The 142,500-nt window shown below is 44.6% G+C and overlaps 1 protein-coding gene and 2 long non-coding RNA genes across 5 annotated transcripts; 1 reads left to right on the forward strand and 2 right to left on the reverse strand.

Annotated features, from left to right (window-relative positions):
• Window positions 1-27,481: 27,481 nt before the first annotated feature.
• lhx1a (LIM homeobox 1a) lies at window positions 27,482-47,125 on the forward strand. 3 transcript variants are annotated; one of them, XM_088381662.1, is made up of 5 exons: window positions 27,482-28,324; window positions 29,364-29,587; window positions 30,021-30,304; window positions 32,191-32,356; window positions 33,305-36,580. In XM_088381662.1, exons 1-5 carry the CDS (start codon window positions 28,155-28,157, stop codon window positions 33,550-33,552), a joined length of 1,092 nt encoding a protein of 363 aa, XP_088237788.1. In that variant the 5' UTR covers window positions 27,482-28,154; the 3' UTR covers window positions 33,553-36,580. The 3 variants fall into 3 exon arrangements, with proteins under 3 accessions (XP_088237788.1, XP_088237787.1, XP_088237786.1); XM_088381661.1 differs by lacking the exon at window positions 33,305-36,580 and adding an exon at window positions 45,145-47,125 and having other exon boundaries at window positions 27,486-28,324; XM_088381660.1 differs by lacking the exon at window positions 33,305-36,580 and adding an exon at window positions 45,034-47,125 and having other exon boundaries at window positions 27,489-28,324.
• A 12,996-nt stretch (window positions 47,126-60,121) lies between these two features.
• LOC148394771 (uncharacterized) lies at window positions 60,122-79,287 on the reverse strand. Its single transcript, XR_015859453.1, has 2 exons — window positions 78,934-79,287; window positions 60,122-61,488 (listed from the first exon to the last, which is right to left on the reverse strand). It is a non-coding gene; the product is annotated as an uncharacterized LOC148394771 (long non-coding RNA).
• Window positions 79,288-88,206: 8,919 nt separating this feature from the next.
• On the reverse strand, window positions 88,207-91,311 carry LOC148394772 (uncharacterized). Its single transcript, XR_015859396.1, has 3 exons — window positions 91,228-91,311; window positions 88,422-88,452; window positions 88,207-88,308 (listed from the first exon to the last, which is right to left on the reverse strand). It is a non-coding gene; the product is annotated as an uncharacterized LOC148394772 (long non-coding RNA).
• Window positions 91,312-142,500: the final 51,189 nt, after the last annotated feature.

Below are 142,500 nucleotides of genomic sequence, written 5' to 3' on the forward strand. Positions count from 1 at the left end.
AGCTGTCAACTGATCACCACCTGGTGGTGGGTTGGCTCCGATGGTGGGGGAAGATGCCGGTCCGACCTGGCAGACCCAAACGCTCTGTGAGGGTCTGCTGGGAACGTCTGGCAGAATCTCCTGTCAGGAAGAGCTTCAACTCCCACCTCCGACAGAGCTTTTCCCACGTCCCGGGGGAGGCGGGGGACATTGAGTCTGAGTGTACCATGTTCCGCGCCTCCATTGATGAGGCGGCCGACCGAAGCTGTGGCCGTAAGGTTGTTGGTGCCTGTCGTGGCGGCAATCCCCGAACCCGCTGGTGGACACCGGCGGTAAGGGATGCCGTCAAGCTGAAGAAGGAGTCCTATCGGGCCATTTTGGCATGCGGGACTCCGGAGGCAGCTGGCAGGTACTGGACGGCCAAGCGGAACGCGGCTTCGGCGGTTGCTGAGGCAAAAACCTGGGCGTGGGAGGAGTTTGGTGAGGCCATGGAGAATGACTTCCGGACGGCTTCGAGGAAATTCTGGTCCACCATCCGGCGTCTCAGGAGGGGGAAGCAGTACAACGTCAACACTGTGTACAGTGGGGATAGCGTGCTGACTTCGACTCGGGACGTCGTGAGTCGGTGGGGAGAATACTTCGAAGACCTCCTCAATTCCACCTACACGCCTTCCATTGAGGAAGCAGGGCCTGGAGACTCTGAGGCGGATTCTCCAATCTCTGGGGTCGAAGTCACTGAGGTAGTTAAAAAACTCCTCGGTGGCATGGCCCCGGGGGTGGATGAGATCCGCCCGGAGTTCTTAAAGGCTCTGGATGTTGTGGGGCTGTCATGGCTGACACGCCTCTACAACATTGCGTGGACATCGGGGACAGTGCCTCTGGATTGGTAGACTGGGGTGGTGGTTCCCCTCTTTAAGGAGGGGGACCGGAGGGTGTGTTCCAATTACAGGGGAATCACACTCCTCAGTAAGGTCTATTCAGGGGTGCTGGAGAGGAGGGTCCGTTGGGAGGTCGAACCTCGGATTCAGGAGGAGCAGTGTGGGTTTCGTCCTGGCCGTGGAACAGTGGACCAGCTCTACACCCTCGGCAGGATCCTCGAAGGTGCATGGGAGTTCGCCCAACCAATCCACATGTGCTTTGAAAAGATACCTTACGGAGGCTACAAAAAAAGGTTCTCTAGCCTTATCGTAGGGGGTGCTAGTGATCCCGGGATGCTTCATGCGCCTACCTGTAGAATAAGAGATCTCCAGTTCAAATTTACAGTTAACAACTGAGGAGCAGTCGTCCATTTATTTCGTTTTACATTTGTTTTTGTTTTTTTTCATTTTTACATTTCATTTTACAACGGAGGATTACATATCCAAACAATTTTCAACTATAGATTTTCAGTCGAAGCATGAGGTATCAGTAAAGGAAGAGCAACTCCGGAGTTAAAAGGTTTGATTCGGACAACGGGTCTTCGGAACGGAGTGGTACGCACGATCGAAAACAAGTTTTTGATTCCATGTGCTTTATTGAGTGTTTTTATGTGTGAAGACTGCTGATATGAGATTTTAAATAAAATAGTTAAAATTAAATAATGAATAAGCCACACTAGCACAGCGTTCCCCAACCTGTTTGTGACACGGTTAGTTGCCGGACAAATTTTAGCGGAGAGGGGAACTGACGTCAGTGCCTCCCTAGTCATGAACCTCACCGCACATCACGAGTCACGAGCTATGGGTCGTGACCGAAAGAACGAGATCCCTAATACAAGCAGCTGAAATGAGTTTCCTCCGCAGGGTGTCCAGGCTCTTCATAACACATAAGGTGAGAAGCTCGGTCATCCGGGAGAGGGTCGGAGTAGAGCCGCTGCTCCTCCACATTGAGAGGAGCCAGATGCGGTGGCTCGGGCCTCCAGGAGGCCTCCCTGGGGAGGTGTTCCGTGCTTGTCCCACCGGGAGGAGACCCCGTGGACGACCCAGGACGCACTGGAGAGATTATGTCTCTCAGCTGGCCTGGGAACGCCTTGGAATCCCCCGGGATGAGCTGGATGAAATGGCTGGGGAGAGGGAAGTCTGGGAGTCCCTCCTAAAGCGGAGGAAAATGGATGGATGGATGGATGGATGGATGGATGGATGGATGGATGGATGGATGGATGGATGGATGGATGGATGGATGGATGTCCTCTCTTTGCTGAACACATTTTAACACTAAGTTGATACACACACGTGCGCGCACACACGCACGCACGCACGCACGCACATATATATATATATATATATATATATATTTTTTTTTTTAATTTTTTTTTTCTGTTATGCAATTAAAAAACAAAAATATCATATATTCTGGATTCATTACAAATCAACTGAAATATTGCAAGCCTTTTGTTATTTTAATATTGCTGATTATGGCATACAGCTTGAGAAAACAAGCTATCTATCTAATATCCTATCTAAAAATATTAGAATATCATGAAAAGTATACTAGTAGGGTATTCAACTAATCACTTGAATCGTCTAATTACCTCAAAACACCTGCAAGGGTTTCCTGAGCCTTCAAAAACACTCAGCTTGGTTTAGTAAACTAAATCACAAGTATGGGGAGGACTGCTGATCTGATTGTTGTCCAGAGGACCATCATTGACACCCTCCATCAGGAGGGTAAGACACAAAAAGAAATTTCTCAAAGAGCAAGCTATTCACAGAGTGCAGTTTCAAAGCACATCCACAAAAAGTCTTTTGGAAGGGGGAAATGTGGCAGGAAACGCTGCACAACCAAGAGAGATGACCGCAGCCTTAACAGCATTGTGAAGAAGAGTCGCTTCAAGAATTTGGGGGAGCTTCAAAGACAGTGGACTGAAGCTGGAGTCCAGGTATCAAAAGCCACTGTTCACAGACGTGTCCAGGAAATGGGCTACAATAGCCTTATTCCCATGGTCAAGCCACTTCTGAACTCAAGACAACGGAAGAAGCGTCTGACTTGGGCTATGGAAAAGAAGCACTGGACAGTTCCAGAGTGGTCCAAAGTCCTCTTTTCAGACGAAAGCAAGTTTTTTATTTCATTTGGAAGTCAAGGCGCCAGAGTCTGGAGAAAGGCTGGAGAGAAGCAAAATCCAAGTTGCTTGAAATCCAGTGTGAACTTCCCACAGTCAGCGATGGTTTGGGAAGACATGTCAGCTAATGGTGTTGGTCCACTGTGTTTCAAGAACTCCAGCGTAAATGCAGCTGTGTACCAAGAGATTTTAGAGCACTAGATGCTTCCGCGTGCTGAAAGGCTCTATGGAGATGATGATTTCATTTTCCAGCATGATCTGGCACCTGCCCACAGTGCCAAAACCACCAGTAAATGGTGTACTGACCATGGCATCACTGTCCTCGTTTGGCCTGTCAATTCCCCTGACCTGAACCCCATAGAGAATTTGTGGGGTATTGTGAAGAAGAAGCTAAAAGACACCAGACCCAACAATGCAAATGAGCTAAAGGCCGCTATTGAAGCATCCTGGGCATCCACAACACCTCAGCAATACCACAGGCTGATTGCCTCCATGCGACGCCGCATTGGTTGCAGTAATCCGTGCGAAAGGATTCCCAGCCAAGTACTGAGTGCATGGGGGAATGGATCAGCGTTCTCGTCGCGCCCCCTGTCAGTACCCAGGCTTGCCCAGGGAAGTAAATGATCGTACCAGCAGACTAAATTTCGAGAGACAACGCCTGAGAGCCAAGTCAAAGAATCCGAGTCACAGTCCCAAAGCCGATAGCAAACAACTTCAAGAGCACTTCACGGTGGGACCTGCCCTTCGAATACTACAACTAAATGTCGAAGGCTATTCTGCAGCCAAGCGAAGCCTTATTGAAGTCCTCACCTTCCAACACTCAATTGACGTTATCTGCCTCCAAAAGACTCACATTGCCACTGAGGAAGCAGGCCGCTTCACCATCAAAGGCTTTGACCTCCTGTGCCACACCCCACATGCCAAACATGGACGGACCACCTATGTGCGCTCTGACATAGTTGAAGCAAACCACTTGAAAACAACACATTTCTCTGACACCATAACTATCAGTGGTTTCAATATTGTCAATGTGTACAAGCTCCCAGTCATAAACAGCCCAAGGAAGAGGCACTGGAACTTCGGCAAAGCCAACTGGAAGAAATACAATGAAACTCTGGATAGGAGTGTTGTCACCATCCCACTCCACACCATCACTGTAGATGAAGCCTACAACCGCTTCTGCAGCGCTATCTACAAAGCTGCCCACTCAGCCATCCCACGAGGCTACTGACCCCTGTACGTCCCATGCCTGGACGAAGAAAGCGCTGCACTCCTACAAGCCTACAAAACATTAGGGGACCCTGAGATAGCACACCATCTCAATGAATCGCTAACTACAGCTCGGCGAAGGAAATGGGAGGAGACAGTAGCCGACCTGAATTTTACACACTCTAGCAGGAAATGTTGGAGCCTCATCCGCTGTCTAGGAGCTGCACAAAAGCCCCCCAGCCAAAACCGAGCATCCGTCACACCCAATCAAGTTGCATCACACCTACTGGCTATTGCAAAAGTAACTCAAGACAAACCCCTCAGAAGAGTAGTTTCATCTGAGCTAAAGAAACACCAACAAGTGCTCAGAGAGGATAGAATTCCAGAGCCTTTTGAAGTTGCTGAACTGGAGAGAGTCCTGCCGGGCCTGAAATGTGGAAAGGCAGCAGGATATGACAACATCTCTCCAGAGTTCATGAAACACCTTGGCCCCCGAGCCCAAACCTGTCTGACACTAGGATTGTAAAAACAAACTCGATCCCGAAGAAATGGAGGACAGCAAAAGTTATTGCCATACCAAAACCTGGGAAAGACCACAAACTGCCAGCCAGCTACTGCCCAATCTCCCTACTCAGCGTTCCTTTCAAAATCTTGGAACGACTACTTTTACAACGTATTTCGCCAGGAGTAGAGGAACCTCTTTGTGTGGATCAGGCAGGTTTCCGCAAGGACCGCAGCACGGGAGAACAAGTACTGGCCCTATCCACCTTCATCGAAAATGGGTTCGAGAGCAGACTGAAGACAGGGACTGTGTTCCTCGATCTCACAGCTGCCTATGATACTGTCTGGCACAAAGGCCTCCTACTCAAACTCACAAAAGCGCTCCCTGCCTGGGCAACGGCAATAATACAAACTCTGCTGACAAACAAAAGGTTCAGAGTTCACCTCGGTCAGAACACGAGTCCATGGAGAAGGCAGACAAACGGGCTACCACAAGGCTCAGTCGTAGCTCTAACGTTGTTCAACCTCTATATAAATGACCTACCCACCACCAAATCCCGGAAATTCATCGATGCAGATGACATCTGTCTGGCATTTCAAGCACCAGACTTTGACCAACTGGAACGGGTGCTCACAAAAGATCTTGTCAAACTGGACCAGTTCTGTAAAACTTGGCGCCTAAAGCCAAGCCCAGCAAAAACTGTATCCAGCGTGTTCCATCTCCATAGCGCAAAAGCTGCCAGAGAACTAAACATCTACCTAGGTGGACTTAAGATGAAGCACGCCTCCAACCCAACCTACCTTGGAGTGACCCTTGACGGGACCCTATCTTTTAAGGAACACCTAAAGGGGACGGCAGCCAAAGTTAAATCAAGGAACAACCTGCTCTGCAAACTCGCTGGTGTGAAATGGGGGGCAGCAGCGTCCACACTGCGCACCTCGGCACTTGTCCTTGCATACTCTGCAACTGAATATTGCATCCCTGTCTGGTCAAGGTCCCCCCACACTCACTATGTGGACACCCAGCTCAACCATGTCCTCATGGTTAACCATAACCGGGACTATCCGCTCAACGCCACTCCCCTGGCTTCCTGTACTATCACCCCCCACACACACACACACACGTCCGCCGAGAAGCAGCTACTCATTAGATGCTTCAAAAGATCAAAGACTCACCCCATCTACCGATCAATACAGACATCTACAACCCACCCAGTGATCGACTCCCGTCCAGACGACCAATCTGGAAGAACACCCCACCAACCGACTTCACCATCCAGTTGGCTTGGAAAATGGAATGGGAGTCCAAGGAGGTTCCAAACAAACACTTGATGCCAGACCCCAACCATCAGGTCCCTGGCACCAACCTCTCAAGAAGACAGTGGTCCACACTCAATCATTTCAGGACTGGACATGGCCCCTGCTTGGCCAGCCTTCACAAATGGGGCAGTAGCCCCACCCCACTGTGTGCTTGTGGAGAGGAGCATTCCATGGAACACATCATAGAACTTTGTCCTCTCCACAGACTTAAAGGATGGTTAGTCACCCTCCATACAGCAGACCAGGAAGCAACTGCTTGGCTTAGGGACTTTGCATTCGCTAAATAAATAAAATACTGAGTGCATTAATGGACATTATAAATATTTTTTTTTTACTTGGTCTGAGGAAATATTCAAATATTTTGATATAGGATATTTGAGTTTTCTTAAGCTGTATGCCATAATCAGCAATATTAAAATAATAAAAGGCGTTGATTTGTAATGACTCCAGAATGTATGACATTTTTGTTTTTTAATTGCATTACAGAAAATAAAGAACTTTATCACAATATTCAAATTTTCTGAGACAGTCCTATATATATATATATATAAACTACTCCTCACCCCCCGTGGGTGGTCTCTTTTTCCCTTCAAGCTCGGGTCCTCTACCAGAGGCCTGGGAGCTTGAGGGTTCTACGCAGTATCTTTGCTGTTCCTAGTACTGCACTTTTCTGGACTGAGATGTCAGATGTTTTTCCTGGGATCTGTTTCAGCCACTCCTCCAGTTTGGGGGTTACTGCCCCTAGTGCTCCAATGACCACAGGTACCACTGAAGTCTTCACTCTCCAGGCCTTCTCCAGCTCTTCTCTGAGCCCTTGATATTTCTCAAGTTTCTCATGTTCCTTTATCCTAATGTTTACCATCATTTGGGATGGCTATGTCAACCACAACGGCTTTCCTCTGCTCTTTGTCCACCACCACAATGTCCGGTTGGTTCGCCATTACCATTCTGTCTGTCTGGATCTGGAAGTCCCAGAGGATCTTGGCTTGGTCATTCTCTACCACCTTTGGAGGTGTTTCCCACTTGGATCTTGGGACTTCCAGTCCATACTCTGCACAGATGTTCCTGTACACTATTCCAGCTACTTGATTATGGCGCTCCATGTATGCTTTACCTGCCAGCATCTTACACCCTGCAGTTATGTGCTGGATTGTCTCAGGACCTACTTTGCACAATCTACACCTGGGGTCTTGTCTGGTGTGGTAGATTTGGGCCTCTATTGCTCTGGTGCTGAAGGCCTGTTCTTGTGCAGCCAGGATCAGCGCCTCTGTGCTGTCCTTCAGACCAGCTCTTTCTAGCCATTGGTAGGATTTCTGGATATCAGCCACTTCAGCTATGTTTCGGTGGTACATCCCATGTAGGGGCTTGTCCTCCCATGATGGTCCCTCCAGCCCCTCATCTTCCTTTGATGCCCATTGTCTGAGACATTCACTGAGCACGTGATCCGTTGGGGCCTTATCGCTGATGTACTTATGGATCTTGGATGTTTCATCTTGGATAGTGGCTCTCACGCTCGCTAGTCCTCGGCCTCCTTCTTTACGGCTAGTGTACAGTCTCAGGGTGCTGGACTTGGGATGGAACCCTCCATGCATGGTTAGGAGCTTCCGTGTCTTGATATCTGTGGTCTGTATATCCTCCTTTGGCCACCGTATGATTCCTGCAGGGTATCTGATTACTGGTAGGGCGTAGCTGTTAATGGCTAGGGACTTGTTCTTGCCGTTGAGCTGACTTCTTAGGACTTGCCTTACTCGATGTAGGTATTTGGCTGTGGCTGCTTTCCTTGTCAAGGTTGCCATTTGCCTGTGGAATTCCAAGGTATTTGTAGCTGTCCTCAATGTCTGCTATTGTTCCTTCTGGGAGTGAGACCCCCTCTGTGTGGATTACCTTTCCTCTTTTAGTCACCATGCGGCCACATTTCTCAAGTCCGAATGACATTCCGATGTCAGAGCTGTAGATCCTGGTAGTGTGGATCAGGGAGTCAATGTCCCGCTTGTTCTTAGCGTACATCTTTATGTCATCCATGTAGAGGAGGTGGCTGATGGTATCCATAGCCCGTCTTGTTGATTATTTGGCTGATGGGGTTCAGTCCTATACAGAACAGCATTGGGGACAGAGCGTCTCCTTGGTATATACCACATTGGTGGTATATACCAAGGTCAAAGGTGTAAATATAAATGACCTACCCACAAGACATTCTATCCGTGAAAGTAGCTACTGCCAGTGGAGCCACTGTGGTCTTCAAGGAGGAGAAGAATGTTCTCATCTACCAAGACGGTACCAAATTCCCCATTCACGTACAGGATAGACTATATTATGTGCACACAGTAAATGATGATGATGATGATAATGATGATTGTGATGATAACCAATGTAAAGGGTGTCATGATATTCAGACGTGGCATGAGATACTGGGACACTGCAACTATAATGACATTCAGAAGTTACAAAATGTTGTTCATGGCATGAAAATTAAGGGGTCAATGAACAAACCTCAACATTGTGAAGTGTGTACTAAAGGGACGTTTTTCCAAAACAGAAACAAAGATCCTGATGTGAGGGCTAAGATCCCTCTAGAGCTAGTATTTCACACAGATTTGGCAGGGCCAATCCAGCCAAAGTCTAAAGAGGGTTACAGATATGCAGTTTCATTTACTGATGATTTTTCCAGTTCTGTGTGTGACACTGTTCAAGCTACAGAAAGGTTTCTGGCAAATGGAAAAGTAAAATGTATCCAATCTGATAATGATACTGAATTTAAAAGTGAAAATTACCAGACTTTGCTCACTAAAAATGTGATTAAACATCAGACATCAGCACCATACTCTCCTCATCAAAATGGTACTGCTGAACACAATTGGCGAACACTTTTTGATATGGCAAGGTGTATGCTTATTGATAGTGGTTTGCCAAAACAACTATGGACCTATGCAGTCCAAACTGCTGCTGTGATCAGAAACAGGTGTTTTAACAAAAGAACAGGGCAGACAGCCATCCAGATGTTGACAGGAAGAAGACCAAATTTGTCTAGAATGCAGAGGTTTGGTTCAGAGTGTTATGCCTATAAACAAGACAAGAGAAAACTTGATCCAAGGTGTGAAAAATGTGTTTTTATTGGGTATGATAAAACCAGTCCTGCATACATTGTATATTCCCCTGTCAGTAAGAAAAAGAAAAAGCACAGATTGGTAAAGTTTGTGGCAAAATCATGTGTAGAACAACAAACACAAACTAATGTCACATCTGAGGATGATGACCCTGTAGAAACCAAACCAAGAAGTCCAAATCTTGTGTTAAGAGAACAAAAACCTGAAGTCAGCCTCCACCAACCACAACCAGAAAGAGTTGAGATCAAATGTGAACCTGATTACCCATCCAGAGAGAGAAGGAAGCCAGACAGATACACAGATTGCAATGTGTCTAAATATCTGTCTGATGATGAAGAGACTGATCAAGTCCAGAGTAACATTGATTATTGTTATCGTGTCATGTGTCATACCTGTGTCATTTGCAGAAGCTATATACTCAGATAAGGCCAAAGAGTGGGTTAATGCCATGGATGAGGAGATGCATTCACTTAAAGAAAACAACACATTTACCTTGACCAATTTGCCAGATGGCAAGAAAGCAGTGGGGGGTAGATGGGTGTATACCATTAAAACTGATGTGGATGGATCTGAGAAGTACAAGGCCTCTATCTCAGGGTGGTACTTTAGTGTCATGGAAGACAATAAAGATAGCCAACTGTAGCACTGTCTACTTGTGAGGCAGAGTATATTGCTCTGTCTGCAACTATCCAAGAGTGTGTATACCTCACACAACTGCTATATGGTATTGATAAGCATGTGTATATGCTACCTGTAGTTTTTCAAGACAATCAAGACACGATTGCATTAGCAAAGAATCCTGTTAAAAGACAGCGATGCAAACGTGGATATTAATCCATCCATCCATCCATCCATCATCCATCCATCCATCCATCCACCCATCCATCCATCCATCCATCCATCCATCCATCCATCCATCCATCCATCCATCCATCCATCCATCCATCCATCCATCTATCCATCCATCCATCTATCCATCCATCCATCCATCTTCTTCCGCTTATCCGGGGTCGGGTCGCGGGGGCAGAGGCTTTAGGAGGGACTCCCAGACTTCCCTCTCCCCAGCCACTTCATCCAGCTCATCCCGGGGGATCCCAAGGCGTTCCCAGGCCAGCTGAGAGACATAGTCTCTCCAGCGCGTCCTGGGTCGTCCCCGGGGTCTCCTACCGGTGGGACATGCCCGAAACACCTCCCCAGGGAGGCGTCCAGGAGGCATCCTGATAAGATGCCCGAGCCACCTCATCTGGGTCCTCTCAACGTGGAGGAGTAGCGACTCTACTCCGAGTCTCTCCCGGATGACCGAGCTTCTCACCCTATCTCTAAGGGAGAGCCCGGACATCCTGCGGAGAAAACTCATTTCGGTCGCTTGTATCCGGGATCTCGTTCTTTTGGTCACGACCCATAGTTCGTGACCATAGGTGAGGGTAGGAGCGTAAATCGACCGGTAAATTGAGAGCTTTGCCTTTTGGCTCAGCTCTCTCTTCACCACAACGGACCGGTACAAGGTCCGCATTACTGCCGACGCTGCACCGATACGCCTGTCGATCTCGCGCTCTATCATCCCCTCACTCGTGAACAAGACTCCAAGATACTTGAACTTCTCCACTTGGGGGAGGATCTCATCCCCGATCCGGAGAGGGCATTCCACCATTTTCCGATCGAGGACCATGGACTCGGATTTGGAGGTGCTGACCCTCATCCCAACCACTTCACACTCGGCTGCGAACCGTTCCAGCGAGAGCTGGAGATCACGGCCTGAAGAAGCCAACAGCACCATGTCATCTGCAAAAAGCAGAGACGTGATGCTGAGGTCCCCAAACCGGACCCCCTCAACGCCTCGGCTGCGCCTAGAAATTCTGTCCATAAAAATTATGAACAGAATCGGTGACAAAGGGCAGCCTTGGCGGAGTCCAACCCTCACTGGGAACGAATCTGACTTACTGCCGGAAATGCGGACCAGACTCTGGCATCGGTGATACAGGGACCGAACCGCCCTTATCAGTTGGCTCGGCACCCCGTACTACCGAAGCACCTTCCACAGAACCTCCCGAGGGACACGGTCGAACGCCTTCTCCAAGTCCACAAAACACATGTGGACTGGTTGGGCGAACTCCCATGCACCCTCGAGGATCCTGCCGAGGGTGTAGAGCTGGTCCACTGTTCCACGGCCAGGACGAAACCCACACTGCTCCTCCTGAATCCGAGGTTCGACCTCCCGACGGACCCTCCTCTCCAGCACCCCTGAATAGACCTTACTGAGGAGTGTGATTCCCCTGTCATTGGAACACACCCTCCGGTCCCCCTTCTTAAAGAGGGGAACCACCACCCCAGTCTACCAATCCAGAGGCACTGTCCCCGATGTCCACGCAATGTTGTAGAGGCGTGTCAGCCATGACAGCCCCACAACATCCAGAGCCTTTAAGAACTCCGGGCGGATCTCATCCACCCCCGGGGCCATGCCACCGAGGAGTTTTTTAACTACCTCAGTGACTTCGACCCCAGAGATTGGAGAATCCGCCTCAGAGTCTCCAGGCCCTGCTTCCTCAATGGAAGGCGTGTAGGTGGAATTGAGGAGGTCTTCGAAGTATTCTCCCCACCGACTCACGACGTCCCGAGTCGAGGTCAGCAGCACGCCATCCCCACTGTAAACAGTGTTGACGTTGCACTGCTTCCCCCTCCTGAGACGCCGGATGGTGGACCAGAATTTCCTCGAAGCCGTCTGAAAGTCATTCTCCATGGCCTCACCAAACTCCTCCCACGCCCGGGTTTTTGCCTCAGCAACCGCCGAAGCCGCGTTCCGCTTGGCCATCCGGTACCCGTCAGCTGCCTCCGGAGTCCCGCAGGCCAAAACGGCCCGATAGGACTCCTTCTTCAGCTTGACGGCATCCCTTACCGCCGGTGTCCACCAGCGGGTTCGGGGATTGCCGCCACGACAGGCACCAACGACCTTACGGCCACAGCTCCGGTCGGCCGCCTCAACAATGGAGGCGCGGAACATGGTCCACTCAGACTCAATGTCCCCCGCCTCCCCCCGGGACATGGGAAAAGCCTCAGTTAAATAAAGGTATTTAATTGTGGATATTAAATACCACTTTATTCGGTCCAATGTTACCAATGGTAAACTGTCCTTACAGTACTGTCCAACTGAACATACTATGGTTGCCGATGTATTGACCAAGCCTGCAACAAAATTTAAGTTTTCAGAATTTGCTGATTTTTTTGGATCTTTTGGGGGTTTATAATGTGACAGCAAGTGGGGGTGTTGAGATACGCTCTCATTATATGGTTTCTATTATGTTTTGTCCAAATGTTGATTTATTGAATTTATTATTTTCTTGTTATAATGACAGAAAATGTTGACTGTCTACGTGAAGAAACCTCTGTTAATTAAGTGGGCGTGTTTAATAAAAAGCCTTCCTGCATGCTGCGCAGTGTTCCTACTCGCTGTTGTCGCAGTAGTTGCAGTGAATGGTGTGCAAACAGAGTTGATCGTCCTCCTCGTCTTTCTTTATTTTATTCCACTGAGTTCGGTGCAATTGGGTTTCTCAAAAGTACCTGCTGCTGTATGGCTACTCTGCCAACATTCCGCATTATAGGGTGTACTTAAAAGCTTTTAATTTAAAAACAGTGCGCCTTACAATGCAGAGCGCCTTATATGTAGATCAATTGATGAATTTTTTTATCCATACTCGTACACAGTGCTCTGCCAAAATGTTTCAGTACGTTTACTAGTAAATTACAAGGTCACATCACTTTCAATTACGGCAACCATGCTCAGGGGCGTCACCGAAGTAAATGAAATGAATAAACTGGTTGATCACATGACACAAACATTTTTTCTATAGGCTAGAATCCATCCCATTGCTTGATTGACATACAGGTAAGCCTTTCGGGAGGCACTCACAATCACAGTCAACTGCACATGTGCAATAGACAGTAACCACACCCCCTCACCGCAACAAATTTGACTGTGCATACGCAAACCCGGCGCCAAAGCTAACAAGCTAATCAACGCATTACGCATCAACGCACGTGCTTTTTTTTCATTTGAACTAAAGAAAGTTTATGACCATCAAAAATGAGTGGGGTAATCTCATCTAATTAATGGATGAATGATTTTCTTTCTGTGCTTTCAGGAATTGATAGGTGTTCAGCCAATGATATGATATGGTTCAGTTATGCTACATAGCCAAACATAGGATTGACAGTGCCTGAACATGTGTCCTGCCCATCCGTGCCGCGCAGGTTAGCTAGCTAACGACAGTGCGGCGGAGTCAAGCGATGCAAATGCTAAATTAGCTAATCGTGGCGAAACGAATGAGCAGCGACTCCTCCACTGGCCAAGCTAAAATAAATAAGAGATGCGGCAGTTCTTGTGAGATTGAATGGCTGTCGGAGTGTGAAAAGTACAAGAGGAAACGGTGAAACTGGGTGAGATTTTTTCGAATAAGAAAGGTCTCCTCTGCAAAACATAGAGTGAAACCAAAGTGACGGGCGAGTTTACGGAGGGAAAAATATGGAAGGAATGGAAGTTGGACTACCTCAAGTGTCACATTCAGCAGAAATGTCATTTGAAAGCTGTTGGAACTGTACAAAGACTCAAGATGGGACAGGGGATCGGTACATTATTGCGAGAGAGCACAAAAGACTGACAGAAAAGGAACGAGTCCGTCACACAAAACAAAATTCGACCCCCCGAGCAAGTTAAAGTTCGCAATGACAATATATATATATATATATATATATATATATATATATATATACACAAGCTCATACAGCTCAGAAAGTACATTTGGATGATGTAACCTACAATTTATTTTATTCTTTTCTAATAATGAATAAATCTATAAATTTTATCGATTATTGTTTTTGTGTGTGACTGGAAATGCCAGCCATAGCCGACTACGAGTTTGTTTAGTCCACTAATACTGCATACATAGGGCAGTGTTTCCCAACCACTGTGCTGCGGCACACTCGTGATTTTCAGCTGTGCCGTGGGAAATTGTCCAATATTAATTACGGAGCGCATTGGAAACAAGATAGTCAAACCACTGGTCAGTTAGCGCAAGGCCTGGTCAGCCACTTGCTACTCGTGCATGCGTGGAAAGTAAGAAAATCTTGATATTTCATATCGTGTCAATCTGATTGTATTGCATTGGCACATATTCAGTTTACATGTTTTGTTGTGTGCTTTTGCTAACAGTGACACTATGACGGCTGTGGTGCGTTTGTTGTCCGATGGAAATCGGAGTATGCAGTTCAACCGGAGAACCTGAATTGTTCATTTTTCACCAAGATAAAATACACAGTCAAGTCGAGACACCTCGACTGTGATAGCCACTCAGCTGCTGTCAGAACAGCAGAGCTTCATTAAAAGTGACTTTGTTCTTATTGTCACAATATTTATAGACCTAGTCTAAACAGTAAACTAAGGCATGTTGATTCTTTTGGAATTTAATCACAATCACTTGCAATAGTTTATTCCTCAAACTGTCTAAAACCTTTTTTAAAAAAAACTGTCACTTTTATTTAAAAAAAGAAATACAATTTGAAGAATATGTAGTATTTATTTTTATTCAATTATTCGACTGTGTTGGACTTGGGGAGGATCACATTGACCTTTCCAGGAGGCCCCACTGTTGAAATAGTGGACCCCATGCAGTTCCCGATTCCACATCTGCCGACGTCAAGAGTAGCAGTGACAGAGCATGACCCCTCCTCACTGCTCCTAGTTCCTTCCGCAGCCACACAAGATCCTCTTGGCTGCCTCAGTTGACTGACCCGGGGCTCCGCGGCAGATGATGCAGGCAGAGAGTAGGCGGTGAGGGAGGTGTGGAAGCGCATCTGTGATGGCTTAAAAGTGGAGCAACAGGAGGAGCTGTGGCTTCTAATGCGGGAATTCAAGGACGTTTTTGCACTGAATGAAGAGGAGGTGGGCCTGACACACCTCGTGCAGCACAACATTGACACTGGGGATGCACGGCCCATCAAAACATGACCCTGCCGCCTTCCGCTGGCACATCAGGAGGACGCTGACAAGACAATCGATGAGATGCTGAAGGCTGGCATCATCGAGCCATCTGATAGCCCATGGGCTTCAGGGGTCGTCATGGTTAACAAGAAAAAGTCAGTGAAGAAGAGTTTCTGTGTGGATTATCGACCCCTGAACAGTGTGACGAAGAAAGACTCCGACCCTCTGCCCCGCATTGATGAGACCCTGGACCTGGTATCTGGGTCATCTTGGTTCTCCTCTCTGGACCTGCGCAGCGGATATTGGCAGGTGCCTCTCGCCCCGAGGCACGGCCAAAAAACAGCTTTCTGTACCATGGCAGTTCCGAGTTTTAGTCTGTGGAACGCACCCGCTACTTTCGAGCGGCTTATGGAAAATGTGCTGGCTGGCATTCCCCGACAGGAATGTTTGGTCTATCTGGACGACATTCTTGTCCATGGGAACTCTTCCAAGGTGGCTTTGGGGGCCCTGCGCCAGGTACTATAAAGAATTTCCAGTGCTGGCCTGAAGTTGTATCCTGACAAGTGTTGCTTCAGGAGGAGAGAGTTGGAGTTCTTGGGGCACAAGGTGGGAGAGGAAGACATTAGGACTCTGGAGGAGAAGGTCCAGGCCGTGCGAGACTGGCCTGCTCCGAACAACTTGCGTGAGCTGAAGAGCTTTCTTGGATTAGCGTCCTATTACCAGCGGTTTGTACGAGGCTTTTTGTGAATAGCCGCGACTCTTTTCCACCTGCAGCGCAAGGACACTACGTTCGAGTGGATGGTGGAGTGCGCACAAGCCTTCAGCTCCTTGAAAGCAGCATTGACAGTGTCTCCCATCCTTGTTCCCCCCGATCCTAAACTGCCGTTCCTCCTGGACACAGACGCCAACAATGTTGGGATGGGGGCAGTCTTGAGTCAAGTGGGGCCGAAGGGAGAAAAAGTTGCGGCATACTTCAGCAAAACTTTCAACAAGGCGGAGCGACGCTATTACGTCACACGTAGGGAACTGCTGGCTATCGTGAGGGCTATAAGCCACTTTCGATATTATCTGGCGGGTTTACCCTTCACGGTACGCACTGACCATGCTGCACTCTAGTGGCTCATGTCTTTTAAGCACCCCAAAGGACAGATTGCACGCTGGCTTGAAGAACTAGCACCATATACCTTCCGAGTGGAGCACCGGGCCTCGCCATACTAATGCGGACGCTATGTCTCGACGCCCTTGTGCACTGCTGGCTGCCTCTTCTGTGAGCGAAAAGGAGGCAGAGAGAAAGAGCTGCGCGATGAGGAGCAGAATCCTACGCATGATCTAGGCGAACATGTTTGCAGAGAGATGCTAGTTGTGGATGTACCCGAATGGAGGAAACAGCAGCAACAGGATGTGGATCTGCAACCCATTATGCAGTAGGTGGAACGGGGCCAAACACCAAAGTGGGAAGAGGTCGGTGGGCTCTCGCCTGCAATGAAAGGACTATACGCCAAGATGGAGACGCGCCGGGTGAGAGATGGAGTACTCCAGAGAGCTTGGAAAGAACCCGCTATTGGGGAAGAGAGGTGGCAGGTGGTTGTCCCCAAGGCTCTGAGAGAGGCTGTGTTGAAAGCCTGTCATGGGCCTCCAGGAGCAGGGCACTTTGGCTTCTCAAAAACCCTCCGCTGACTCCGGCAAAGTTTTTATTGGAGTCAGCTCAGGAGAGATGTTGAGTACTTTTGCCGCCGCTGTGACCTCTGCATAGCGTACAAGGGACCCCGGAACAGTCTCGAGGGCGTCTACAACAACTGACAGTCGGCGCACCAATGGAAATAGTTGCTGTGGACACAATGGGCTCATTTCCCCGCACCGACAAAGGTAATGGTTTTGTCCTAGCTACAATGGACTACTTCACAAAATGGCCGGAAGCATATGCCATTGCCGATCAAGAAGCTGAGTCTGTTGCAGATGCTCTGGTGGAAGGCATGTTCGGGAGGTTTGGGGCAGCTGAGGTCATTCAGAGCGACCAGGGAAAAAACTTTGAGTCAACTGTGTTCGCGAAAACGTGTGAGAGAATGGACATGGAAAAAACGCGCACTACACCTCCTCACCCTCAAAGTGATGGACTCGTTGAATGCTTTAATAGAACCTTGGCAAAACAACTTCCAATCCTCACAGCGGAGCACCAACGAGATTGGGAAAAGCACCTCCCCCTAGTCTTGTGGGTTTACCAGTCTGCTGTGCAGGATTCTACCTTTTGCACTCCAGCCCTGCTCATGCTGGGTCGAGAACTGTGGACTCCGGTAGAAATGGCATTTGGCTGATCTCCAGATACTCCGGTTGTGCCGCCAGGACCGGAATATGCCAGGAAGCTCCAGGACCGGTTGGAGTCAGCCCACACTTTTGCTCGAGATCAACTACAGAAAGCTGGCCTTAGACAGAAAATGAACTACGACATGTGGGCCAGAGGAAGAGACTTCATGGCTGGGGAGCTGGTGTGGGTGAACAGTCCAAGAAGGAATTAAGGCAGGTGCCCTAAATTAGACAGCTACTGGGTGGGGCCGTGTGAGGTGCCAGAAAGACTAGGGGAGATTCAAGATTCAAGAAATTTTATTCGCCATGTTTGAGCGTGCCAAACAAGAAATTTGACTTCGGTACATCACAGCCACTGTTCAACATTTAGGTGACTAAGAACACTCAGGATGTGTGAAAAATGACAAATATTCTCAAACGTCCCCTGATCTTAAACTCCCAGGAGGGCAAGGAAAAACTCAAAACGCCAACTTGGGGAAATGAGAAACCTTGAGAAGAGACCACAGATGGGAGGATCCCTCTTCCAGGATGACCAGGCTGCAATGGATGCAGAGAGGACACATAGTACAAATAGTGTAGACAATTAAAAAAAGGCGTGGAGCGCAGGATGTTATTGCACAGCAGTGACTCTGAGACTCTACGAGTGGTGTGAGTTCATCAGAGCAACAGCCTGGGGGAAGAAGCTGTCTCTTTGTCTGCAGGTTTTGGCGTCCGTTGCAGTCTGTGCTTGTCTTGTTTGGAGGCCGATCCAAACCAGACAGTGATGGAGGTGCAGAGGACAGACTGGATGATGGCAGTGTAGAATGTCTTCAGCAGCTCCCGCGGCAGGTTGAACTTCTTGAGCTGTCTCAGGAAGTACAGCCTCTGCTGGGCCTTCTTCCGGACAGAGTCTATGTGGCTGGTCCATTTCAGGTCCTGAGAGGTGGTATACAGGCTACAGCTGCCCCCTAGTGGCAGGCGGGTGGCTCTTCATAGGGACCGCCTGGCCCCATATAAAGGTGATGCTCGTCCGCAGTGGCACACGGGATCCTGGACTCAGGCCCGGCGCGGCACAACTCTCACATCCCCAAGACGGACCACTGTTCCCGCTCTCTCCCCCGAACAGGCCGTTGTTCCTGTAGACTCATTGCCTGGTTCCACGCAGGCTGTTCCGAGGCAGCCGACCTCAGACTGCCCTCGGCGACAGAGAAGGCCACCGGGTCACCTTGCTGATTTTGTTTCTGACACCTCGGGACGAGGTTTTTTAGATAGGGGGGAGCAGTGTAGCAACTTGTGTGTATAATTACTGTTCAGTAGTCTGATTGCCTAGGGAGGCCGTGAAGGCAACAAGGGGAGGGGAGCGCGTGCGTGTGGGAGGGGGACTTGACTTTGATGTCTCCGAGCGCGGATGTTAGAACTCCTGTTTATGGCGTTGAATAAAGAGCCAGTTACGAGCCACGACGTGCCTGATTCATTGAAACGCTACAATATATAGGAATAGGACTATACGTCTTCCGTTGTAATATAACTGATTTTAATATAGAAGCTGGTGTAACAGATCTTTGTTGGTGGTGTGCCTCGAGAATTTTTCCAATGAAAAGGTATGCCGTGAATGAAAAAGGTTGGGAAACACTGACATAGGGCACTATGTTTTGGGAACTGCACCCCTCTATCGCAGTAATGGGCCAGAGGTAGATTCAAATCCCTCCGCCGCGCTACCCCCACCAACAGCCCCCCCATTCCCCTGCAACACATCCACCTCCCCATCTGACGTACTTTGCCTATGTCATCTATTTCGCCTGTGTGACACCTCTCCAACATAAAACCATAAGACAGAGGTAAAATATCTCCCTCCTGACGAAAATAAAGCTTTGCTTGCCTGCTGATCTATTGCATATAAACCTAAAGCCGTGGCTTTGGTTCAAGCTTTACCTTACGTGCGCCTTTGCTTTTTACGCACACAAAATCTCAAAGTAGATGGATAGAGCTGAAAAGGAGTTGCACATCTAACAGTGCGTTGACTCATTTCATTACTTCTTCCTCCTGATTATTTTGGGTGTTTCCCCACACAGTGCTCTTCTAACTTATCAGCGAATGTCAATGATTATGTGTGGGGATTTCCAGATTAATATTGTGCACGGATATTGGATAGATCTATAATAAGGGGAATTCATCATCATTGTTTGCCAAAAGAGCTTTAGTGCGATACTTCTCAAAATATTCAATGTACAATTGTTAGAGCTGTGATAATTTATCGCCAACTCTGCATGCGTATAAGAGCTAAGGGGCAGCGATTTGAAAGAGACCGTACTGTACATATAGTAAATACAATTAGCGGATTAAGTACACAATAGTCGGAACTTTACCTGAATTTACGGTATTGGTCAAATTCAGGATTTTACTTTTTGTAACAGCAGGCGACATATAGTGCCTATAACACATTTTAGATAACCAGATTTATGCTACACTGTACAGTGGTAATTATAATTTGGGCTATGTTTCAATAGCCTACACCAGTCTGTAACCACAGATTTTTAATTGATAAATTACTATTTCAAATGTGGGCTGCAAAGAAAATAGCACAATGTTAAATTACAGCATCAAATTCCAGTCATTTGTTTGCTTTACTGAACAGTTTATGGATTTTCTATTGCTGGACAGACTACTACGCGACTAGATAGTATAGTATAGTATAGTATAGTATAGTATAGTATAGTATAGTATAGTATAGTATAGTATAGTATAGTATAGTATAGTATAGTATAGTATAGTATAGTATAGTATATATAGTATGGTGGCACACTACATTTATTTTTAATCAATATATAATCCCTTGTTTTAATGTAATATCGAAATGCGTTAAAAATGCGTTGGGTTTCACGTAAATCTGTCGTCTTAATATCATCTAAAATATTAAATCCAAGTCGACAGTGATATATGTATGGCGTATACAAATGATTCAAGATTCAAGATTCAAGAGTTTTTTATTCGCCATGTTTGAGCGTGCCAAACAAGGAATTTGACTTCGGTAAATCACAGCCTCTGTTCAACATTTAGGTGACTAACAACAACACTCAGCACATGTGAAGAACGAAAGATATTCTCAAACATCCCCAGATCTTAAACTCCCAAGAGGGCAAGGAAAAACTCAAAACTCCAGCTATGGGAAATGAGAAACCTTGAGAAAAGTCCACAGATGGGAGGGTCCCTCTTCTAGGATGACCAGGCTGCAATGGATGCAGAGAGGACACATAGTACAAACAGTGTAAACAAAAAAGGTGTGGAAAGCAGGATGTTATTGCACAGTAATGACTCTGAGACTCTAAGAGTGGTGTGAGTTCATCAGAGCGACAGCCTGGGGGAAGAAGCTGTCTCTGTGTCTGCTGGTTTTAGTGTACAGAGCTCTATAACGGCGTCCGGAGGGGAGTAGTTCAAACAGGCTGCAACCTGGGTGCGAAGGGTCTGTTGAGATGTTACTTGCACGTTTCCTGGTCCTGGTCAGGTACAAGTCTTGAATAGATGGGAGGTTGATTCCAATTATCTTTTCTGCAGTCCTTATTGTCCGTTGCAGTCTGTGCTTGTCTTGTTTGGAGGCCGATCCAAACCAGACAGTGATGGAGGTGCAGAGGACAGACTGGATGATGGCAGTGTAGAAGGTCTTCAGCAGCTCCCGCGGCAGGTTGAACTTCTTGAGCTGTCTCAGGAAGTACAGCCTCTGCTGGGCCTTCTTCCGGACAGAGTCTATGTGGCCGGTCCATTTCAGGTCCCGAGAGATTGTGGTTCCCAGGAACTTGAAGGTGTCTGATGAGAGAATAGTATTACTGCGGATAGTGAGGGGTGAAAGTGGTGAAGGGCCTCGCCTGAAGTCCACTGTCATCTCCACGGTCTTGAGCGGGTTCAGGTCCAGGTGGTTTTGGCTGCACCAGTGGACCAGCCGCTCCACCTCCTGTCTGTACGCAGTCTCATCACCGTTCTGGATCAGTCCAATGAGAGTGGTGTCGTCTGCATACTTCAGGAGCTTCACAGAAGAGTCACTTGCGGAGAAATCGTTGGTGTAGAGGGAGAAGAGCAGTGGGGAGAGGACGCACCCCTGAGGGGCTCCAGTGTTGGTAGTCAGAGTGTCAGATGTGATGCTCCCCAGCCTCACACGCTGTCTCCTGTTGGTCAGGAGAATCCTGTTGGTCAGGATCAAAATTAGAGTAAAATTAATCATCACCTTGTTCATTATTGTTATTATTACTATCATTATTATTACTACTACTACTAAAGAAACATGTGCCCTCTTTTCTGTTGTATGATTTAATATAGGTATCATCAACGGACAGTCGCTCAATGCCTGATGCTCGCGGGCTTTTATGTAAGAGCACAGAAATCCGCAGCAGTGTAAGCAGCAGCTATCTGCAGCTCTACAGACATGCACCAGTCTCCTGAGCATTGGCCAGCAGGTGATAATGTGTCAAAGGGATTGGTTATCGTCACACATTATATTATAATCATTAGAGATCCCGGCCCTTTAACTATCAACTGCAGAATAAGCACACATATGTGACATATATATATGTCATTACTCTAAAACAAGGATTTAGCTTCAGTGCTTGCTTTCCAACGCCCATTGGGTAGATTTACTTCCTCTTTGACTTTGTTTCATTTCATATGGGAAAAATACTTGAATTTTTCCTATCAGTTTTGCAGAACAGTAATCCTATAGGAGCCTTTAAGAGTCTCACCCGCCTCGAGCATTCTGGGTACATCTTGGATTTCATGCATTTGTCATTTTGCCTTTAAGGAAAACGAGACCGTAAATAAATCAATGAAAAGAATTACACGAGCATGCTCTATGTGTTCCATAACAAGTGCCAGCCTACGTATATCAATCAGGCAATCAATCTGCCAAAATTTGTGCAAAGGACAGGGAATAATCAATAACATGAAAATGATTGATTAAACCGTTGTACCCATAGTAACATTAAATAAACATTGCATACAATCCCTTCATAATAAGTGTCACGGATCGGAGAGGGGGGGCGACCAAATGCAGCTTGGACCAGTGTTTATTAAATTGGAAAAGGAGAGCCGGATCACAGGCAGGACAGGGGTTCACACCGATAGCAGGCAATGATCAGAAGTCCTCTCGGACAGGGAACAGAAGTCCACTTGGACCAGGAACAGAATGTCATCATGGACAACGTAATCAGGCACACGGGTAAATAAGCACTATTGCCGTGATCGTAAGCACGAGCTGGAATATCAGGAGACACAGGGAGATCAGGAGACACGGGAAGACCAGGAGCGTAAACACGAGCTTAAACAAGCGTAAACAGGAGCATGACAGTACAGAACAGTATTAACTGGCGGGGAGTGACAAGAGGGCATGGTTTAGATAAACGGTGTTAACAAGAAGAACGGGTGACAGTGATTGTGCTAATTGCGCGACACGGAGAAACGGGGAGGGTGAGGCAAGAGCGAAGACCCGGGACAGAGACGTGAATGGATACCATGACAACCAACAGACAACAAAACACGGAATGCCACACACACGGGACTAGCAGGTGACAGTGCGTGACAAAAACGCCCATTCGCGGGGCGATCGGCGCAACCGAAGAACGGAGACGTGATAGCGCGCATGAGGAAAAGCGGTTCGGAAAGTTGATGGATAATAATATAATAATAATAATAATAATAATAATAATAAAGGTTCTAATTCCATTTGCCTGAATAAATTTTTTGGCTGAGGGAACAGATTTTGAGTACAGTACTAAGCACCCATTCAGAACCACTTTTGAGTATATTGTTAAGCACCCATTCATAGTGGTTTTATAACCAACCGTGCCTTATTCAATGGGTCTATGGCACCAAATGAGCACCAAATGAGAGCCAAATGGTCTTGGCTTAGGGTAAGGTTCACTTTCTAAAGAACTCCAAGGTGCTATGTAAAATAACGGGTGCTATAGGGCTTTCTGAAAAACCTACCGACCGACCGACCGACCGACCTACCTACCTACCTACCTACCTACCTACCTACCTACCTACCTACCTACCTACCTACCTACCTACCTACCTACCTACCTACCTACCTACCTACCTACCTATCTATCTATCTATCTATCTATCTATCTATCTATCTATCTATCTATCTATCTATCTATCTATCTATCTATCTATCTATCTATCTATCTATCTATCTATCTATCTTGGCCTACAACATCTGAAGCACCTTTTTTTAAATTGTAGTTTTGAAGTGCAGACCTAAACATATACTAGTATATGTTGTCCTCCCCCACTTAATGGCTTAATGGCTTGTGTTTGTTCTCATTTTGTTTATTTCGATTGTATTCACCTTCTAGAGGAGAGAGGGACACCGTGCAGCGATTTGATGCTAATGATTGGGACCAAAGCCTCCCATTCTGATCGTCTGGAGCGCCTTTGAATATGGGTTCAAGTGTGTGTGTGACTGTTTGTGCCTCCAATTCTGATCGTCGGGACTGCCTTTATGGGTTCAAGTGTGTCAGTGCGTAAGCAGGTGGCATGTATGTGCGTACGTGTGTGTGTGTGGGGGGGGGGGGGGGGGGGTGAATGACTGGATTCGAAGAGGACAGCTGTAGGCATACATGGTATAGTGAGAGAACTCAGTGCAGACCGAGACCGGAGAGACTCTAGAAAATATTTAGTAGAGTTACTGTCGCTACAGTATATCCACGTTGAGATTAACTACAGAAGAGAGGGGTGCAAACGGTAGGAAATGTGATTGCGAGACTGCGTAATTTTTCTTCCAGTCTTTCGCCTGGTCATGAGAATGAACCTTCAACGAGTAAACTGATGTGGCGGTTCGGCTGCATGCTCGTGATAGATGAGGGAGTAGAAGAAAAAAAATAACAGAGAGGCTGGACGCACTAGTCCTGCGGTTGTGCGATAATAATGAGCATCTTCTTTCCGTGGGAAAATATAGGATTATATATATATCCATCCATCCATTTTCTGTACCGCTTAGTCCCCACGGGGGTCGCGGGTGTGCTTGGAGCCTATCCCAGCCGTCATCGGGCAGTAGGCGGGGGACACCCTGAACCGGTTGCCAGCCAATCGCAGGGCACACAGAGACAAACAACCATTCGCACTCGCACTCACACATAGGGACAATTTGGAGTGCTCAATTGGCCTACCAAGCATGTTTTTGGGATGTGGGAGGAAACCGGAGTGCCCGGAGAAAACCCACACGGGCTCAGGGAAAACATGCAAACTCCCCACAGGGAGGGCCGGAGGTGGAATCGAACCCGCACCCTCCTAACTGTGAGGCGGACGTGCTACCCAGTGCGCCACCAAGCTGCCAGTACATATATATATATATATATGTAGATATGTATGTAGTATATGTATGTATGTATGTATGTATATATAAATAATAATAATAAATATTAACTCCTCACCCCCCCGTGGGTGGTCTCTTTTTCCCTTCAAGCTCGGGTCCTCTACCAGAGGCCTGGGAGCTTGAGGGTTCTACGCAGTATCTTTGCTGTTCCTAGTACTGCACTTTTCTGGACTGAGATGTCAGATGTTTTCAAATGGGCGAGATATATATATATATATATATATATATATATATGCGTGTGTGTATATACACTATATATATATGTACTATGTATGTATGTATATTTGTTTTTCAATAGTTTTCGTCGGTTGCATTCAAGACTTATACCTTTGAATGAATTTTAAATGTTTATGCAACGAAGATAAATTGTTAACATTTGCAGGTTAGCTAAATATTTAGATATTTATTGATTTATTTGATTTGATAATATTTGAGTTGTTTTGTCAATTATGTTCAAATGAAATGCAAATAATGTTTTATTTGGTTTCAATGTATTTTCATTTCATTGTTTTTTTTTTAAGACAGCGACGTTTAGCTTCTTCACTTGTACCCCACCACGCACTTCACTGTTTAACGGTACCACGTATTTCTATTATGCGTGTGACAATCGCCGGTCTCAGATCAATTTAGTGGTCACGGAGACATCGGTTTCTCAACGCGCTCAGCAAAAATAGATAAATTAACTCAATTATAGTTCTCAAATATTTGCTAAACGGATACCACACAAAGCACCCTCATTGGCGTGTTACTCTATCGTGGTAGTGATTTTGAGTCACGAAAGTGAGCCTGCAGGAGAGAGACAAACGTGTCATAAGAATTAATGATTGCGTGCATCTTCACCGTCTCATTCATTATCTCAGATTAATTATCTTGCCGTATGACATTTCACTTGTCTGCACTTCATAAACTCTAAATCTCCTAGGCTGCTTTACAACGATGTGGCTCGAGTATAGATAAATATTGAATTCAATTTTGTAACAGTATTGTAACCAGTAAAATAGAAGAAATAATAAAAACCCTAAATCTACTAATAGATTGGAACAGGATCTACCATGGTAACAACCTCAGATCGGTTTTATTTATCTGTTTCCCCCAGCATAAAAGTACAGCCTACAAGATTTGCAATCCAATTCCCTCTAAACTTTTGCAATAAAATAGAAAATTCACATTGTGGTGGGGAGAGGAATCGTCTTCCTCTTCATCTTTTCTGTTGTTATAATTATTATTATTTTCATTATTATTACCCATCCATCATGCATTTTCCGAAACGCTTTACAACAAGCGCTGCCGGCGAGCTGGAGCCTATCCCATCGGTTTTTGGGCGGTAGGCGGTGTGCACCCTGAAATAGTGGCCAGCTAATCGTATTATTATTATTATTATTATTATTATTATTATTATTATTATTATTATTATTATTATTATCATTATTCCCTGACGGTTGTACGGATATCCCAAGTTTTGGTCTATGCATCCATTTCGATTTGGTTCTGCTTACGGACAAGCTCGTGATGGTTTGGTAATAAATCAGTCGGGGAGCTCCAGTGATTGACAAAGGCGTATTAAAGTAGGCCCACGAATTTCGTTGTTTATTTTCCGAGTTGATGTTGGCGTAGGACCCACGGCTCTAATGGGGTGGCATAGGATCGTATATTCCAAAAACACGTGACAATCCTAGTTCTCCCTGCTTGGTCGTCATTGAGCGCCGACACGAATAGTTAATGTTTCAAGCCCTACCGGCCTTCTTTTCCATCTTTTTTAAATGAGGCGCTTCCAGCGCCGGGAGGCAGCTGGATTGTGAGGGAGGTTTGCATGGGAAGTAGCCCATTTGTAAGGGGATGCTGCAGGGCGAATAAATGCGGCTCAATGTCTCCTTTTCAATGTTGAAATGCATGCACGGACCGTGCTTAGATATACGATTTCGATTCAATCATTTTCAACTTTAATTGTGTCGCTATGCAAAAAAAAAAAGAAAAAGATTGAAAATACCTCAATAGTAAAGAATTTAGATTTTATAATTCGTTGCATTATAAATTTTGAATTAAAAAGACCAATAAGGTGAATATAGAATCGGAAAAATCAGTTAACCTTCTCTAATTAATGGCCAAAGTGGCCCGCAGACCACTGACCATAGCTGTCCATTTGAGAGTATGTTTTGTCTCCAACCTCGACTTCACTGCACAAACACGTTTGCCTAAAAGAAGCAGCATCCCCCAAAACTCAGCCAATAATGGTTAAGCGCTGGAAAAAAAATGCCGCTTCGAGAGAGAGAGAAAACGGGTCACGAATTCCCTCAATAACGTCTGTATTATGCTTCGAATAATTCCTACTGACAACATTCTTAAAACAAATTTAGTTAGTGCAAGTTTCAAATTTCCATTTGTGGGTCGAGCATGCAACATGCACCTCCGGCTCACGGGTCCTGTGGAGACGCTACCTGCTCATGTTCCTCCAAGTCCCCTCCCGCAAAGAGGACAATTTGTTCAACAGCCGAAAAAAGGCACCTCTTCTGCCATGGCAGCTCGCCATGAGCCGCCACTGGTCCCTTCATAAAATTTCATGAACATATAATGAGTTTGTGGAGAAACTTGGCGATAGGAGGCTTGAATAGCAGCCAAGCATGGTGAGTTAAGGTGGGGCTGCTAGATGCTTATGAATATGACGCAGCAGCGCTTATTGGTCGAGTCGATGAATGACGCTAGAGGGCTAGAAATATGGTAGGTTCAGAGTTTCCGGAGATAGGCATTGTACTTTAGACCTATCGCATCACAACATATGCGAAAGGAGGCGACCAGGGCACGGATCCCTGCTTACACAGATTGACTGGAGACACCAGCGCATCTTGGACAGCAGAACACAAAGACGCGTTGACTGTGGATACGCTACGATGCCAGCGTAATTTGCATCATTTTCAAGCGCTCGTTTGGTTGTGTGACATACCTGCATTTTGAGACATTTTCATCAACTAGTTGCCGTGTCCAGCACTACCCGCTTCAAGTTTGTTTCTGCAAAAAAGACAAACCAGGTCTAAGCGCACCCGGCTATAGGTTACGTCTTTTCGGAGCCAGGTGCTGAAATCTACTTTTTTTTTTTTTTTTTTTTTTTTTTTTTACGCCACTGTTTTCTCCGAATCCAACAAGGGAGTGTTTCTTTCTCCACCAGTGACATAACGCAGCCACTATTCATTATTGTCTGCGTTTTGGACGGTAAACCTTCATTGCGCATGCAGGAAGAAATCTTTGGTGACACGGAATCGACAAGCGTCTCCACGCACATTGACCGAAAGAAGCCCCGGGCGAATGACAAGGCTAATAAACCGGCCATTGCTTGGCCTGTATTGCTGAATTGTTGTGTGTGAGCACCATTAACGGAGTTTTAACCCAGCCAAAGCGATGGTACACTGCGCCGGGTGCGAAAGGCCTATATTGGACCGCTTTTTGCTCAATGTGCTGGACCGAGCCTGGCACGTCAAGTGCGTCCAGTGCTGCGAGTGCAAATGCAATTTGACGGAGAAATGTTTTTCTCGAGATGGGAGACTGTACTGCAAAAATGACTTCTTTGGGTAAGCTTCACAGGATGACAACAATTCACCGGTGATTTTAAAATTGTATTAACAATATATTAATATGCAAAGACATTTTTGGTAAAGATACGATATTCATTAATTTGTCCCACACGGGGAAATTCCATTTTCAACTGAAATATATCTGTCTTTATCTAAACAGCACTCAATGTAGTCCTGTCATCATATCATGTATTTTGAATGAACTATAAATGCACAGCGGTTGCGTGAAGACTAAACGAAGGACTGTAAGACAATAAGCTTTGAATAGGCTGAATTAATTAAAAGCTTCCTAATTTGGATTCTTATGCAAAACATCAGAACCATTAAACGCGTGTACGTTGACTCAGCAGGGAGGCTTGATGGGAAATTGAGGAAATCGCACTGAAACAAGCTATGTGAAGCGCTAAGGATCAAACCCGGGCCACAAGAGACGCAGCACCGTGTTTGCTCAGTTTGCCGCGACGTCAGTGGATTTGAATAGCAAACTGTTTGAAAAAGATCACGCCCACAAACAATGCAATTGTAGACGGCAGTTAACAAGCAGTGCCCCTCAATACACATGGTTTAACACTTCAGTAATTACTAGTGTCAATTGTACTTCTCTTTATATTCTTCGGGTTTCAATAAATCTTTCACATTTTAAAAGTGTAGTACAACTGAGTATTGAAAAATAAAAAAAATAAAAACATTAAATTAAACCCTGTATGCCACAAATTTATTTACACAATATAAATATTAAGGTTGTTAATGTTAAAAAAAATAACATTTGTTCACGGCTAAGATGATGTTCAACAAATGAGACCTTTCTCAAACAATATTCACAATCTATAGTTTATCCGGGAAGTTGGGCAAATCAGAGCATGCGATGCAGTTTTTGTAGTGATTTGTATATGCTAAAATATTTTCACAAGACAATCATTCACTATGTTGCTATTTAATTGGTTCAGTTCCATTTTGAATGGTGTCCCAATTCAAATTCCATTAAAAATTAGCCTACATCAACAGTAACACAAGCATACGTATTTTCCTCGTGCAGGCGGTTCGGCACCAAGTGTGGAGGCTGTTCGCAGGGCATCTCTCCAAACGACTTGGTCCGGAGGGCTCGAAACAAAGTGTTCCATCTCAACTGCTTCACATGCATGATGTGCAATAAGCAGCTCTCGACCGGAGAAGAGCTTTACATCATAGATGAAAGCAAATTCGTTTGCAAAGACGATTACATGAGCAACGGCATTGTAAAAGACACAAACCTCCTTTCAGGTAAGGAGCTCCCGGTGCATGCATGTATGCACATTTTACCCAGCTGTGTGTGAATTATGTAAAAGACAAATTAACAACGATGATAAATATAAAATAATCATAAAAATAATAATTTAATGATGATGATGTGATGGGCCTAACCTGAGTGGTGGAGAGGTTTTGAGATTTTGTTAAACAAATAATATATGAATCTAAAATTGATATAATTGTTTATTACACGATTTGCTTCTCGAAATGGATATTAAGATCCCTTTTTTTGTTTCTGACACAGCCAAATACAACTACGACAGGAATCTCTCACACGGGTTTTTAAACTAATTTGAAATGAGATGCTACAATATACATTTATGAAATAATTTGACACATGCTCACACCGACATGTGCGTGCACCTTTTTGTCCCACTTTAGTTCTCATTTTGATTTTATGTCATAGTAACGGTGTGCAGCGACCCGAGTTTATCCCCGGACTCACAAGACCCCCACCAGGACGACGTGGTTCTTAAGGAAACAGAGATTGCTGCCCTCTCGGATAAGGAAACTGTAAATAACGAGAACGACGACCAGAATCTGGGTGGCAAGAGACGAGGCCCACGGACAACAATAAAGGCTAAACAGCTGGAGACGCTGAAGGCAGCTTTTGCTGCGACACCCAAACCCACCAGACACATCAGGGAGCAACTGGCACAGGAGACTGGCCTCAACATGAGGGTTATTCAGGTAAAAGGAAACAAGTCAAGTCAAATGTATTTATCACAGAAATTTCTCACCAGGCATCATACCCACAGGTAATGAATAATAATATATTTGTTTATTCACCTCAAACGTTCACAATTCAATTACAAAATGGAAAATTTGTGGTTTTCATTTTGTTGACATAACCTAGAGTGGTTCAGCAGAAGTGAAAAATAACAAAATAAATAAATATAAAATAAATAAATAAATAAAATACACACGTACGCGTGCATGCACGCACACACACACGCACGCACACATAAGCACACACACACACACACACACACACACACACACACACACACACACACATATATAAAATTCTTCAAGCACTCGTACTTTAACGAGTGGGCTTGCATGTTATGCACTCATTAATAGGTGTGATGCAATGCAGTTAGGTCGTCCTATCAGACAAACTCAACCCCCAACCACCAAAACATCCTCACGCCTCCTCCTTATCGCGTCTCCTTTCCACCTTTTAACAAACTGCTTATTCCATCAAACTTCACACGTCACATGGAATTCACTAAAGCAAAGAGTGATGGCTTGGTGAACTTGATCACAAAATGGGAAATCTGTCAATTTTTTCAATTCCGCATGTACATGGACGGGAGGGCATAGTCGCAGGGCTGCTGCAATCGCTAAGATACGTATTTGGCATAGCACAGCTGATCTGACGTTAGCCAAGCTGTAAGCTTGTGATTTGTTGTTGTTGTTTTCTTGTAAACTAATATTTACTCTTGCACAGTTAATAAAATTTAATAGAAACTATAACAACAAATGATCGATTTAGAATGCTACTATTTTTTATTAGCTTCCTAATCAAATTTTATGGAAACTATAGCAACAAATGCTCGATATGGAATGCTACTATTTTTTATTGGGTTCCTGTAATATTAGTAATTTTACAGCTAATTTGTTATTATGATTTGATTTAATGTTACCACTTCATGTAACGCCACAGTCACCCCGTGGAGAAATAAGACCCAGACTCAATGACAACATGCCTTCATTTTTAAAGAAGTATTTCATGTTCAGTTTTGAGTGGCATTCTGTAGGGTACAACACTTATGTAATTGTAGTTTTCTGTGATTACGTGTTTTTCCAATTATACTGGATGAAGGAACAAAACAAAACACCCACACATTTCATGATATATTGCATTTCATAGATTTTTAATATTTTTGTTTGATTAATCTCATAGTGTAAATAAAGGCTGAATAGCATCATTTATGATTTATTTACTTATACGATTTGTTTGGGGTTGTATATTTTATCGAGCTACTAGCTATTGTAATTTGTATACAATAATAATTTTCACGAGAGCTGATTAGATGAGATAGGTTTGAACAGTTTAGAGTAGATTATTGGCGATCAACCACTGTATCGCAGTTTACAAAATCACACGAGGAAACTGTGAAGTTGCAAATCAACTAGAAATGTCAGACTGTGCCAATTGTTGGTGTGGTCTTTTTGCATATAATGAGTGAACTTACTATGTTTGCTTGGCGTAACACACAGGCAAATACGACTAAATAACAAATGGCCACAATGCTTCTATAAAAAAGTTAGGTAGTAGGCTACAGATTACAAATGATGACAAAAATCTTATATCCCTAAAACTGCTGGGTTAAGAATTGTACCAACCCAAGTAGTTTGGGTCAAATTGACCCAACTTTGACTACTTTCTGGATTGGTACAATTTTTAACCGAAATTGAGTTGTTTTTGCCCCAGCAGTTTTAAGAATGTCAGGATTTATTTGACTCATCTTCCCTCTCTCTCTCTCTCTCTGCACATCAATGTGTGCCATTGAAATGTTCATCAAATTGCCGACTGCACATTTACTGATTGTGCGTAAATATACATGCAGGTCTGGTTCCAGAATCGCCGTTCCAAAGAGAGGCGTATGAAGCAGTTGAGCGCACTGGGAGCCCGCAGGCATGCGTTTTTCAGGAGCCCAAGGCGGATGAGAACGCTGGTTGACCGCCTGGAGCCAGGAGAGCTCATCCCAAATGGACCTTTCTCTTATTACGGAGGTGTGTTTGACTTTCACTCTAAGTGGCATTCGCTCCCATTTTTGCAAATCCAAGACATTTAATTGCTTTTCACACTCCCCTATTAGTTACCCTTTTGTTTTATGGTCTACATATGTAGCTACTGTTTACGGACAGATGACTTCATTATAGTATATATATATTTTTTCTAGTGTACTACAAATGAAATTGTCCAAACATTCATGGTTTATATTTAATGTTTTGCTATTAAGAATTAAACCCTTTTAGGTTTCAAATTAAACATTAATTTGGCTGAATAAGGTTATCAAAGTACAGTAATAGCAAAGCACAAATACATGCACACACCAACAAACATGGTGGTGTCAGGTGAACCCTTGTAGCCTACCTCCAAAATATTCACTATCAAAAACAGCATGTTTCTTCAACTAAGATATTTGGCATGCAGCTACAATTTCCGTGTGCGTGTCATGTGTTGCAGAGTGGTCGTAGAGGTGCTGCACGACCTAATGCGCCGGTACAACACCGAAGTTGTCACCTGCGCGAGTATACCGTAATTTTTGGACTATAAGTCGCGTTTTTTTTTTCATAGTTTGCGTGGGGGGGCGACTTATACTGGGGAGCGACTTATATGTGAATTTTTTCATACATTTTCAAAATTAAAAAAAACCCAAATGAAATCGCGATACACGAACCACGTTGTAGCAAGGGATTACTGTAATTTGAATTTCAAGTGATGTCAGCAGCGCGGCGCGGCACGGCGCGGCGCGGCGGTTGTTTATATAAAGGACAAAGATTCGATCATGGGATGACAAAGATGATGAAGGGCCCCACGTACTACCGGCATCATTAGCGGCTTTGTTTGTAAGTGACACGGAGGATGAAGAGTTTGAAGGATTTAAGGATTTGGAGTGACACAGAAGGTTTGAAAAACTATTATGGCTTTTACGCACGCCCGGTCCTACTCTACAGAGCTCTCTTTCACCTCCGTGGATGGAAGTCGGGGGCCAGCGCTCGGCCGGGTGGATGTCCGGGGACGGTGGATGGGGTTTGGACATGGCTTTTACGCACACCCGGTCCTATTCTATGGAGCTCTCTTCCACCTCCGTGGCTGTAAGTGCCACCTCCGGGGATGGAAGTCCACGCCGTCACACGCCTGGAAGTCGACGCCAGTGCTTGCGGCCGTGTGGTGGTTAACTATTTATGTTATAGTTATTTGATATATTTTATTTCGTGTAGCAACTTGTATATGTTTTTATCGTTACAGTTCAATAGTTGTTGGCTCGTTGAACTCTTGTTTTGTTAAATAAAGAGCCGTTTACCAAACCCACGTCTCTCCTTGTACTTTGTTAACACTACAATATAGTTATATACTAGATCTGTGGAATAACGACGAGGCTGACGTCAGGGCGAACGCACGGCGTTGTTGACAAAGGACGAGGAATTTGATCGATGGATTTAATGATTTGGAGTGACACAGATGGTTTGATAATATTATTGCTTATATAATAGTTATTTGATATATAATTTATATATCGTTATATGGGCCTGTGGAATATTTTGAAGTGCAAGCACCGTCAGCGGCGCGCACCCATTGTTGACATAAAGGACGATCGATGGATTTAATGAATTGGAGTGACACAGATGGTTTTATAAACGTGTTATTTATGTAATAGTTTTTTGAATAACTCTGAATGTTACGTCAGGCCCGTTCTCAGCCATTTGTTTGTGTTTATGTCACGTTAGAATACCTATCGTTTAGCCTGTTGTTGCTCGTTCATGTCTGTTCTTGGTGTTGGATTTTGTCGAATAAATTTCCCCCAAAATGCGACTTATACTCCGGAGCGACTTATATATGTTTTTTTTTCTTGTTATTGTGCATTTTATGGCTAATGCGACCTATATTCCGGAGCGACTTTTAGTCCGAAAAATACGGTAACTAGGCCTTTACAAACGTACAGCAAAACATGTTACTATAGTGTTCACGTGATTAGCAGATAGCATAAATTTCCACACCCCTGTCATTGATTAACTTACAGAGAGGAACACATGACATCTCCCCTTAGTAGTGATCTCACAATGAGGAATGCACAGCACCTCAGGAAACCCTGGCACTTTTAAAACTTTATTTTACACCCCAACCCACCCCCGTTGAGCAAATGCTTGCCAGTGCGAGAAAAGCATGTACTAGAATGTCCGTGGCAAAAAAAACAATACGTTGAGGACCACATAATCTACCTCGGAACACCAGCACTATCATGATGCAAAGTAATATACAATGATGCAATCTAACTTTGTGGCATTACAGAACAATGAAGGCATGATGTGTGTTTGCGGAAGAATATGTGCATAACTAAAGCAAGAAACAGTTCAAGCTCATCTTCCATTAGATCAACTCCGAACCAGTACACTACAGTATAGCAGTCAACAATCCATATTTATCTAATAACAGGACAATAACTAATGTCACACATAGTGATTGACAGTGATGGGTATTTCGTCCCTGGGATGGAACGGTCTGTCTTTCCTTCCTTGATGGATGTCGATTCTATGGGTGAAGGACGGGTTTTTGAAAAAGGCCTAAGCACTAAGCAAGGATGAAAGTGGGTTTTCGTTCATCCCTGTAACCGGGTCGATTAACGACTGACAGAAAAAGACAGACCGAATATGAAATATCATGACGTGCTACTTGTCTTGTGCGTATTCATGGTGTTTGGATGCAGAAGGAGGGATTTCCCTTTGGTTCAAGCCGAAAAGACTCATCAAAAAACTCCTCATCTCCAGTCAATCTGGTGACCGACGGTGGTTGTGTTGGCAGCTCAATGTATCTTTGTGTTACGATGCTTGGCTTGGACCCACCTACGTTTTCACTCTCCTTTCTGCTTCACATCTGATTCTTGTATTATGTATGTAAATTCAGCTGTGTGGATGCTCCCTCCTCATTGGTGGACTGGATGCTCACTCGTTGCTCTGATCACTGACTGCTCTGATCACTAGCTGGCGTGCCGGTTTGTGTGTTTTGTCTTGTCAGTCAGTCTCTATACCTTTTGTGTGTTTGTACTGCTACCTTTATTTTAAGTATACTTTGTGTTTAAGTATACGCACTTTGTGTTAGCACTTCACCATAGCCATCATTAAAGTCAAAAGTCAAAGTCAGCTTTATTGTCAATTTCTCCACATGCCAAAGACACACAAAGAAACCGAAATTTCGTTCCCCCCTATCCCACGGTGACAAGACATGGCTCACAACAGACAAACAGTAAACAAGTATAACAAAAGCGTGCTGAATAAATAACACAACAATAAATAAATAAATAATTAATTAAGAGGAGCGTAAAAACGCGTACAGCAGACATTCCCGAAAATAGCGCAACAGTGCCGCACGCTACGCAGAAGGGGGTAGCGAGTTCAGGGCCCTAACAGCCTGGAGAAAGAAGCTGTTGGCGAGTCTGGTGGTGCGGGAGCGCAGGCTCCTGTACCTCTTCCCAGAGGGCAGAAGGTCAAACAAGGAGTGAGCCGGGTGACTCACATCTCCGGCAATCGAGGTTGCCTTGCGGGCGAGATGGGAGGTGTAAATGTCCTTCAGGGAGGGAAGCGAAGCACCAATAATCTTACCAGCCGTATTCACTATGCGCTGCAGGGCCTTCAAGTTCTGTTCAGTGCAGTTACCACCCCAGACAGCGATGCAACTGGTGAGGACGCTCTCAATGGTGCCACGGTAGAATGTAGACAGGACTGCCTGAGGAGCACATGCACGCCTGAGCTTCCGCAGGAAATACAGGCGGCGCTGAGCCTTCTTTGCCAGTGACGAGGTGTTCGCGGACCAGGAGAGGTCCTCACTGATGTGCACCCCCAGGAACTTGGTGCAGCTCACCCTCTCCACCACAGCACCGTCGATGATCAGCGGCAGGTGTGTTGTGTGACCCTTCCGGAAGTCCACAATGATTTCCTTGGTCTTACTGACGTTCAGCAGGAGGTTGTTGTCCCTGCACCACGTGGTCAGAAGGTCAACTTCCGACCTGTATGGCGGAGATTTTGTCGCCAACACGCACCACCTGAGGCCTCTGACACTTAAATCAGGGATTGTCAACTGGTGGTCCGCAGCCCTCTAGTCTGGTTACAGGTGGTCTGTAAAATTGGAAATGGAAAATAATTGTAACATTTTTAAAAATAAGATTGATTTATTGTTTAGACTTGAGTTATTTTTCAGCTAATTTTGTGAATCATTTAGCCATCCAAATTATGTCAAATGTAGCCAAGATTCCCAAAATAGACAGACAATTGCAAAGTAATAGCCTGTATAGCCTTCTGTGCAAAATGAAATATTCCGCCAAAGGAGTGGTCCGCGAGTTGCTTCTTGGTTATAATGGTCGTCCATTGGACAAAACCAGATGAAAAAACCCTGATTTATATTATTCATGTGTACTAGCACTTTCACCATAGCTGTTTTTTTGTTCGTTCATCTACTCAGTTGAGGTAGTCAGTCTCGAGTGTTTTGTGAGGTATACTGTCATAGTCATAGTCAGCCCAGCCATGAACACACAGAGTTCCTTATAAACTCCAGGTTAAGTCAGTGCAGCTTGTGCTCAGGCTTCTCTCCACTGCACTGATTGGTTAGCTGAGTTGGGAACAAGGGCCACCAATCATAGAAGCAGGTGGATAGCTCACCTACACAGAATAGACCCAATCAACAAACACAATTATACAGTAATGAAAATTGTGGACCGTGTTCCAAAAATAAAATAAAATAATGTTTTTTTTCCCTGACAATGGACGGACTGAGGTTTGAAACCCTTGTCAAGGACCAAAATGGGGGATTATTCTTTTATGAATAAGGATGGAGGCACGAGGACAGAAGGGGGCCCGAGGTGGGGATGGAGGATTGGAAAATAGGGTAACGTGCACATCTATCGTGATTAAGGGGTTAGGGAATAAGTATAGATATTTGGACAAAGCCATGGTCTGTTATCATCCTCCACTGTAAATCTTCAGTGCACAGAGAGCTCAACCAATCAGAAGTGAAGCATAGATGAACCAATCAGAGGACAAAGAAATTCACTTGTCAAAGAAAGATCTTGCTAAGGATCAGGCAATGGCTGAGTGCCTGGAAGAAATAAAAAATCGCCTGAAAGTTGTTGATGTTCATAAAGAACAAAAAGATGCTCTTGAAGAAAGCAAGGAGCAACTGAAGAGGATAGAAGCTAGGATGGAGGACATCCATTTCCTCAAAGATGAGAATGCCAAGATGGATCAATTGATCAAAAGTGGAAGAGCTTGATCAGCAGAATAAGATCAATGATGTGATATCATTGGTCTCAAGATCTCACCTAGAAACAATGCCGGGCAACTGAGACATCAAAGCAATGTTGATGAGAAGGACAACTGATTTGTGGAACAGCAAATGGTGGAGTTCTTAACATCAATAAGCATCGTGCATGTTGACTCTTGCTACCTGCTTCCCAAGAGAAGACTCACTGGTGGTCGAGTCAGCAACGGTTCTACTGAGATTCACAAGCAGTACAAAAGTACAAAATTGCTTTTCTGGTACAGGGAAAAAAAATAAAGAGATCAAATGTTTATATCGGCGGCTCGGTGGCGCACTGGTCAGCACAACTGCCTCACAGTAAGGAGGGTGTGGGTTCGATTCTACCTATGGCCCTGTGTGGAGTTTGCATGTTCTCCCCGGGCCCGCATGGGTTTTCTCCAGGCACTCCAGTTGCCTCCCACATCCCAAAAACATGCTTGGCAGGCCGATTGAGCACTCCAAATTGTCCCTAGGTGTGAGTGCAAGTGCGACTGGTTGTTCGTCTCTGTGTGCCCTGCGATTGGCTGGCAACCGGTTCAGGGTGTCCCCCGCCTACTGCCCGATGACTGCTGGGATAGGCTCCAGCACACCCGCGACCCCCGTGGGGACAAGCGGTACAGTTAATGTATGGATGGAAATGTTTATATCGACGAGAATCTCAGCAAACAACATGCATCCATTGCATGGTGAGCCTGTCAACTGAAGAAGTAAGGGAAGATACAAGGGACTTGGACGTCCAACTGCAAAATCTTCGTAAAGCCAAACAGATCATCTCCAGAGACTACCAGATCGGCCCAGATCAGAGTGCTGGAGGAGTGGGGCAAATTTGCAAATTGTGTGAAGGCGATGGCCTTCACACATGTTATTCTACACCATTCACTTTATTATTGTGTGAAGGCGATGGCCTTCACACATATGTTATTCTACTCCATTCTCTATTATTATTATTATTGTGTGAAGGTGATGGCCTTCACACATATGTTATTCTACACCATTCTCTATTGTTTGTGTGAAGGCGATGGCGTTCACACGTTATTCAACACCATTCTCTATTATTATGTGAAGGCGATGGCTTTCATACATATGTTATTCTACACCATTCACTTTATTAGTGTGAAGGTGAAGACCTTCACACTGTTATTCCTGTCCTTTATTATTATTATTGTGTGAAGGCGATGGCCTTCACACATATGTTATTCTACACCATTCACTTTATTATTATTGTGTGAAGGTGATGGCCTTCACACATGTTATTCTACACCATTCACTTTGTTGTGTGAAGGTGAAGACCTTCACACTATTGTTATTCCTGTCCTTTATTATTAGTGTTAAGGTGAAGACCTTCACACTATTGTTATTCCTGTCCTTTATTATTATTAGTGTGAAGGTGAAGACCTTCACACAATTGGTATTCCTGTCCTTTATTATTATTAGTGTGAAGGTCTTCTGAAGACCTTCACACTATTGTTATTCCTGTCCTTAATTAGTGTGAAGGTGAAGACCTTCACACTATTGTTATTCCTGTCCTTTATTAGTGTTAAGGTGAAGACCTTCACATGTCACGAATCGGAATGGAAATGGAGCAGGGCGACCAAGTGCAGCTTGGAACAGGGTTTATTGGCAGAACTCAAACCACAGACTCTGTTAACAGACATAACTCGCTAAAAAAACCTAACAGAGAGACTGACCGACAAAGAAGTGAAACAAGATGACAGGGTGGCATTACCAATGACAGCAACGGGAACCAAAAAGACATCATGACATTAACACACAACAATGATCCGACGGGGAGTGAGGGGCAGACAGGACTTATATACACGACAGGTAACAAGAGGCAGGTGGGAATAATCAAACTCATCATGGGCACACAGGAAGGGAGGGGCGAGCACACAGACAGAAACCCAGACAACCGACACTTAGTGGAACAGCTGGGGCTAAGGCGTGACAGAACCCCCCACAAGGGACGGCTCCCGACATCCCAAAAAAACCCTGAAACCCCCACGTGGCAAAAGGGGGGGCGGGGGGAGCGCACCGATTCAAGCGACCTCACTGGCAATGGTAAAGCCCTAACCGCGCTCGGCGGCCACTTGGGGACATAAACTACAATCGGCGGCACACACTGGGAACCTAAACCGCACTCAGGCGGCACACACTGGGGACCGAACCGCACTCGGGCGGCGATTTGGGGAACCGAACCGCACTCGGGCGGCGACTTGGAGAACCGAACCACACTCTGGAGGCGATTTGGGGAACCGAACCGCACTCGGGCGGCGACTTGGGGAACCGAACCGCACTTGGGCGGCGACTTGGGGAACCGAACCGCACTCGGGCGGCGACTTGGGGAATCAAACCGCACTCGAGCGGCGACTTGGGGAACCGAACCGCACTCAGGCGGCGACTTGGGGAACCGAACCGCACTCGGGCGGCAACTTGGGGGACCGAACCGCACTTGGGCGGCGACTTGGGGAACTGAACTGCACTCGGGCGGTGACTTGGGGAACCTGAACCGCACTCGGGCGGCAACCCGAACATGAACCGCACTTGGGTGGCAACCCGAACATGAACCGCACTCGGGCGGCAATCCGAACATGAAGTCAAAGTCAAAAGTCAAAGTCAGCTTTATTGTCAATTTCTCCACATGCCAAAGACACACAAAGAAACCGAAATTTCGTTCCCCCCTATCCCACGGTGACAAGACATGGCTCACAACAGACAAACAAGTAAACAAGTATAACAAAAGCGTGCTGAATAAATAATGAATAAATAACACAACAATGAATAAATAAATAAGAGGAGCAGAAAAAAAAGGAGCAAGTGCGCGTACAGCAGACATTCCCGAAAATAGCGCAACAGTGCCGCACGCTACGCAGAAGGGGGTAGCGAGTTCAGGGCCCTAACAGCCTGGAGAAAGAAGCTGTTGGCGAGTCTGGTGGTGCGGGAGCGCAGGCTCCTGTACCTCTTCCCAGAGGGCAGAAGGTCAAACAAAGAGTGAGCCGGGTGACTCACATCTCTAGCAATCGAGGTTGCCTTGCGGGCGAGATGGGAGGCGTAAATGTCTTTCAGGGAGGGGAGCGAAGCACCAATAATCTTACCAGCCGTATTCACTATGCGCTGCAGGGCCTTCAAGTTCTGTTCAGTGCAGTTACCACCCCAGACAGCAATGCAACTGGTGAGGACGCTCTCAATGGTGCCACGGTAGAATGTAGACAGGACTGCCTGAGGAGCACATGCACGCCTGAGCTTCCGCAGGAAGTACAGGCGGCGCTGAGCTTTCTTTGCGGACCAGGAGAGGTCCTCACTGATGTGCACCCCCAGGAACTTGGTGCAGCTCACCCTCTCCACCACAGCACCGTCGATGATCAGCGGCAGGTGCGTTGTGTGACCCTTCCGGAAGTCAACAATGATTTCCTTGGTCTTATTGACGTTCAGCAGGAGGTTGTTGTCCCTGCACCACGTGGTCAGAAGGTCAACTTCCGACCTGTACCGAGTCTCGTCGCCCTTCGTGATGAGACCCACCAGAGTCGTGTCGTCAGCAAACTTCACTATGCGGTTGTCGCTGTAGGTCGCAGTGCAGTCATGTGTCAGCAGGGTGAAGAGCAATGGACTGAGCACGCAGCCCTGGGGGGCCCCCATGCTCAGCGTGATGCTGGCGGAGATTTTGTCGCCAACACGCACCACCTGAGGCCTCTGACAGAGGAAGTCCAGTAGCCAGTTGCAGAGGGAGGTACTGAGGCCCAGCTCGTCGAGTTTGCAGATGAGTCGCTGCGGCACAATGGTGTTGAAGGCAGAGCTGAAGTCCACAAACAGCAACCTCACATATGAGTCCTTTCTCTCCAGGTGGGTGAGGGCCGAGTGGAGGGCAGAGCAGATGGCATCCTCAGAGGACCGCTTGGCACGGTACGCAAACTGGAAAGGGTCAATGGTGGGGGGGAGAACGGACTTGATGTGCTCCATGACCAGCCGCTCAAAGCACTTCATGATGATGGGCGTCAGTGCCACAGGGCGGTAGTCATTGAAGCAGGACGGTGCAGGTTTCTTCGGCACAGGAACGATGGTGGCAGCCTTGAAACACGAGGGGACGATGGCCTGCTGCAGGGAAACGTTAAAGATGTCCGTGAAGACACCCGACAGCTCCCCAGCGCAGTCCTTCAGCGCTCGACCCGGGATGTTGTCAGGGCCCGCCGCCTTACGGGTGTCAATAGCGGCAAGCGCCCTCCTCACACCGTCGGCAGAGAGGCGCAGGGGCAACCCGAACATGAACCGCACTCGGGCGGCAACCCGAACATGAACCGCACTCGGGCGGCAACCCGAACATGAACCACACCCAGGCGGCAACCCTGACATGGACCGCACTCGGGCGGCAACCCTAACATGAACCGCTCTCGGGCGGCAACCCTAACATTAACCGCTCTTGGGCGGCAACCTTAACATGATCCGCTCTCGGGCGGCAACCCTAACATGAACCGCTCTCGGGCGGCAACCCTAACATGAACCACTCTCGGGCGGCAACTCTAACATGCACCACAATCTGCGGCAACTCTAACATGAACCGCAATCTGCGGCAACTCTAACATGAACCGCAATCTGCGGCAACTCTAACATGAACCGCAATCTGCGGCAACTCCGGAAGTCTGTACCGCAATCGGCGGCAAACTCCGGAAATCTGTACCGCAATCGACGACAACTCTGGAAGTTCGTACCGCGGCGGCATTCGGAAGGCAGGGCTGTGCGCAGCGGCAAGAGCCATCACGCGCCGCAGCAGTGGGAGCAGAGCCAGGGACGATCGCGGTTCCGGCGCAGCTGGCTTGGATGTCTGCTGACGTCCGCGGGTCCTGCGACGCTGGGGTGGAGTCCGAGGGCGGCCGTGAGTCTGATGACGCCGGGAGGCACTCCAATGGCAGTGTGAAGGTGAAGACCTTCACACTATTGTTATTGCTGTCCTTTATTATTATTATTATTATTAGTGTGAAGGTGAACACCTTCACACTATTGTTATTGCTGTCCTTTATTATTAGTGTGAAGGTGAAGACCTTCACACTATTGTTATTCTACTTTATTATTATTATTATTATTATTATTATTATTATTATTATTATTATTATTAGTGTGAAGGCGAAGGCCTTCACACTATTATTCTACTTTATTATTAGTGTGAAGGCGAAGGCCTTCACACTATTGTTATTCTACTTTATTATTATTATTATTATTATTAGTGTGAAGGCGAAGGCCTTCACACTATTGTTATTCTACTTTATTATTATTATTATTATTATTAGTGTGAAGGCGAAGGCCTTCACACTATTGTTATTCTACTTTATTATTATTATTATTATTATTATTATTATTATTAGTGTGAAGGCGAAGGCCTTCACACTATTGTTATTCTACTTTATTATTATTATTATTATTATTATTATTATTATTATTATTATTAGTGTGAAGGCGAAGGCCTTTCACACATTCCAAAAATTCATGGCATGCTTGCTACCATTTTTTTTGTTGATAACATTTACCGTTTTTATGTAATTAGCAAATTTGTGACTTTTAAATCCCCATTCATTCTTAACGGCGATTTCAACACGAGCCACTTTCCCACGTGGGTTCGAATTTTACAGTGGGCGGAATTTATTTTATAATCACACTCCTCAGCCTCCCTGGTAAGGTCTATTCAGGAATGCTGGAGACGAAGGTCCGTCGGGAGGTTGAACCTCGGCTTCAGGAGGAGCAGTGTGGTTTTCGTCCTGGCCGTGGAACAGTGGACCAGCTCTGTACCCTCGGCAGTTTCCTCGAGGGGGCATGGGAGTTCGCTCAACCAGTCCACGTGTGTTTTGTGGACTTGGAGAAGGCGTTCGGCTGTGTCCTTCGGGAAGTTCTGTGGAGTGTGCTTCGGGAGTACGGGGTGCCGAGCCAACTGATATGGGCGGTTCGGTCCCTTTATCATCGATGCCAGAGTTTGGTCCGCATTTCCGGCAGTAAGTTTGATTCGTTCCCAGTGAGGGGTGGACTCTACCAAGGCTGCCCTTTGTCACAGATTCTGTTCATAAATTTTATGGACAGAATTTCTAGAATGCAGACGAGGCGCTGAGGGTGTCGGGTTTGGAGACTTCAGCATTGCGTCTCTGCTTTTTGCAGACGACGTGGTGCTGTTGGCTTCTTCAAGCTGTGATCTCCAGCTTTCACTGGAGCGGTTCGCAGCCAAGTGTGAAGCTGTCGGGATGAGGGTCAGCACCTCCAAATCCGAGTCCATAGTCCTCGGTCAGAAAAGAATGGAATGCCCTCTCCGGATCGGGGATGAGATCCTGCTCCAAGTGGAGGAGTTCAAGTATCTTTTGGTCTTGTTCACGAGTGAGGGACAGATGGAGTGTGAGATCGACAGGCGGATCGGTGCAGCGTCGGCAGTAATGCTGACGCTGTACCGATCCGTCATGGTGAAGAGAGAGAGCTGAGCCAAAAGGCAAAGCTCTCAATTTACCGGTCGATCTACGCTCCTGCCTTCACCTATGGTAACGAGCTATGGGTCGTGACTGAAAGAACGAGATCCCGGATACAAGCGGCCGAAATGAGTTTCCTCCGCAGGGTGTCCGGGTTCTCCCTTAGAGATAGGATGAGAAGCTCAGTCATCCGGGGGAGACTCGGAGTGGAGGCGCTGCTCCTCCACGTTGAGAGGAGCCAGATGAGGTGGCTCGGGTATCTCATCAGGATGCCTCCTGGACACCACCCTGGGGAGGTGTTCCGGGCATGTTCTACCGGTATGAGACCTTGTGGACGACCCAGGACGCGCTTGAGAGACTATGTCTCTCAGCTGGCCTGGGAATGCCTTGGGATCCCCCGGGATGAGCTGGATGAAGTGGCTGGTGAGAGGAAAGTCTGGGAGTCCCTCCTAAAGCTGCTGCCCCCGCGACCCGACACCGGATAATCGGAAGAAGATGGATGGATGGATTGATAGAGGAATGGATGGATGGAGAATAGAATAGAGTAGAATAGAATAAAATAGAATAGAATGCCTTTATAGTCAATGTACAACAGGTATAAAACAACATAGGTATAATAGGTGCAGATAACAGGAACATCCTAAGGGCTATTTGCCATTAAGTAAATACATACATTGCACTTGGAATAAATGGAACTAACAGCCTGTGGGCAAAAGCTCAAATGATTAGGACAATTCAGAAATTCATTAGCCTTCCTCAGGACCTGTCTATTATAGATAGACCAAAGCCTGGCTTTCTGACTTCCTGATATTTACTCAGCAGTTTTGATATGCCTACATAGGAGCTTATTTTGAGACAAACTCAAACTTCTAAGGAATATGTCTTTTAAATGTAAAATGTAATGTCTGATGTATTATTCCTGCAATTTTTTTTTTTCTGAACCTAATGTCTTTTTCATTCTGCAGATTATCAAAGCGAATATTATGGTCCAGGAGGAAACTATGACTTCTTTCCTCAGGGGCCACCTTCATCACAGGCCCAGACCCCAGTTGATCTCCCCTTTGTGCCCTCTTCAGGCCCCACAGGCACACCCCTCGGTGGTATGGACCACCCCCTACCAGGGCACCATCCATCCAGTGAAGTGCAGCGCTTCTCTGATATTATGACCCACCATCCTGGGGACTCTCCAAGCCCAGAGCCTGGCATCCCGGGAACTCTCCATAATATCTCCACTGAGGTGTTTGGCCCGAGCCCACCATTTACCTCATTGTCTCTGAATAGCAACGGATACAACAACCATCTGTCACATCCACCCATAGAAATGAACGAAGCCATTGTGTGGTAGCTCATTGGGAGACTGGACTCTTGAAGACGGAAAATTACTAACTGGAGTTCATTTTGCTGTGGGCTGGATTGAGGCATGAATATCAACAGGGTTAGGGGAATACTACAAAACATTTTTGTATCATTTCCTATTTATTATTTTTTAATAAGAAACTAACCCAAAACCGAACTATTTTGAACTGACAGCCTCCATAGTTCTTTGTGCATATGAGGGACATACCACTGCTTGTCAGTAGCTTGGCATGACAAAACATTCATCATTGCTCTAAGAAAATCAAGTTTCACGATCTCTTATATGTCCAGACCACGGAAAATATCATTACCGCCCGTTATAGACATCAGTAGGTTTACAGACAGATAATAACCTGGTTATAGGTTGTTTGTGCACTAACTGACTCGTAGGCTGGCTGAGCCGTACTCAATGTTTCAGGCATTAGACATACTCTTTGTATTTAGTCGGATGTTCCACAAAACCCTTTGCCCCACTCAGTCCTGCCATATTGACGCTTCACACCATGTTTCTTCAAAAGAAAAGAATACACTCCTCCATGTAGACTTAATGGTTTGCTTTCAGAATTCCCACCAAATCTGGGGAAAGCTGCCTATAAAAGGCCAACATTACAAAACGTCCTCTGTGGATTTCCAACCCTTTATTTAAAACGGAAGTGGACTTGATTTGCTAAACTTTTTAAGTCTGTTTTGTAAAAATCCTCACTTCGGGTTCTTAAAGGGACTTGAAACAGTCAACTGTTTACGTAATCAATTTAAAGTTCAGGAGTTCAGAAATCTATGTTTGAGAATCCTGTCCATGTATATGTACCGAGCAACCAACCAAATTTTTGTACTGAGTTAACTTATACTGTATGGGGAAAATACATTTTCTTCAGGTTGTGGTTCACTATGCTAGTTTGTACAAGATGTTGTTTACAGAAGATTGTTTTTAAAAATGAACCAAACATAAGTAGTTGCCAAATACGAAAATAGCACAACTCCTGTTGAATCATCACTTCAGAGTGTAGGAATGTGTTAAGACAAGACATACTTTCATTATGAATTTTCTGAACTGTTGAAACATTCCTAAAAATGTTAATGACATTCATATCCAAGTTTTATATTTATTTCTTCAAGAGAAATATTCCAATATTCCGCAATTTTAAAAGGTTGATGATTAAATATGCCGCTTTAAGAAACTACATTTCTATGAATCTCAACCCCACATGGCCAGTCATACTCTTTCAATTTCAGTGTTAAACAGGAATGAGGAATGAAAAACACATTTTGCTTTTTATAGCCAAATTTCAGCCGGCTTACTGGACTTCTATTAAAGGTCAGAAAAATAATAAAGCATTGCATTCAGCTACTATTTTTGTGACTTTCCGGTACAAGTAAATAACAGCAATGCTATGTTACATTAATTTATAATGTATGTATTCAAAATGTAAGTAATTAAGTTACATTTAAATTTCATTGCAGTTCCATAGCTTCTTCATACAGTTACTAGTTTATTGATTACAGACCCAAAACCAATGCAATTAATTTATTGCATCTTTAGACTGCCACCTAGTGTTAAGTCTATGGCACAGCTGCTCTAAATTATATAAACTTCAAATTACATTAAAAAAGTATTTTTTTTACTCATAGTGGCATTAAATGTCACTGAACATATTTTTAAACTAAGAACACTTTTCTCACTGCTGTAGAATTATTCAGCAAACTGACACGAGACAAAATGACACAAGGGGGAGTGAGTTTCCAATTTATACTGATGACGCTTTTTTTCCCTTCAAGCACGTTGGCTTACTTCAGATTCCTCTGAGCTTACTGGAAGTTGTTGCCAAATCATAAGCTGTTTGTTGTGTAACTGTGAGGGACAATGATGAAATTGCTGTGACGAAGAAACCCCTGCTTTTTGCGCTTTTATTATCTTGCTTGGTACTATATTACCTGCATTTTAGGATTCCTGTTGTCCGGTCCGATTACTAGGGGGGGACTACTATTAATTCAAAGCTTTGAATGCAGCCATAATAATGATCATCAACAAACCCAAACACATGGACAAGGATTAAAATCCATTCAATATTGCATCAACACAACTCGAGTGGTAGAAAGGACAGCACATACCCCAGACCCATCCTGCAATCTCATTTTTGTTGCGTTTTCCAGACTGTGATCCACCATGAATTAATGACAGTTTGATGAGTAAACCAAGTAGGGTGTGGGATCTAGGAAAGGTTATCAGTTTTCTCACTGCAGCCCTGCATTTTCTGCCTGTTGATAGCATGGAAAATAATGCAGGCTCACTGCCCCCAGGACTATGGGTCTTTAAAATTAAAACCTCCATTGATTACTCATTAATTACTTGGTATAAACCAACCTTGCAATACTTTAAACTTAAATCACATCACTTAATATGTATTATTTTATTTTAATTTACTTTGGATAAGACCATAATTCACAATGCTCTAATTTTCAAGATATCGAGGGTGTGTTTTATTTCAGGTGACGCTGACGTGATTTGGATTTGCTTGGGCACTGACTCGCTTTCACTGACCACAAACTAAATATGTGAGTGATAAAATTCACTTTGTGATTGTAGATAGGATGGCCTTGACTCATGATATGTAGCCTACTACTAGTTTTAAAGTATAACACTGACTAAGGGTGTATTCAGACCCGACTGTTTGGTCCACTTTAAAAGGACCAGGGTTCGATTCCAATGCTGGTCCGGATCTTTTAAGCAGGTGTAAATACATGAAAACGAATCCTGGTGCAGATTAAACAACTGGACCAAGACTCACTTTTTAAAGTGGTCTCGGTTCGCTTCCAAACGGACTGTGGTGCGGTTCGCTTCAGGTGTGAATACATACAGCGGAAATACCTCATGCCAACGTGTTTTGGGTCAGGGCACGCAGAGCACATCACCGTCTTTGGATTACTGCGGGCATTCGCCGACGCTGTTGCAAAATTTTAAACACAGTGTCGTGAAACCTGCATTGAATGAGCTGCTCTTGACACTGAAAATTATTTTGCAACTCTAATAACAGCACAAATATGCAGAGCAGGAATGCACCACGCAGGACTCGCATGTTTTCCTTCATTTCCGGGGCTGTGCTCTCTGTGCCACCGTGGTATTTGATGTTCAATAGGAACACAGATCATCACAAGCGTGGATGTGTTAACAAAATATACTTCACTTGCAAAATGTACAGTCTGAATGGGTACCGCACCAAATCAAAAAGTTAAGTCCTCTTTTGGCTCGGACCAAAAAAGCGGACTAAAGGACTTTTCTGATCTGAATACAACGTTAAACTTAAGGACTTTGTTGCAGGACACGCTGTTTAGTATGTATGTTTGGCATGTCTGCAGCGCAGTTTTGAAGTTTGGTGTTTTTTGTGGCAAATAATTGTGAGCGTTTTTGAAGGCAGCAAATGTTGCGTCAGAGTTCACTAAATGTTTGCCAAACGATTGGCAGACGCTCAACAGATGGTCCCATGTACTTTTCTTGGAGCAAGGGAATTTTGAACACGGTCAAAATTTCCTTGAATAAGACATGAAGGTAACACTCGCTGCCTTTGAAAATAGTAAAAATTGTCCTCCGCTCAGTAAGATAGGAGCTTAAAGCCATAACCACCTGAAAATTGAACCAATTCAATTCTATTTTGTTTCTAAACAGTCACGGGAACTCACCAGAATTAGAATAAGAAGCTGGTTTGGCATAAACATACAACATTCATCTTGAACAACAATTATGAGGAATGTAAGTTGCCCTTCAGGCTGTTAACCAAGAGAATTCCGGTACATAAATATGTACATGTTTAACACAGGGATGAGAATTTTCCGCGGATTTCCGTGTTTTTTTCCGTCGAAAGTATTTTTGTGATTCGTGTAAATCCGTTGAGAATTTATTTCATTTTTTTTTATACGGGGGGAGCGGCCGTCTAGGTGGCCGGACAACGTTAGCCTCGGCGACTCATGGGCATTCCCCCGCCCGCCGCAACGGCATATGTATATGTAAACGAACAAGCGGCTCCTCTTTCCTGGCTGGTGAAGAGTGGTAGCTGGTAACCGAACACGAAGTGAAACGGGGACAAACCTGTGGTAGCTTGGAAGGGATTGTGGCCGTGCTTCACCAACAGGAGCTGCTGGACCCATCCACGGTGATTACCGGAAGACATGCTGCAGAGGGACTTAGCCAGCTCCTGGTTCAGACACTTGGCCTGTCTGTTGAACTGAGGGTAGGAGCCTGAGGTGAGGCTGGTCGAGGCTCCCAGAAGACGGCAGAACTCGCCCCAAAAGACTGAGGCGAACTGTGGACCGCGGTCGGAGACAATATCTCGCGGGAGACCATGGTGGCAGAACACCTCCTTTAGCATGATCTGAGCGGTTTGTTTTGCGGTGAGTAACTTGGGGAGTGGAATGAATTGGACCATTTTGCTGAAGCGGTCGACTACATTGAGGACCGCTGTGTTTCCCTCGGACAGGGAAAGGCCCGTGACAAAGTCAATGGCGAGGTGGGACCACGGTCAGTGCGGCACAAGCAGAGGTTGAAGCAGGCCAGCTGGAGGACAATGGGGCGTCTTGCAGCAACTCCAGACGTAATCATGGACGTCCTGGCTCAACGTTGCCCACCAGAACTGTTGTTCCACAAGGAATCTAGTGCAGGCAATCCCAGGGTGACAGGCGTGATCCATCGGAATGGCGAGGCGGGGCTCACGACCAGGAAATCTGAGGTCGTGGCAGCTCAGTGGCCTAGTAGTAGAGTGTCCGCCCTGAGACTGGAAGGTTGTGGGTTCAAACCCCGGCCGGGTCATACCATAGACTATAAAAATGGGACCCATTGCCTCCTTGCTTGGCACTCAGCATTAAGGGTTGGAATCCGGGGGGTTAGATCACCAAATGATTCCCAAGCGCGGCACCGCTGCTGCTCACTGCTCCCCTCTCCCCCAGGGGATGGATCAAAATCACATGGGGATGGGTTAAATGCAGAGGACAAATTTCACCACACCCAGATATGTGTGTGACGATGATCATTGGGACTTTAACTTTAAATTTCAGGCAGAGCATTCAAAAATAAATTCTTCATTTCACAGGGCATTTTGAATTTTCTTTAGACACGATGCAATCGTGTACTCACGCCACTACACCTTAAGCAAGAAGTTGTCCTCCTTTGCATCCATTATTCCATTAGGGCCTTTAACGAATTGCTTCTGTAGAGGGCCTTAAAGGCACAAATAACACCTTGGTCCATCGGCTGAATCAACGAAGTCGTGTTTGGTGGCAAGAGTTTAATCGTACGTGATACCTGCGGCATGGTCGCCAGCATTGTGCAGCAACAAAAGCAAGGCCCTTGTCTCATAGATAATCCTTGACCTCCAGGAGATGGAACCAGTCTGTTGTTAGGTTTCTTGCGATCCACACCTTCGGGTTATGCTTCCAATGCACAAGCAACACTTTCTTGTTCTCTGGGATTCTTGTACTTATAAACCCTGGCTGGATCATAAATCCAGCAGCATTGCCACACATTGTCACACAAACATTTTGAGCCTTAAAACATCCTCACTCATGATGTACAAACCGGATTCGGTTGAAGTTGGGAAATTGTGTAAAATGTAAATAAAAACAAAATACAACGATTTGAAAATCTTGCTCAACCCATATTCAATTGAATACACTACAAAAACAACATATTTAATGTTCAAACTAATAAACTAAATTTTGTTTTGCCAAATAATAATTAACTTCATGGCTCCAACATGTCCAGTATAAGTTGGGAAAGGTGGCAAAAAATACTGAGAAAGCTGAGAAAAGCTCATCAAACACCTATTTGGAACATCCCACATGTGATGAGGCTAATTGGGTACCATGACTGGGTATAAAAGGAGCCTCCCCAAACATGCTCAGTCATTCACAAGCAAGGATGGGGCGAGGTTCACCACTTGGTCCACAACTGCGTGAGAAAATAGTTGAACAGTTTAAGAACAACATTTCTCAAACCAAAATTGCAAGGAATTTAGGGTTTTCAACATCTACGGTCCATTATATCATCAAAAGGTTCAGGGAATCTGGTGAAATCACTGCACGTAAGCACCACGGCCGGAAACCAAGACTGAATGACCGTGACCTTCGATCCCTCAGATGGCACTGCCTGAAAAACCGACATGAGTGTTTAAAGGATATCACCAAATTGGCTCAGGAAAACTTCAGAAAACCACTGTCAGTAAATACAGTTCGTCACTACATCAGTAAGTGTGGGTTGAAACTCTGCCATGCAAAGCAAAAGCCATTTATGAACAACATCTAGAAACGTCGCCGGGTTCTCTGGGCCTGAGTTCATGTAAAATGGACTGATGCACAATGGAAAAGTGTTTTGTGGTCTGATGAGTCCACTTTTCAAATTGTTTTTGGAAACACTGGACGTCGTGTCCTCCGGACCAAAGAGGAAGCGGACCATCCGGACCGTTATCAACGCAAAGTTCAAAAGCCAGCATCTGTGATGCATTAGGTCCCATGGCATGGGTGACTTACATTTCTGTGAAGGCAACATAAATGCTGAAAAGTACATACAGATTTTGGAGCAACATATGCTGCCGTCCAAGCGATGTCTTTTTCATGGACGCCGCTGCTTATTTCAGCAAGATAATGCCAAGCCACATTCTGCACGTATTACAACAGCGTGGCTTCGAAGTAAAAGAGTCCAGGTTCTCCCCTGGCCCACTTGCAGTCCAGACCTGTCTCCCATTGAAAATGTGTGGCGCATTAAAGCGTAAAATACAATAGTGAAGACCCCGGACTGTTGAACAACTGAAACGGTTCATCAAGCAAGAATGGGAAAGAATTCCACATGAGAAGCTAAGAGAGTCTCCTCTCTTCCAAAACGTTTATTGAGTGTTATTAAAAGGAAAGGTGATGTAACGAAGTGGTAAACATGCCCTTTCCCAATTTTTACCGCACGTGTTGCAGCCATGTAATTCTAAGTTGATTATTATTTGAAAGATAAAGTAGTGTATTCAATTGAATATTGGTTGAAAAGGATTTTCAAATCATTGTATTTTGTTTTTACTTACATCTTACAAAATTTCCCAACTTCAACTGAATCCGGTTTGTAGTAAGTGCGTAATGGCTTCCTCTCTCAGAACAAGCCGGTTTTGTCCGTGTTTTTCGACTTATTCTGGCACATAGACCACTTCATGTATGATCTCGTGGAACATCTCTTCCACATAAGTCGACAGTGTCTTTATCCGCAGTGGCAACCTCTCCATGCAGCGAAACGCTCTTCAAGCAAAGGCGTTTCCAATTTTTTTAAAACCACCCCTTGCTTGCAGTAAAACCAATTTTGGAGGTGGGAGAACCAGCTGAAGTTGATGGTCGGGCTTCATCTCTTCTTCCAGGGCTTGGGGGTCGTTACTTTGTTACGCCATCCGGCTGTAGAGTCCTGTCCTTTGCCCTGATCGTATTCGAGTTCAGAGCAATGTTTTTCTTTCTGCAATCTTGGATCCATATTGCTAATGCTGCCTCCATCTTCACAAAAGATTTGTTACGCAGAGTAACAGCCCTTTTTGCAGTCTCGCTGAACATAATTGTAGCCCTGATGTTCTTCTCAATGAGGAATCTTGAAACCGCATCAAGAAGCAATGGGTGAAAATGAAAAGGGGTTCACTTTAAAGCAGATGTTCCATACAAGATGTCTTAGTTTCAGTCAGTGTGTGTGTGTGTGTGTGTGTGTGTGTATGTGTGTGTGTGTGTGTGTGTGTGTGTGTGTGTGTGTGTGTGTGTGCAACACTGTCATCGCTTGACAGTAAAGTGGTACCTTTTACGAATGCCAATACTTTTCGAGATACGAACCGGAGCCTCGCGACTTTTTTGCGTTGTTAGGTTACGGATTCTAGTTATTGATCTGACTCCAAATTGCGATCAACACTTAACACATAAATTGCTATGTCCTAATCCACACACTGGCGCACCTAACAATTTTGCGAGTTCGTTCTGTCAGAGAGAAGACTAGTAGATCAATCAGACCAAATTTACCAATTGTTTATTCCTGACAAAGCGCACTAATACAGGCCTGGGTCCCGGGTCCCTCACACTAAAACTCGTGCGTTTTTGTGACCACCAAAAGACGACACATTCTTCCGGGTTGCCCAGTTTTAAAGAAACACAATATGAATATTAAAGCATGCAAAATATTGTGAGATGATTGGTCGATGGCCATCTCCTCCCCGGTCCAGGTGTCGCTGAGGTCAGACGGTTGGGTTTTCCCCTCAAAGGCCGGTCTCATAGACGTGCTGTTGTTCTCGTTCCTCACCGACCTTGAGATGGTCTCCTCCGGTACTCCCTATCCGGGCCTATTCCACAACACTTCGAAGAAAACAAGTTCATGCAGTTTGCCTGCACATTCCTCGGCCCCCACCAATCCACACGAGCACTCCAATACTAGATATTAATATGATTATAAGTTTAACACAACCTTAAAAAATATGTTTGCAAACTCCCAAAAGCACATTTCCCTTTATTCCCTCTCATGACCTCATTTATGAGGTCATCACCCGTTACTCTAGCAAACAGCTACAAGCACGCTGTCGATCCTTCCTTCCCCCCGCTGCTCATGTTGAGTCACCAGGGCATATTGGCCCATCGGTGGCAACGGGCCAACGGTTTTCTCGATCAACGGGACAGTGAGTGACCTAATACATGGAATACAACAACAATCGCATAAAATCATAATTGTAATAAAAATAGCTACAGCAACAAGCACAGACATGATGAGGCCTTTCCAGCTTCCGAACGTTTTCATCCAATCAGACCAAATATCGGTGTGTATGCCTGAATGATCTTTCATCTTTTTGTTCAGTGTCCTTAGTCCTTCCAACGCCCTGGTCAGTCGGCCTCCTGGTGCCGTGTTGTTTGGGATGAAAGTACAACATGCATCACCAAACATTCCACACACACCATGTTCCTTAGTCAATAGCCTGTCCAACGCAATTTTATTTTGGAACGCCATTAACGACGTTGCAGCCAATTGTTCATGAACTGCGGCAAATGATTCAGCTGTATAATTACCCAGTCGTTGGACATTGTAATGAAAGTAATTAGTACGGTCTACATTTTTATTGGGAGTGATCCATAGGAAGATACTTTCGAATCCCGAGAACACTTGATTAACGAGTTTATACTTATCTGGCACACCCCGGAGCACTCCTATAGTGTCAATATATGTTGGATCGTCGTCGCTCAACCACTGGGGCAAAACGTCTCTTTTGCTTGCTTCAGGAGCCCCGCCAGTGGGGACTCCAGGTTCCAATTGAGATTCTGTATTTCAATGGGGACAACCACCACAGGCATTATCAACGACACGAGGGCACAGATACCTGATGCATTCTTCGGCAAGCGATCCTATAATTTGTCATCTCCACACCACAACCAGATGTCACTGGTCTTCCTCTGCTCCTTCCATCACTGCTGGGTGAATTCTGGCATGTCCTGTTAAAGCTTGAAAGCAAGTGAATTTGGAAAATAAACTTTGTATATCACAATTACAAATTGAAACCTACTCACCCATTTCTATTTTACCACTCCCCCTTTGACACATTCACCCAATGTGTCATTACGTATCAAAAGGAACCTGCAAAGCATCCCCTCTCATTGTAGACAGGCCCACGGAACCTCTAGTTACCATCTGGGCCCCGGGACCATCACCCCAAGTCCTTGAAACTTGACTGTCCACCACACACACTCGGCAACACAAACAAAAATCATCGCACTCCTGTCAGTGAGCTTATAGCCCGGCTGACAGCGGACATTTGTACACACAAAAACAGACATCAAGTATCAAAATAAAAACAGTCATAAAATGAATCCTGGCGCCCGCGGATCATGTCCTGAAAACCACGTCATCTACAAGTTCATCATAAAAACCAAAAGGTTAACATATTCTTGTAAATCCAACACAAACTTTCCACGAATGCAATCGACAACCTGCAAAAAGGAAAACAAGTTACGCAAGCAACGCGCAATCCGCTCCTTAGCTGGTGGCTGATGCTGCAAAAAAATCAAGTCACACAGAAAAACAAAGAAGAGCGTGCTATTGTCGCAAACACGTTCAAGCGTCAAACAATTGGTCACTGTCCACCTAGTCCGTCACCCCGTCGGGTGAGCTCAAAGTCGTCACACGTCAAATCGTCCAAAGTCTTGCTGTTCGATACTAGTTCTGTCTTGTCTGACCATATCACTGAAATGGGCCTTCTCCATCACACCGTTTTGTTGTCGATGGTGCCCGATTGATCATTGAGCCATGGTTCCGGTCAGAACTCATCACTTACCAGTTCCAGACCCTCCAGTCTGTACCACCCCTTCAGGTGAGAGGAATTTTATCCTCAATTGCAAACACATCACCCCAACTTCAGACCTCTCTGGCCTATCATACTGCGCACACACAGTCATAGATAATCTCATGCGCACGCACCCATCCACACACTCGCAGACACACACATCCGTCTCTATCACTCAGCTCTCCTCCCACACTAAGCAAAGTTAGTATGTTAGTGTGCAGGCAAACATTGACTCCTAATAGTAACTCTTCACATTTGGACATACTTGTCAACATGACCTATTGTAAAATCTCCAATTCAATTTTCCATAAACTCGCCCATCAGATTCATCGCAAATTGTCGTATATGTCTATCTGGGGGGGGACGACTGTGGGACCCGCGTGTCAGGGGAGCCTCCATAACCTCAGATTGATCCTACAAACTCGATCTCTATTAATTATCCTAATTAAATTCAATAAAGATGGGTCCGACTATTCCCTCTGGATTTTTACGTCATCATTTGGCTCTCCCCCTTTTTCCTGTTGTCTAGCTCAAATATGTTTCTCAGTCTGCTTCTCTTTATTGCCCCTCTTGGCGAGTCTCACTCCCCCCTTTTTCTCTTCCTAAAAATCCTGCCTGTCACACCATCCAGCACCTCTCCCTAGAATGGGCAGTTTTTAATGTAATTTACGTCATTGCTGTCCAGATCTTCTATCCTCAATCTCCCTTGCTGTCAATCCCTGTTAAAATGCCAAAATGCCCCTCTTCCTCTTGACTGAATCCACTTTAGTCCAAATGTCCTATTCTAAAATGTATCTAACTCAACTTCTACTTCTTAAGCCTGACAAGCCAAAATATCAGATCTCGCTCTTGTTTCTTACCGTTTTAGCCTATTTGTTTTATCCAAATCTGTTCAATCTCTGACTATGATGCTTTTCTCTCTAGCTCTACGCATTATTCAATTTTTTATCAAATCTCCTTAGTTCTGTCAAACTCAGTGCACAATGAAGCTCTTGTCCACCTTGACCCAAGCTCCACCCAGTTTGGTAACGCCACAGCAAGGAGTGCGATTTGGCCGTCGGACACTTCCAACACCCCTGCGTCCCAGAGGCCACACAGAGTGTCTTCCATGCCTTGGTCCGCCTCTTTCGGCCAACGATATTGAGGCCGTTTGATAGGCTGCGTCTCATCCATTTGGAGATCAATAGGGGCCACCGAATGACAAAACCCGACATCAAATGGACCCCGGGACCACAGTGTGTCGGGCAAGGCCGCCAGCATTACTTCAGCGTCCTCATGATCAGTTAACTCCCTACCGTGTGTGCGGGACACCAACATCATCTCCAGCAATCCTGTGTCTGCCATGGGTTGTTTAATTTGGTATGCATTCTGAGACTCAGACCAGTACAAATTAGGAATGTGCGTTTTCCGCCAATCGGTCTGTTGCAACAACTGCTTGACCATTGAGCCCAATTGTCTGGCCTCGTGTCCTGGGGCAAGAGCCAGCGAAATGTGTGGCACCCCTTTCTCTGTCATTTTGAACCACTGCATTTGTTCATATGTCAATTCAGTTGCCGCTGCGACTCCCTCTTTACCAATCAAAATGCACGATGAAGTTAAATCCCACATGTGCCCTTCAATTTCTTCAAACAAATCCCGATATACATCATCACTTTTTCGGTCATAATATAGAGTGCAATGCAAAGGATCAACAGGTGGGTGGTATGGCGCCAGTGAGCAGATCCAGGGCTTCCACAGTAGGTAGGTCGAGAACACACCGCCACCAGCAGGGGTCTCTGGCTCCAGCCTGGCCCAGTAGATGGTTGCAGTTTCTGCTTCTGCCGGTAGGGGCGCCATCAGCCACTGACCATGTTGTTGTAGCTGCTGTGAGCACTGGATGCTGACGCCATCTGGAAATTGAATAATCACTCCCTCTGGCCCACACAGAATTCTGGCTTGAACGGCTGACAGCAAGTCCCTTCCCATCAAATTGATCAGAGTGTCTGTGGAATGGATGTATTTGTGCCACAGTCTACACCCTGTCCGGGTGATCACAGTTTCAAGTGGTTTGGTGAAAGGCAGAGTACGTGGTTGTCCCGAGAAGCCGACTAAAGTTGTTGTTTTCTTTGACAGTGAGGATACAGGAAGGGCAGTGTTTATTGATGAATAAGTTGCTCCTGTGTCCACCAGCATCTCCACAGGTTTTTCCTTCCACTGTCACATGAAGCATTGGCTCCGCCGGGCCACTGCTTTCCTGGCTCCCCGGGCAGCCCTATTCAAATTGTCCACACCAGAGATCATCATGTTGGTAGATCCTGACCTCCGTGCGTTTGTGGGCGGGTGGCTCCGCGCGGTCGATACTGTGGGCATTCTTTTGCCCAGTGGTCGGTTTCGCCGCAGATGAAACATGCGTTTGTTGAATGGGGCTTGTATGTTGCCCTCCCCGGGTAAGCAGGTGCACTCCCTCCCCGGCCTCTGTATCCGCCCCGGAACTGGCCCCTTCCGCGCCCCACCACCTGAAGAGCCTGTGACATTTGCATTTCCTTTTTCTGTGATTTAGACTGTAATTTCAACAACTGTTTAGATAATGCGTCTGTCTCGTTTTCAACTTTAGCTTGTGACTCAGTGAACATTCTGCAGTGATGCAAAAGATGACGTTTAAATCGTTCTTCGGCACAAACCAGAATGTCAGGATCTGACATTAGCTGCTTCTTCACATCTGGCGGAAGTCCATCCACCAGCGTCGTTCGGAAGAGCACCTCTTCCTCATGCGTGAGAGCCGGATGGCGACCTGTGGCTTCAATCCAACTCTCCACACGTTACATAATGTTGTGCAGGTGACATTTTCACATCATAAGGAAACATAGTGGGGGCCAGATCGGTGGGTTGTGGGAAAGTCAATTTAATGTTTTCAAACAGGGGCGCTGCTACTTGTGGCAAGGGCACCTCCCTCCCCAGTCTCGCTGTGCCTGCTGCTTCCTCAATTGCCTGCAATTGCACTAGGGAGCATGCTCCTGCCAACATCTGGCGCATGTCACCGAGTGTACAGCTCTGCCCACTCATCAGAGCCAAAAATTTGTTTAGCCACACCTTGCCTCCTCTGTGAAGTGGGGGCATCTTTTCCATCATCGCGGTCACACCACGGAGCACCATGGGCTCGTAGTGCTGACCGCCCGATGTGGTCACCAGCGGACACATCAATTCAATATTTCTGCACCTCGGCCTGTGTCATCTGTCCCTGACCACTCCGCAAATTATATTTTCTCCGTGTCTCTCTCTCTCTCCCTGTCTGCACTTCTTTCTACTGTCCTGATTCGCGCACGCCAACATTTTTCTCTGTTGCATCACAACATCATCTTCTTCCTCACCCTCGCTGCTTTCCCACTGTGGACGCTCTTGCTTTCTTCGCGCGCTCTTCGCGTCTTCTCGTCTCCCTCTCTCCGTTGCCCATTTTAACATCTGCGCTTCCTGTCTACTCTGCTTATCGGCTTGATCAATTTTCTTTTTTTAGCGCCTCATTCTCGGCAGTAAGTCTATGCCAGCTTTCTCCTTTCGTCACATTGGACGGTTGAGGGCTCGGACCGGGGGTGGAGGTGTCCACGCGGGATGTGTCCCCCTCCCGGGCACGTCGCCTCTCTCTATTTACTGCTTGTTCAATCAACTGTACAATACTCTGATCCGCCCTTTCGCCTTCGCCCTCGACATCCACTACCATCCTGCCACCCAGCGTCACCACCGGAGCTATTACTCCGGGGTCGCCGTACGGCGGCGGTCCAACATAGCTCACTCCGAGTGTCGGGGCACTCGGGTTTGTCACATCATGCAAAGATGGATAAATGCCCTTGTATTCATTTCTTTCCTCGTCTATTTTCACTGCTTTCTCTACCCTTCTTTCTCATGCTCTTGTTAGCCTGCAATTGTCCAAATCAAAAATGTTATTTTCTTTTAACTGTCTTTCTTTTGAACCTCTAAATCGCTCGTGTTGCTAACCTAACCTAACCTTAAAGAGAGGACAAACAGATTACTCCCAATAGCTCCTCATTATTTACGAGTTAGCCCCCCCTTTCTTGAACATTCTCTGATCCATGCCGTTTTCCTCCTCACACGCCTGCACCCACACAGGGTGTGCACATAAACGCACACACCGAGCACGCACACAACCGCTCAATCTCACTGCTTCAAACATTCACTGAGAAACTCACACTGTCCCTGCCCCGCCCGGGCCATAGCACCCCCCCGTGCGAGGGGGGGTCGCGGCATCAATGTTGACCGGTTACAGGCTGGCCATTTCCTGCAACAATCATGATGCCGGCCCACCGCCCGCACGAGCATAGCACAGGCCCACGCGCACAGCCCAGACCCGCGACTACGCGCGAGTGCAGGCACGCTCATCAGTCTCAACCTCTCAAAGGGCAGGCCAACTTTGCTGTTGCGCCCTTCATCATGTTCACATTCGACATCTTTCAATGTCTTCTACACAACATTTGTTGTCTCTTATTCTCATCCTATCAAGCCACCGTTCTAGTAACTTTCTGTCACATGCCTTATTTTATCTACTGCCACACCTTGCTCATCTTAGTTTCTCTAACCAACTTAAACACACCATTGTCCACTTCTCAATTTCCCTATTATCGCTCAAAAGCCTCCTAAGCATTCTCCATTACTGATTTCTTCCATAGAACACACATCTCACTCACACACACTGATATACACACCCACTCATGAGGATCCTCTGCGCGCACACACACTCTCCCCCCAATTTGGTTCATTTTGGATATTTTAGCGGTCTGATCTCTCACAGGAGGAACTGTTACCACCGGATAGTTTTTGAGGAGGCCTCACTTCCCCTCGGGGATCTCTTTATTAACCCCAGCTATTTGAATACGATCGTCACCGCACCCTTGTCCGCCACGACGAAGCACTAGGTCCCTGACCTATCCTTAGTACGCGTAAGTCCCTGACTTTACCGTACACGTTACACACGTAAGTTCCAAACTTATTCACCGTATGTATCTTAACTTCATGCACACCTTATTTGATCTGAACGACGGCCTCCTCTCAAATTTCCTCTTTCAATTTGCAGCATTTCGACTTATAGTAACAGGTATTCTGCTTACCTTATCGGTGATGAGGAGACGTCGTACCAGCTCAACGTTGTGCGCTTATTCCAAACGGTTCGCCGACCGGGAGACAGTGTCCCTGACACTGTCCGGTGTCTTGGCTAAAGACCACGAGTTGTCAATTACCCTTCTCTTGACGTCACGTCCGCGGTCACCAAGAAATTGTTAGGTTACGGATTCTAGTTATTGATCTGACTCCAAATTGCGATCAACACTTAACATATAAATTGCGATGTCCTAATCCACACACTGGCGCACCTAACAATTTTGCGAGTTCGTTCTGTCAGAGAGAAGACCAGTAGATCAATCAGACCAAATTTACCAATTGTTTATTCCTGACAAAGCGCACTAATACAGGCCTGGGTCCCGGGTCCCTCACACTAAAACTCGTGGGTTTTTGTGACCACCAAAAGACGACACATTCCTCCGGGTTGCCCAGTTTTAAAGAAACACAATATGAATATTAAAGCATGCAAAATATTGTGAGATGATTGGTCGATGGCCATCTCCTCCCCGGTCCAGGTGTCGCTGAGGTCAGACGGTTGGGTTTTCCCCTCAAAGGCCGGTCTCATAGACGTGCTGTTGTTCTCGTTCCTCACCGACCTTGAGATGGTCTCCTCCGGTACTCCCTATCCGGGCCTATTCCACAACACTTCGAAGAAAACAAGTTCATGCAGTTTGCCTGCACATTCCTCGGCCCCCACCAATCCACACGAGCACTCCAATACTAGATATTAATATGATTATAAGTTTAACACAACCTTAAAAAATATGTTTGCAAACTCCCAAAAGCACATTTCCCTTTAGCGTCTACAATTTTTTACTCCTGAACCGACGGACCAGCCAACCCCTCCACCCCCGTCCCCTGCCTTGTCTCTGCCATTCCATCTTTGTCTCGGCGCGTAAACTAAAAACAAGTAGTATAGTCGAGTATGTCTCCTATGACTATCGATAGGAACTCTAAATCATAAAGGAGCATGGCGAATGAATGTGTATCGCCGAGTTCGCTCTGGAGTATGGCCGGTGTTGTGCCAAGTAGGTATTCCATGCTGCCGGCGCGCACGCACTGAGTGAAAGGCAGAAACCGTTGCTGTGTGGCAGACAGTACCAGCTTGTAAAAAACATGAAGAACACACTTTTGTGCTTGTCAATTTCAATCAACTTCAAAGTAATAAGTAGTAAAGAGTACGTGAGCGTGCACATTGCAGGGAGTACATGGAAGCATACAATAATTTATTAGCCTAACTTTTTCTGTGTCTTTTCGGGGGTATTTTTTAGCAAGTGAAGAGAATAAGATTTTCGTTCTCCCCAAGAAAAGCTAGGGGGTCAAGAATAAAGTGACATTTGGTTTTTGTTAAGGTTTGTAAAGGTTTGAAAAAGCAAAAATAAAACTTTTGTTTTGGTTTTCTGTGTTTTACATGGATTAATAGGGCAAGTGTGACTTTTGGGATAGTCCGGCATGCATTATTTGCTTTTACATTGATTCCTATGGGAAACATCGCTTCTACTTTCAAACGTTTCTACTTAAAAACCCAATCGTGGAACCAATTAAGTTCGTAAGCAGCGGTACCACTGTATTATTTCCTCTCTAGCCAATGACATTGAAAACAGGATCTCAACAGTTTAAACCAAGAGAACCATCTGAGGAGTAAAAAAAATATCAACGCTTCATGAAGCTTAATTTTGCTATTACAGTGGAACCTCGAATTTCAACGCTGATTCGTTCCAGAAGGAGCGTTGAAAAATGAAACTGTTGAGTTTCCAAGCAATTTTCCCCATTAGAAATAACTGAAAATGCAATAATCTGCAAGTTTTTACCCTAATGATCCTTTTTTTTTAATATTTCATTATTATCTATATTTAATATTAAAATTTTTGGCGGCTCGGTGGGACACTGGGTAGCACGTCCGCCTCACAGTTAGGAGGGTGCGGGTACGATTCCACCTCCGGCCCTTCCTATGTGGAGTTTGCATGTTCTCCCCGGGCCCGTGTGGGTTTTCTCCGGGCACTCCGGTTTCCTCCCACATCCCAAAGACATGCTTGGTAGGCCGATTGAAGACTCCAAATTGTCCCTAGGTGTGAGTGCGAGTGCAAATGGTTGTTTGTCTCTGTGTGCCCTGTTAGGGTTTTCCAGGTTATCTTTATCATAGGATTATGTTGGAATGCAACAGGTAATAAATACCTTACCTTGTCCTCCTTATCACAAGGTCATAAAACATCCCCTGACATGTTCAGACTAGAGGACAAGGGCTTTAGCCAGTTTACCCAAACCCCCACTCTGTTTCTCTTAATAAATATCCCCTCGCAGGAACGAGGGTTCAGACTTCATTCTGGAGCGAGTGAACTCTCCACCTGCAGGTGTCCAAAAGGACTTACTTGTCTCCCGTGTGGTTCTTGCAAAATAAGTTGGAGTGAACAAATCTCTAACATTTTGGTGCCGAAACCCGGGATCCCTCATACCCGCTATCTGGCTGACGAAGGAGGACGTGCTGCATTGTCGACAAGCCAGCGTCCATTTGGAGGACCTGGAAAAGAAAGTCCTGGGAAGAGAATTCTTCGCTGGGCCAGCATCTTAGGTCTGCCTTCGTCTGACAGAGGTGGATTGACGGGACCCGGCAGTGCAACGAACCAAGGGGACAAGTAAGTTAAAGGCCTGAAGTTGTGTGATTGTGTTGTTGTTTGTGAAACGCGTAAAAAGGTAGAAGTGCACAGGAAAAAGTAAATTTTGTGGAAGGAGGGGGTGTTGTAGAGTCCCCCTCTGGATGAGGTGTCTCTTTTGGAGCAGTGGTTCTCAAACTGTTTTAAAATCTCAGTACCTCCATGGATCATTATTTGACGACCACTGTTCTAAAGAGTACAACCTCGCGTTGGCAGGGCTGGGGACAAGGACTCTTGTCTTTAGTTCCCAGGGAAGGTGGGGGGTGTTGTAGAGTCCCCTCACTGGATGAAGCAGCTCCTTTTTTTTTTTTAAAAAAAAAAAAGGAGGACTTCGCGTTGGCAGGGCTGGGGACAAGGACTGTTGTCTTTAGTTCCCAGGGAAGGTGGGGGGTGTTGTAGAGTCCCCTCACTGGATGAAGCAGCTCCTTTTTTTTTAAAAGGAGGACTTCGCGTAGGCAGGGATAACTTGTGTGATTGAGTGTGTGACTGGTAGGATAAATTGACTAAATAGCAGTTCTAGCATTGATCCACGGCATTAATACAGGCTAGTAATTTGTTGAAAGGTCAATTTAAACCTGCATTGAGGATCCTCAAAAAAAAAAAAAATTGAAAAAAAAAAAAAAAAAATTGTAAAACCTTAAACTACTAAAATTAAGATGGGAAATAAGAACAGTAAATCTCTTGCTCTGCTCTTCTTTGAGATGAGAAGTTCATGGCAAGTAGATTTCTTAATTGTATGCAATACATGCTGAAGTGGAAGAAAATGTATGGAGTACAAGAAAATTTGAAATGTGGAAGAAGTAGTAGAAGTGCTAGAGTGTGGTTGAAATCTTCACAAAGAGATGAGAACAAATTCAAGAGACAAAAGCTAGAAGGATGAAAACTGATGAGGTCATAAGTGTTCGTCAGACCAGGACACAATAAGGCCCCTGTGAGCGGGTGCAAGGCCGCAGCTCAAACCGCGGCTCAAGCGAGGGGCAAGAGGAGTTTAATAATAATAACAATAATAGTAAGGTGGCAAATTACAAATGACTAGAGATCAATTTGTGTTACACTAAAGTTAAAATATGCAAATCAAGTGGTAAAGAAATGCAACTTGCTTCTAGAAGATAAATAAATAAAATTAGAATGTGCTGTCCTCGTGTGCATGGGAGGGACCAGCTCATGATCGACCACAGGAAATGGCCAGCCTGTGACGAATCATTGTTGCTGAGACCTACCTTCTGCACGCGAGAGCTGTGCATGTGTGTGCGTATGGGTTAAAGTTAAAGTCCCAAATTGATGAAGATTGGCTAAACTTTTAGTATAAAGAAATTTGCTAGACTGTTGTCTATGCCCGGCCGGGCATAGCCCGAAATGGAAACGTGGGTCCCCCTTCCCATGGGCTCACCACCTGTGGGAGGGGCCGAAGGGGTCGGGTGCAATGTGAGCTGGGCGGCAGCCAAAGGCAGGGACCTTGGCGGTCTGATCCCCGGCTGCAGAAGCTGGCTCTTGGGACATGGAATGTCACCTCTCTGGCTGGAAAGGAGCCCGAGCTGGTGTGCGAGGCAGAAAGATTCCGACTAGATATAGTCGGACTAGCCTCCACACACAGTTTGGGTTCCGGTACAAGCCCTCTCGAGAGGGGCTGGACTCTCTTCCACTCTGTAGTTGCCCACGGAGAGACGCGTCGAGCAGGTGTGGGTATACTTATTGCCCCCCGGCTGGGCGCCTGCACATTGGGGTTCACCCCGGTGAACGAGAGGGTAGCCTCCCTCCGCCTTCGGGTGGGGGGACGGGTCCTGACTGTTGTTTGTGTCTATGCACCAAACAGCAGCTCAGAGTACCCACCCTTCTTGGGGTCCCTGGAAGAAGTGCTGGAGAGCGCTCCTTCTGGGGACTCCATCGTTCTACTGGGTGACTTCAATGCTCACGTGGGCAATGACAGTGAGACCTGGAAGGGCGTGATTGGGAGGAACGGCCCCCCTGATCTGAACCCGAGCGGTGTTCTATTGTTGGACTTCTGTGCTCGACACGGATTTTCAATAATGAACACCATGTTCAAACATAAGGGTGTCCATGTGTGCACTTGGCACCAGGACACCCTAGGCCGCAGTTCGATGATCGACTTTGTAGTCGTGTCATCGGATTTGCGGCCGCATGTTTTGGACACTCGGGTGAAGAGAGGGGCGGAGCTGTCAACTGATCACCACCTGGTGGTGGGTTGGCTCCGATGGTGGGGGAAGATGCCGGTCCGACCTGGCAGACCCAAACGCTCTGTGAGGGTCTGCTGGGAACGTCTGGCAGAATCTCCTGTCAGGAAGAGCTTCAACTCCCACCTCCGGCAGAGCTTTTCCCACGTCCCGGGGGAGGCGGGGGACATTGAGTCTGAGTGGACCATGTTCCGCGCCTCCATTGTTGAGGCGGCCGACCGGAGCTGTGGCCGTAAGGTCGTTGGTGCCTGTCGTGGCGGCAATCCCCGAACCCGCTGGTGGACACCGGCGGTAAGGGATGCCGTCAAGCTGAAGAAGGAGTCCTATCGGGCCGTTTTGGCCTGCGGGACTCCGGAGGCAGCTGACAGGTACCGGATGGCCAAGCGGAACGCGGCTTCGGCGGTTGCTGAGGCAAAAACCCGGGCGTGGGAGGAGTTCGGTGAGGCCATGGAGAATGACTTTCGGACGGCTTCGAGGAAATTCTGGTCCACCATCCGGCGTCTCAGGAGGGGGAAGCAGTGCAACGTCAACACTGTTTACAGTGGGGATGGCGTGCTGCTGACCTCGACTCGGGACGTCGTGAGTCGGTGGGGAGAATACTTCGAAGACCTCCTCAATTCCACCTACACGCCTTCCATTGAGGAAGCAGGGCCTGGAGACTCTGAGGCGGATTCTCCAATCTCTGGGGCCGAAGTCACTGAGGTAGTCAAAAAACTCCTCGGTGGCAAGGCCCCGGGGGTGGATGAGATCCGCCCGGAGTTCTTAAAGGCTCTGGATGTTGTGGGGCTGTCATGGCTGACACGCCTCTACAACGTTGCGTGGACATCGGGGACAGTGCCTCTGGATTGGCAGACTGGGGTGGTGGTTCCCCTCTTTAAGAAGGGGGACCGGAGGGTGTGTTCCAATTACAGGGGAATCACACTCCTCAGCCTCCCTGGTAAGGTCTATTCAGGGGTGCTGGAGAGGAGGGTCCGTTGGGAGGTCGAACCTCGGATTCAGGAGGAGCAGTGTGGCTTTCGTCCTGGCCGTGGAACAGTGGACCAGCTCTACACCCTCGGCAGGATCCTCGAGGGTGCATGGGAGTTCGCCCAACCAGTCCACATGTGTTTTGTGGACTTGGAGAAGGCGTTCGACCGTGTCCCTCGGGAGGTTCTGTGGAGGGTGCTTCGGGAGTACGGGGTGCCGAGCCAACTGATAAGGGCGGTTCGGTCCCTGTATCACCGATGCCAGAGTCTGGTCCGCATTTCCGGCAGTAAGACGGATTCGTTCCCAGTGAGGGTTGGACTCCGCCAAGGCTGCCCTTTGTCACCGATTCTGTTCATAATTTTTATGGACAGAATTTCTAGGCGCAGCCGAGGCGTTGAGGGGGTCCGGTTTGGGGACCTCAGCATCGCGTCTCTGCTTTTTGCAGATGACGTGGTGCTGTTGGCTTCTTCAGGCCGTGATCTCCAGCTCTCGCTGGAACGATTCGCAGCCGAGTGTGAAGCGGTCGGGATGAGGGTCAGCACCTCCAAATCCGAGTCCATGGTCCTCGATCGGAAAAGGGTGGAATGCCCTCTCCGGATCGGGGATGAGATCCTGCCCCAAGTGGAGGAGTTCAAGTATCTTGGAGTCTTGTTCACGAGTGAGGGGAGGATGGAGCGTGAGATCGACAGGCGGATCGGTGCAGCGTCGGCAGTAATGCGGACCCTGTACCGGTCCGTTGTGGTGAAGAGAGAGCTGAGCCAAAAGGCAAAGCTCTCAATTTACCGGTCGATTTACGCTCCTACCCTCACCTATGGTCACGAGCTATGGGTCGTGACCGAGAGAACGAGATCTCGGATACAAGCGGCCGAAATGAGTTTTCTCCGCAGGATGTCCGGGCTCTCCCTTAGAGATAGGGTGAGAAGCTCGGTCATCCGGGAGAGACTCGGAGTAGAGTCGCTACTCCTCCACGTTGAGAGGAGCCAGATGAGGTGGCTCGGGCATCTTATCAGGATGCCTCCTGGACGCCTCCCTGGGGAGGTGTTCCGGGCATGTCCCACCGGTAGGAGACCCCGGGGACGACCCAGGACGCGTTGGAGAGACTATGTCTCCCAGCTGGCCTGGGAACGCCTTGGGATCCCCCGGGATGAGCTGGATGAAGTGGCTGGGGAGAGGGAAGTCTGGGAGTCCCTCCTAAAGCTGCTGCCCCCGCGACCCGACCCCGGATAAGCGGAAGAAGATGGATGGATGGATGGATGGATGTTGTCTATTCAATTTACACCGCAGAACAGAAACAATTTTGACAGATAAAAATGAGAGGAAAAGAGAGAAACCTGTTTGCGAGCAGAAACTAATCCACACTAGTGCATGTTAAGTGTCAAGCCCACATGAGAAATTCGAAGAAGAAAAAAAAATGACAGAACATGCTTTCAGGAATTGGAAGAAGCTAAATTGTGAATTTAAGATTTTGCAATGCTACATTTAATAGGAATAATTGATTGGTTGATTATACAAAATTCTAAATGCAAGCTAAATCTGAGAGATTGAGTTCTTCAAATTTAAAAACAAAGAAAAAATTCAGATTAATTTGCCAGTTGTTTGTTTTAGTTAAGTTTTTTTTTGGACTGGTGGATTGTTCTACCAGGAAACCTGAGTTGAAAATGATATATGAATGTTGTGTGGTGAGCTTGGATGAATTGGGACCAATGTGATAGTATGACTCCTTTTTGGAGACTGTGTGAGATGCATATGATGAGCATTGATGAATGATTGCCTGAATGAGAGGTTGAATGGTTGAAGTCGTTGGCGACTACTATAGAAAATTAGTAGAGCGACTTTAATGAAAGAGTGATTTTGAGCAGGTTGAATGCTTAAAAGAAAACGTAGCTTTTGGATTGATAATTAACTAGAGAAAAAACTGGAGAACCAGTAACACACGTAGAAGATGTGTGAACTTAGAAATTGAGAAGCGTTTTGGAAAGAAAGTCAAATTAAATGATGATGGTATGATCGTATGTCGTAAAGAACGCATTCTCCCAAAAAGTTTGTCAAGGTGTGAGGCATGGGCGTTGCCAAGCCTCAAAAGGAGGGAGTGAGTAGGACAGATAGTGGAAGATAGTAATAATACAATACTTTATGACAATGAATTTTCGAATACATTTGGTGTTATACTGTGGTAAATTTTTTGTTCTGGTGTAGATAGGTTAGCAACACGAGAGATTTAGAGGTTCAAAAGAAAGACAGTTAAAAGAAAACATTTTTGATTTGGACAATTGCAGGCTAACAGGAACATGAGAGCGATAAGAACTACGAGGTGGGATCCAATTTCATTGGGGAGATTGAGAATTCACAGCACCATACTCTAAGTCACATTTTTGAGCAAGCATGACAATAACATGTGAGAGGTCAAGACATACAGATCAGGGCTTGATGTGGAAAGCAGACCTCAATGAGTTGATTTTCAATAATGATACTGGAGACAACATACTGTCCGATTAAATTGGAACTATAGATAAAATGTAGCTAAAAAAAAATAGGATGAGTTGCAGGATTTACAATATAAAAACGAGACCGCTGTTATTAGAATAATTTGAAGTTTGGTAAATAAATGTTACCAGCAAATTGATGGCAGCAGCTATATTTGGAGATATTCTTACAAGTTTGATGTCCCAGCCTGTCATTCTCAGTGTCAGGGTCCCTGAAACCCAATCCGAGTCTTCGCCTGCAGCCGTGAACAACTACAAAATGGTGCCTGGCTCTGAAGCACCTTTGACCTTTGGCAAAGGACAAGAAAAGACTCCTGTGCTTGGAGGGGGACAAGTACACTCCGGAGGACAGACAACATCCTCGGGGACGAGAAAAGACAGTGAAAAGCGGAGGAACTCACAATGATGAAAATTGACTCATTTGAACAATGGACTCATTCAAGAGTGATGGATGGGGTCGCTCTGAAGCAACAACAAAAGAACACCAACTTGAGAGGGTGACGTGCGGCAAAAAGATATGGACTTGGAGTGTCCGACAACCAAATCGCACTCCTTGGTACGGCGTTACCAAATTTGGTGAAGCTTGGTTCAAAGTGGAAGGGAGGTTCATTGTGCACTGAGTTTGACAGAACTGAGGAGATTTGATAAATAAATAAATAAAAATTTGAAAAATACGTAGGGCTACAGAGAAAAGCATTATAATCAGAGATTGAACGGATTTGGATAAAACAAATAGGCTAAAACGGTAGGAAACAAGAGCAAGATCTGATATTTTGGCTCATCAAGCTTAAAACGTAGAGGTCGAGTTATATAAATTTTAGAACAGGACATTTGGCAGTCAGGAGGGAGCGAGGTTGCTCAATGTACCTACGCAATACAATAGTAAGGTTTTTTGTACCACAGTGGAGGTTGGATGGTCAGAAAGTTAGGTACGTTCAATTTTTGACATTCACACAATCATGCATAGGAGTCACAAGGCGACAGTTAACAAGTCGATGACTGCAATAGGGGCCACCTACGACTGCACCGACATGAAAAAGTAGAAGCGAGATAGCAGAGTATGGGATTATATGCTAAAACGTCTGCTATACAGTTACCAATAGGAGATTCTATCAAAAGAAGCTACATGAGAGATGGATTAGAATCCCTACGTCTGTGTGTGTGTGTGTGTGTGTGTGTGTGTGTGTGTGTGTGTGTGTGTGTGTGTTCACACCCTGTGTGGGTGCGAGCGTGTGAGGAGAAAGAAGGCATGGGTGAGACAATCTCTTTTAAACCAGGAGGCAATAAATGGGAACGCCCCTGTCATAAATAGTTTTTGGTTAAAGGAAATCATTAGGAGGTGTTCAAACTCTTCCCGCAAACACTCCTATTTACCAGTTAAATGGGCACTACAATTGACTACGAGAGTTGCAAGCAACAGATAAAGAGCAGTCCTTGGCAGATTATATGATCAGGACGCTCAAACTGTGTCAAAGACAAATTTACTGCCGCTTGATCTTTCCTCCTCACAGGTCGACAACCCCATCAATCCAGGAGACTGGGTCTACATCGAGGTCATCAAAAGAAGGAACTGGGCCAGCCACGACGGGAGGGACCATTCCAAGTCTTGCTGACTACACATGTTGCATCCAAGGTTGCAGCACCCACAAATGCATTAACGACGACTGCTCTCCAGGAGGAAACTGGATGGGAGCTTTGGACATCACCGCTGTGTGCCAGGATGAGAGAGCCGTTTTCAAGGTGTAAGGGCTCTACTACCAACATGGCTGCAACATCGGACGGGACCTACTTCATCCAGAAGTTCAGAGGCACTGCCTCACCTGCATCCTGTGAGTGCACGTGCCTGTTCAGTACGGATCATGGTTTTGTGGTCACAAGAGTAGTCCGATGCTGCCTGCCAACTGGACACGAGTGTGTGCGCCAGTGTGTGACAGACCTCACCTACAGACTAGAACATCATCAGCTGACGAAAACGCGAGCACATATACAACTTCTTAGACGTGACAGATGTGATAATGATAATGAGACGTGGATTGCGTAGATGCTGTTCTGTTGAGCATGTATTACGGAAACTTGTTGATTTGACCATCGAAAATGCTTCGCAAGTGATGGATACAATGATGTATTGTTTCTGTGTTTTTCTTTTTATTTTTTATAGATAGCATTCTGGTCGCCTGTGGCAAAGGGGCCGTGTAAGAATTTTCCTGCTAATGACATCTGGCCAGCAGGTTTTTCGCTTACACAATAAGTTTGATCTGGGGTGTTGAGGTAATGCCTCATCTTCACTGGAAAGTGTTGCTATAATTGTTTGTTGTTTTTTATTTTTCCTATTCTTCTTTCTTCATTATACATATATATGTGTTTTTTTTCTTACTTGTCTTTGTTATTTGGGGTAGCATAATCATATGATAAAACAGGAGGGAGATGTTAGGGTTTTCCAGGTTATCTTTATCATAGGATTATGTTGGAATGCAACAGGTAATAAATACCTTACCTTGTCCTCCTTATCACAAGGTCATAAAACATCCCCTGACATGTTTAGACTAGAGGACAAGGGCTTTAGCCAGTTTACCCAAACCCCCACTCTGTTTCTCTTAATAAATATCCCCTCGCAGGAACGAGGGTTCAGACTTCATTCTGGAGCGAGTGAACTCTCCACCTGCAGGTGTCCAAAAGGACTTACTTGTCTCCCGTGTGGTTCTTGCAAAATAAGTTGGAGTGAACAAATCTCTAACATGCCCTGCAATTGGCTGGCAACCAGTTCAGGATGTTCCCCGCCTACCGCCCGATGACGGCTGGGATAAGCTCCAGCACACCCGCGACCCTCGTGGGGACTAAGCAGTTCAGAAAATGGATGGATGGATGGATTAAAATGTTATACTTTTTTATACATTTGTTTTTTCTATACCACAATTGTGGAGCAAAAATGCACAAAGTTGAATATGCAACATAAATTAAATAAGAAACACATATATATTTAAGATCTACATACCTTGACGTTGATGAGGCGCTCAATCTATGAATGCGTTGGTGGAGATGAGGTGCGAGGGGGGAGGTTGTTGTTTGGAAGGGGAATTTCCTGATAAGAAAATTCCGGTGGCTGCATTTTGTCAATGTTTTTCTTTCGTTGTTTTTTTCCCTATGGTGACACTAGTTAGCACGTCCACCTCACAGTTCAGAGGGTGCGGGTTCGATTTCACCTCCGGCTCCCCTGTGTGGAGTTTGCATGTTCTCCCCTTGACTGCATGGGCTCACTCCAGGCACTCCAGTTTCCTCCCACGTTCCTAAAAATGCATGGTAGGCTGATTGAGCACTCCAAATTGCCCGTAGATGTGAGTGGGAGTGCGGATGGTTGTTCATCTCTGTGTGCCCTGCGATTGGCTGGCAACCTGTTCAGGGTGTCACCCGCCTACTGCCCGATTTAAAATCCTCTCTACTCTCTCTCTACTCCCTGTAGCCTCACCATTCCACTTGGATCATCTTACACACATGTATATGTCAGTTAAAAGTCGCACAGATCAAGCAGCATTCAGAGCCGAATGTCACAGAGAGCATTTTGGATCATTACGCTCACAACTCAGGGGCCACCAAGAGAGCCGAATGTCACAGAGAGCATTTTGGATCATTACGCTCACAACTCAGGGGCCACCAAGATGGGATCGGCCCACATCAAAACCAAAAGAAAAAGGTCCTTTCTCAGCTGGCTGTCCAGTTATATTTATGGTGTTGTCCGCTGAACACTTAAACGTTCGGCCCTCCGAAACTACAAATCAGCTAGACGGCGAGGATGAGTTGCATCCCGCTAGGTCTGATTCTGCTGACTCGTTTCATACATTATGTGTGTCAGAGAAAGAGATTTTGTAGGTTTACGTATTGTTCTGTATTGTATTCCTCCACAATAAAGTACATTTTGTTCATATTGTTATTGTGCTGTACTGTGTTACTTCACAATAAAGTACTACAGTTTGTGTTCGTTCTTTTATTTATACTGCAAAGGTACTATACATGCACAGAACAGTGTGGGAATGGCTATTAAGGGAATGGAAAAGGTTTATGTAGCATAAAAATATGGGGGGGGGTCTAAAGCCTTAATATTACATAAATGGTCATGAATGAGTGGAGCAGGGCGACCAAATGCAGCTTGGACCAGGGTTTATTGAAGGGAAGGGAGGTGGGCAAACAAAGACACAGGCGGGACAGAGGCTCATGGACAGCAGGCAGGAAACAGAAGTCCACTCGGACAAGAAACAGATACGGGAATAGGTTTTAACTTTCGCACTTACTGGCTTTCTTTGTGGCGCAGTTGTTTGGCAGCCCTATAGGAGCCTATTGAGTTGTGCTCATGTCATCTGTGTGTCTTTTATATACCCGCTCTGTGGTATGAATACTGCTGGGTAGTGATTTCTTCTCATAACGTACTTCTCCTTCTTCGTAATACCATTTGGGTATTCACGTTTTGTTTTGTAGGCAATAATTTGTTGATAAATAGTTGGGTCCATTGTGCGGCAGCGTATTGTTAGAAAACAAATAGCGAAATGATATGAAGTGCGCACTTACAAGGTGGTGTAAAATGGGTGCTTCAGTGACAAGTTTGAATTCAAGACAATATTGTTTGACCAAAAGAAGGAAAACATTATTATCTATTTGTTTATTTACCGTAATTTTCGGACTAAAAGTCGCTCCGGAATATAGGTCCATTGTGCGGCAGCGTACTGTTAGAAAACAAATAGCGAAATGACATGAAGTGCGCACTTACAAGGTGGTGTAAAATGGGTGCTTCAGTGACAAGTTTGAATTCAAGACAATATTGTTTGACCAAAAGTAGGAAAACATTATCTATTTGTTTATTTACCGTAATTTTCGGACTAAAAGTCGCTCCGGAATATAGGTCGCATTAGCCATAAAATGCACAATAACTTGAAAAAAAAACATATATAAGTAGCTACGGAGCATAAGTCGCATTTTGGGGGGAAATTTATTTGACAAAATCCAACACCAAGAACAGACATGAACGAGCAACAACAGGCTAAACGATAGGTATGCTAACGTGACATAAACACAAACAAAGGGCTGAGAACGGGCCTGACGTAACATTCAGAGTTATTCAAAAAACTATTACATAAATAACACGTTTATAAAACCATCTGTGTCACTCCAATTCATTAAATCCATCGATCGTCCTTTTGTCAACAATGGGTGCGCGCCGCTGACGGCGCTTGCACTTCAAAATATTCCACAGGCCCATATAACGATATATAAATTAGATATCAAATAATTATTATATAAGCAATAATATTATCAAACCATCTGTGCACTCTAAATCATTAAATCCATCGATCAAATTCCTTGTCCTTTGTCAACAACGCCGCGCGTGCGCCCTGACGTCAGCCCAATTGTTATTCCACAGATCTAGTATATAACTATATCGTAGCGTTAACTAAGTACAAGGAAAGACATGGGTTTGGTAAACGGCTCTTTATTTAACAAAACAAACTTCCAGGCGTGTGGGGGCGTGGAATTCCAGCCACGGAGGTGGAAGAGAGATCCATAGAATAGGACCGGGCGTGCGTATAAGCCATGACCGAGCCCCATCCACCGTCCCCGGACAGCCACCCGGCCGAGCACCGGCCCCCGACTTCTATCCACGGAGGTGAAAGAGAGCTCCGTAGAGTAGGACCGGGCGTGCGTAAAAGCCATAATAGTTTTTCAAACCTTCTATGTCACTCCAAATTCTTAAATCCTTCAAACTCTTCCTCCTCCGTGTCACTTACAAAACAAAGCCGCTAATGATGCCGGTAGTACGTGGGGCCCTTCGTCATCTTCGTCATCCCGTGATCAATCTTTGTCCTTTTTGTAAACGCCGCGCCGCACCGCGTCGCGCTGCTGACATCACTTGAAATTCAAATTACAGTAATCCCCTGCTACATCGCGGTTTGTTTATCGCGGTTTCACTTTCTTTTTGGGGGGGGGGGGAATTTTTGACATTTTTTATAGAGTTCCTCTAACAAGTTTTATCCCACCCTCCCCACCACCTGTCACTTTGCTTGGGACAAAAAGAGCCTTCAGAACTGAAATTTCTTCTCAATTTTTCATTCAAATCAATTCACTCAAATCATTCTCGTTATGAAAGATTTGATCACAAAACGTGTGGCTTTTTCTTAAATGAACACATTTGACATTGCTATAGCGTCAGCTTTTAATTATATTGCGCTGTCATTTTAAAGCAAATTAATAAATGCAACAATATTCATCCATCCATTTTCTGTACCGCTTAGTCCCCACGGGGGTCGCGGGCGTGCTGGAGCCTATCCCAGCCGTCATCGGGCAGTAGGCGGGGGACAATGAAGTGTAATTTGGAATTCCCTCTATTTCTGTAGATAGCCTTAAAATGTCCACCTGGCGTCAGTGATACGATTCTATTCTATATTTGCTGGTCAGGGAGACTTCAGTTTCAGCAATGTGTGCAATCCTATAATAAGGTAAAGTGGCTGTTGTCGTCCATCACCAACAGCGCTGGTCAAGATCTCCTTTTTAGGTCTGAAGTAAACTAGTAGATTGAAAACCGCAGCTGGTACACAAAGCCATGACATCAGCTCTTTGCCAGGTATAAAAGATATGGGCCTGACAGGGGTTGGGGGCTTTTTACATCCATGTCTTGGGGCCACTCAACTTTTTGGAAAGACTTCACTCTGACATCGGTTGAATAAACTCTTTTTCCAATCAGCCGTGTGTCCCTGAAGTGTTCATTTGTCTGGAGCCAGCCACCGACCACCGAGTGTTTTTTGGAGACCAGCGAAGCAACAAAAACCATATACCACAACACCCTAAACCGGTTGCCAGCCAATCGCAGGGCACACAGAGACAAACAACCATACGCACTCGCACTCACACCTAGGGACAATATGGAGTGCTCAATCAGCTTACCAAGCATGTTTTTGTTTTGGAGGGCCGGAGGTGGAATCGAACCCGCACCCTCCTAACTGTGAGGCGGACGTGCTACCCAGTGTTCCACCGAGCCGCCAAGAATTGCAACAATATTAATTTGCTTTGAAAATACCTGAGTAATAAAATGGATGGATGAATGATGATCACAATTAAGTAGTGCAGGAAATGGGGTCAAAATACAAAAAGTCCTGCCTAGCTACAAAAACAGATATGCTCAAACCTCATTGAATAAAGTACATAAGCAGACAAGTATATTCACATGTTAAATAAATAAAAGAAACATTTTAAGCATATAATTATACCTACACACCAAATCAATAAAGAAGACATAACTAGACATTTTTCATAAATGGTGATGAGAAAGGTTTTTATAACTTTATGATCTGATATATTTCTGAGCACATTGAAATAACAAATGACTTTTGATATATTGCCTAAATAGCTTAATGACCCTTAAGGAACTGTGTAATGCATGCCTGATGTTTTTTCTCTGAATCATGGACACGACCAGAGTCGTCTTGACCGTTCAGTACTTGATTGTATCTTGTGTTTTGACTAATGCTAGACGCCAGTTTTTTATTACTACTGAACGCTCTGCACAGAGGGAAATAGTTTGCCTAACAAAGAAAAGATACGGTTGGAAGCATGATTAAACTAAGAATAAGCAAAGACATGATGTATCAAAAGAACAGCAATAGATTAATGATGTCACAGCCAAAAGCTAACATAATTTCGTACAAAATGACAAAATTAAAAGAATCCAGCAGTACGACTGTCTATGTCCAAGATTGGAGAAGAATGTTCACAGGAAGGTCACGTGGAGATAAAACCAGCAGGTGCCAGAAGGAGCCACCCAAAGACTCGGCCAAAGATGATCGCCAAGGCCGAAAGACGGGATGGAAGACAACAGCCCCCCCTCCACACACACACACCAACAGAACCCCACCTCCACACCGAATTGCCCATAATCAGCACCACTCCCATGCAAGCAGACTCTCCTTCGAACTTGCCCCACCCCGAAGACTCATCACCCATCAATCTCGGCCCACAATGTGCTACTGAATATAAAACTGATCTAACAACCTTGGACTTTGCCTTTTCTGAATGGAAACTTTCCGCTCTTGAAGGGCCCAGCGCTGTATTGTACTTTCCTGAAAACAGAGCTTTTTGAACAAGAATTGTGATTGAACTCAACTATTCTGTGTAAGTCTAATTTCTGCTTCAGTGTCTTTGCATTTTCCTAAATCTGAAGAAATCAAACGAGCACGCAGTGAGTAAACTGGATAACAGGTGATTGGCAAAGGCTTTTGCCGTGAGGCGCAGATAACGAGCTCCCTAAATTGTGGACAGAATCCAGCAGTAGAAAGTCTCCTTTGTAATATATACTCCTTGTAGCATGTAACGGTACCCAAAAAGAGGAGTTTCTTTGCATCGAGGTTTATGCAAAGAGCTCACATAATTATATCGTTGCTTTTTGGTGAAGTGAATGAGTGTCTGCACGACTGGTCATTGAATGCACCCCGCTTCAACGGCAGAACGCGGATGAATTTAAAGACATCAAATGAGAATAATCCTTTATGAAAATCAAAATTGACTGACGCAAATGTGAGTTCTTCATGTTTTTATTGAAAACAACATAGTTGTTCTGCCCTCAGAATTGTTTTCATGATGTAAGAAATGTTTTCTATGTAAAGAAGCATACACAATGGTTATTTGTCGTTCGGAAGCAAACCGGAAATGTATTTTGAAACGCACCGGAAGCTGCGCATGTTTTTGTTGAAGCGACTTGACAACTGATGAGTTGCGAGACGTTGGCGTTACTCGCGTCATCTAAGCGAAACTTTCTCCTCTCCTTATGCTCACGGAATCAACGGCTGTAATTTGTCATTGTTTTATTGGATAACTTTATTATTGTTTACAAGATAAGAAGAAAACTTATAGAAGAAACTAAGTGTGTTTGTTGTTTCACTTGCAGTTTCACTCGTTGTGTTTAACACTGAATCGAAATAAAGGGAGCAAGACGCTCTGAATCCTGGCTCAAGTGTTCTATACATGAGTTTGGCTGGCTGATGAACTGTGACAACGTACATGAAGTACATAACGCACAGGGAGATCAGTACAATAGTGCTGACGCCGTACGACGCCGTACAGCATCGCCTTTTCGCTTTCCAAACAAGGCGTGCGCGCTCCCGCTGCAGGGGGAACTAAATCTCACGGGGGAACCAAATCGAGCACAACACCGGCGACACCGATGCCGTCGGTGCATGTGTCGAGCTCATAGAGTGAAGCCCCGTGTCGGTGCGCGTATTGCTTTAAAAAAGCCACGTGGCCGAACGAGCAGCATTGTGGTCTGTCAAGAAAGCGCATTGTCAACGGGATGGATCTGCTAAAACAATATCTGATCTTTTGCGGTTCATCCTCGGAGTTATCAAGAATTATGGAGCAGCCCCAAGTCAGATACTGGGACAATCAAAAGACCCACTACACTGCACTCCAGCCACATCTGTGCGTGTTGAAGTGTGTTTTCAACGGCGGGAAAAATTGTGCCCAAAAATCGCAACAGGCTCAATTTAAAAACATTGGAAAAACTTATTGTTCTAAATAAAAATTTGTAAAAAACAAATCTCAGTGCACAAGCATCCTCTTTCACAACACGTTCACTTAGATTTTCATGTTACGATACATGTTCACATTATTGATTGGCTGTAACTAAAAAATAAAACATACCGTATTTATTCTAATTATCACCCATATTCTAATAATTGCCCAGTATGTGTTAGCGATGACATAAATAAAAAACATTGATACCTCTAATTATTGCCCATGCTGCTAAAAATTCCCCCCAAAACTTACGTTTTCCTCCGCGACAGCATGCCGACGTCATTGCGCAAGTTTAAATATGACTGATTTGACAGCACGTCGAATGTCCCTTTTAAATTGTTTTTCTCCATAAACTATGTTACAATTACACTCGTCACTCCGCTACAATATCCTCACACAATTACATTATCGGGGCGTGCGCTCGAACAAGACGGTCACGATAACATGACGTGAGCAACATGTGATGTGCGACGGTAACGTGTCGCATCGATGGAGCGTCAATTGACGCACCCCGCTGTTAGAGGTAGATCAAAACAGCCGCTGTTCTAGTGTTAAGAACACCAGTGAGATGCAGGTATTGCATACTACATAAGGAAAATATACATGTCGCCCATTTCAGTGCCCCTTGGCGGTCGAAAAAAAAGTGTTCTCTATTAATCGCCTTGGGCGATAATTAGAATAAATACGGTATTTTAAATTTAAATGAATATGTGAAACAATACAATATAAAATATAATTTCTTAAATTAATTAATGTATATACTAGGTCATCAAATCAGTGTCAGTCGTGTCTGTCAACTAGGTTGTCTGTAGTATTTTTAAGGTCTAGCGGGTGTCAGTGTTAGTTGTGCTCACTCTAACTTATTCTTGCAAGAACCGCACGGGAGACCGTATGCCCTTTTTAAGCACTTGCAAGTGGAGAGTCATTCGTCGCTGTGCGTACAGCGATGATCGAATGAGGTCTGACTTTGGATTCTTGCGAGAGAGTATTTATTGAGAGAAAGCAGGGTGGGGGTTGAAGGAATGAGGTCGAAATACAAAAAGTCCTGCCTAGCTACAAAAACAGATATGCTCAAACCTCATTGAATAAAGTACATAAGCAGACAAGTATATTCACATATTAAATAAATAAAAGAAACATTTTAAGCATATAATTATACCTACACACCAAATCAATAAAGAAGACATAACTAGACATTTTTGATAAGTGGTGATGAGAAAGGTTTTTATAACTTTATGACCTGATATATATTTCTGAGGACTTTGAAATAACAAATGACTTATATTGCCTAAATAGCTTAATGACCCTTAAGGAACTGTGTAATGCATGCCTGATGTTTTTTCTCTAAATCATGAACACGGCCAGAGTCGTCTTGACCTTTCAGTACTTGATTGTATCTTATGCTTTGACTAATGCTAGACGCCAGTTTTTGATTACTACTGAACGCTCTGCACAGAGGGAAATAGTTTGCCTAACAAAGAAAAGATAAGGTTGGAAGCATGATTAAACTAAGAATAAGCAAAGACATGATGTATCAAAAGAACAGCAATAGATTAATGATGTCACAACCAAAAGCTAACATAATTTCGTACAAAATGACAAAATTGAAAGAATGAGGTACGACAGTGTATGTCCAAGATTGGAGAAGAATGTTCACAGGAAGGTCACGTGGAGATAAAACCAGCAGGTGCCAGAGGGAGCCAGCCAAGGACTCGGCCAAAGATGATCGCCAAGGCCGAAAGACGGGATGGAAGACAACAGCCCCCACACACACCGAATCGCCCATAACTAGCACCCACTCCCATGGCGAACTTGCCCCACCCCAAAGACTCATTACCCATCAAACTCGGCCCACACTGGCATGTGCAGCTGATATAAGCTAACCAGAGAACCTTGGACGTTGCCTTTTCTGAATGGAGACTTTCCGCTCTCGAAGGGCCCAGCGCTGTATTGTACTTTCCTGAAAACAGAGCTGTCTGAACAAGAATTGTGATTGAACTCAACCAACCTGTGTAAGTCTAATTTGTGCTTCAGTGTCTTAGCATTTTCCTAAATCTGAAGAAATCAAACGAGCACGCAGTGAGTAAATTGGATAACAGGTGATTGGCAATGGCTTTTGCCGTGAGGCGCAGATAACGCGCTCCCTAAATTGTGGACAGAATCCAGCAGGGTAACATTGGACATGTTTGGTGGTCACCTCAGCAACTGGTTAATCAGTGCGGAGGGTCCCAGCTCATTGTTTTACAAGGTCGTGGAAACAGAAACTAGTGGAGCATTTTAGATGACTAAGCAAGAATGTTTCCACACCATTTGGAAAGTTTCAACAACTGAATGGTTAAACTTTTCAGAGTCAAGGAAAGGTAAAAGGTTTAAACAAAGTTAATAATTCTAGTCTACATTCCAACATAATCATATGATCAAGATAATCTGTAAACCCTAACAGTCAGCAGTCAGTGACACAGTATCGACACAGTGTCAATATAGTTTGCCACTGTGTCGGCACGACACACGACGCCTCATGGACCCATCACTACTGCTGCGGCCTGAATTTCCCCACCCCCGGGATCAATAAAGTTTCAATCAATCAATCAAGCAAGCAAGCAAGCAATGACCGTGAGCCTTCACACAAGACCAGAGAGGAATGGACGAGCAGGACAGGAACAACAGGCACAGACACAGACGGGAATCAACAGTAGACACCGACAGGGAGAAACACACGGGCAGGATTTAAATACATGAGGTAACAAGAGGGAGCGGGTGACAGTCATTACAGTGATGAAAGGGGTGTGGCTGAGGGAAGTTGCTGGCTGAGCGTCCTATGGCACAGCACGTGACATAAATATCTCATCAATATCGCATCTCCTGCAAGAAACGAGGTAACATAGTATATAGTTTCTGAATCACTGCCTTTTAAACCACGGTCAACAAGATAGATTTGATCAATCCTGCTTCATTGGCAATCTGAATGTAAATTTGTAACGTAGCCTCAAAAGCCACATCAGTGCTCTCATCAACCATAGGGCTATATAAATTCATCCAAGCTCTGTCTAAATCCTCTTTATGTTGCATTGAGAGCACAGTGTATAGTGTCTGAAGGAACTCTTTGTGGGAGCTCTGACGGATGTATCAAACACGAACCCTCTTTACGACAGTATCATCAGCAGCACAGTCTTCTTCAGAATCTATCAGTGTGTCATCCTCAGCCACATGAATCAATGGCTTGAATTCTTTGTTGCCCGGAAAAAATAGAAAAGGAACCTTGATGGTCCTCAATAAGTAGTATGAAAAACAGTGCCCCCCGCGGTGTTCAAAATGGATAGATGGATGTTTGGTGGTTGAGAGCAGTGACATGCGGTGAGGTTCATGACTGGGGAGGCACCACGTCACCCCCGGTAAAATTTGTCCGGCATCTAACCTTGTCACAAAAAAGGTTGGGGAACACTGCTCTAGTGGGGCTTATTCATTATTTAATTTGAACTATTTTAATCAAAATATCATATCAGCAGTCTTAACGCATAAAAACACTCAACAAACCACATGGAATCAAAAACTTGTTTTCGATCGTGCGTACCACTCCGTTCCGAAGTCCCGCTGTCCGAATCAAAACTTTTAGCTCCGGAGTTGCTCTTCCTTTACTGATGACCTCCTGCTTCGGCCAAAAATCCATAGTTGAAAATCGTTTGGATATGTAATCCTCCATTGTAAAACAAGATGTAAAAAAACAAAAACAAAAAAACCCCAATGTTAAACGAAATAAATGGACGACTGCTCCTCAGTTCACTGTAAATTTGAACTGGAGATCTACAGGTAGGTGCATGAAGCATCCCGGGATCACTAGCACCCCCTGCCATAAGACTGGAGAACGTTTTTTCGTAGCCTCCGTAAGGTATCTTTTCAAAGCCGTTATGTTCATCTAAAGAACCATGACGTTACAGACAGATGACAAAAACCACAATATATTACACACGTCAGCTTAACAACGGAAATTAGTTAATATAGCCACAGTGTTTGAACACTTAAACAGGGACATAAAGACAGAGAGCAGTTATGTCTAACTGCATAGCCCAGGTATGGGCAAACTACGGCCCGCGGGCCACATCCGGCCCACGGGACCGTTTAATCCGGCCCGCCAACCCTAAATAAATTGTATTATTACACATTTTTTGGGGGTCATTTTGCCTGCAATTACTGCGTTTCCCCAGTAGATGGGGAACCACTCGCATGCGCATTTACTACCGGAAACCGTGTTAGAAAGCTCGTTGCACACTCGCAAGTACGTGTACGTACTCAGTAGTACGGAAATGGCGCACTCGCGCTCTATTTGTATCAGTGCCGAATTTAGAGCGTGGGCTGTGACGACAGCATTCTTGTAATTTGCGCGCCGATCTTTCGGATACAGTTTTACGCTAAAGCCACCCACAAACCTTCCCCTGGAATCCTTCCATTAAAAAGAGTCGCCCAAGGAAAAGCAAGGTGGACACTGAGTGCCGAGTGTTTAAAAAGAGTGGCCAATTTGGCTCGACGTACGCGACGTGACGTTCAGCCACATGAACATCAACATCAACCCGTCACAGTTCTTGGTAAACGGACCAACACCTCGGATCTCTCCTAAGAATTGCCACAACAAATTTTACTCCAGACTATGACACACTAGCAAAAAAAGGGGGACCAACAACACTGTTCCCACTGAAAATGAAGGGGAGGCTTTCAAGTTTGTTGTAAAAAAATGCATTTTGAATATGATCTGTACAAATAGCAGGGATTGAAACTAGCGACCATTCTCATTTTCAAACAATGCAGGATACTCAAGGACATTGATGCACCACCTGTTTGTGACTAATCTTAACCTGTAAAGTTCTTAAGGCTTACTTTAAGGAAGTGTTTCCCATTTCCTCACCTCTGTTACCAGGTGTTTGTGAGTTAAAACTCTGCTCTGATTTTCAGATACCCCTCACCGTGTTGCCGTTTTGATTACTTTATTTGGATGTATGCTTTCACCGATTCTTCAAGATGATATATTTGGTCAGAATGTTTGCCGTTTGATGTGATCTCATAAGATAAACATCTTTCATTAATCTCACCTGCAGGCACTGAAGTGATGGAGACTGTTATTCATAATAACAGTGTTGTATTTTATGAGAATCACTGATAGCAGTTTTTTAGGGATGTTTTTTTTTTTAATGCTGTTAATAAATGCATTTCTTTTCAAAAAACTTTTTTTGAATACCCATGCTTTACTACCTACTCAAGGCCAAAACCTTTTATGCGATGACCTTTACAGGTCGTTTATATTACTTCACACAAACACTACATCCATCTGCTCCTGGTTCGGCCCCCGGTCTAAATTTAGAACCCAATTCGGCCCGCAAGTCAAAAAGTTTGCCCACCCCTGGCATAGCCTGTCAACATAGGAAGCCGTGTGATTACGCAATCCTCAGAGGAGGCTAGACAGGAAATTGGCTCCTCCGAGTAGTGTTGGCTCGTGAGTGAACGATTCGTTCAATAAGAACTAATCTTTACAGTTAACGAGAGTGAACGAATCACTTACTAAAGTGATTTGTTCTTTTTTTCCGTTTATAAAACTTCAACCGGTAGGTGTCGGTAATGCCCATTGAAGCTGGTGCCACCTTGCCGCAAAACAAAACGAAGAAGAAAATGACGTAACTTCCCGTTCACGAACGAGTCGTGAATTGCATTTCCCGTTCACCTACGAACAAATCTGTGAGTGAACGAATCGCTCATTGAGTGAATCACTCACTGAGTGAATCACTCACTGAGTGATTCAGATTTCCAGTTCACCGCGAGAACGAATCAGTGAGAGAACGAATCCTGGCTTTCCCGTTCGCGAACGAGTCAATGAGTGAACTGCCTTCCTGTGCATCAACGGATCAGTCAGTTAATATGTTGCGTTTCCTGGCGTGAACTATGTAAGCCAGAATGTAGATGCATGATTTACTTATACAGCGGGGCCTCTGTTTTCGAACGTCCCGGTTCTCGAACAAATCGGTATTCGAACAACAAATTCGAGGGTTTTTTTTGCTTCTGATGTCGGACGAAATTCGGTTTTTCGAACCTCGCGAAATGAGCCGAGAGGACCCGCATGCCAACTGACTCCGTTCGTTATTACGTTCTCCTTACTCTGAGGATTGCATCAACTCTAATCATGCTTCCAAAGGAAGCAAGTGGGAGCAGTAAAGCCATCCTCAAACACAAAGACGCTCCTAAAGCAATGCGACACTGAGCGCCCGGCGCGCTGCGGTTACGCGATCGGACCAAATTAAGCTCCCTGCGCACTGAGGTCCACTTAAATTTTGGAAAGTACATTCGGATTTTAAAAATATTTTCTAAATTTTAGCGACGGCTCTGTCACAATAATGCGACCAGCGCGGTGCAGTTCCGCAGTCGTCGGCGCGCTACGGTTGCACGTTTGGCGGTGCGCTGCAGTTGCGCGATCGGACAAAATTAAGCTCCCTGCGCACTGATGTCCACTTAAATTTTGGAAAGTACATCAGGACTTTAAAAATATTTTCTAAATTTCAGCGACGGCTCTGTCACAATAATGCGACCAGTGCGGTGCAGTTGCGCGGTCGGCGACGCGCTACGGTTACGCGTTCAGCGGTGTGCTGCAGTTGCGCGATCGGACAAAAATGCGCAAATGAAAAAATGCTTCAAAAAGGCAGGTTTTTGTCTTGGAACGGATTAAATATTTTTACATTATTTGTAATGGGAAAATATGATTCGGAATTCGAACGATTCACTTCTCGAACAGCCTTCTGGAACGGATTGTGTTCGAAAACCGAGGCTCCACTGTAGTAGGTTTTAAATAACGTATATGCATATATATGCTTAAATATCGTTATCCAATATATCGACTGCAGTTTCACATTAGATTGCTGGTTTGAGCTGTACTTTTATTATTATTATTATTATTATTATTATTATTGTTATTATTATTTTAATAAACATTTATCCAGCCATTCAGGAACTGTACACTTCACACTGTTCCAAGAGGGCAATGAACATCATCAAAGACACTACTCATCCTGCACACAGACTGTTCTCCCTTCTACCATCAGGGAAGCGGTACCGCAACCTGCGGTCCCGCACAAGCAGACTGAGTAACAGCTTCTTTCCTCAAGCCATCAGACTCATGAACACACTGAGGAAAACCACTTGAACATTCCAAAGTCACCATGCCACTTGGCACTTTACTCTTGCACCTTATATACAGATCTACACTTTTTCACTTTACTTCTATGACCACTGATTGTACTTCTGCTGCTGTGTATGTATGTGTGTGTGTGTGGGGGGGGGGTTGTGTGTTATGTCTGTATTATGTCAATACTCTTATTACACACTGTGTGTGTGTGTGTGTGTGTGTGCGTGTGTGTGAATGTGAGAGAGAGTATTTTATTGTATAGTATTGCACATGTCTTATCAGCATGTTAGTGTTTGAATGACTGCAATGTGTAAGTGTGCATTGTCTGTGTTTATGTTGTGAATGAATATGTCAGAGAGAATTGTAAATTCAGTATGAGTAAGTTAGCTGTGTGTGTGTGTGTGTGTGTGTGTGTGTGTGTGTGTGTGTGTGTGTTGTGTGTGTTGTGTGTATGTGTGTGTGAGAAAGAAAGAGATTTATGTCAATGTCTTATTTAAATGTTCTTAGTTAAACTGCACATTGGAGACTGGTCAAACGCAATTTCAAACTTCTGTGCTAACCCTGTTACATAGAATTTTTGACAATAAAGTAAACTTGAACTTGAACTTATTCATGGAACGATTCCTTTGAACGAATCTTTTGTGAACCGAATCTAAAGATTCAGTTCACCTAAAATAACTGGAATGCACATCACTACCTCGGAGCGAATCGTCTTCGGTTTTAGAATAACTATACAAATTCAGCGATTTTGGTTCTAAATGATACAAAACTATTGAAATTAAAAGGCAAATGACTTTATAATAAAAACAATTTAATTTGTTTCCCCCTTTTCATGATGGCAGGGGAGGCGTGCCTCCTCTGACCACATGTCCCTGATTGAGAGCCACATAATTGTTTGAGGACTGTCCTGTAAATATTAATTTCAGATCTTTATGACCTTAGAGTATATCACCAGTTCATGGAAAATACACCTTATCAATATTTCTGATGCGATCGATGTGATTAAAAACTCAATAGTGTGCATGTAAAACCTTAAGCCCACCTAAATTTTATTTTGTATATATTCCACCTCATGATCAACATGCAGTAGAGTACCGTCTAAACTTTAGCCAATTTTGTAATGCTCAAAGACAATGGGATTTATCTGGCCACTGGCAATTAATACATTTGTGTCCTTCTTTTTTACATTTGTGATTCAAGCTTGAAATGACCATCGACTCGCTGCTGGTAATTTGCATATTTATTGCTGTTTAGAACAAAGTGGTGGAGCCGATAATGTTTAGGGGTGGGAATAAAAAATGGGGTGAATGATTGATTCATCAATTCCAGTCAGAGGTGGGCAGAAATATAATGAAATGGCATGACAGAAAGAGGACGAAAAACATTTTTGCACGCAGCTAATTAAACTTGAAGACAGTGGAATGTCTACACTAGAGACGACTATTGCTACTTTGACAGTGGGATGTCTACACTATAGATGACAACTACTTCTCTGTCATCTAGCCTTCATTTCCCCAGTTTAAGTTCCTTCTGCATTATTTAACAGTTATGAGCTCTACCCAATTCACATTTTTTGTGAAAAGAGAATCAGCAAATCTGTTTAAATAGATGCTGACAAGGTATGGACCAGCAAAATTTAAAACAGGGGATTAATTTGGGATTAAATCATTAACAATCTCACAATGATTCATTTGCACAGTCAGATAAGAGATGATTTTTATTAGAGTAGTGAATCTGTGGGGGCACCACAACACCAGCCTAGAAATTAAGGCTCATCGTTGTACCAGCGATTGAGTCTGGTGAGTAATCACATCAAGTGCATATCGGAGGCGGGCCAAACCTGAGTAAACAGACAGCGAAATGAGCCAATTAGGAAAGAGTGGATGTGACGTCGGAAAAAAACATCCATTCCCATATCCTATAGAAATCCCCACATCAACTCAATCACTAGATTTGGAACATAAAGGGACAATTTGCAGTTCTAAAAACAACATATTTTTGCTGTGTTAAAACCATGATCTGAGTAGAATAATTTAGTGATCTGTTCTTTTTCGAAGCTCATCTCTCTCTGATCCAATTTATGCTTGTATATACATTTGTTTCTATTTTTTTCTTAAAGTCACAGACAAAACAAAATGCGACAAGTAGAGACTGTAAGGATTTATTTGGGATTAAATTATTGTGGTTGAGTAGGTCTGTCAATTTTATTGTGCATGTGCCTACTCCGGTATGATAGTAGCCCTGTCAATAATATTTATCGATCTATAGCGCTTGTCCACACGGGGTCGCGGGCGTGCTGGAGCCTATCTCAGCCATCATCAGGCAGTAAGCGGGGTACACCCTGAACTGAACTGCTCGTAGTGAATGTTGAAGGTGTAGCAGCTGCCGAACATCATGCATATTGTTCTCTTGAACAATGTTCCTGTCAACTCTCAGCATGAATCGGGTGGAACTGAAGAAGGATTGCCCTAAAAAAATAAAAGGAAACACACAGGATTAAGTTCACAACAAAAATAAGCACCATAAATTAATTCAACATAAATGAAAAAAAAAAAAAACAGTCCAACAAAATTTAACTTACCACAGACAATGACGGTAGTAGTTATGGGGAGCTCGAACACACGGACATCCACATTAGACATTACACACCCTCTTCCCTTTCTTCAAAATACACCATCAGCGATCAAAATAGGCCATCAGCAGCAGAACCATTTCCTTTATATCTTCAGAACAGCTCATAAACTCAGAATAAGCTCATATTGGAACCAAGATGGCGGCGCGCTCAGACGCTGCGGCTCATGGCTCTCCCCTTCAGTGTATGTTTTTGCGTTTTCTATGTGTCTATTTGTGGACTTTTTGTATTTTTGCTTCGGCGGCACATCACTACAGCCGACAGGACCTCGTAGACATTGGCTGTCGACATAAGACCGCAGTCTCGAGGGAATTTCAATACAGCCAAAACATCCCAGACGAACTAGCAAGACCGCTGGACTCTCCGTGGATTGTTGTCGGGACTGGAAAGTGCCGTAGGCGGAGGAGGGAGAGGAAGCAGAAACAAGGCCGCAGGTCCGGCCTCCTACTAAGGCTAAAGAACCAACCGCACACGCCACCCCTCCCGAGCCTGTATCTCACCAACGCCAGATCCCTCACCCACAAGATGGAAGATCTGGAACTACAGCTTACGGGAAATCACTATGTTCGTGACTGCTGCACCCTCATTATCACGGAGACCTGGCTGAATCTGAAGATCCCTGATGCTAGCGTGCAGCTAGCAGGTCGTTTGTTCCACCGCTGGGATCGGACTGTGGACTCCTGCAAAAAAAGAGGTGGGGGGTTCTGTATCTACGTGCATGAGGACTGGTGCAACAACAGCAGCATCATAGCGAGCCACTGCTCCACCGTTATTGAGTACATGTCTGTTAGATGTCGGCCCTTTTTTCTACCGAGAGAGGTAACAGTGGTGATCACCACCGCTGTTTACATCTCGCCGAATGCTAACGCTAGCGCGGCGCTCTCTCTCCTGCTGAACACCATCAATGAACACCCCCGATGGTGTTCACATAATAGCAGGAGACTTTAATAGGAACAATCTAAAGACTGCGCTCCCACAGTTTCACCAGCACGTTAAGTGCCCAACAAAAGGGGAAAGGACTTTGGACCACGTGTACTCCAACATCAAGCATGGGTACAGAGCCATGCCCCTCCCCCACCTCGGGCAGTCAGACCATCTCTCCTTGCAACTCATCCCCACATACACTCCTCTCAGATGCAGATCCAGGCCCACCATAAGGACTGTAACAACTTGGCCTGGAAATGCACTCTGTCAACTCCAGGACTGCCTTCAAAACACGGACTAAGACCAATTTCACCACCAAGACCTGGCCATGTTCACGGAGTCAGTCCTGGACTACATCAAATTCTGCATGGGAACCGTATGTGTGGACAAAACCATTCGGGTCTTCCCCAATCAGAAACCCTGGATGACCAGCCAGGTCCGCTCAGTCCTCAGGGCCCGTGACTCTGCCTTCAGGTCAGGCGACAGAGCCCTTTACAGCTCAACTCGGGCTGACCTGAAGAAAGGAATTAAAAAAGCCAAAGCTGAGTACATGAGGAAGATGGAGTCCCACCTCACCAGCAACAGACCACGAGAGGTGTGGCAGGACATCCAGACCATCACCAACTTCAGGGGCTGTGAGGTGACGTCACACCCAAGTGCGTCGCTGGCAGAGGAGCTCAATTGCTTCTTTGCCTGCTTTGAATCACCACAGCCTCACTCACCTGCTGTAGCCCTCCCCCCCACCCCCATCCACACCAGATCCCAGCACCCCTCCACTCACTGTAAAGGAGCAGGAGGTGAGGCATGTGCTCCAGGCAGTAAACCCCCGGAAGGCTCCTGGTCCATATGGAGTACCTGGCAAAGTGCTCAGAGCCTGCGCACACCAGCTGTCCCCGATTTTCTGTAGGATCTTTAACCTCTCGCTGGCACAAGCAGTCATTCCTACCTGCCTGAAGTCAACCACAATAATCCCCTTACCAAAAAATTCACCCCCAACCAGCCTCAACGACTACCGCCCTGTTGCCCTCACCCCAGTAATAATGAAGTGCTTCGAGAGACTGGTTCTCCAACACATCAAGGACTGCCTCCCCCCCACACTCGACCCCCATTAGTTCGCATACCGGGTGAACAGATCCAAGGAGGACGCCATCACCATAGCTCTGCATGCTGTGTTGAGACACCTGGAACAGCAACAGAGCTATGCGAGAATGCTCTTTGTGGACTACAGCTCGGCTTTCAATACAATCATCCCAAACGTTCTGGTCACGAAGCTGGATACTCTGGGCCTTCCCCCTCTCACTTGCGCCTGGATCAAAGACTTCTTGACCAACAGGCCCCAGATGGTGAGACTTGTCCCCCACCTTTCCTCTACACGCACACTGAGCACTGGTTCACCACAAGGCTGCGTGCTGAGCCCTCTCCTCGACTGTCTTTATACCTATGACTGCAGTCCGGCCCACGGCAACAACATGATTGTAAAATTTGCTGATGACACCACAGTGGTTGGGCTGATCTCGAATGGTGATGAGATAGCCTATAGGGAGGAGGTCCAGAAGCTCACGAACTGGTGCTCTGCAAAAAACCTGGCTCTGAACACCAAGATAACAAAGGAGATCATCGTGGACTTCAGAAGGAAAAAAAGAGATCCCCCCCCATGCATCAACAGCAAGATTGTGGAGAGGGTCCAGGACATCAGATTCCTGGGAGTCCAGCTCTCTGATGACCTCTCCTGGATACGCAACACCTCAGCTGTCATCAAGACAGCTCAGCAGTTTCTACACTTCTTAAGAGTCCTCAGGAAGAGCAGAATGGATCGGAAGCTTCTGCTCACCTTCTACCATTCCTCCATTGAGAGCCTGCTGACGTCCTGCCTCACCACCTGGTACGGGAGCTGCACTGCTGCAGATAGAGGGAGGCTACAGAGGACAGTCAAAGCAGCGCAAATGATCATCGGCTGCACTCTCCCCTCCCTGACGGACATATACAACACCGATGCATTAGCAGAGCTCACAACATCATCAAAGACAACACACATCTCACCTCCCAGCAGTTTGAACTGCTTCCTTCTGGGAGGCGCTACAGAGGCATTCGAACAAGGACTACCAGACTGAAAAACAGTTTCTTCCCAAGAGCCACTCCGCTCTGAACTCTGAGAGAAAACACCAGCTATAATACAACACCGACACTCCTTTAAAAACTGCGTGCAATAACTATTTACTATTTATTATTTACTCTCTGTACAAACCTCATTCATGTTAATACATATACCCACATTGAACATACTGTAAATACGATTTTTTTTAACCTTCATTCTTAGACTAATAGTTATACTGTAAATAAGATCTTTCACTTTTATTCTAAGACTTTCTTTTATACTTTTTTAAATTTTGTATGTTTGCACTAGGAAGGGAGCAGCTATCCGAATTTCGTTGTACAACTAAGTTGTAAAATGACAATAAAGGGCATTCTATTCTATTCTATAACCTCTCAACATTTTCACCCTTGTTGCAACCTGCAGGAACTTCTTGCTTTTGCTCACGCACACTGTGCTCATGTAGTTCAGGAGCGGTTTCTCCGTCAGGTCTAGTTCTGTATAAAAGTTTCTTTAAGTGCTATTTCTGTGAGCTCCTTGAAATGCACACTCATGCCAACTTCACTGACCACAGGCCAGCCTTCTAGGAGGATTTTGATATTTCCCTTTGTTTACTTCTTTACGCTGTTACGTGCCACCTGTCACCAGTCTCTGTCACCCTATCACCATTAATACCATTCACAGCCACGCCCCTTTCATTAAGTCAATTACCCACACCTGTTCCTGTTTATTAACCAGTTCCTATTTAAACACCACACAGCAGTCACTCCCTTATCAATTCGTCCCAGTAAGCTACCCACCCGTTCGTGCGCTTGCTCTGTGCCTTGTTGCCTCCCAGTTGCCAACCTGTTTCTGTGATGTGCGCCTCCCTTTCCGGTCAACATACTTGTATTTTTTTTTTTTTTTAGCCAAGGTAGTGTTTCCTTGCACTGCAAACTTTTTGTTGATTAAAAGATGTCAATGGCAGAAGAGTTCATACATATAGGACTGTCTCAGAAAATGTGAATATTGTGATTAAGTTCTTTATTTCCTGTAATGTAATTAAAAAAACAAAAATGTCATAAATTCTGGATTCATTACAAATCATTTCAAATATTGCAAGTCTTTTATTATTTTAATATTGCTGAGTATGGCTTACAGCTTAAGATAACTCAAAAATCCTATCTCAAAAAATTTGAATATTTCCTCAGACCAAGTAAAAAAACAATATTTAAAACGGCAAAACAAAATCAAACATTTGAAAATGTCCATTGATACATTTAGTACTTGGTTGGGAATCCTTTTGCACGGATCACTGCATCAATGTGGCGTGGCATGGAGGCAATCAGCCTGTGGCATTGCTGAGGTGTTATGGATGCCCAGGATGCTTCAATAGCAGCCTTTAGCTCATTTGCATAGTTGGGTCTGGTGTCTTTCAGCTTCTTCTTCACAATAGCCCACAAATTCTCGATAGTGTTCAGGTCAGGGGAATTGGCAGGCCAATCAAGGACAGTAATGCCATGGTAAGTACACCATTTAATGGTGGTTTTGGCACTGTGGGCAGGTGCCAGCTCATGCTGGAAAATGAAATCATCTCCATAGAGCTTTTCAGCAGACGGAAGCATGTAGTGCTCTAAAATCTGCATTTACTCTGGACTTGATGAAACACAGTGGACCAACACCAGCAGCTGACATGGCTCCCCAAACCATCGCTTACTTTGGGGACTTCATGCTGGATTTCAAGCAACTTGGATTTTGCTTCTCTCCAGCCTTTCTCCAGACTGTGGCACCTTGACTTCTAAATGAAATACAAAACTTGCTTTCGTCTGAAAAGAGGACTTTGGACCACTCTGGAACTGTTCAGTGCTTCTTATCCACAGCTTATCAGACGCTTCTTATGTTGTCTTGAGTTCAGAAGTGGCTTGACCATGAGAATAAGGCTATTGTAGCCCATTTCTTACATCCAACATTGTCCCAAAGATTAGACATATGTGATCGTTCATTTCTCTTGCTAGGAGACCCACTTACATCGTCAATGACTGTGTACCACTGTGACATGTATGTACACAAACGTGAACTAGGAAGTAGTATCGCCTGAAGACAGCCTTCAAAATAAAGCACCCTACCTCAAATCAAAGCACGACTGAATAACATAACATGGAGAATTCTTAACACATGCTGTAAATATGTTATTAGAACAGCTTTTATTATTATAACATTGATTTATAACAAGGTACACGTTTACATACTGTAAATATGTTTTTAGAACTCTTATTATTATAAAAAAAATCTATAACCTGTGTGGAGTTTGCATGTTCTCCCCAGGCCCGCGTGGGTTTTCTCCGGGCACTCCGGTTTCCTCCCACATCCCAAAAACATGCTTGGTAGGTCGATTGAGCACTCCATATTGTCCCTCGGTGTGAGTGCGAGTGCGTATCGTTGTTTGTCTCTGTGTGCCCTGCGATTGGCTGGCAACCGGTTCAGGGTGTCCCCCGCCTACTGCCCGATGACGGCTGGGATAGGCTCCAGCACGCCCGCGACCCCCGTGGGGACTAAGCGGTACAGAAAATGGATGGTTAGATGGATGGATCTATAACAAGGTACAACACTGTAAATATGTTTTTAGAACTCTTATTATCATAACATTTTTTTTTTTTATAAAAAGGTACAAGTGTACGCACTGCAATTGTGTGGGCATTCCCTGCCTTCTGCTGGCATGTGGACAACGTTCGTGCCATAATTCCCCAAATTAGAAGTTTTATTTTGAATTATATATTTTTTTTAATTTGGAAAAATATCCGCAATGTAGTGAAACCGCATTAAACGAACCGCAATGTAGCAAGAGATTACTGTAAATCTGAAACAAATGATTATAACGATATATTCGAGAGAAAAAACATGTTATTTTGACTTATTCAAATCATACAAAAATTGTCCATCACATCTTAATATCTACACATTTAAATATGTAAACTAAAGTGCAATCACATTTGTAAATTAATAACTTCTGGTTTTTGAAATGTAAATAGACCTACTGTTTCTGTCGGACAGCCTGAGGACTGTATAGGGGGTTGGCTCGGAAGGTTATGCTCTTTTCGCCCCCGGGTGTCGGTCAGTACACAGGAGGGAAGACGTGGTTCAGTTTTGATTGCTTTACTGAATTATTGGCAAAAATGTAACAGGCACTCTGGCTCATAGGGGCATACAGGCAAACTGGCAAAAGGGTATAGGCACATGTTTGGTCATAAGGATGTGAGAGCAGGTGTGTGTAGTGTACATGGGTGAGTGCTCGGGTGTGTGAATGTGATTCTTGTGTGTGTGATTCTTGTGTGAAACGTGTGAAGGGTGTGTGTGATTTGTGGGGTGTGTGTAGTTCTGCAACAGACAGAAATACAGTAAGTAAGTCAACGCTCAACTTCTGACATCACACAACACTAATAGACGGCACACATTACATAACTAACCGCTCGTAACGGTTCCGCTATACTAAATAACCATAAATGAAATACTCCCGGCAACACACCAAACATAAGTCATTGAGACAACAAAATACATTTGCTGGCGACCGTTAGTTGCTGTGGCGCTGCGTAACAGCGACTCGTACGATGCGAGGAAAACTTAAAGGAGCGCGCCGAAGCTATCAATCAAACGGCGCACACACGAAAAAAATCGCATTCAGACAAACGGCACAACAGTAGACAGTAGTGATAATGAAATGTATATACTCATTTGTGTCAAAGACGCACACGATCACAACAGCACACTCAGTCGATACCAGCAACGTTTAACCTACCGTCGCGCACAAGCTCCAACAATCACGATAAGTTGATGTAACTCACGCGAAACTTAAGGCGCGGTGACGTAACTGTCCAACATTTTAACATCAACATAGGAACCTTTCAAAGAGTTTCTCCATTTTTTGTTATCTCTTATTTTCTTCTCTTTTCTTTCTTACCGTTATTTTTTATTTTTCTTCTTCGTGCTACCGCTATTTTTCTTTTTTTTCTTTGTGACAGTGGTTCGCTTTGGCCTAGGGAGTTAAATTCAGCATTTGCTTAAAGACATCTGGCGCCATCTAGCGTTTTGAATGGGTATAATGTCTACACCCCGAATTTAAGACGCCCTCCACTTTTTCAGTCTTATTTCAATGCGTCTTATATTCGGGCCAATGCGGTATTTTTGTGTATATATCCAGCATGGCAACGACCCAAAACACACAGCCAGGGCAACTAAGGAGTAGGAAACATCTCAAGGTCCTGGAGTGACCTAGCCAGTTTCTGGCATGACTCGTCCCCGGTTGTTTTATTATGTGTATATGTTGCCATGGTTTCTTTTCGCGTCGCCCCTCCCCTTCTGTGTCTGCTTGCAATCTATGTCATCTCCGTCACCTACTTACTCGTTACCTGTCATGTATTTAAATCCTGTCTGCGCGTCACTCCCCTGTCGGATTATTTCATGTCTTTCTGTTCTCATCTCTCGTCTCTCGTCTGTGTCTGTCAGTTCTGTTTCTGTTAGCCAGCCCTGTCGATCAGTCAGTCCCGTTGTTGTTTTGTTAGGCCGTTGTTAATTTGTCCGTTGTCTGTTCCCCTTCACCCTTTATTACAACACCCCTTTCCCTCAATAAACCCTGGTTCAAGCTGCATTTGGTCGCCCGGCTCCATTTCGTCCGTGACAGCTTCCAGACCTGAATCCAATAGAGAATTTTTGGAGGGAGCTTAAAGTCCGTGTGGCCCAGCGACAGCCAAAAAACATGAAGGCTCTGGAGGAGATTTGTATGGAGGAGTGGGCCAAAATCCCTGCTGCAGTGTGTGCAAACCTGGTCAAGAACTACAGGAAACGTCTGATCTCTGTAATTGCAAACCGAGGTTTCTGCACCAAATATGAAGTTCTGTTTTTCTGATGTATCAAATACTTATTTCATGCCATAAAATGGAAACTAATTATTTAAAAGTCATACAACGTGATTTTCTGGATTTTTCTTTTAGTTTTCATCACTCACAGTTGAAGAGTACCTATGATAGAAATTACAGACTTCTACATTCTTGCAAGTGCGAAAACCTGAAAAATCAGCAGTGTATCGAATACTTATGTATATCTATCTATATCTATCTATATCTATATCTATATCTATCTATCTATCTATCTATATATATATATATATATATATATATATATATATATATATATATATATATATATATAAACATACAGTGTGGAGAACAAGTATTTGAAACTTGGATTTTGATTTTTATATATATACATATCGTATATACAGTAGGAAGAACAAGTATTTGATACTTGGATTTGGATTTATATATATATATATATATATACTGTATATACAGTGGGGAGAACAAGTATTTGATACTTAGATTTATATATATATATATATATATATATATATATATATATATATATATATATATACACCGTATTTTCCGTTGGGTGGGGGGGCGACATACTCAGGAGCGACTTATATGTGAAATTATTCACAAATTTTCAAAATTCAAAAATCCGCAATGTAGTGAAACCGCAATAAACGAACCGCGATATAGCGAGGAATTACTCGCTAATTTGAACTGCAACGGACGACGTCAGTGGCGCAAACGTGGCGTTGTTTACATAAAGGACGAAGAATTCGATCGATGGATTTAATGATTTGGAGTTGTTGTTTGTTTTGTTGTTTATATTATAGCTATTTGATATATAGTTTATATATCGTTATATGGGCTTGTGGAATAATTTGAACTGCAACTGACGACGCGTTGTTTACATACAGAACGAAGAATTCGATCAATGGATTTAATGATTTGGAGTGACACGGTTTGATAATATTGTTGTTTATCTGATAGTTATTTGATATATAGTTTATACATAGATTCTGCTAGTTGCAGTATACATCCCGCCTTCCAACATCGAAGGCGACAGGATCGCGGCGCTTGGTGAACTGTACCAGGCTATCAGTGAACAGCAGACAGCGCACCCTGACGGTTTCACCATCTTCGCTGGAGACTTCAATCATGCCAACCTGAAGTCTGTTTTCTCGAGGCTTCACCAGCATGTTACTTTTCCGACACGTGGAGACAGCTTCCTGGACCTAGTCTACTCTGTGCAAAAGGGAGCTTTCAAAGCCACCCCCCTCCCCCATCTTGGGCTTTCTGACCATCTCACCGTTTTGCTTTTGCCCGCATACAGACAATTGGTAAAGGCATCCAGGCCGGTTGGGAGGCGGGTTCGGGTGTGGCCTGAGGGTGCCTCCGATGCACTTCGTGACTGCTTCGACACCACTGACTGGGACTTGTTTAAGCAGGCAGCCACCTACAACGATCGGACGGACATAGAGGAGTATACTGACTCTGTTACCTCTTACATCACAAAGTGCATCGATGATGTGACTTGCTCGAAATCCGTCGTCACTCGCGCGAACTGGAAGACGTGGCTGACAGGGGCTGTCCTCAGACTGCTGAGGGCCAGGGACAAGGCTTTCAGAGCGGGGGATGAGGCTGACTTGAGGACAGCGAGGGCCGACCTGTCCCGAGGCATCAAAGAAGCGAAGAAGGCGTTCTCGTGCAAGGTCTCCACCCACTTCAAGGACAGCAAGGACGCACGTAGCCTTTGGCGGGGCATTCAGACCATCACGGACTACAAGCCCGCGCCGAGGAGCTGTGAGGGCGACGTCCGTCTGCTGAACGATCTGAACCGCTTCCTTGCTTGCTTCGACGCCCAGAACAGCACTTGCCCGCTGAAGACCACTCCCCCCCCCACACGAGCAGCCCCTGCGCCTCTCTGCCGACGGTGTGAGGAGGGCTTTTGCCGCTATTGACACCCGTAAGGCGGCGGGCCCTGACAACATCCCGGGTCGAGCGCTGAAGGACTGCGCTGGGGAGCTGTCGGGTGTCTTCACGGACATCTTTAACGTTTCCCTGCAGCAGGCCATCCTCCCCTTGTGTTTCAAGGCTGCCACCATCGTTCCTGTGCCGAAGAAACCTACACCGTCCTGCTTCAATGACTACCGCCCCGTGGCACTGACGCCCATCATCATGAAGTGCTTTGAGCGGATTGTCATGGAGCACATCAAATCCGTTCTCCCCCCCACCATTGACCCTTTCCAGTTCGCGTACCGTGCCAAGCGGTCCTCTGAGGATGCCATCTGCTCTGCCCTCCCCTCGGCCCTCACCCACCTGGAGAGAAAGGACTCCTATGTGAGGTTGCTGTTTGTGGACTTCAGCTCTGCCTTCAACACCATTGTGCCGCAGCGACTCATCTGCAAACTCGACGAGCTGGGCCTCAGTACCTCCCTCTGCAGCTGGCTACTGGACTTACTCTGTCAGAGGCCTCAGGTGGTGCGTGTTGGCGACAAAATCTCCGCCAGCATCACGCTGAGCACGGGGGCCCCCCAGGGCTGCGTGCTCAGTCCATTGCTCTTCACCCTGCTGACGCATGACTGCACTGCGACCTACAGCAACAACCGCATAGTGAAGTTTGCTGACGACACGACTCTGGTGGGTCTCATCACGAAGGGCGACGAGACTCGGTACAGGTCGGAAGTTGACCTTCTGACCACGTGGTGCAGGGACAACAACCTCCTGCTGAACGTCAACAGGACCAAGGAAATTGTTGTTGACTTCCGGAAGGGTCACACAAAACACCTGCTGCTGATCATCGACAGTGCTGTGGTGGAGAAGGTGAGCTGCACCAAGTTCCTGGGGGTGCACATCAGTGAGGACCTCTCCTGGTCCGCAAACACCTCGTCACTGGCAAAGAAAGCTCAGCGCCGCCTGTACTTCCTGCGGAAGCTCAGGCGTGCATGTGCTCCTCGGGCAGTCCTGTCTACATTCTACCGTGGCACCATTGAGAGCGTCCTCACTAGTTGCATCGCTGTCTGGGGTGGTAACTGCACTGAACAGAACTTGAAGGCCCTGCAGCGCATAGTGAATACGGCTTGTAAGATTATTGGTGCTTCGCTCCCCTCCCTGAAGGACATTTACACCTCCCATCTTGCCCGCAAGGCAACCTCGATTGCGAGAGATGTGAGTCACCCGGCTCACTCTTTGTTTGACCTTCTGCCCTCTGAGAAGAGGTACAGGAGCCTGCGCTCCCGCACCACCAGACTCGCCAACAGCTTCTTTCTCCAGGCTGTTAGGACCCTGAACTCGCTACCCCCTTCTGCGTAGCGTGCGGCACTGTTGCGCTATTTTCTGGAATGTCTGCTGTACGCGCACTTGCTCCTTTTTTTGTTCCTCTTATTTATTCATTTATTTGTTGTGTTATTTATTCATTATTTATTCAGCACGCTGTTGTTATACTTGTTTACTTGTTTGTCTGTTGTGGGCCATGTCTTGTCACCGTGGGATAGGGGGGAACGAAATTTCGGTTTCTTTGTGTGTCTTTGGCATGTGGAGAAATTGACAATAAAGCTGACTTTGACTTTGACTTTGACATCGTTATATGGGCCTGTGGAATAATTTGAGCTGCAACTGACGACGGGTCCGACATCAGCAGTGCGGCGCACACGCAGCGTTGTTTACATAAAGGACGAAGAATTCGATCGATGGATTTAATGATTTGGAGTGACACAGATGGTTTGATTAAGGTGTTATTTATGTTATAGTTATTTGGATAACTGTTAATGTTACGTCAGGCCTGTTGTCAGCTCCTCGTTTGTGTTTATGTCACGTTAGCATACCGTATCATTTAGCCTGTTGTTGCTGGTTCATGTCTGCTCTTGGTGTTGGATTTTGTCAAATGAATTTCCCCCAAAATGCGACTTAAACTCCGGTGCAACTTGTATGTTTTTTTTCCTCTTTATTGTGCATTTTATGGCTGATGCGACTTGTACTCCGAGCGACGTTTAGTCCGAGAAATACGGTATATATAAAGACGACCTATTTAACAGTCCATCAAATAGTACATGTGGGGAGAAATTTGAGAAATATTACAAAATAAATTCTAAATAAGATCCTCTCTGATACCTTTAATATAATTCTGATATGAAACAAAAATAAAGAGAAAGATGATCTGCAGTCTAGTGTCAAAATATATTTGTGACCATGACTACAGTTCTACTAGCTAGCCAATAGACTTCAGTTCTAAACTTGATCCACAATGTTAGGGTTTTCCAGGTTATCTTTATCATAGGATTATGTTGGAATGCAACAGGTAATAAATACCTTACCTTGTCCTCCTTATCACAAGATCGTAAAACATCCCCTGAGATGTTTAGAGTAGAGGACAAGGGCTTTCTATTCAGCCCACTCATACCCCCACTCTGTTTCTCTTAATAAATATCCTCTTGCAGGAAGGAGAGTCCAGAGCTCTATTCGAACATCGCTGTACGCACAGCGACGAATGGACTCTCCACCTGTAGGTGTCCAAAAGGACTTACTTGTCTCCCGTGTGGTTCTTGCAAAATAAGTTGGAGTGAGCAAATCTCTAACACACAACTGTTAGCATTTAACTGAAAATTACAACATATAAACTTATAAAATGGTATACAATTTATTTCAATTATTTAACTAAAGCCAAATTGTAAGTTTAACTGTATTATGTTGTTTCAAGTATTAAACATTTTCCGTGTTAATAAAAGAGTAATATATACATTCTCCAAAGAAATGTGATCATTTTCACATAATAATAACTGTAAAATTAACAATCGTTAATTGTTCTGTTTTTTACAATATATTTATTTAAAACATACTCTGATTCATTGTTTTTCTCATTACAATTTTTACAATACAATATATTGAAATACATTTCTTGCACCTGTAGTACAAAAATTATGCAAATCCCAATTTAACATAAAGACTTCCTTTGACATAAGCAATGTTATCTTAAACCCAGTGAGTTAGGTGTCACCTAGCATCCCTCCTACTGTCATGTATCTCCACCTCAAAGAACTTCTCATCCTCCTCAGAAGTATTGCAGCTAAATCGGATTTGGTTTTCTCACATCTGTCTGAGTATGTCAATATTTTGTGTGTGTGGGGGGGTGGGTTTAAGTAGTTTTAAAGTGGGGGCAGAGAGTGGGCGTGCACATACAGCAAATTAGTATATTATGCTGCAATAGGATTTTTTCACAGGGCATAATCCACATGCCAAAGTCGATCTGTAGTCAAGTCAAGTCAAGTCAAGTTTATTTGTATAGCCCTAAATCACAAACAGTCTCAAAGGGCTTCACATAGCCAAAAATTGACAATTATTCTCAAAGCATCCCCTGATCATAAGCTCCCAAAAGGGCAAGGAAAAACTCAAAAAACCCCTGCCAGGGGAAAATGAGAAACCTTGAGAAGGGACCACAGATGGAAGGATCCCCCTTTCAGGATCACCAGGTTATAATGGATGCAGAGAGTGCAAAAGTAATACATAATATGAAAATCAATGAAAAAATGGATGTCGGAGGTGCCCTCGGTTGTCCTGGCCGTGTCTTCAAGGGGGTTGAGCTGCAGTTCCTTCATCTTGAATTGGTCCCCGAGAATCCAGCTAACCGCGATCAGCTTCTGAGCCACCTAACCCCCTCCCCAGCCGGGGAGGGGGTGGGCAGAGAGAACAAAACAAACTCCGGCCAAATCGGCCATCACAAGTTAGTTAAAGGCCATCTCATAGAAATGTGTCTTTAAACGTGTCTTAAATGTTTCTACTGAGGTAGTAGTTCTAATATCCATTGGTAGGGCATTCCAAAGCTCTGGAGCCCGAATAGAGAATGCTCTAGACCCTGCAGACATTTTCTTGGCCCTAGGTATAACTAAAAGACTAGCGTTTTGCGAACGAAGGTTACGAGACGGAACATAAGGAACGACTAGGTCGACGAGATATGAAGGCGCTAAGCCATGCAGTGATTTATAGGTTAGTAGAAGAACCTTGAAGTCACATCTTAAATGGACCGGGAGCCAATGTAATTTGGCTAATATTGGGGTAATGTGATCAAATTTTCTTGACCGTGAGAGCATCCTCGCAGCGGCATTTTGCACTAACTGTAGACTTTTGATACTGGACTTAGGAAGACCAGAGAATAATACATTACAGTAGTCCAGGCGCGACGTAACGAACGCATGTATAATGGTTTCCGCATCCCCGGTCGAGAGGATAGGACGAATCTTAGCAATATTACGAAGGTGAAAAAACGCAATCCTGGTTATATTCTTAATGTGTTTTTGAAAGGAGAGCGTTTGGTCAAATATTACCCCGAGATTAGTTACCGTATCACTCTGAGTGATAGTCCGGTTATCTATAGTTATAGTGGTTTCCTTAAATAAGTGTTGATAACGAGTAGGACCAATTATCAACATCTCAGTTTTATCTGGGTTAAGACGAAGGAAGTTGAGAGACATCCATTGCTTGATCTCCGCAAGGCACGCCTCGAGATTACAACAGTCCCGTGGATCTGTCATCGATAACGGCATATATAATTGGGTGTCATCCGCGTAGCATTGAAAGCTAATATTATATTTACGTATTATGTCCCCAAGCGGAATCATATAAATATTAAATAAAATCGGTCCGAGTACCGATCCCTGTGGAACACCACACGTAACATTATAAAGCTCAGAGGACGTATTACCATGGACCACTCGGTGCGTCCTGCCTGATAGATAGGAATTGAACCAGCTGAGTGCTGACCCTGAGATACCAACACAACTTTTAAGACGCCCTAATAAAATATCAAAGTCTACAGTGTCAAAGGCAGCACTAAGATCGAGTAGTAACAATACAGACGACGTATTTGAATCCATAGCTATGAGGAGATCATTAGTCACTTTAGCAAGTGCTGTCTCTGTAGAATGATTAGCTCTAAAACCAGACTGAAAGGAGTCATATCGATTATTAGCGACCATGTAATCAATAAGCTGCTGCGCTACTACTTTTTCGAGAAGTTTTGCTATGAATGGGAGGTTTGAAACTGGCCTATAATTACTGAGACAGTCCGGGTCAAGATTTGCTCGCTTAAGTAGTGGTTTAATAATAGCGGTTTTAAAGGCTATTGGCACTATCCCAGAGGAAACAGACAGATTGATTATATTTAAGACGGACGGTCCTAAAATTGGAAATAATTCTTTAAGTAGTTTGGCTGGAAGCGGGTCGAGTAAACATGTTGTTTGTTTAGCCGTACTAACCAATTTTGTAAGCATTTCAAGGGACACGTACATCTGTACTTTCTTCTCTATAATATTTAACTTTTGTGAATGAAATCGCCACGTCTTACGCACTGACATTTAACTATTGGATTACATGTGAGCAGTTTGAGTGAGGTTGGGGGTGCGGCAAACAGGGTAATGTTAATTGGTGGTGATTTCAATCACTCTTTATCAGTGGATACAATTAAAGAAAAATATCATGAAATATGCCCAATCTTCTTCCTCATTCAGTAAAAGAATTTAATGATTGTACTAGGAAGCCACAATTGCCCACAAATTCCTTCATCTTCAAGTTAAAGTCCCAATGATCATCGTCACACACACATCTGGGTGTGGTGAAATTTGTCCTCTGCATTTAACCCATCCCCATGTGATTTTGATCCATCCCCTGGGGGAGAGGGGAGCAGTGAGCAGCAGTGGTGCCGCGCTCGGGAATCATTTGGTGATCTAACCCCCCAGTTCTGACCCTTAAATGCTGAGTGCCAAGCAGGGAGGCAATGGGTACCATTTTTATAGTCTTTGGTATGACCCGGCCGGGGTTTGAACCCACAACCTTCCAGTCTCAGGGCGGACACTCTACTACTAGGCCACTGAGCTGGTACCTACAATACCTACCTATCGCAAAATAACCTAACCAAACTTACCCTTAACCTTGATTGTTGCCCTGAGAAAGTCTCCTGGGGATAGAGGTGCTTGACGAAGTAAGGGTTATATAACATTCTGATGTGGATTCCTGCATAATAATAATAATGATAATAAGACCCATGCTAACTTGAAGTTTTTGATACACAGGTGGGCTTGGCCCTCGTCGAGTACTGAAATTTGTTGGTAGATGTGGCTTAAATTATAAAATAATACACTCTCTGTGTGTCAGAAATTTCTCATCTTTTGATCTGAAACATCAATGTAAAAATGACCAACAAACAGCCAACAGTTGTCAGAAATGCAACTTGTGCTGTTATTACAGTATCAGGACTAGGCAAAAATTCAATATGTATGTTATGTCATGCAGTGTCTCCCAACCACCGTGCCGCGGCACACTGGTGTGCTGTGAGAGATATTTGGCTGTGCCGTGGGAAATTGTCTAATAATAGTTACAGAGCTCATTTTCCTCTGTAGCTGGTCAACCAGTTCAAAGGATCTTACCACTTTGTTCTCCTACTAAGTCAGGACAAGTTTGGTTAATTATTACAGGTTACATTCCAACATAATCATAGGATCAAATTAATCTATCAACCCTAACAGAGCACATTGTAAAAAGGATTGCCAAATCACTGGTCAGTTAGCACAAGGCCTGTTCATCCACTTACTAATCGCGCCTGCATGGCTAATCTGAGAATATTGAGATTTCATGTTGTGTCGGTCTGATTGCTCTGCATTGGCACATATTTAGTTTGCTCCTGTGTACATTTGATAACAGTGATGCTCTGATGACCGTGGTGCGTTTGCGTACTGATGGAAATCCCAGCATGTAGTTCAACCGGAGAACCTGGATTGTTCATTTTCACAACATAAAATACTCAGTCATGACACCTTGACTGTGATCACCACTCAAATTTATAGGGCTAGTGTCAGGGTTCGGGAGGGTTTCTTTTATCCACAGGGGGCAGCCGTGAGCAATGGCGGAGGACCTCAGGTGTGGCTGATCCCCACAGGTGTTCAGGCTGATCAGGCTCGTCAGGGGAAGGCTTTTAAGGAGCGTACTGCCAGCGGCTCATCACCTGAGTGTCCTGCCTATGTGATCTCCTCCACGGTTGTGCCTCTAGATCCTAGATCTCGCTTCTAGTTCTCGCCATTGTGTTCTACGACCAAGTATTGTTTGTTCCACGCTCTTAGATTTCCTCCACGGACCACCGTCAAGATCCAACCCGCTCTGGCCGAACTCGTCACGCTCCGTCATCGCTGCTCCCGCTCCGTGCTCCTGGCTCAGCTCCTCCCGCTCACCCTCCTCCGTATCACCTCCAATAAAGACTCCTTACTCCTTCTGGACTTCCGAGTTGGTTTCTGTATATGGGTCAAAGCAATCGCTAAAACAATGTCAAAGTTGTCCATAGAGTTTCGTACGTTAGCAGCTTTGTCCGGGTGGGGCCCTGTAGCCTTGACATCAGCTTTCTTTCAAGCCAGTCGAGTCCAGCGTGCTCCTTCCTCCAGCCGAGCCCGCGCCTCCTGCCCGGGATCTTGATGGGGACCCGGTCTACCCGGTCCGACGGGAAACAAATTCAATTGTTTTTACAATGAAGTCATTTTCCTTTAAATTTCAATAATTTTGTTTCATTTTGAACCAGAATCGCAGAATTTTTATAGTTATTTTAAAACCGAAGACGATTCACTCGGAGGAGCCAACGTCCTGTCTAGCCTCCTCTGAGGATTGCGTAATCACACGGCTGCCTATGTTGACAGGCTATACAGTTAGACTGAACTGCTCTCTGTCTTTATGTCGCTGTTTAAGTGTTCAAACACTGTGGCTATATTAATTAATTTCTGTAGTTAGGCTGGTGTATATAATATCTTGTGTTTTTTGTCATCTGTCTGTAACGTCGTGTTTCTTTAGATGAACAAAACGGCTTTGAAAAGAGATCTTACGGAGGCTACAAAAAAAAGTTCTACAGCCTTATGGCAAGGGGTACGAGTGATCCCGGGATGCTTCATGCGCCTACCTCTAGAATAAGAGATCGACAGTTCAAATTTACAGTGAACAACTGAGACGCAGTCGTCCAATTGTTTCGTTTAAAATTCGTTTTTTGTTTTTTCCCCAGTTTTTACATTTCGTTTTACAATGGAGGATTACATATCCAAACGATTTTCAACTATGGATTTTCGGTCGAAGCAGGAGGTCATCAGTAAAGGAAGAGCAACTCCGGAGTTAAAAGGTTTGATTCGGACAACGGGACTTCAGAGCAGTGTGCTTTATTGAGTGTTTTTATGTGTGAAGACTGCTGATATAAGATTTTAATTAGAATAGTTCAAATTAAATAATGAATGAGCCACACTAGAGCAGCGTTCCCCAACCATTTTTGTGACACGGTTTACCGGGAGGGGGGGTGATGTCAGTGCCTCCCCAGTCATGAACCTCACCGCACGTCACTGGTCAACAAGCACTTGTCCGAACAATCTCTTATTGGTCGAGCGATCGCTGATGTCAGTTTCGGGGGACTAGAATTAGTTTGCATTAAACAGTTTTTACGGGTGTGCAAGGGACATAAATAGGCTGTAAAATCAATCATATATTAAAATAAATAAATAAATAAAATTACAGTATTTTACAGGAGTATAGGGTACACCTTCATTGAATTTTTTATTTTAGAAATGTTTTCAGGTGTAGGGCGCACCGGATTAAAAGGCGCATAGAGTAGAAACTACTGCATCAACTTGGGGTTGACTCGGGACGCGTTATGCATTCATTAGATGAAGTTGTGCTAAAGGGAATGTCAACCCAGTCAATGAAGTAAAAAGAAAGTCTAACTCCCATTCAAACAACCCCACTCATTTTTGATGGTCATAAACTTTCTTTAGTTTAAAATAAAAAAGCGAGTGCGTTGTTGCGTAATGCGTTGATTAGCTTGTTGGCTTTGGTGCCGGGTTTTTGTATACGCAGCCAAACATGCTGCGGTGAGGGTGTGTGGTCACTGTCTATTGCGCATGTGGGGTTCACTGTGATTGCCTCCCGACAGGCTTACCTGTACGTCAATCAAGCGATAGGATGAAAGTGGTACGGTTTGGCTTCTTACTTGGTCCAGCAACCCCACTCATTTTTGATGGTCATAAACTTTTTTTAGTTTAAAAGAAAAAAAGCCAGTAAATGCGTTGATGCGTAATGCGTTGATTAGCTTGTTAGCTTTGGTGCCGGGTTTGTGTATGTGCAACCAAATTATAAGCTTTTAAGTGCGTCCTATAGTGCGGAAAATACGGTAAATAAATCAGATTTTTTGGGATAAATACAACAGTCTAAAACTCAGACTCAAAATCAGTTGTGCCTCATTTTTTAGGTTACAATTTTGAACTCTGCAACCGACAGGAGGGATCACAGCGTTGGCTGGCACCAGTGGCCTGCCCGACATTTGGATGGCAGTCAAGATTAAAATTGTGACCCGACCATTCTGTGAGAGATAGATAACACCCTGAGGAGCTTGTCAAGACAGCTATGCGCTACCAGTCAACCGGCCCGTGTACGTGATCGTGCCAGCGGAACCCGATAACGCAGAGCAACGTACTTAAATCCCCCTTCTTTTCAGCTTGTGTCACGCCGCCATTCTGTGAGTTACAGATTACACTCTGACGAGCCTATGTGCTACCAGTCAACTGGCTCCGTATGTGTCGTTGCGCCAGTGTAACACAGTAATGATGCCAAACGACGCTAATAAAACCTTCTCATCTTGTCTGATTTATCTCCATCAATTGTAGTTCCACATTTTATTGTCAGCATTGTAAGGAGTCAGGTAGTCAAGTCAAGTCAAGTCAAGTTTATTTGTATAGCCCTAAATCACAAACAGTCTCAAAGGGCTTCACATAGACAAAAATTGACAATTATTCTCAAAGCATCGCCTGATCTTAAGCTCCCAAAAGGGCAAGGAAAAACTCAAAAACCCCTACCAGGGGAAAATGAGAAACCTTGATAAGGAACCACAGATGGAAGGATCCCCCTTTCAAGATCACCAGGTTGTCATGGATGCAGAGAGGGCACAATTAATATATAATATGAAAATCAATGAAAAAATGGATGTCGGAGGTGCCCTCGATTGTCCTGGCAGTGTCTTCAAGGAGGTTGAGCTGCAGTTTCCTCGTCTTGAATTGGTCCCCGAGATTCCAGCTAGCTGCTATCAGCTTTTGCGCCACCTAACCCCCTCCCAGCCAGGGAGGGGGGTGGGGAGAGAGAACAAAAACAAACTCCGGCCAAATCGGCCACTACAAGTTAGTTAAAGGCCATCTCATAGAAATGTGTCTTTAAACGTGTCTTAAATGTTTCTACTGAGGTAGCAGTTCTAATATCCATTGGTAGGGCATTCCAAAGCTCTGGAGCCTGAAAAGAGAATGCTCTAGAACCTGCAGACATTTTCTTGGCCCTCGGTGTAACTAAAAGACTAGCGTTTTGCGAACGAAGGTTACGAGACGGAACATAAGGAACGACTAGGTCGACGAGATATGAAGGCGCCATGCAGTGATTTATAGGTTAGTAGAAGAACTTTGAAGTCACATCTTAAATGGACCAGGAGCCAATGTAAGTTGGCTAATATTGGGGTAATGTGATCAAATTTTCTTGTCCGTGAGAGCAGCCTCGCAGCAGCATTTTTTACTAACTGTAGACTTTTGATGAAGGACTTAGGAAGACCAGAGAATAATGCATTACAGTAGTCCAGGCGCGACGTGACGAACGCATGTATAATGGTTTCCTCATCCCCGGTCGAGAGGATCGGACGAATCTTAGCAATATTACGAAGGTGAAAAAACGGAATTCTGGTTATATTCTTAATGTGTTTTTGAAAGGAGAGCGTTTGGTCAAATATTACCCCGAGATTAGTTACAGTATCACTCTGAGTGATAGTACGGTTATCTATAGTTATAGTGTTTTCCTTAAATAAGTGTTGATAACGAGTAGGACCAATTATCAACATCTCACTTTTATTTGGGTTAAGACGAAGGAAGTTTAGACATCCATTGCTTGATCTCCGCAAGGCACGCCTCAAGATTACAACAGTCACGCAGATCTGTCATCGATAACGGCATATATAATTGGGTGTCATCCGCGTAGCATTGAAAACTAATATTATATTTACGTATTATGTCCCCAAGCGGAATCATATAAATGTTAAATAGAATCGGTCCGAGTACCGATCCCTGTGGGACACCACACGTAACATTATAGAGCTTAGAGGACGTATTACCTTGGACCACTCGGTGCGTCCTGTCTGATAGATAGGAATAGAACCAGCCTCGTGCTGACCCTGAAATACCAACACAACTTTTCAGACGCCCTAATAAAATATCGAAGTCTACAGTGTCAAAGGTAGCACTAAGATCGAGTAGTAACAATACAGAGCACGTATTTGAATCCATAGCTGTGAAGAGATCATTAGTCACTTTAGCAAGTGCTGTCTCTGTGGAATGATTAGCTCTAAAACCAAACTGAAAAGAGTCATATCGATTATTAGCGACCATGTAATCAATAAGCTGCTGTGCTACTACTTTTTCAAGAAGTTTTGCTATGAATGGGAGGTTTGAAACTGGCCTATAATTACTGAGACAGTCCGGGTCAAGATTTGCTCGCTTAAGTAACGGTTTAATAATAGCCGTTTTAAAGGCTGTTGGCACTATCCCAGAGGAGACAGACAGATTGATTATATTTAAAACGGACGGTCCTAAAATTGGAAATAATTCTTTAAGTGGTTTGGCTGGAAGTGGGTCGAGTAAACATGTTGTTTGTTTAGCCGCACTAACCAATTGTGTAAGCCTTTCAAGGGACACGCTTTTAAAATTTGAGAGGGTAATTGCAGGATCACCAGCGCTAGTAACCGGCGGTATCGACTGAGCGATTGGAATGGTATTCTTGATCTCGTCCCTAATGGACTCAATCTTTTGAGCAAAAAATTTCATAAACTCGTCAGCTGATGGAAAACCTCAAGTTTGGTTAAACACCATCTGCGCTCATGCTTTCTACATAATTGCTTAAGCGTACGTGTTTCATCTGTGAACCACGGAGTTGGCCATCTACGGAGAGTTTTCAGACGTAGCGGCGCCACAGAGTCGATGGCTTTTAATAATGTCGCATTGAATTCATTTGTAAGATTATCAATAGATATAGAATGTATATATCAATAGAGCCGATGTATGAAAGTGATCGGTGGAGGGCTGGAGCAGTGAACGAACGAGGCTAGACTCGTCGGGCGTGGATGGCCGGATGGCGAGCCAGGGGAAGGAGTGCTTGACGGGACTTCTCGCTGGCGAGGACAGACTGCAGACAGGAGGACTCTGAGGAGGACAACTGCTGGCTGAGAAAAGGTCGGGCAAGACAGGCAGATCAGGAACCGAATCACAGGGAATCGGGGAGTCAAGCTTACTAAGACCGGTGCGTACAAGGACATCACAAGACAAGCTGACAAAGGGTGTTGCGCTGGCCGCGCTAATATAGCGCTCCCAATGAGCCAGTGCCCGGTGACGGTGATTTCGGTGATGGGGGGGCGTGGTCGAGTGGGCGGTGGCGCCTGCGCGTGACAGACAAAGATTTCGATAGATTTAATGATTTGGAGTGACACGGATAAACGTGTTATTTATGTCATAGTTGTTTAATTAACGCTTAATATGTTATGTCAGGCACGTTCTCAGTGAAAAAAGAATAAACTACTTTTTTTTTAAATCTGCAGTTCCTATGTTGTTCACTAGAGGCGTTGTGTTTTAGTCAGTTCAGTCACTTTACCCGCTTTTTCTCTTGGAACAGGCACCCTCATCAGCGAAGAGACGGTGAGAATGAATGCTCGGGAACCTAGATACACACAGCAGAGGCTAAGTGAAGTACCCTCAGAAAGTCTCCTAGAAGATGTGAATGCAGCATTGACAACAATTCCTACGGCTACCATCACTGAAACCAATGAGCTGATATACACCTCAGCAGCAGTGATCCTAGAAATGCTTGGCTACAAGAAGAATGACCATATGCGACCACAACAGTGCCCACCATGGAAGAGAAGGCTGGAGGCCAAAGTCAAGATAGCACGGAGAGAAGTGAGCCAAATCACAGAGGCCCAGAAAGGTGCAATGAAAAAGCAAGTTCCCAAGAAATACAGCCAGATGCCCATACCTGAAGCACTCGAAACTGCCAAACAAAGACTCCAAGCCTTGGCCAGCCGCCTAAAGAGGTACACAAGAGAGAATGAAGCCAGACGAATAAACAGGTTGTTCACAACACAACCAGCGAAAGTGTACGCTCAGTGGCAGGGGAATAATAGCAGAGCAGACCCACCAAGGCTGGAAACTGAACAGTACTGAAAGGATATATGGGAGCGGGAGGCATCACATAAGAAGGATGCACAGTGGCTGGTGGCTCTGAGAAAGGACCACAGCAAGCTCCCTGAACAGAACCCAGTAACCATCACAGTGGCAGACATCCAGAGAAGAGTCTCAGGAATGAAAAACTGGACAGCACCAGGCCCTGACATGATCCACAGCTACTGGCTCAAGAAACTTACAACTCTCCATGAGCGCCTGGCAGCACAAATGAACCAGCTGCTAAGGGATGGGACTCACCCTGAATGGCTAACCCAAGGGCGTACGATCCTGATCCAGAAGGATCCATCAAAGGGTACAGTCCCATCCAACTACCGGCCAATCACCTGCCTCTCCACAACATGGAAGCTGATGTCGGGCATAATATCAGATAAGATCAGCAGGCACATGGATCAATACATGAGCACTGCTCAGAAAGGGATTGGTAAAAATACCAGAGGAGCAAAACATCAACTCCTGGTGGATAGAACAGTCACCCAAGACTGCAGAACTAGACGTACCAACCTGAGCACTGCCTGGATTGATTACAAGAAAGCATATGACTCAATGCCACATACTTGGATCACTGAATGCTTGAGGCTGTACAACATCAATGGGACTCTGAGAACCTTCATCGCCAACTCGATGAAACAGTGGAAAACCACACTTGAAGCCAATGGCAAGCCACTTGCACACGTGACCATCAAATGTGGTATATACCAAGGAGACGCTCTGTCCCCAATGCTGTTCTGTATAGGACTGAACCCCCTCAGCCAAATAATCAACAAGACGGGCTATGGATACCAACTCAGGAATGGGGCCACCATCAGCCACCTCCTCTACATGGATGACATAAAGCTGTACGCTAAGAACGAGCGGGACATTGACTCCCTGATCCACACTACCAGGATCTACAGCTCTGACATCGGAATGTCATTCGGACTTGAGAAATGTGGCCGCGTGGTGACTAAAAGAGGAAAGGTAATCCACACAGAGGGGGTCTCACTCCCAGAAGGAACAATAGCAGACATTGAGGACAGCTACAAATACCTTGGAATTCCACAGGCAAATGGCAACCTTGACGAGGAAACAAGGAAAGCAGCCACAGCCAAATACCTCCATCGAGTAAGGCAAGTCCTAAGAAGTCAGCTCAATGGCAAGAACAAGTCCCTAGCCATTAACAGCTACGCCCTACCAGTAATCAGATACCCTGCAGGAATCATACGGTGGCCAAAGGAAGATATACAGACCACAGATATCAACCATGCATGGAGGGTTCCATCCCAAGTCCAGCACCCTGAGACTGTACACTAGCCGTAAAGAAGGAGGCCGAGGACTAGCGAGCGTGAGAGCCACTATCCAAGATGAAACATTCAAGATCCATAAGTACATCAGGGATAAGGCCCCAACGGATCACGTGCTCAGTGAATGTCTCAGACAATGGGCATCAAAGGAAGATGAGGTGCTGGAGGGACCATCATGGGAGGACAAGCCCCTACATGGGATGTACCACCGAAACATAGCTGAAGTAGCTGATATCCAGAAATCCTACCAATGGCGAGAAAGAGCTGGTCTGAAGGACAGCACAGAGGCACTGATCCTGGCTGCACAAGAACAGGCCTTGAGCACCAGAGCAATAGAGGCCCAAATCTACCACACCAGACAAGACCCCAGGTGTAGATTGTGCAAAGAAGGTCCTGAGACAATCCAGCACATAACTGCAGGGTGTAAGATGCTGGCAGGTAAAGCATACATGGAGCGCCATAACCAAGTAGCTGGAATCGTGTACAGGAACATCTGTGCAGAGTATGGACTGGAAGTCCCAAGATCCAAGTGGGAAACACCTCCAAAGGTGGTAGAGAATGACCAAGCCAAGATCCTCTGGGACTTCCAGATCCAGACAGACAGAATGGTAATGGCGAACCAACCGGACATTGTGGTGGTGGACAAAGAGCAGAGGAAAGCTGTTGTGGTTGACATAGCCATCCCAAATGATGGTAACATTAGGAAAAAGGAACATGAGAAACTTGAGAAATATCAAGGGCTCAGAGAAGAGCTGGAGAAGACCTGGAGAGTTAAGACTTCAGTGGTACCTGTGGTCATTGGAGCACTAGGGGCAGTAACCCCCAAACTGGAGGAGTGGCTGAAACAGATCCCAGGAAAAACATCTGACATCTCAGTCCAGAAAAGTGCAGTACTAGGAACAGCAAAGATACTGCGTAGAACCCTCAAGCTCCCAGGCCTCTGGTAGAGGACCCGAGCTTGAAGGGAAAAATAGACCACCCACGGGGGGTGAGGAAAAGTTTTTTTTTTTTTTTTTTTTTATATATGTGTGTGTTATCATGCGTTCCCTAATGAGTACTTATTCATAATGTTACTGCTCAGTATGCTTGCTGCTTTGCCTTGCTTATTCTTATCTTGTGCAACAGAACAGAAGGATTACGGCTGGGTCAGGGGCGAGATGACGGTTGTGTCAAACAAGATACTGCTGACATCTCAGCAGAAAAATGACGTCCACCAGAACAGATTGTGAAAACAACACGTCAAACGATGCGTCATTAACCTTCTGATCTTCCTTAAAGAACGTCACTTTCTCTTTTTATCTCTCGGAATCCAAGAAAGTTATTGATTGCTTAAACTGTTTTGCTGATATAGCCATATCTGCACTCAACATTTTGTGCATTACTTTTGTTTCTTTTCTTACAAGACGAAGCCCACACGCTTCTCCCCACCCTTAGGGGCTAATCGTCTCACACTGTGGGAAGGGCTTTCCAAATAAAAAGAGCGAGAGTGTAAACAGATATTTAGTGTAGTGAGATTGTAGAAAGCAATCTGAACGCACTCCTCATGAGAAAAACGCAATATTCTGCCTCACTTGTGTTTGTCTGCTGATCCTTTTCTTTTATACAGATATTCAGTTAGTACTTTGAACCTGACAGCCTCCCTGCTTGGCACTCAGCATTAAGGGTTGGAATTGGGGGGGTTAGATCACCAAATGATTCCCGAGCGCGGCACCGCTGCTGCTCACTGCTCCCCTCTCCCCCAGGGGATGGATCAAAATCACATGGGGATGGGTTAAATGCAGAGGACAAATTTCACCACACCCAGATGTGTGTGTGACGATGATCATTGGGACTTTAACTAAGGGAGTGGCCCAATGGTGTCATATTTATGAATGAATCAATTATTAGCGATAAATGAGGGATCACTATACAGTTTGTCGAAATGGGAACAAATATAATCAGCCTGATGGTTGAACTGGTTTGAGGCATGGTCATAATTCAGTGCTTTTTCTAAACCATTGTCTCTTTCCACTTCCTTAATTCTGTGCAGTGTTTGCACAATATTTTGAGAAACCAATTAAGCACAACATTCATTCACAGGCACAACACATTACTGTCTTTTCTGTTCTTCGTTTTAATTTTTCCTTTACAGAGAAGTGAATGCAATGTTGGACAGCATGATTCACACTGACACTCCATACAATTAGTATATTAATTTGGCCCTTATACTTTCATCACCACCACCTCCTCCATTAGAGCTGGTTGAGCCTTAGTCCCCAGTCACAGCACATTCCCATCACCTCATCCTTCTAAGATGCCATGGCTGAAGCATCAAGATGAGGAATATCAAAATGCACTTACTTTTAATGAATACATTTCACTTTTAACCCCAAACCAAAATCCATTTGAACTTACCTGTAAAAATGATTGGTCTTTCTACTCAGCAAGCCCTGGTTCATGAACAACCATCCCACTTTTAAGCCACAAATTTAGTTCAGATATAAATCCAGTCTATTTAGAAATTGCTTGAGCAAGCAATTGCGTGGGTTGATTGATATGAAGTAGCAGTGAGGATACTGTGCGTATATACGTACTATGTTGGCTATGTTCAGGAAAATACAATTTCTCCTTACAGATTAGCTGTGGCTCACTTGGCACAGCAATGTGTCCAGTGAAGAGGTAGCGGTTGTCAATCATGCACTTATCTGATGTAAGTGACCGGCTCTCCGTTTAAAGGGTAAAATTCTGTTCTTTAGCCCCTCTGCAGTAACCCAGTCTGTAGGGGAGACGAGATTTGATTCAAGCCGGTACGGAAAGAAGATTCGTTCTGAGTCTAACCGCTGTTCAGGTAACTAATCTATTGTTAGATTAATTCCGTCATTTCCGGACGCCAGTCCCGCTGAAATCAAAGAAACCAGAGGGTTGGGTAACTACTTTGTCAAGAACCAGGATCTCCTCGATCGTGGCCGTTTCAGCGGCTCTTCTTTCCTATAATGATTGGGGCTCAGAATAGTTTAGCTGTCTTTGTTAAGACCGCAGGAACTCGTTTATTTTCACTAGCGTGCACTCACACTAGCTGAGCTCAAGTTAACGGTTTCGAACCAGATTCTGAAACTCCCTGATGTCAAGGATTAAAGCTGTCTTCATTTAAAAAAGAACTGAACGGTTTAAAGTATGACTATAATAGAGAAACAAAAGAGATTGAAAGCATAAAAAATCAAAATAATCATTAATCGAAATTAAATGATTATAAAGTAGAAATTTAATGAATAAGCAAGAAAGAGAATTACAAGTTTCAGTTGTTGGAACAACTAACAGTAATTTCCACTCACCATTCTCAATAGAGCAAAAATTATTCAGTCTCGAAGTTCTCTCGATTGAAAACTCAAAAATATAGTAAAAAAGGGTAAGAAGCTAGAGGTCTAAAATGTTGTTTGGTGGAAAGGTCGAGTGATCAGTTCTCCTTGTTCCAAAATCCGAATTCAGTTTAAAAGAACAGGCTTGCCTAAAGAATGGAGATGACGATGCCCTAAAAATGGCTCCTCTCTCCTGCACCGAGGTCTGCATCTCCTAGCCTGTCTTTGAGCTTAAAATTTGACTAAGTCCAATTTGAAGATAGTATAAATTCATTTTAACGGACCTAGAGTTAATCTCAGAAAGAATGAAATCTCTCTTTGTCTAATCGGCATTCTCGACCCACGGCAGTAGCCGCAGGGGCATACCCCTGACGGGGAGAGCCCACCGCGCTGCTCTTTGTCTGAACGAACCTTTTATACCAATCCAATTCATGGGTACTATGCCTGCTTGGTCACGTACCAGTTTTTTTTCCATGACGTCATATATTGGCATCATTTGACCCAAATGCTTCCAGAATAGACTGCACCTGCATCTCGACCGGTCTCAACCGGATTCAACCAGATGATGTGACCATGTTCTCACGTAAGTAACCATTTTCTCAGGGATGCTTCATCCTGTTTCCCACTCCCAAATCTTGTCAACTGTCCATCAATGTGACATTTGCAAATGTATTTTTTCTGACTTGTCTTCCGTCAAACAGCATTCTGTTTATGCCTCAACTGAAAAAACGTGACCGAGCTCCTGTGTGGGATCTCAGTCTTCCACCACTTAGTATCACCATTAACCCTTTTCACCTCCTTGTCTTCGCTCACATTTATACATTCATGTGTAAATGGAACATCAATATTACATACATGTTTGATACTGATCAAACATCGTGACAATAATAACACATACTTTCACAATAGTCAATTTAACACAATCATAACTATGATCGTGGATTTTCTTAGTTATTAGCAGGTTAAAACACTCAAGCATCTTCAAAACGTATTTGGACAAGCTGGTGACCTCGAGGTCAAGCTCAAGCGTGGGATTGCAGTCTTCCACCCACGGTATCACTGTCAGCCCCTTGTCCTTACTCAACTCTTAATACATTCATGTGTAAATGAAACATCAGTTCTCTGATGCTGCTCAAGTTGCTACTGACTATACAATATTGCAAAGCAGAATAAAATAAAGTATATTGCAGCTTACTCTAACTGTGATTAACATGTCTCATTCTCATTACCTAACGATGAGCATGGGCTTCCCTAGTTAGCAAATTAAATTATTCAAGCAGTTTCAAAGTATATTATAGCAAAACAAAATAATATAACATAATCCAAAATTGTGTGTTGCTGTGATTCAGAACAAGTCTTCATCTAATCGATGACTTTTTAAACTATTAATTTACTATGTTAGGTCAATCTGTCTTTGGCACCATCTTCTGGTGAAATTTGAAACGGGAATGGAGGTTTACTGGTTCAACCAACAAATTCCCCTTTACCAATTTAACAATAGTCAATTTTGAAGAACCTAACTTTTAAGTAACCCCTATTCAGGCCCCCTTCTTCAGGTGTTCCATGTCAAGCTTTGAAATTTCATCTTAGCCAATTTGTCTGGGCCAAATCCAATACACACTCACGCACCATCTTTTACCATCCTATCCACCATGTAACTCGCCACGGTTCAATTCTCGTCTCTGTCTGCTGTCAAAAATGCCATTGACAGTCAAGACACTTAAACCTAAATTACCTGCAAGCTGTCATTAAAAATGAAAAGCAGTCCTCGATTGTCTTACTTGGTTAAACAAGTTAAAATTATGTAAATTATTTTAGGAAACAAATGCAATAACTAGTTCTTCCTGAAACAAATGGATGACTCAGATAAATTATATAAAAAGTCATTTACAGTCCAAATATCTTTGTATGTTCTAGAACTATTTTAAACAGTCCCATATACTCACTGTGCACATAAATGATACATACGTAAGTGCTTCAGACACAGCTGTCTAGAGGACATGCAGCAAGCCACTGGGAGAGTGGGGGCCCATCCTCGCTTGGTAATTAATCAACCACCTACCTCCCCATCTAGGAGAGATCATCCTCACCATACAGATCCTTACGTATTCTTCCAATTATGGCCATATTATGGGAATCTTCTAGCTCAGGTTGTTATAGGTATATGAAATAGAATAAAAATAAAGGCTGAGCAGTTTTTTAAGGATTAAACAGTTAAGATTTTTTTTTAGTCCACCAAAATTAAATTAGCATAATTTTTACCACTGACTGGTAAAACCCCTCAAATGATAATGACTTTGACTTTGATTTTTGTGCATGTTCCCAACACGTTTTATTTCCGGGAACTGCACATATTAGGGTTTTTCAGTAACACATGGCTTCCTCTGATAAAACATACCAAGTGAAAACTGTAAACATGTTTGCAGGGTTTTCCCAGGAAAACCTGCTAAGACTGGTTGGAGAGAAGCTGGCCTGGCTTCATAAAATACGTTTTGAGTGCATTCAGAAATTCACTCAGACACCTGCGAATTATTCTGAGAGTGGATGTGTTCGGAAAGGTGGACTGCGCTCCACTCCAATTAATTTCCAAACGCAGCAAGCACTGGTTCACCATGTCCGTAGTCGGAGTGCGTACTCCGTATTTTGTGCACCCTTAGAGTATATTTTTTAACACGACCTTCAGTTTAGTCAGTGTACTGTATTTAATTACGATATTTATTGGTAGGCCTGTCACAATAGCACATTTGTCTTGATGTTATATTTATCCAGAAACCTAGGCGGTTGTCCAGGGATTTTCCTCTCACAGCAAACAACAAAAGTAGAAGAACCCCGGCCCATTCTTTATTCACCGGCCAGGCACAGCCCGAAAACGCAACGTGAGACTCCCTACCCATGGGGTCACCACCTATGGCAGGGTTCGGCAACCCAAAATGTTCAAAGAGCCATATTGGCCCAAAAAAACAAAAAACATACCGTAATGTCCGTACTATAAGCCGCACCGGACTATGAGCCGCACCAGCTAAAATTCAGGGATACTTTAGTTTTTTTCTTACATAAGCCGCACCGGACTATAAGCCGCACGTGCACACGAGTTTTTTACAAAGAAAGACAGTACACAGAAAGCATTTTTAAAGTTTGAATAACATACTTTAACATGTCTTTCTAAACATTGCCTGTGACGCAGCAGTAGTACCGCAGCAACACGGAAGTGTGCACAGAAGTTATTAGAGAAAGACTGGACACAGAAAGCTTTTTTAAAGTTTTAATAACATACCTTAACATTAATAAGCAGCAGTCATAGTAATGTTTCAAAATAGTATTTTCGTTGTTATTTTTTTCTTCAAGATACCGCACAACAGTGGTTCACAGCCTTTTTACGAGTGTATAAAAGTGATCAAGTCATCACAAAAATCATGAAAAAAATCTTATACAAGCCGCACCTGACTAAGCCGCAGGGTTCAAAATTTTGGAAAAAAGTCGCGGCTTATAGTCCGGAAATTACGGTACCTGTCTGGAGCCGCAAACATCTAAAAGCCTTTTATAATGCAACATAAACTGTCAATTCATAAATTGTATGCCTACTATTGAAATAATTTAAAGAAAAATAGTGGTGTCAATTTGATCATTTCTTCTTGTGGCCCATTAGAGTTCACGAACCTGCATAGCAGCGCTGTCTGTTCGATATCGGTCACGTCACACGACTCATCCATTACAGGCAACTGAGAAATCTGGAGCTAAATTGACGTCCTTAATCTGCTGATCGGTGATATTGTTTGTGCGGAGAGGCATGTCTTTAATTTTCTGAATGATCTGGGTTTTGGTTTTGAAGTCCGAAAATAAGCACTGATATTTTAATGAATGAATCCTTCATGTCCTCGTCATCGGTGAATGGTTTTCTGCGCTTTATTATCTCCGGGGCTGCAACAAAATTTGCAGCAGTAGTAGAGTTTGGAGATGCAATCCACTTCTTGAAACTGTTTTTTCGGTCCTCAAATTTCTCCACCAGCACTGCAATTGCACCTTTCCTTTCAGTTCCAACTGGGTGATCGGCAGCAAATTTAGCACGCCTTAGCTGAAAATGTCGCTCCAGATTTTTTTTTGCTCTTGTTATTTGACAACTTCTCATTGCAAATCAAACATGCAGGCAATGCTTCAGCATTGGCAATGAAAGCAAATAGTTCAGGTCATTCTTTCTTAAAGCCTCTGTTCTCATCAGCAATCTTTCTCTTTTTGCCTTTTGAATCCATGGCCCATCACTCACACACCTGTTTGTTTACAACTCACCTGTGCTGTGTCCCAGGCAAGACGCAATTTTGCTATTTGGCGTCATTCTTAAATTCGGTATTTTTAATATATTTACAACTACATACATTTTTACAGCATAAGTGTGGTTGTGTCGTGATTACCATCTAAAAACCATATCTAAAAAAACAACAACAACAACAATAAAAAAACATGTTTTTCCATTTTCACGCATTTTTGCAAAATTTCCAGGGAGCCGCTAGGGGAGTGCTAAAGAGCCCCATGTGGCTCTGGAGCCGCAGGTTGCCGACCCCTAAGCTATGGGAAGGGCCAAAGGAGTCGAGTGCAATGTGAACTGGGCGGCAGCCAAAAACTGGGACCTTGGAAACTGGCTCTCGGGACATGAAATGTCACCTCTCTGGTGTGCGAGGCAGATAAGTTTCGACTAGACCAGTGGTTCTTCACCTGGGTTCGGTTGAACCCTAGGGGTTCGGTGAGTCTGTCTCAGGGGTTCCGCAGCGCCTTCACCGGGGAGGTCCGGACACACCCGAATTATCGTGGAAATTCGTGATAACTGACATCACTGGCTGCAGATGACCATGCTACACTGCTTGGCCAATCAGTGCTGCGGGGAAATTAGTGCGCTCAGTAGTCAACGTGTGACTGTCGTAGTCGTGTGATTTCTTTATTAATATTTTAATCCATACTAACTATGTCGGGCAAAATAATAAAGTGGTCGGACGAATATGTACAACATGGATTAATATGTATCACGGAACGTGATGGGAATGAGTGTCCTATCAGCATGATTTGCAATGCCAAGTTGAGCAACTCTAGTCTTGCACTGGCAAAACTAAAGGAAAATTTCTTGAAGCTGCATGGAGACGGGGAATACAAGAACACAACACTTGGTGAATTCAAGGTGAAAAAAGCCAGATTCAATGCAAGGGCACACTCTGCCTGCTCTTGGATTTGTACCCATTAACAAACCGATCCTCACAGCATCGTACGAAGTTGCTTACCTGATCGCAAAGCAGGGAAAGCCACACACCATTGGTGAAACACTCGTGAAACCAGCTGCGTTGAAGATGGCGAATCTGATACTCGGAACAGCGGCCAAAAGTAAATTATCCAACATAACTCTTTCAAATGATGCCGTCAGCAACAGAATAGAAGACATAAGTAGAGACATTTTGGCTCAAGTAGTCGCGGATCTGATTTCAAGCCCAACAAAATTCAGCCTTCAACTTGACGAAACCACAGACGTTTCTAATCTAAGACAGTTTGCTGTTCTTGTGCTCTATGTGAAACACGACATGATAAAATAAGATTTTTTATTTTGTAAGCCTCTTACAACAACTAAGGCAGCCGATGTGAAGAATCTTGTGGATGACTTCTTCAGAGACAACAATCTTTCCACATAGACTCTGTCCGGAAGAAGGCCCAGCAGAGGTTGTACTTTCTGGGACAGCACAGGAAGTTCAACCTGCCACGGGAACTGCTGAAGACCTTCTATACTGCCATCATCCAGTCTATCCTCTGCACCTCCATCACTGTCTGGTTTGGACTGGCCTCAAAACAAGACAACCACAGACTGCAACGGACAATCAGGACTGCAGAAAAGATAATTGGAATCAACCTCCCATCTATCCAGGACTTGTACCTGTCCGGGACCAAGAAACGTGCAAGTAACGTCTCCGTAGACCCGTCCCACCCAGGACACAGTCTGTTCAAACTCGTCCCCTCCAGACGGTGTTACAGAGCGTTGTACGCTAAAACCAGCAGACACAGACACAGCTTCTTCCCCCAGGCTGTCACACTGATGAACTCACACCACTCATAGAGACTCAGAGACATCACTGTACAATAACATCCTGCTCTCTTAAATGTTGTTCGTTACCTGAACGTTGTCTGAGGCTGAGATCAACCAAAGTCAAATTTCCTGTTTGGCATGCACAAACTTGGTCAATAAACCACTTCACTGGTTTCTTTTATATCAAACAAATTGTTTTAGGTTATTCACCTGACATGTTTCGGCGGTTTCTTCCGCCTTCATCAGAGTGTCACAGATGTGATAGTGACGCATCTTTATCAGCAGATGGATGAAGGCGTGGCTCACCTGTCAGATTTGACAGGTGAGCCACGCCCTCTGCTGTCCATTCACCTCTCCAGAATGCTGTTCCAGGTTGTAGAGAGCATATAGGCTCCCTCATCCCTGTTGATGGTTCTCGGGCCCCGCTTGCGGATCTCAATGGCCTCCCTGATCCAACGCTGATGTTTATTTTCTTCAGTGCGGATGACTCTGGCCTTTTCCCAGTTCATGATGTGGTTTTCTCTTTTACAGTGATCGGTTATGGCTGACTTGTAGTGCTCCTGTTCTGCTTGTAGTTTTATTGCTCTTGTTTGTCTTGTTGCCGTCTCCTTCTCACACTCCTTCTTGTGTTCTATTTTTCTTGTGATGAAGTTCCTCCCTGTCTCTCCAATGTATGATTTATTGCATGATTTGCATGGAATTTCGTATATGGAATTGCATTTGTTTTCCGGGTTGACTTTGTCTTTTGGGTGGACCAGTATTCGACGGAGTGTTGTATGTGGTTTGATAGGTGTGGTTATGTTATGTTTATTCATGGCTCTTTTGATGCGTTCCGTAATTCCTCTGACATACGGCAAAATCACCATTCCACTGGGTTCTTGTTTCCGTGTTTGTTTCTTTCTTTTCCCCTGTGTTTTGTATCCTTTGTTTTTTACCTGTTACCATTTTACCATTTGACGGATACTGGTCCACCCAAAAGACAAAGTCAACCCGGAAAACAAATGCAATTCCATATACGAAATTCCATGCAAATCATGCAATAAATCATACATTGGAGAGACAGGGAGGAACTTCATCACAAGAAAAATAGAACACAAGAAGGAGTGTGAGAAGGAGACGGCAACAAGACAAACAAGAGCAATAAAACTACAAGCAGAACAGGAGCACTACAAGTCAGCCATAACCGATCACTGTAAAAGAGAAAACCACATCATGAACTGGGAAAAGGCCAGAGTCATCCGCACTGAAGAAAATAAACATCAGCGTTGGATCAGGGAGGCCATTGAGATCCGCAAGCGGGGCCCGAGAACCATCAACAGGGATGAGGGAGCCTATATGCTCTCTACAACCTGGAACAGCATTCTGGAGAGGTGAATGGACAGCAGAGGGCGTGGCTCACCTGTCAAATCTGACAGGTGAGCCACGCCTTCATCCATCTGCTGATAAAGATGCGTCACTATCACATCTGTGACACTCTGATGAAGGCGGAAGAAACCGCCGAAACATGTCAGGTGAATAACCTAAAACAATTTGTTTGATATAAAAGAAACCAGTGAAGTGATTAAATAAGGAAAAACAAAATGAACTTAGTACAAGTACTTGGTCAATAAAGCTGATTCTGATTCATGGGATATGGTTTCTGCAGTTTGTACGAATGGAGCCCCAGTCATGCCGGGAAGAAAGTTTGGTTTTGGTGCGCTAATAAAAGCCAATGTATCACACATCATTGTGACGCATTATATTCGACACAGGCACGCATAGGCAACAAAAACCTTGCCTCTAAAAATGTCATAAGTATTAAAAACTGTGGTGCAAAATAGTGCTCTGAGGCACCACATCTTCAGTGAGCTGTGTTTCCCAACCCTTGTTGAGCCAAGGCGCACGTTTCACATTTAATTTGTTTTTATTTATTTTTTTTATCCATGGGCTCTGAATTCAAGGTACCTCTGTACCATTCTAATGTTTGGTGGTTATCCCGGGGACAGGTGCTGAATCGTGTTTTTGCCGTGCGTGTGGAATTAGCCTTGTTTTTGCAAGAGCACCAACACTGTCATGCAGATTGCTTCAAAACTCCTGAGTTCATTCTCATTTTAGCGTACATGGCTGATATATTCGCAGCTCTCGATCATCTCAATCAGCCGATGCAGAGTGGTGGAGTCAATATCATGGAAATGGAAGAAGACCTGAAGGCTTTTCAAAAAAAGCTACCATTATGGAAACGACGAACAGAGAACAATAACTTCACAAACTTCCCCCTTCGAGATGACTGTGTAAGTAAGATCGAAGATCTGTCCAGAATCTGAGATATTTCTGTATCCAAGGAACTGAAGCAAACAATTGCTACTTACTTAGATGAGCTTGCATAGTCTCTCAACAGATATTTCCCTACAAGAGTCATATCCAACATTGGTGAGACAGCCGTTCACGTTCAGTGATGAATATCTCAACGAAATCATTGAAATTCAGCAGAGCCAGATTCAACAGCAACTCAGAACAACAACACACTCAACGTGTTGGTGTCGACAAATGGACAAGTATCCAGTTATTGCTAAAAAAAGCCCTGGATTTTTTTATACCATTTGTTACAACATATCTTTGCGAGCAATCCTTTTCTTGGATTCTGGACATAAAAACGAAGAAAAGGAACAGACTTTGCTGTGAAAATGACACGAGAGAGGCACTTGCCAAGGTGAAGCCACGGATATCTGAACTGGTCTCTCAGAGGCAACAGCAGAAGTCACACTTATTTACAGGTATGTAATTTGTTATGAATTCTTGCATTGTGTTGGTTTTGTTCTTTGATCAAGGTGATGTTCATGCATGGCTCAATTTATGCACCAGTAAAAAACATCTATGTCTAGAATTTGAAAAAAAATATTTTATTTTTCATTTAAGAGTGGTTCGGTGAATGCGCATATGAAACTGGCGGGGTTTGGTACCTCCAACAAGGTTAAGAACCACTGGACTAGACATAGACTCGCCTCCACCAGTCCTCTCGAGAGAGGTTTGACTCTCTTCCACTCTGGAGTTGCCCATGGCGGGAGCCACAGTGCAGGTGTCGACATACTTATTGCGTCCCGGCTTGGTGTCTGTACATTGGGGTTCGGATGAGAGGGTAGCCTCCCTCCGCCTTCTGGTGGGGGGACAGGTCCTGACTGTAGTTTTTGTCTATGCACCAAACGGCAGCTCAGAGTACCCACCCTTTTTGGAGTCCTTGGAAGAAGTGCTGGAGAGCACTCCTTTGGGGACTCCATTGTTCAACTGGGTGACTTCACTTCTCATGTGGGCAATAACAGTGAGACCTAGAAGGATGTGATTGGGAGGAACCCCCCCCCCCCCCTCCCCTCAATTTACCGGTCAATATACGTTCCTACCTTCACCTATGGTCACGAGCTAATGGTCCTCTCCTCCTGTCAAAAAATTTAACACATCACCATTCAATCTGATGTTTGTGTTGTCAGCTAAATGCTATCTTGGTGGACACAAACAATTGTAAACAATTTAAACCACTCACAAGATACGGTTAAGAAAGTTGGATGTGTTTTATGGTCCCGCTTCCTATTCACTACCTTACCCATAAAAACACATTATAATCATGTCACGCACCACGGTAAAAAGTAGCTCTCCAGCTCTTCATTTCTCTTTATTGAAATTTTGTACTGTGCAATCATTTATCATTATTTCATTATTATAGTTAATAGTTATCGTTGTTATTAATATTATTATTGTTGTTGTTAATGTTATTATTATTATTATATTTAAGTAGTATACATTTTATAAATTATTTGTTACTCCTTTTGAGTTCTTCAATCAAGGCTCAAGCTCGTTCTTGGACTTTAACACACATTTAATGTTGTTTAAAAAACATCTGTCAATGCCGTCAGAACTAAGCAAAAAAGACAATACAAATTCACTTAGTTTGAACATGAACAGGATTTACATAAATATAAAGAAACCAAACAGTACAATATTTACCTCATTGGCCACTTTGACTCAAAAGGAATAAATTGTCCAAAAATCTCTAGCGAAACACAACTTGTCGTCTTGAATGTACGGCTAATAGAGCGTTCTTTGCACAGTGCCTCATGTAATATCAAGTACATCATTGCACTGCGTCACCAAACTTAAACATGTGGAACAAAAAAATGTTTCGCTTCTTCCAAAACATTTTGACCCACTAAAATGATATAACTTATTTTGACACAAAACCATGTTTTATCAACCAAATTAAACTTTTAAATAAATAAATAAATACATAAATAAATAAATAAATAAATAAATAAATAAATAAATAAATAAATAAATAAATAAATAGATAAATAGATAAATAGATAAATAAATAAATAAATAAATAAATAAGAGTTGCCTCTGACGGCAGCTACATTATTATTTCAAAAATGCAATGCAACATTTTCCCAAGAATTTTGCTTTGTGTGCACTTTTGAAGAATTAATATCTGTTATTTGAAAAAATCCTGTATCAGGATTTTGCTTGTTCGCACCCACCCAAGGCCATTTTCTTGCTGCGTTTGCGATACTTGTGCCATGCCGCCCTCCTGCAAAGTCACCACCATCTGTTCCCTGGCACATACCTTTGCCTCCTTTGCGAGGGTTTTCCAAAAAGCTGACACCTTCCCTCTAAAAACACAAATGTGTGGAAAATAAATGAATATATATATATACTTTTTATATACTTTTTTAAGCATTTTTTCATTAACGCATTTTTGTCCGATCGTGCAACTGCAGTGCGCCGCCGAACGCGCAACCGTAGTGCGTCGCAAACCGTGCAACTGCACCGCGCTGGTCGCATTATTGTGACAGAGCCGTTGCTGAAATTTAGAAAATATTTTTAAAGTCCTGATGTACTTTCCAAAATTTAAGTGGATCTCAGTGCGCAGGAAGCTTAATTTTGTCCGATCGCGCAACTGCATACATATATACACATACAGACATACACATTTACACATATGAATGAAAAAATGGTTAAAAAAGGCGTTTTTTTTTTTTTGTCTTGGAACGGATTAAAGATTTTTCTATTATTTGTAATAGGAAAACATCATTCGGAATTCGAATGATTCACGTCTCGAACAGCCTTCTGGAATGGATTGTGGTCAAAAACCGAGGCTCCACTATATATATATATATATATATATATATATATATCCATACACGCGCACACATACACACACACACACACACACACACACACACGTGTGTAGATACACAAATGGAAATCACGTTTATGTGGGGATATGATATTTATGACTTAAAGTGGTATACGCGTCACTGATTAAACGTTGCCAGAAGTTTGCAAGTTTCAATGATGTAACCCCAAAACACCATGATCTTATCAACTAATCTACTTACACCCGATAAGCGACCGGCTTCCTTCCTCAAGGAAGTATTACAGCTATCAGGTAAATGATGTGCTACTCAAGCCAGTCTTGCTTGACAGCAGTACATCATTTTCCCTAAATTATAAACTTTTGCTACTTGGGGTATTTAACATGCACAGTCCAAGAGAGCTTTAAGATAGTACATATAATTTAATAGGCAAAGACATTAAATTCAATGTTATGTTATGTTTTTCAAATTCCAATACATATATAAATGCACATATACATTATAGCAAGCCTGGCAATGATATAGTATAATACAAGTCGCGTTTTTTTTTCATAGTTTGGGTGAGCGGGTGACTTATACTCACGAGCGACTTATATGTGAATTTTTTCACAAATGTTTACTTGATCGTTAACACATTACTTACTTACGAGTATAGTTGATCACTTCACATGTTATTTTCACTTTAAACTGCATGAGGGCGTCCTATGGCTGTGGAATAATAGAAGCCTCACTGACAATGAGTTCCATTCACTGACTTCCGAAGTCGGGAGATTTAATGATTTGGAGTGACACAGATGATTCGATAAACTTGTTATTTATGTCATAGTTATATGACATATAGTTTATTTAGAGTAGCAACGTGTATGTTGTTAGTGTGCGTGTGTTGGCTCATGTGTTGAGCTCTTGATTTGAGAAATAAGAGAGCCGGTTACCAAACCCACGTCTTGCCTGGGACTTTGGTAAAGCTACAATATAGTTATATACTAGATCTGTGGAATAATTGGGGCTGCAGCTGATGACGAGGGTGACATCAGCGGTGCACGTAGGTCCGGAATCGACGGCTGGGCGTGCATAAAAGCCATGTCCGAGCCCCATCCACCGTCCCCGGACAGCCACTCGGCCGAGCACTGGCCCCTGACTTCCATCCATGGAGGTGAAAGACATCTGCGTTGAGTAGGACCGGGCATGCGTAAAAGCCATGTCCGAGCCCCATTCACCGTCCCCGGGCAGCCACCAGGCTGAGCGTCGGCCCCTGACTTCCATCCACGGAGGTGAAAGAGAGCTCCGTAGAATAGGACCGGGCGTGCATACAAGCCATAATAGTTTGTCAAACCTTCTGTGTCACTCCAAAACCTTAAATCCTTCAAACTCTTCGTCCTCCGTGTCACTTACAAACAAAGCCGCTGATGATGCCGGTAGTACGTGGGGCTCATCGTCATCTTCGTCACCCCGTGATCAAACCTTTGACCTTTATGTAAACAACCGGCACGCCGCACCGCGCCGCGCTGCTGACGTCACTTGAAATTCAAATTGCAGTAATCCCTTGCTACATTGCAGTTCGTTTATCACGGTTTCACTTTTTTTAAATTAAATTTTTGAAAATTTATGAAAAAATTCACATATAAGTCGCTCCTCAGTATAAGTCACCCCCCCACCCAAACTATGAAAAAACCCGCGACTTATAGTTGGAAAAATACGGTACATTTATTTGATATATCTAATCTGACGTCAGTAGCCCACGTAGTCCGGCGTCAACAGCTGTGTATTTTTCTTTTTTTTTTTTTTTACACAGAGGATAAATATTCCGATGGATTTAATGATTTAGAGCAGGGGTGGGCAAACTTTTTGACTGGCAGGCCGAATTGGGTTCTAAATTATGACCGGGGGGTCTGAACCAGGAGCAGATGGATGTAGTGTTTGTGTGAAGTAATAGAAATGATGTAATGTAAAGGTCATTGATTAAAAGGTTTTTACTTTTAGTAGGTAGTAAAGCATGGATATTCAAAAAAGTTTTTTGAAAACAAATGCATTTATTAACAGCTTTAAAAAAATATTTCACCAAAAAACTACTATCAGTGATTCTCATTAAATACGACACTGTTATTATGAATAATCGTTTCCATCACTTCAGCGTCTCCAGGTCAGATTTATGAAATATGTTTATCTAATGAGGCGAAATCACATCAAACGGAAAACATTTTGACCAAAGACATCATCTTGAAGAATCAGTGAAAGATTACATCTAAATAAAGTAAAGAAATCAATAGTATTGTTGGGCTCCCTTTTTTGCAAGTGCATCATGGTCTGGAGTAAAATTTGTTGTGGTAATTCTTAGGATAGAGCCAAGGTGTCGGCCTGTGAACCTAAATCTGTGACGGGCTTTGTTGACGTTAATGTGGCTGAACGTCTGCTCACACACATAGGTCGAGCCAAATTGTCCACTCTGTTTTTTTAAACACTCGACACTCAGTGTCCACCTTTTTTTTCCTCGGGCCACTCATTTTAATGGAAGGATTCCAGGGGAAGGTTTGTAGGTGGCATTAGCATAAAACTGTATCTGAAAGCTCAGTGCGCGAATTACGAGAATGCTGACGTCACAGCCCACACTCGAAATTTGGCACTGATGGAAATAGAGCACGGAGTGTGCCGGGTCCGTACTACTTAGTACATACTAAAGGAAAATGTGCTTTCGGGAGTTTGCAAACATATTTTTTAAGGTTGTGTTAAACTTATAATCATATTAATATCTAGTATTGGAGTGCTCGTGTGGATTGGTGGGGGCCGAAGAATGTGCAGGCAAACTGCATGAACTTGTTTTCTTCGAAGTGTTGTGGAATAGGCCTGGATAGGGAGTACCGGAGGAGACTACCTCAAGGTCGGTGAGGAACGAGAACAACAGCACGTCTATGAGACCGGGCTTCGAGGGGAAAACCCAACCGCCTGACCTCAGCGACACCTGGACTGGGGAGGAGATGGCCATCGACCAATCATCTCACAATATTTTGCATGCTTTAATATTCATATTGTGTTTCTTTAAAACTGGGCAACCCGGAAGAATGTGTCGTCTTTTGGTGGTCACAAAAACGCACGAGCTTTAGTGTGAGGGACCCGGGACCCGGGACCCAGGCCTGTATTAGTGCGCTTTGTCAGGAATAAATAATTGGTAAATTTGGTCTAATTGATCTACTGGTCTTCTCTTTGACAGAACGAACTCGCAGAAATGTTAGGTGCGCCAGTGTGTGGATTAGGACATAGCAATTTATGTGTTAAGTGTTGATCGCAATTTGGAGTCAGATCAATAACTAAAATCCGTAACCTAACAATACACGCACTTGTGAGTGTGCACCGAGCTTTCTGACATGGTTTCCGGGTGTAAATGCGCGGGCGGGCGCTTCCCCATCTATTGGGGAAACATAGTAATTGCAAGGAAAATGACACAAAAAAAAGTTTAGTAACACAATTTATTCAGGTTTGGCGGGCCGGAATAAATGGATGTGGCCCACGGGCCGTAGTTTGCGCAAGTCTGATTTAGAATGTCACGGATGGTTTGTTAAATTTGTTCTTTATATTACATTTATTTGATATATCTAGTCTGACATCAGCAGCGCACGTAGTCTTTCCGGCGTCAACAGCCATGTGTGTGTGCGTGTGTGTTTTTTTTAAGTGACACAAGACGAAGATTCCGTTGGATTTAAAGATTTGGAGTGACGCGGATGGTTTGATAAAATTGTTGTTTATATTATTGTTATTTCATACATAGTTTATATATTGTTATATGGGCCTGTAGAAAATTTTGAACTGCAACGCGCCGCTGACGTCAGACTTGTTCACATGAAGGAGGACGAACTCGATCGATGGCTTTAATGATTTGGAGTGACACAGATGGTTTGATAAAGGTGTTATTTATGTTATAGTTATTTGAATAAGTGTTAATGTTACATCAGGCCCGTTCTCAGCTTCTCGTTTGTGTTTATGTCACAGCATACCATGTCGTTAGCCTGTTGCTGCTGGTTCATGTCTGTTTTTGGTGTTGGATTTTGTCGAATAAATTTCCGTCAAAATGCGACTTATACTCCGGTGCGACTTATGTTTTTTTTTTTCTTCCATATTGTGCATTATATGGCTGATGCGACTTGTATTCCAGAGCGACTTTTAGTCCGAAAAATACGGTACATTTATTAGGTCTATGTAGTCACTCGCAAAAAATCCACATCCATTGACTCAAAGCTAACTCATTGGCAGTGGAGCGGATCCCTATGGTGACATGCCAAACACGTCATTCATATTGTGTAGTTGGAATTTTTTAACTCATGTAAAGCACTTTGAGCTACACACCATGTACGAAATGTGCTCAAGTATCGATCGATCGATTAAGGTCTTGGAGGTGTTTGGATTTTAGCGTTGATATCCAGGTGCTCTGAATAAAGTCAGGAGACCTACTGAGATGGTTTTGCAGAGTTGTTGACGTGGAAGTGGATGCCAGTCATCAGAGTGGTTAATTTTAAAATCCATTGTTCCATTGGTGTTGTATGTAATATCCCAAAACATAACAAAAGACCATCACAGTAATGTTTCATAAAATTCTGCAAACCTTATAATGTCATGCCAACACTATATTGGTAGATGGTACATCATATTTACATGGGTAATTTTATCACCGATGGCTCTGATGTCATAGACAGATGTTCACTAGACCTCATTCACAGAGCACAAAGATATACAGGGCCTCAGTCCTGGAAGATGGTGTGGTCAGTGTGCTTGACTTCACAGGGACGAGGGGGCGAGGCTTCACTTTATCTCTTTTCATCAAGTTAGCATACTCCGCTGGGACATGCACACGATGGTCCCTCATAATGGTGGCTGGTTGCAATGCACATAATCCAGTCAATTGCGCTAATGTAACACTATGGGTGCGAAAAAAAAACGAAGAAGAAAAATGTGGTCAGATGCGTGTCACAGCCGATCAGAGACGATGTTTTACGTCTCCACTTCAGTTTCGAGTTGCCAGAGTTGCCAACTGCTATCAAATGCCAAAAAAAAGAGTAACTTAGTTGTAAACGCAAACAGCATGAGCAAACATGAAGCTAAACTTTGACTATTGAGTCATTTTAAAAATTGTTTATGAATTCGAGTATAAACAAAAAATAAATTTACATGAATAAAATGTAGCAAAATGTTTAATGTTGCTACTTGAAATTCAGCTGCACAAAGGAGAAGGGCTGAGAATTCTGACAATTTTTTTGTCTAACCTAGGAATAGGCAAACGGTCTACACTTAACTTGCCAAAGTATGGTACACGCAAGCAGACAGAAGGACAGCGACACAGCAACGCACATAGTTCATTGCCAGGCTGTGAATTTATTCACAGGTTTTTGCAGGACCTCACCCAAAGGTACGTACCTTCTCTCCACAACATCCAAACATTATCAAGAACCTGTCTTTCAATCAATTGCTGATATGTATGAAATGTATTGTTGTACAGCAGGAGAGAAGAATGCATCGGTGGAAATGGCCGCCTGCCTAACCATTCTTTTCTTCCTTCAGGGCTTTTAATCACTCTTTTCTGTGAAGGTGCATCTTTTTCAGTATCAAAACACAAATTGTCTTTATGCAATTTCTTTATGCTTCCAGCATGGGAAATTGTACACGAACCAAAAGCATGTGAATTTGTTCATCTTTATAGACTGAACAGTGAGGGCTAGAGGTGAAGGACTTTATCCAATTTGATGTAAAATAGTAACTTACCTGTGCCAAACTCCACCTGCTTTGGAGCTACCATTAAGGAATTCTCTCCCTCCAGTCCTCCAGAAAATTTTCAAACACATCATACAATTAGTGTGAATTTCTTTCAACAAATGTACATTTTTGTTAAAACAATCTTTATAAACATTATGTTGGCATGTGAAAATCAAAGTCTGTTTTATTGTCAAATCTTTCACACCCACCAGACATGCAAATGAATCGAAATTACGTTCCTCACTATCGCACAGTGATAACAAGTCAAGACATGGACACGAAGTAACAGTACTGTCCAAAGAGAGCTAACTTAATGCTAATTCCAACCTAAGACTGCAGAGACATTAATCAGGTAAAAGTGACCGTGATGAGAGTTTAACAACAAGTACTAAAATAACTCAAAGTACATAACATACATATCAGTAATGTAGCAGCAAGAAAGACAGTGCATGGCATTTAGAGATAAATATAATAATTATAAATATAATGATAAAATAAAGGAGTTCCCAAGCTTCATAACATTGTGAAAAGTGAAATCAGAGTTTCAGAAATTCTACCAATTTGCACCACTGTAGCCTCCTTTGCCTGTACACTCTCTCTCCAACAGACCCATCACACTCATTTAGCTGATCGTGTGGCACATTGACCATTGGACAAAGTTCCCGTAAGGCAGACCTTCTCAAATAGTGGGGCGCGCCAAGGGGGGCGCGTATGACACTAGGGATCATGCTTTTCTGTTGGCTGTACTAGATTAAAGGCTAATTAGACATCCACTGCAGTAGGTGGGAGTGGCGGTACCACTGTAAGATTGTGCACAAGGAGTACCGTATTGGTCCGAATATATGACGGTGTTTTTTGCATTGAAATAAGACTGAAAAAGTGGGGGTCGTATTACATTCGGGGGTCTAGACATTATACCTATTCACAACGCTAGATGGCGCCAGATATCTTTAAAGCGAATGCTGAACTTAACTCCTCAGGCCAACGCGAACCCCTGTCATGAAGAAGAAAAATAAAAATAGTGGTGGCACGAAGAAGAAAAATAAAAAAATAGCGGTAAGAAAGAAAAGAGAAGAAAATAAGAGAAGCGATAACGGAAAATGTGAGGACAAAAACACTGAGCACAGCGAGGCAGAAGATGTTGGTGAGGAGTAATGTTCTGACATGACAGATCTCAATTACTCTCAAGTTTAAACCAGTTCGCGTCATTTTATTGCAATGTTTTTCCTTATTCAGATTTGTTTCAAGAATACAGTTACAGTTAGACTTCACTTTGATGGTTAATGCAGTTATTGCAATTTTGTTGTTTTATCACAGCAGATTGGTTTATTTACATTTCAAAAACCAGAAGCCATTCATTTACAAATGTGATTGATCTTTAGTTTACATATTTAAATGTTCAGATATTAAGACGTGATAGACAGTTTTTGCATGACTTGATTGAGGCAAAATAATATGCTTTTTCTCTCGAATATATTGTTATGATCATTTGTTTCAGATGTACTGTAATTATTTTCTGTATAAAAATTAAATTTGGTGTTCAAAAAGCATTTTTTCAAACTAGAGTCTTGAAAAAGAGGGGGTCGTCTTATAATCAGGGACGTCTTATATTCGGGCCAATACGGTATTCATTCTACAGTGTAGTGCGCACGGAACATACGCACACACAGCACAGAGCAGGCGAGAAACTGTGCCTAACTGGCAGCGGACAGTATGAAGCCAAATACGTAAATTAAGGCGGCACTCAAAGTCATTGCACCCCAATCACGCTGATAAGATGCTTGAGGTTTTTCAGCGAAAACGGGCTGAATATTGAAAAAAATCATCCCACTTTGTGAATGCTACTTCAGTCAATCAGTAAGCACTGTTAGCATCATATAAAGAAGCGTGCAAAATTGCTCAGTGCAAAAAAGAACCCACCATTGCAGAATAGCTGATACTACCTGCAGGCGTGGATATGGTCTCCGTCATGCCGCCTCATTTTGGTTAAAAAAAGACCAGCACAAATTGTTGTATTCGTTTTTGCTTTGTAGGTTAAAATGTTTTATATATTGTGCTCCTGAGTTAATGTTGCTGATTACTTTGAATTTAATATTCTTTTTTGCTTTTATTTAATTTAATATTATGCATATTTATTATTATATCACTATTTTTTTCAGCATAAAATGGCAGTTGGTCAAGAAGGTTTATAGTTTAAATAATTATAATTTATTTTTTAATTTCAGACAAAGTGATGCACTTTGAATCTGTTCTGTTACAGACTAAAAAACAATGTTATTAATAAAGTTATTCTTTATTTTAAGTTGATCTTTCCATCCGTCCATCCACCTTCCGCTTGTCCGGGATCTTCCGCCGGCTGCTGGAAGTCCCGCGGAGGACCATCAGAGCTCCGCGACGCCAACCTGCCAACTTTAGGAGGGACTCCCAGACTTCCCTCTCCCCAGCCACTTCATCTAGCTCATCCCGGGGGATCCCAAGGCATTCCCAGGCCAGCTGAGAGACATAGTCTCTCCAGCGCGTCCTGGGTCGTCCCCGGGGTCTCCTACCGGTGGGACATGCCCGGAACATCTCCCCAGGGAGGCGTCCATGAGGCATCCTGATGAGAGGCCCGAGCCACCTCATCTGGCTCTTCTCAACGTGGAGGAGTAGCAACTCTACTCCGAGTCTTTCCCGGATGACCGAGCTTCTCACCCTATCTCTAAGGGAGAGCCCGGACATCCTGCGGAGAAAACTCATTTCGGCCGCTTGTATCCGGGATCTCGTTCTTTCGGTCACGACCCATAGCTCGTGACCATAGGTGAGGGTAGGAGCGTTAATCGACCGGTAAATTGAGAGCTTTGCCTTTTGGCTCAGCTCTCTCTTTACCACGACGAACCGGTACAGAGTCCGCATTACTACCGACGCTGCACCGAACCGCCTGTCGATCTCGCGCTCCATCCTCCCTTCATTCGTGAAGAAGACCCCAAGATACTTGAACTCCTCCACTTGGGGCAGGATCTCATCCCCGATCCGGAGAGGGCATTCCACCCTTTTCCGATCGAGGACCATGGACTCGGATTTGGAAGTGCTGACCGTCATCCCGACTGCTTCACACTCGGCTGCGAACCGCTCCAGTGACAGCTGGAGATCACGGCCTGAAGAAGCCAACAACACCACATCGTCTGCAAAAAGCAAAGACGCAATGCTGAGGTCCCTAAACCGGACCCCCTCAACGCCTCGGCTGCGCCTAGAAATTCTGTCCATAAAAATTATGAACAGAATCGGTGACAAAGGGCAGCCTTGGCGGAGTCCAACCCTCACTGGGAACGAATCCGACTTACTGCCGGAAATGCGGACCAGACTCTGGCATCGGTGATACAGGGACCGAACCGCCCTTATCAGTTGGCTCGGCACCCCGTACTCCCGAAGCACCCTCCACAGAACCTCCCGAGGGACACGGTCGAACGCCTTCTCCAAGTCCACAAAACACATGTGGACTGGTTGGGCAAACTCCCATGCACCCTCGAGGATCCTGCCGAGGGTGTAGAGCTGGTCCACTGTTCCACGGCCAGGACGAAACCCACACTGCTCCTCCTGAATCCGAGGTTCGACCTCCCGACGGACCCTCCTCTCCAGCACCCCTGAATAGACCTTACTGAGGAGTGCGATTCCCCTGTAATTGGAACACACCCTCCGGTCCCCCTTCTTAAAGAGGGTGTTAGGGTTTTACAGAGTATCCTTATCGTATGATTATGTTGGAATGCAACCGGTAATGAATCCCATTCTATACAAGGTCGTAAAACACCCCCTGATATGTTTTGACTAGAGCACAAGGGCTTCCTATTCAGTCTACTCTTGCCCCCACTCTTTCTCTTAATAAATATGTCCTTGCAGTTGGGAGAGCTTCAGCGTTCACTCCGTCAACATGTGAGCTCTCCACCTGCAGGTGTCTAAAAGAACTTGCTTGTCTCTCGTGTGGTTCTTGCGAAATAAGTTGGAGTGAGCAAATCTCTAACAGAGGGGAACCACCATCCCAGTCTGCCAATCCAGAGGCACTGTCCCCGATGTCCACGCAATGTTGTAGAGGTGTGTCAGCCATGACAGCCCCACAACATCCAGAGCCTTTACGAACTCCGGGCGGATCTCATATACCCCCAGGGCCTTGCCACCGAGGAGTTTTTTAACTACCTCAGTGACTTCGACCCCAGAGATTGGAGAGTCCGCTTCAGGGTCTCCAGGCCCTGGTTCCACAATGGAAGGCGTGTAGCTGGAATTGAGGAGGTCTTCAAAGTATTCTCCACACCGACTCACAACGTCCCGAGTCGAGGTCAGCAGCACGCTATCGCCACTGTAAACAGTGTTGACGTTGCACTGCTTCCCCCTCCTTAGACGCCGGATGGTGGACCAGAATTTCCTCAAAGCCGTTCGGAAGTCATTCTCCATGGCCTCACCGAACTCCTCCCACGCCCGGGTTTTTGCCTCAGCAACCACCGAAGCCGCGTTCCGCTTGGCCATCCAGTACCTGTCAGCTGCCTTCGGAGTCCCGCAGGCCAAAACGGCCCGATAGGACTCCTTCTTCAGCTTGACAGCATCTCTTACCACCGGTTTCCACCAGCGGGTTCGGGGATTGCCACCACGACAGGCACCAAAGACCTTACGGCTCCGGTTGGCCGCCTCAACAATAGAGGCGCAGCACATGGTCCTCTCGGATTCAATGTCCCCCACCTCCCCCGGGACGTGGGAAAAGCTCTGCCGGAGGTAGGAGTTGAAGCTCTTCCTGACAGGGGATTCTGCCAGACGTTCCCAGCAGACCCTCACAGTGTCACGTCTCGTCCCCAGCCGTGTTACTATGCGTCTCTGTCTTGATTTCTGTCTGTGTGCTCGCCCCTCCCCTCCTGTGTGCCCATGATTAGTTTGATTATTCTCACCTGCCTCTTGTTACCTGTCGTGTAAATAAGTCCTCTCTGCCCCTCACACCCCGTCGGAACATTGTGTGTTGTTGTTGTCTTCGTTTCTTTTTGGTTCCTGTTGTGGTAATGTCTTCACGTCCTTTGTTTCGCGTCCCTGTTGGTTTGTTGTTTTGTTAAGTCATGGCAGTTTGCCGAATCTATTAGGTTTTTTTGCTGAATAAACTCTGGTCCAAGCTGCATTTGGTCGCCCTGCTCCATCCGTCCTTGACACACAGAGCATTTGGGTCTGCCAGGTCGGACCGACATCTTCCCCCACCATCTGAGCCAACCCACCACCAGGTGGTGATCAGTTGACAGCTCCGCCCCTCTCTTTGCCCGAGTATCCAAAACATGCGGCCGCAAATCCGATGACACGACTACAAAGTCGATCATCGAACTGCGGCCTGGGGTGTCCTGGTGCCAAGTGCACACATGGACACCCTTATGTTTGAACATGGTGTTCATTATAGAAAATCCGTGTCGAGCACAGAAGTCCAGTAATAGAACACCACTCGGGTTCAGATCGGGGGAGCCGATCCTCCCAATCACGCCCTTCCAGGTCTCACTGTCATTGCCCACGTGAGCATTGAAGTCACCCAGTAGAACAATGGAGTCCCCAGAAGGAGCGCTCTCCAGCACTTCCTCCAGGGACCCCAAGAAGGGTGGGTACGGCTGTTTGGTGCATAGACACAAACAACAGTCAGGACCCGTCCACCCACCCGAAGGCGGAGGGAGGCTACCCTCTCGTTCACCGAGGTGAACCCCAATGTGCAGGCGCCCAGCTGGGGGGAAATAAGTATACCCACAGCTGCTCGATGCCTCTCACTGTGGGCAACTCCAGAGTGGAAGAGAGTCCAGCCCCTCTCGAGAGGGCTAGTACCAAAACCCAAACTGTGTGTGGAGGCAAGTCCGACTATATCTAGTCGGAACTTTTCTGCCTCGCACACCAGTTCGGGCTCCTTTCAAGCCAGAGAGGTGACATTCCATGTCCCAAGAGGCAGCTTCTGCAGCCGGGGATTGGACCGCCAACGTACCTTCCTTTGGCCGCCGCCCAGCTCACAATGCACCTGACCTCTTTGGCCCCTCTCACAGGTAGTGAGCCCATGGGAAGGGGGACCCACGTTTCCTTTTCGGGCTGTGCCCGGCCGGGCCCCATGGGCAAAGGCCTGGCCACCAGACGCTCGCTTTCGAGCACCACCTCCAGGCCTGGCTCCAGAGGGGGGCCCCTGTGACCCGCGTATGGGCGAGGGAAATCTGAGTCCATACATGTTTTTCTTCATAAGGGGGGAAAAAAGCCAACACCGTAATATGGCGTCTCCCTCTTGCTGCCTCAGGAGCCGCTTTACTCTTGACTATCTCGAAGCTTAAAATTTGACAAAGTCCAATTCGAAGACACTAGAAATTCATCTTTGTCGATTTTGGTCCGATCTCAAAAAGAATGAAAAAGCTATCTTCGTCTGGAGGCGTTCTTTGCTCAGGGCATCAGCGGCAGGGCCATCGTCCTGATGGGGAGAGCGCTGATCTTGTTTGGAACGAACCTTTTATACCTTGCCGTACGTGTGTTAAGTCACATACTAGTTTTTTCCATTAGGTCATATGTTCTTCTCCTATGACTCATTTGCTTCTAAAATAGACTGCAGGTGCATCCGGCCAGCCCTCGAGATGACCTCCGACAAACTCGACAAACATGTTTCCAAAAGAGCAAAAATAAGACTAACATCCTCAGAAATTATATATTACGTCTCATCACTTCTTCAACAAAAACCAAATTGTTGCATGTAACTGATCCACATCAGTTTAAAGGACGGTTACCTCAGAGGACTTGCTCGACAAGGATTTCTTGGTACTTTCGAGTTAATAATTGCTGTATGGTACACTGGTACTTGAGAGAGAAAGGACAATATGGGACAATATGGAATTCCACCATGGATGTGCAGTCACAGCTTGATGATGTCCCTTTCCCTTGCTACTTACTGCCCTTTCCTCAACCCTATGGAGGAGGGTTTTTTTCAGCCAGGAGATGGAAAGTACACGATCACCTTGCACATGACCAAATGTACCCCCAGGATACAATGGTTGCTTGCAGTAACCTCTCAGCTAAAGCATCACAGCTGATAAATACCAGGACTGGATAAGGCACCCAAAAACACACTTTCTAAGATGCCTGAGCAAAGAAGACAGAAGAAATGTTGATGAAAATATGTGGCCTAATGCTCATGAAGGAGCAGATTTTTTTGTGACTCTTTTAGAGTGATTTCTTCTGCTCCTTTTTTTAATATATTTGACATCATGACAAACATCAATTTGCACTCAGCCAGCCACGGGAAGGACGATGGACGACTTGGAAAGGAGTGATTAACAGGACCATCAAGTGGTCCGACTTGTGGAAGATGCCTCAAGGAAGGCTGACTTTCCTCATTCAGGCCACGTATGACACTCTCCCCAGCCCAAGCAATCTGAGCCAGTGATATGGCTCAGAGGAAAGCTGCCAGCTCTGCAATGCCCCAAACCCAAGCCTGCTCCATATCCTGTCCAGTTGCAAGATGGCACTGGCACAGGGTAGGTATTGGTGGTGTAGAAGTGCAGAGAATGGATGCAGCCAAACACCCTCCTTCCAAGACAAGGATGTTCATCCACTTTTTTGGACAAGGGACTGGTTCTCAGACCATCAGCCAGAGAAAGAGATCACCACTGCTGACACGCGGATGCAGCTGGAACTTAAGAGTGGATCTTGATCGGCAGCTCAAGTTCCCACCAGAGATTGTCACCACCTCTCTCTCTTAAGACTGCAATCCTGGCAGAGCTGACTGTCCCCTGGGAGGTAGGAATGGGGGACGCCTCTGAAAGAAAGAGAGACAAATTCACCGATCTAGTAGCCGAGTGCTGAGTGCAGAGGTTCGCTGCAGGGGTTTCGTCGGAAAATCCATCCAGCGCCTCCTCAGGAAGATTGGAGTGTCTGGGACAAGCTGAACATGGCATGTAGGGACCTGGCAGAAGAGGCAGAAAGAGCCAGCTTCTGGTTGTGGTTGCGTAGGAAGGACAGGTCGTGGGGGAAAGAGGGGTCCTAAGGGTGGCTGCACGGGGCGGAGACGTCCCTGCCATTGCTCCACCACCGTGAGATGTTCTGGGATTAATGGAGCGAAACATTAATGAAGGGTGGCTCCCGGCTGATGACCCTGCAGTTACCCTGTTGGCACCATCGGAGGTGCGTCAAGCAGAAACGCCATGCAGGTAGTTCATAGCTGTGCTTTCCAAATTGTGATTTGAGCATAAAATAAACATCTTAGGGAACTGGGTGTTGCAGTATGTTTACAGTTTTGAAAAACTGTCCTATGTTTTGAACAACTGTAAGATAAATTGGTCTTTTATTGAGTGCATTCTAAACAGTGAATAGCGGTCAGCACTTCCTTTTCTGTTGCTCGTGTGGAAGACACGACTTGGCCAATTGCCTTCTCAACTATACATTTGCATCCGTTTGCTCTTAGGAACACTGTGCCAAGTGACGAGTCATGGCGCCCCATTGAGCGGCATGACAATTGTTACAATTTATCCAGTTGTTGTGCTGAGGGGTAAAATAAACAATGGTGTCACTGTCCACGTGTAAATTGTAACCCTGTGAAATACCAATTTTAAAACTATGAACCTGACCTGTAATCCGATCGTGTGGTTTTTTTCTGTGACTGTAACAGAATACAGTTAAAAAAAATTGTATTTGGGATACGGTAAATGTATTCCGTTACTCACAAGCCTGTGTAGAGGTGTAACTTGTGCATAAGAAAATTAGTGGGACGCAGCAGAGCAGGACGCTGAAACGGGAGTGAGGCGTTCAAGAAGGATGGGAAAACCGCCTCTTGCCTGGTTACAAGTGGTAAACCAATTGGTATTAACTCATGAATGTGTCATTTTTCTTTGTTGTCACACTCATGGATGACAAAGCAAAGATTTTATATGTACTACAGTTGTAAAAAGCAGTGGACATTAAGGGAAGATATACTGTATGTTCATGCTCTGAATGATTCCCAAGTACGTCTGTAGGAATGTCATAGTGCGACTGGATGTGGATCATGGATACGAAGCCACCTCTGAGCAACATGGTCAAACTGGATGAAGTGCAAGTTGGGGGAAGAAGAAGAGGAAAGCTGACATTTAGTTCAAGGAAATCTATTTGTGTTAGAGCAGTGGTTCTTAAACTTGTTGGATGTACCGAACCCCACCAGTTTCATATACGCATTCACCGAACCCCTCATTAGTGAAAAATAATTTGGGGGAAATTCAAGACATAGATGATTTTTACTGGTGCTCAAAATGAGCCGCGCTTGAACATCACCTTGCGCAAAGAACAAAACCAACACTATGTATGACCTCACAACAAATTACATACTGGCAAATCATAATTTACACAATAAATTAGGTTTGTTCGGACCTCCACAGTGGAGGCTCTGTCGAAC

The sequence above is a fragment of the Syngnathus floridae genome, chromosome 7, assembly GCF_059516105.1.
Source record: "Syngnathus floridae isolate MCC-2025c chromosome 7, RoL_Sflo_1.0, whole genome shotgun sequence".
NCBI classification, from domain to species: Eukaryota; Metazoa; Chordata; class Actinopteri; order Syngnathiformes; family Syngnathidae; genus Syngnathus; species Syngnathus floridae.

Excerpts from the sequence above, each read along its gene's own strand:
- lhx1a (XM_088381660.1), top strand. The coding sequence starts at position 28,155 with ATGGTACACTGCGCCGGGTGCGAAAGGCCTATATTGGACCGCTTTTTG. Across the intron at positions 30,305-32,190 it reads TCAACATGAGGGTTATTCAG|GTCTGGTTCCAGAATCGCCG; the intron begins GTAAAAGGAAAC and ends ATATACATGCAG. Across the intron at positions 32,357-45,033 it reads ACCTTTCTCTTATTACGGAG|ATTATCAAAGCGAATATTAT; the intron begins GTGTGTTTGACT and ends TTCATTCTGCAG.